The sequence below is a fragment of the Gorilla gorilla genome, chromosome 20, assembly GCF_029281585.2.
Source record: "Gorilla gorilla gorilla isolate KB3781 chromosome 20, NHGRI_mGorGor1-v2.1_pri, whole genome shotgun sequence".
Lineage (NCBI taxonomy): Eukaryota > Metazoa > Chordata > Mammalia > Primates > Hominidae > Gorilla > Gorilla gorilla.
This window is the reverse complement of record NC_073244.2, coordinates 44,104,991-44,220,166: the sequence shown is the minus strand read 5'-3', so window position 1 is coordinate 44,220,166 and position 115,176 is coordinate 44,104,991. Positions and strand designations below refer to the sequence as shown.

General features: G+C 47.6%; 2 protein-coding genes and 1 non-coding gene across 4 annotated transcripts; all 3 read right to left on the bottom strand.

Moving 5' to 3' along the window:
- Positions 1 to 16,881: 16,881 nt before the first annotated feature.
- Positions 16,882 to 16,955, bottom strand: TRNAT-AGU (transfer RNA threonine (anticodon AGU)). Its single transcript has one exon. It is a non-coding gene; the product is annotated as a tRNA-Thr (tRNA).
- Positions 16,956 to 18,213: 1,258 nt separating this feature from the next.
- Positions 18,214 to 63,229, bottom strand: WDR88 (WD repeat domain 88). 2 transcript variants are annotated; one of them, XM_019014393.3, is made up of 11 exons: positions 61,308 to 63,229; positions 56,010 to 56,120; positions 48,866 to 48,954; positions 46,038 to 46,101; positions 44,835 to 44,973; positions 42,443 to 42,572; positions 37,222 to 37,409; positions 33,491 to 33,573; positions 29,710 to 29,778; positions 21,532 to 21,624; positions 18,214 to 18,624 (listed from the first exon to the last, which is right to left on the bottom strand). In XM_019014393.3, the coding sequence occupies exons 1-11, from the start codon at positions 61,581 to 61,583 to the stop codon at positions 18,448 to 18,450; spliced, it is 1,419 nt and encodes a 472-aa protein (XP_018869938.2). In that variant the 5' UTR covers positions 61,584 to 63,229; the 3' UTR covers positions 18,214 to 18,447. The 2 variants fall into 2 exon arrangements, with proteins under 2 accessions (XP_018869938.2, XP_018869939.2); XM_019014394.3 differs by having other exon boundaries at positions 18,217 to 18,588.
- Positions 63,230 to 63,361: 132 nt separating this feature from the next.
- On the bottom strand, positions 63,362 to 112,955 carry GPATCH1 (G-patch domain containing 1). The gene is made up of 20 exons (XM_019016675.4): positions 112,540 to 112,955; positions 105,506 to 105,640; positions 102,915 to 103,000; positions 100,271 to 100,431; positions 99,521 to 99,618; positions 97,994 to 98,052; positions 97,365 to 97,604; positions 95,913 to 96,060; positions 92,250 to 92,329; positions 86,900 to 87,104; positions 83,784 to 84,083; positions 81,900 to 82,078; positions 81,187 to 81,314; positions 79,903 to 80,039; positions 79,391 to 79,557; positions 75,774 to 75,990; positions 74,702 to 74,809; positions 68,571 to 68,668; positions 67,046 to 67,191; positions 63,362 to 63,639 (listed from the first exon to the last, which is right to left on the bottom strand). Exons 1-20 carry the CDS (start codon positions 112,610 to 112,612, stop codon positions 63,609 to 63,611), a joined length of 2,796 nt encoding a protein of 931 aa, XP_018872220.3. The 5' UTR covers positions 112,613 to 112,955; the 3' UTR covers positions 63,362 to 63,608.
- Between the last annotated feature and the right edge of the window lie 2,221 nt (positions 112,956 to 115,176).

Below are 115,176 nucleotides of genomic sequence, written 5' to 3'. Positions count from 1 at the left end.
CCTGTCTTCTTCGCAAGGTGTCCCTGTTCCTGCCCCTCCGCTTCTTTCATTTGCCACAGTCCAAGTGCCCTGTCACGTCTCTAAGAGGAACCCCCTGTGCCAAGCAAGACCTGTCAGGGGACATTGGTGAACACACCAGAGGCCTCTGGAGATCTCCCAGGGCCCCCTGAGCCCACCCTGTTACCCACTATCCTCGTGAGGCTGGGGACTTGGGAGGAGGCCTGCTTCTTAGGCTGGGAGTGCCCTCTGGAGAGTTGCCCACCAAGAGGTTGAGTCCAATGAGGCAGGAACCAGGAGAGACAGGGGGAAGGTTTGAGAAGGCCATTTAGGGCCAAGTCGGATGTGAAATCAGAGGTCCTCAAAGGTTCCATGGCACAGCGAGCCCACCAACCTGAGCTGAGGCTCCCAACCCTTTTCTAACACCCCCAGACCCTCATTTGATATTCTCCGTTTATGGAGAGAAGGTTGAGAGAAACTGATGGTCCATTAGTGAAAGCGTAGACAGTCACTCACTCACTCACTCGCACTGTGCAGGTTGATTGGATTTTAATAAAAAATGGGGGGAAGAAAAATCCTTTTAGTTTTTCTGGGTTTTCTTATTCTCTCTCTTCTAATTCCTTTGGTGATTTTTCCAAAGCAGACTTCTTAGGAAATGTATTAAAGGACGTAAAAATCAAATAACAAGATACATTACAGATTGATGGCATAGAGCACTAGCCTATGTGTAATTTGGTTTCAGAATTTCCCCAGACTGCTGACTGCGGAAGAGCAGGCATTTATTTACGCATGGCAAAAATGCTCAACAGAGGCAGGGGCAATGGTAGGGTAGATCTGCGGTTTGTTCGTTTGTTGTTGTTGTTGTTGTTGTTGCTGCTGCTGCTGCTCCTGCTTCTTAGTTTTTTTAGAGACAGAGTCTCACTTTTTCACCCAGGCTAGAGTGCAGAGCTGCAACCATAGCTCACTGTACCCTCAAACTCCTGGGCTCAAGCAATCCTCCCACCTCAGCCTCCCAAGTAGGGGGGATGACAGGTGTGCACCACCATGTCAGGCTAATTTTTTCATTTTTTTGTAGAGACAAGGTCTTGCTCTGTTGCCCAGGCTGGAGTGCAGTGGTGTGATCATGGCTCACTGCAACCTCAAACTCCTGGACTCAAGGGGTCCTCTTGCCTCAGCCTCCCAAAGTGCTGGAGTTACAGACAGGACCCACCACACCTGGCCAAAATATGCAGTTTTGTTGAAGATGCTGCCTGCTTCAATGCATGTTTTGCACGTTATGTAAGGAATCTAGGGTCCAGACCAATGACCAATATGGGAATCATGTTGGAGCCTGAAGCAAAAGAAAAATGTGAGCCCCTAGACACACTTATCAAAATATCCTCCCATATTTTGAACCAAGTGGAAAGGCTAAGAAAAGCTCTACAATCACAACATGACTATATCTAAATCTCCATGCTCCCCAATCTATGCACATCCCATTGTGAACCCTCATAAACCCATAAGGCAAGAAATGGCCAAGGTACCCAGGAACCTTGGGCTGATTGGAAACAACTGTCCCCATTGCACACACAAAAAAATTTGCATTAAAGTTGATTTATCTTCATTATCGAGTTTTTTGGCACTTCCTTCAATTCTGTGCCCAAGGTGAGTGCCTCACTGCCCTATCCTACTCCCGGCCCATATTGAGGCCCCGGCCCATATCTGACACCCCATTTCCCGTTTGTCTCATGATGGTCTAGTGCCCCCTAGAGTTTGCTGTGCCAGGCAAGACCCTTGCTGGGGGTCCCCAATGCAGCTCTGGCCCAGTCCTCTCCCCCACCGCCCTCTCACCACTTCTGGAAAGGTTCCTGGTATTCCTGTCTCTGCTTCAACACTCTTCCACGCTAGCTGCAATCGCCTGGGTCTCTCCACCTCTGAAACCTTTTCATAAACCTCCCTCATTGACTCAAGCTATATCCAGAACGCGTCTATTCATCACAACCCAAAAGCTTCTAACCATCGGAGAATTCAGTACTGGGAAGGAGATGGTGGGCATGGACCCAGAACATGGGAACTGACTGGCTGGGGCAGGTGAGGGAGCAGTGGTGGGGCAGAGGGGCTCAGACATGAGAGCAGGGGCTTCCTGGCAAGAAGCTGGCCTTCCCAGTTAGGAGGAAGCAAAGCTGCTGTCACAGTCACTGTGGGCCAGTGACGCCTTCAGGAATCTGCTGCAGGAGTGAGGAGCCACAGGACATGCAGAGAGGAGACGGAAGGGACACAGAGGCATCCCATGTAAGTCCCCACTCCATCCCATACGAGAGGGCCACCACCATTGCCCACTCATCAGCCACATACCCCGAGCCCTCGTGGGACACAGAAGAAACCAATGACACAGGAGAGTCCCACATCCTCCCCCAACATTCACCCATAGGCAGATACAAACTCAAGCGCTCTCTTATCCAGCTGCTTACCAGACACTAATGAAGAGGACTCTGTGTCGAATGGTCAGTGTCTTTCCTGATTTCAAATAACTAGAACCAGCCAGGCACAGTGGCTCACACTTGTAATCCCAGCACTTTGGGAGGCCGAGGTGGGCGGATCACTTGAGGCCAGGATTCGAGACCAGCCTGGGCAACATAGCAAGACCCTGGCTCTACAAAAAAAAAAAAATTTTAATGTGCTGGGCGTGGTGGTATGCATCTGTAGTCTGAGCTACTCAGGAAGCTGAGGTGGGAGGATTGCTTGAGCCCGGGAGTTTGAGGCTGCAGTGATCCATGATCGCACACTCTACTCCAGCCTGGGCAACAGAATGAGATTCTGTCTCAAAAACAACAACAACAAAAATCCTACAATCTATTTGAAGGTCAAAGGCCAAAAGTGGCTTTGGCAAATAAAACTGAAAAAATTGTTTTATGATCACCTGCCCAAGTTTATCACAGGTGACTTCCAAGAGGGCAAACCTCTCATTATTCTAGCTGAGCCATAGACCAGACACCCCTCACCCCCACATCTGCCCCTTCTCTACTGTGCCCTACTCAGTTCATGGCCACGTCCATTACTGAGTTGATCATTTTTACTCCAATCTCCCTACATCCAATCCATCACTACCACCTGCTGGTCCCCGTGATGTATCTCAAATCTACCCACCTTTCTCCATCACCATGACCACCTCCCTGGTCCCAGCCACCATCTCCTGTCTCCTGGACCTCCACAGAGGCCCCCCTCCATGTGGTCCCTTGCCTCTCAATTCATTGCTCACATTTTTAACATGCAAATTGGTTCATCCCCACTGCTGAAAATGCTCCAGAACAGACTTCAAAGTTTTTAGCTCAAGCTGCATGATCCTGTGAACAGCCCTGCCTGCCACCTTCTCCAAGCCCCACTCATCACCAGCTTGCTCTGGCCTCAGAATGTTTCCGCTCCCCCCAGAGCTAATTTCTATCCTTCTGCCTGTTCCATCAGGCGAATAGTCAAGCCAGAGAGCATTTGGAGGGAAGTTCTTGATCCTGCCAGCAGCCGCTCCAGCACGTGGACATACTGATGGACCCCCAGGTCTCCAGGGCCCCCTCGGAGAGAACTGCAAGCACCTGGGGCCAGCAGTGCAAGAGGAAGGTCTGTCTGCCCAGTCTCTCCTTGGGCAGAAACTGTCCTGAAATGCTTTGCGCAGTGGTGTGATCATGGTTTGTTGTAGCCTTGATCCCTCCCGGAACCCTAGCAGAGGTGCCTCACAGGATGATGTCTTCTAAATGGCTATTTTGCTCTCATATACATTTTTTTATTATTGTTTGTTTGTTTGAGACAGAGTCTCATTCTGTCACCCAGGCTGGAGTGCAATGGCGTGATCTTGGCTCACTGCAACTTCTGCCTCCTAGGTTCAAATGATTCTCCTGCCTCAGCCTCCTGAGTAGCTGGGATTACAGGCATGCACCACCATGCCCAGCTAATTTTTGTATTTTTAGTAGAGACGAGGTTTCACCATGTTGACCAGGCTGGTCTTGAACTCCTGAGTAGCTGGGATTACAGGCATGCACCACCATGCCCAGCTAATTTTTGTATTTTTAGTAGAGACGAGGTTTCACCATGTTGACCAGGCTGGTCTTGAACTCCTGACCTCAAATGATCCACCCGCCTTGGCCTCCCAATGTGCTGGGATTACAGGAGTGAGCCACCGCACCCGGCCATCATGTACATTAAAATCCATGTTTCTCCAATGACATTTGAAAAGCTCAGCCATTTGGGTAGAAATTAACATGAGGGCCTGTGACTGTGGGATTTCTGAACAGAAGTTAATGTCCAACTTTGGAGTAAGATGGTGAAAGGACGAGAAAGAAAAGAAGAGAAAAAATGGAGCTTTTGAGAAAGGGTGTTGATATGGTTTGGCTGTGTTCCCATCCAAATCTCATCTTGAACTGTAACTCCCACAATTCCCAAGTGTTGTGGGCGGGACCTGGTGGGAGGTAATTGGATGATGGGGGTGGGTATTTCCCATGCTGTTCTTGTGATAGTGAATGAATCTGATGAGATGTGATGGTCTTATAAAGAGGAGTTCCCCTGCACAAGTCCTCTCTTGCCTGCTGACATGTAAGAAGTCTCTTTGCTTTTCCTTCATCTTCCACCATGACTGTGAGGACTCCCCAGCCGTATGCAACTGTGAGTCCATTAAACCTCTTTCCTTTATAAATTACCCAGTCTCGGGTATGTCTTTAACAGCAGTGTGAAAACGGACTAATACAGGTGCTAAGGTTTATTTGAATTAAAAATATCAAAATCACAGAGAGATACCACTTTGCATCCATTAGGATGGCTACGGTGGGGGGCAGGGGTGGAATACACAGAAAACAACACATGATGGCAAGGATGTGGAGAAATTGACATTTTTGTGCATTGCTGGGGGGAGTGTAAAATGGTGCGGCTACCGTGGAAACCAGTATACGGGTTCCTTAAAAAATTAAAAATGGAATTACCATGTAATCCAGCCATTCCACTTCAGGGTATATACCCAGAAGAATTGAAAGCAGGGACTCAGACAGATCCTTGTACACCCATGTTCATTGCGTCATCATTCACAATGACCACAAGGTGGGAGTAACCAAGTGTTCCTTGATGGATGATGAATGAATAAGCAAAATGTGGTCCATCCATACAATGGAATATTATTCCGTTTTTTGTTTCTTTGTTTTTTTGGGTTTCTTTTTTTAGATAGAATCTCCCTCTGTCGCCCAGGCTGGAGTGCAGTTGTGCAATCTCAGCTCACTGCAACCTCCACCTCCCAGGTTCAAGCGATTCTCCTGCCTCAGCTTCCTGAGTAGCTGGGATTACCGGCACGGGCCGCCACACCTGGCTAATTTTTGTATTTTTAGTAGAGACGGTGTTTCGCCACATTGGCCAGGCTGTCCTCAAACTCCTGTCCTCAGGTGATCCACCTGCCTCGGCCTCCCAAAGTGCTGGGATTACAGGTGTGAGCCACCTATTCAGTCTTAACAGAAGGAAATTCTGGCACATACTATGACATGGATGAAACTTGAGGACATTATGCTAAGAGAAATAAGCCAGTCACAAAAGGGCAAATATTGTCTGATTCCGCTTACAGGGGCACCTTGCATAGTCAAATTCATACAGACAATAAACAGAATGATGGTTGCCAGGGGCTGAGAGGAGGGGCAAATAGAGAGTTATTTAATGGGTAAGGAGTTTCAGTTTGGGAAAATTAAAAGTTCTTGAGATGGATATGTGGATGGTTGTACAACAATGTGAATGTATTTAATGCCACTAAACTGTACAGCTACAAAGGGTTAAAATAGTAAATTCCATGTGTCTTTTACCATAAAAAAAAACAAACAAAACAAAATCAAACAAAAATACAAGGCCAGAAGCATGGCTCGTGCCTGTAATCCTAGCACTTTGGGAGGCCAAGGTGGGCAGACCACTTCAGGCCAGGAGTTCGAGACCAGCCTGGTCATCATGGCGAAACCCCATCTCTACTAAAAATACAAAAATTAGCTGGCTCTGGAGGCGCACGCCTGTAATCCCAGCTACTCGGGAGGCTGAGGCAGGAGAATCACTTGAACCTGGGAGGCAGAGGTTGCAGTGAGCCGAGATCATGCCACTGCATTCCAGCCTGTCAACAGAGCGAGACTCTCTCTCTCAAAAAAAAAATGATAATAATAATAAAAATAAATTTAAGGCCAGGCGCGGTGGCTCACACCTGTAATCCCAGCACTTTGGGAGGCCGAGGCGGGCGGATCGCGAGGTCTGGAGTTTGAGACCATCCTGACCAACATGGTGAAACCCCACCTCTACTAAAAATACAAAAAATGAGCCAGGCCTGGTGGCGCGCACCTGTAGTCCCAGCTACGCGGGAGGCTGAGGCAGGAGAATTGCTTGAACCCGGGAGGTGGAGGTTACAGTGAGTCCAGATCGCGCCACTGCACTCCAGCCTGGCGACAGAGCAAGACTCCATCTCAATAAATAAATAAATAAATAATAAAAATAAATTTAAAATACTACAAATAAACTGGCAACATATATGGTTGCAATCACAGCATTTCCTCCTGAGTTCAGTGGGGTGGGACAGCTGGCCGGGGTTGCTGCTTTGACTTCAGTGCAGCTTCCTAGCATTTCTGCAATCCCGGGAGAGTGGCGGGGGGGGGCGGGGGGCAGGGGCAGGAGGGGTGGTAGAGTTTGGTCAGTCCAGGTGGGAACTGCAAAGCTCAGAGCTGAGTGCCTGCTCGCCTGTGGGAGTGCCCAGACACACCCAGCCACAGTGCACCCATCCAGCCTGCTGTGTCTGCAGGCACGTCCGGGGCAGTGGGCACGGTGTGTCCAAGTGCATCCAGCCATAGACACTCTCCAAGCTGCAGCCAGTTCCTAGAACCTTAATAGACCAGCAGCAGTAAAATCATTTCACCTTCAATATTGTGCAGTAATTTTAAAATTATAGGCCTGAAACGGTGATAGTAAGTATGTCATAAAAGCACCATTCCAAAAAAAAAGTGTTTTATTGCAATGAAAATGTTAGCAGCAGGTCACCCCTTGGTTTACATAACCTTCTCTGCAGGAACTTCCAGTGCTGAGTGCAGTTCCCATTTTCAACCAAAAAGCTCCCTCGGCCTTGCTGAAGCACTCAGAAGTACCCTCAAGCAATAATCATTTGTGTATTGATTCGGGGGAGAGTCAATCCAATCCCGTCCACCTCACTAAATTATTAATGAAGCCAAGCACATCAGAAACCCCAAGATGGGTTAACAGGTAAGGTTTGTTCTTTAACCCTGTTGGCACCTGATATGGTTTGGATATTTGTCCCTTTCAAACCTCATATCGAAATGTGGCCCTCCAGTGTTGGAGGTGGGGCCTCGTGGGAGGTGTCTGGGTCTTGGGGTGGATTCCTCATGAATGCCTTGGTGCCCTCCACACAGTAATGAATGAGCGAGAGCTGATTGCTTAAAAGAGCCTGGCACTTCCTCCCACTTCCTTCCTCTCTTGCCACGTGGCACTGGCTCCCCCTTTGCCTTCCGCCTTCCTTGGATTTTTTTTTTTTTTTTTTTTTGAGACCCAGTCTCACTCTGTCGCTCAGGCTGGAGAGCAGTGGTGCAATCTCGGCTCACTGCAACCTCCACCTCCCAGGTTCAAGCAATTCTCCCGCCTCAGCCTCCAAAGTAGCTGAAACTACAGGCACCTGCCACCACGCCCAGCTAATTTTTGTATTTTTTAGTAGAGATGAGGTTTCGCTATGTTAGCCAGCCTGGTCTCGAACTCCTGGCCTCAAGTGATCTGCTTGCCTCGGCCTCCCAAAGTGTTGGGATTACAGACATGAGCCACCATGTCTGGCCTTGACTGGAAGCCTCCTGAAGCCCTTGCCAGAAGCAGATGCTAGTGCCAAGCTTCTTGTACAGTCTGCAGAACTGTGAGCCAAATAAACCTACTTTCTTTGTAAATGACCCAGCCTCAGGCATTCCTTTACAGCAACACAAAACAGGTTACTACAGAGCCACAGGAATAAAGGTGACACCCTGAGACAGCCTGAGTCTCGAGGCCTAAGTACAGATTGTGGGAATGCAAGGCTGGAGGGGTGGATGAAGAAAGGCATGGACGAGCCCTTCCGTCCCAAGGAGTGGCCCCTCCTTAATCACAGCAGGTGAGAGGAGCAGACCAAGCTCACTTTCAGCCAAGCTCAAAGCAGCTGGCAGAGGGGCTCCAGGTGTCTGGTAGCAAGACCACAAGCCCTGAGAGAGAGAGAGAGAGAGAGAGTGAGAGTGAGAGAGAGACCCTGGGATTCCGTGGGGGATGCAATAGGAAGCAGGCAGTGCTACCCACTTTCTGGAGCTCCGTGGGCCCCTCCACCACCACAGACAGCCCATCTTTATTATGAGCTTAATCGCTGTATTTAAATCCATTCATTTTTATATTATTTAAGAACAGTGTTATGTTGGCCCAAACCAAATGAAACATCATTACAAAGGGGGAAAGGGCTGGGCATGGTGGCTCACGCCTGTAGTCCCAGCACTTTAGAGGGCCAAGGCAGGAGGATCACTTCAGCTCAGGAGTTTGAGACCAGCCTGGGCAACTTAGTGAGACCCCCATCTCTATAAAAAATTAAAAAAAAAAAAAGCCAGGCACAGTGGTGCATGTCTGTAGTCCCAGCTACTCAGGAGGCTGAGGTAGGAGGATAGCTTGAGCCCAGGAGTTCAAGGCTGTGAACCATGATTGCACCACTGCAGTCCAGCCTGAGGGACAGAGTAAGACCCTGTCTCTAAAAGGGGGGAGGGAGAGGATTATTATGAAACATGAATTAAATTTTTTAAAAAGGAAATAAAGTAGGCCGGGCACGGTGGCTCACACCTGTAATCCCAGCACTTTGGGAGGTCAGGGTGGGCGGGTCACTTGAGGTCAGGAGTTCGAGATCAGCCTGGCCAACATAGTGAAATCCCATCTCTACTAAAAATACAAAAATTAGCCTAGCATGGTGGTGCACGCCTGTAGTACCAGCTACTCAGGAGGCTGAGGCAGGAGAATCGCCTGAATCTGGAAGGCAGAGGTTGTAGTGAGCCGAGGGATCACACCACTGCTCTCTAGCCTGAGTGACAGAGCGAGACTCCGTCACACACACAAAAAAAGGAATTCAATTTCCCACAAATGAAGTGCGGCGATGTTTATGGAATTCACTGGTGTTGCCATGTTCCCCACCAATCTGAAGCAGCTGGCTTGATAGAACAGTGGAATGGCTTTTTTCTTTCTTTTTTTTTTGCACTCTGTCGCCCAGGCTGGAGTGCAATGGTGCGATCTCAGCTCACTGCAACCTCTGCCTCCTGGGATCAAGCGATTCTCATGCCTCAGCCTCCCGAGTAGCGCACGCCACCACGCCTTGCTAATTTTTGTATTTTTAGTAGAGACGGGGTTTCACCATGTTGGTCAGGCTGGTCTCGAACTCCTGACCTCGTAATCCGCCTGCCTCGGCCTCCCAAAGTGCTGAGTATACTGGCGTGAGCCACTGCGCCCGGCCTGGAATGGCCTTTTGAAGACGCAGTTACAGCATCAGCTCAGAGGCGATACCTTGCAGGGTTGGAGCAAGGTTGTTCAGAAGGCGGCATAAGCTCCGAATCAGCGTCCGATAGATGGCGCTGCTGCTTCTAGCCAGGACTCGAGGGTCCAGGAATCAAGGAATGGAAAAGGAATGGCACGGTTCACTATTACCCTTAGTGAGCCACTAGGCAATTTTGTTTCCTGTTCCTCCCATCTCATGGTCTGCTGGCCTAGAGGTCTTAGCTCCAAAGGAAGGAATGATTCCGCCAGGAGTCACAGCACTGATTCCACCGAACTGGAAGTTGAGACTGACTCCTGGCCACTCTGAGCTCCCCATGTCTCTGAATCAATGAGCAAAGAAGGGAGGGACTGGGCTGGCTGGGGTGATGGACCCTGCCTGCCAAGGGGAAGTTGGAACACCACTCACGCTGGAGGTGAGTAAGACTATTTGGAACTCCGGAGATCTCTTAGAGGGATCTCGGTGTACGTGTTCCAAATTTCTCTCCCCATCTATGGCTTACTTTTTTTTTTTTTTTTTTTTTTTGAGACAGAGTCTTGCTCTGTCGCCCAGGCTGGAGTACAGTGGCACAATCTCGACTCACTGCAACCTCTGCCTCCTGGGTTCAAGTGTTTCTCCTGCCTCAGCCTTCCGAGTAGCTGGGATTACAGGCATCCACCACCATGCCCGGCTAATTTTTGTATTTTGGGTAGAGACGGGGTTTCACCATGTTGGCCAGGCTGGTCTCAAACTCCTGACCTCAAGTGCTCTGCCTGCCTCGGCCTCCCAGAGTGCTGGGATTACAGGCATGAACCACCACACCTGGCCCTATGGTTTACATTTTTACTTTCTCTTTTAAAAAATGTAGGCTGGGTGTGGTGGCTCACACCTGTAATCCCAGCACTCTGGGAAGTCAAGGCCGGCAGATCAGTTGAGCTCAGGAGTTCAAGACCAGCCTGGCCAACATCGTGAAACCCCATCTCTACTAAAAAATACAAAAAAATTAGCCAGGTGTGGTGGTGGGCGCCTGTAATCCCAGCTACTTGGGCGGCTGAGGCAGGAGAATCACTTGAACCCGGGAGGCAGAGATTGCAGATCGTGCCACTGCACTCCAGCCTGGGCAACAGAGTGAGACTTCATCTAAAAAAAAAAAAAAAAAAAAAGAGCTTTGGGATTCACTGAAAGAGGGAAATCAGAGGTGCGCACTCCAGCATCAGAGGAATCTGATCAGCCTGGCCGTCTCCAGGGCTTGATTCTCCTAGGTGTGGATTTACTGAACATCACCTGCTGGGCAGCCATCCCAGATGTCCACCCCGAAGCCTGCAGTCACCCTTAGCTGTGTGCCTGTGGGACTGAGCCAGAGAAGCTCTGCTGAGGAATTCAAGAGCAGACAGGCTCCTGGAGCATCAGCTGGCCTCCAACCCATCCTTAAAGCAAGGCTCCAACCTGCTTATGCAATTCAATCCCAGATACGCACATGTGCCCCAGGTGATCTGCCATACACAGCATAGTAAGCCCAGCCAGTGTCCAGCTTGGCATCATTTTATTTTTTTAAATAACTGATCACAACTGCTTCTTAGGAGCCACTCTAAATTCAGAAGAAGGTGTTACATTATCTCAGAGGCACAGATCAGTGAAGAACAAAACAATGCTGAAAGTCAGTCCACACTAATTCCAACACCACCCTTCTCTCCCCGCCTGCCTGAATTTGCCTATCCTAGGCATTCTTTTCAGGGGCGGACGTGGGGCAGGGAGAGACCGCTTCTGGTGGAAACCAAAAGCACGCTCCCGTTCAGCCCCCAGAACATGTAGTAAATTGTCTTACACTTCATAGACATCCCATGTTTGCTAAAGTTCAATTAAATTTTAATTAGTTTTTTGTATTAAAGTATAATCTAATTGACTGTAGGAAATAAAATGTGGTGCGAAATGATGTTTCTGTTTCCACACCAGTCAACCTTTTAAATTATAGAATCTTGTAAATATAGTTTGTACAAATACATTCACCATTACATTTTGATTTATAAAACTCACCCATCACTGGCCAGGTGCAGTGGCTGATGACTGCAATCCCAGTGCTTTGGGAGGCCCAAGCGGGAGGATCACTTGAGCCCAGGAGTTTAAGACCAGCCTGAACAACATAGCAGGACCTTGTCTCTACAAAAAAATTAGAAATTACCCTGGCATGGTGGCTCATGCCTGTAGTCTCAGCTACTCGGAAGGCTAAGGCAGGAGGATGGCTTGAGCCCTGGAGTTAGAGGCTGCAGTGAGCCGTGATTGAATCACCACACTCCAGACTGGACGACAAAGTGAGTGAAACGCTGTCTTTAAAAAAGCAAAAAATTGGCCTGTCGCTGTGGCTCACACCTGTAATCCCAGCACTTTGGGAGGCTGAGGCGGGCAGAGCACTTGAGGTCAGGAGTTCGAGACCAGCCTGGCCAACATGGTGAAACCCTGTCTCTACTAAAAATACAAAAATTAGCCAGGCAGTAGTGGCACATGCCCATAGTCCAAGCTACTTGGGAGGCTGAGGCAGGAGAATTGCTTGAACCCAGGAGGCAGAGCTTGCAGTAAGCTGAGATTGTGCCACTGCACTCCAGCCTGGGCAATAGAGCAAAACTCCATTTCAAAAAAAAAAAAAAAAAAGGAAAGATCACCATCATTGAACAGAGGTGGGTGAGGGAAATGGATGAATGATTCTGCCTCCTGCAGCTGAGAACTCAGCATACTGCAGACCACACTTTCAGCCTTCGCCAGCAGTGAGGAGGCCCTGCTCCTCCGGAGAGGCTGTAGGAGGGTTCTTCCCCAAGGCTGAGGCCACCTCTCAGTCATTAAAGCTGAAACCCTCTCCTGGAAGCAGCTGATGGTGTGTGCGTATCTCTGCCCTCCTAGCGCAGATGAAACCTCTCTTTCCCTGTCTGGAGCCTTTCAGGCCACAGTTGCATGGGAGGTAGAAACAGAGGGAAATGGGACAGTCCACCGCCCAGCAAATGCAGGCCCTGCCCTACTGGAAGAGCACAGGCCATGGGCAAGAAATAGTTAAATCCACGTGGAGCTGGTGGGGACAGGCTGGGAAGACGAACCAGACTGCTGTCAACATGACTTTTATTATTTTAAGTTTTTTTTAGAGAGAGGAAGTCTTCCTATGTTGACCAGGCCGGTCTTGAACTCTTTTTATTCATTTATTTTTTATTTTATTTTGAGTTAGAGTCTTGCTGTTTCACCCAGGCTGGAGTGCAGTGGTGTGATCTCAGTTCACTGCAACCTCCACCTCCCAGGTTCAGGCGATTCTTGTGCCTCGGCCTCCCAAGTAGCCGGGACTACAGGTGCGCACCATCATGCCCGGCTACTTTTGTATTTCTAGTAGAGACAGGGTTTTGCCATGTTGGCCAGGCTGGTCTTGAACTCCTGAGCTCAAGTGATCCACCCGCCTTGGCCTCCCAAACTGCTGGGATGACTGGTATGAGCCGCTGTGCCTGGCCTTTAATATTTTTATTTAGATTAGATTGACTTTTGTGCTGTGAAATGCATAGATCTTAAGCATACAATTTAATGAGTTTTGATAAACACACACCCAAACTCCTACAAAATAAAGAGCATTTCCATCAACCCCTCGAAGGTCGTTTTGTACCCGTTTTCAAGAAATCAATCTCTGCCACCTATGCAACCATTGCTCTGCTGTCACTATAGATGAATTTGCATTTCCTAGAGCTTTATGTAAGTGGAATCATAAATGATGTACTGTTTCACTGTACACGACGTGAGATTCCACCCACGTCTGTGTAAGTGTCAGCATCCCATCCCTTTCTCTTGCTGTGTAGTGGTCCATTGCCTGGATAACCCACAGTTTATTCATCTCCTGTGGATACCTGGGCTGTTCCTAGTTTTTTACTATTGTATTGAGAGCATCTGTGGCATTTTCTTATGGACGTTGTTTTCATTTATTTTGGATAAATACTGAAGGCTGGGATTGTTCATAACCCAGCTTTTCAGATTCTGATAGAATGCGGTAATTTTCACTGCTTTGCTATACCCCTTGGGCCCTTCCTCTGCTGAAAATTATTTTGTCACTTATATGTGTTGTAGATATCTTTTTCTTGTTTGTAAGTTGTCCTTTTTTTCCCTTTAAGATCAAAGTTATCATTCACCATCCCAGTTTGCACAATTCAGAATCTGCCCAAAAATCAAACAAGCAATCAGCAGTAATAAGACAGTCAAGACAGTCAGGCAAGAGGGCTGCTTTAAAGAGCCACATTTAAACATCAAAGGCATTCCTATTTAGCAGGAGTATGCAATTTTTAAAAAATGGAATTATCCCATTCACAGTATCTAGAAATAACCCCAGCAAGAAATATATGGGACCCAGGCTGGGCACAGCGTCTCTTGCATGTAATCCCAGCATTTTGGGAGGCCGAGGCAGGCAGATCTCTTGACGCGAGGAGTCGGAGACCAGCCTGGGCAACATGGTGAAACCCTGCCTCTACTAAAAATACAAAAATTAGCCAGGTGTGGTAGCACACGCCTGTAATCCCAGCTACCTGGGAGGCTGAGGCAGGAGAATTGCTTGAACCTGGGAGGTGGAGGTTGCAGTGAGTCAAGATCACACCACTGCACTCCAGTCTGGGCAACAAGAGTGAAACTGCTTCTCAAAAAAAAAAAAAAAAGAAACCTACTTATAATGGTATCAAAAAAAGAAAATACTTAGAAATGTGCTTAACAAAAGAGGTGTAAAACTTATGCTCTGAAAACTAAAAGCCTTGTTGAAAGAAATTAAAGACCTAAATAAATTGAAAGCCATTCCCTGTTCATGGATTAGAAAACTTAACATTATTAAGATAACAATATCCCCCCAAATGATTTATTTCTATCAAATGCAATTTCTATCAAAATCCCAACTGGATTGTTTGCAGAAATTTACAGGCTGATTCTAAAACTCATGGAAATTCAACAGACCCAGAATAGCCAGAACAATCTTGAAAATAACAACTTTGAAGTCCTCATACGTCCCAATTTGAAAATTTAGTACACAGCTATAGTTATCAAGAGTGTGGCACAGGCATAAAGCTAGACATGTAGATTAAGGGACTAGAATTAGAAATCCACAAATAAGCCCTCATATTTATGGTCAATTGATTTTCTACAAGGGTGCCAAGACCTTTGGGAACAGAATGGTCTTTTCAACAAATGGCGTTTGGATGAATGAAAATCCACATGCAAAAGAATGAAGTTGGACCCCTCCTTCACATCACATACAAAATTGACTCAAAGTAGATCCAAAACTTAAATGTAAGAGCAAAAGCTATAAAACCCTTATAAGAAAACATTAGTGTAAATCTTTATGGCCTTGAACTTGGCAATGGAGTCTTGAATATGACATCAAAAGCATAAGCAAAAAGGAAAAGTAGATACATTAGACTTGATCAATATTGAAACGTTTGCACTTCTAATGACAGTATCAAGAAAGCAAAGAAGGCCGGGCACGGTGGTTCACACCTCCTGTAATCCCAGCACTTTGGGAGGCCAAGGCAGGCGGATCAAGAGGTCAAGAGATCGAGACCATCCTGGCCAACATGGTGAAACCCCGTCTCTACCAAAAATACAAAAATTAGTTGGGCGTGGTGGCACGTGCCTGTAGTCCCAGCTACTTGGGAGGCTGAGGCAGGAGAATCGCTTGAACCCGGGAGGTGGAGGTTGCCATGGGCAGAGATCACACCACTGCACTCCATCCTGGTGACACAGTGAGACTCTGTCTAAAAAAAAAAAAAAAAAAAAATGCGGTGGCTCACACCTGTAATCCCCACACTTTGGGAGGCCGAGGTGGGCGAGGCGGATCACCTGAGGTCAGGAATTCGAGACCAGCCTGGGCAACATGATGAAACCTCGTCTCTACTAAAAATGCAAAAATTAGCCGGGCGTGGTGACGTGCACCTGTAATCCCAGCTACTCGGGAGGCTGAGACAGGAGAATCGCTTGAACCGGGGAGGCGGAGGTTGCAGTGAGCAGAGATCACACCACTGCACTCCAGCCTGGGCGACAAAGACTCCATCTCAGTAAATAAATAAATAAATAAATAAATAAATAGCAAAGAGAAAAGGAAACGGAGAAAAGATTTCAAACCCTGTATCCAATGAGGGGCTTTTTTATTTTTATTTTTTCTTCGAGATGGAATCTCGCTCTGTCGCCCAGGCTGGATTGCAGTGGCGTAAGTATGAGCCAGAAATAAACGAGCTCCACGATGACGCAAGCCCAGTTTCCAATAAATTCATCCCTAATTGGATCCAGGTGAACGCTCCTATCAGCACTGCAAAGCGTCAAAGTCTCCTTACAAGCTTTCCTGGGCAATGTCAATCAAAAACAACCAAGATACAAAGGCGCGAGAATTGACTAGAAAACGACAGAAATAAACAAACAAACAAAAACAATAAACCCAGATCCATAGAAGAGGCAGGAAGAGGAACTGCTTCTGGGGCAGGTGAATTTGACTACACAGCCTTATGCCATGACTGCAATTTCTGCACTGGGACTGTCCTGTCGGGTTTGACATGTGAATCCCTGGAGAATGTTTGTAAAACTCCAATGCCTCACCCCACCCTACCCCCAAAGCCTCGAATGCACTTGCTCAGGAATAGGTTCCCACATACAAATGTGGGTAGAACCCCAGCGCTGAGCAACCAACCCCAGCCCAGGCAGCTGGCTTCAGCCCACACCCGGCCGTCTGCAGCTGGGGCAGAGTCCCCTGCCTGGCCTGGAGTTTCCACGCAGTCATCGGACTGAGGGTCACGCTAACCGGACTGAGTCCCGCATCCCTCCACATGGGGTCCCCTTGGCCTCGCCGCCGGCCCAGGTCTTGCATTTGTGAAAAGGCTGCACCCACTGCGCGGCTGCAGGGAGACGGGCAATCTTCAGGCCTTTGCGAGGCTCAGCTAAGCCCGACGAACGTCGAGGATGGGCACCCGCGTGGGCTCCCCCAAGTGGCAGCTTGGAGCCAGGAAGACTAGCGCGAGGAAACCACGCCACAGAAGGCGGCGCGGGAGAGCGCATCCACCGCCCGCCCTGAGGAAGCAGCCTCGGGGCGAACACCGGCTCCTCGCTGGACTCGCACAGCTGCTTCCCACCCCCCCGCTCGCCTCCCACGGCCAGCCAGCACCATGGCAACCGCGGTCGCCTGGGTCCCCGCGCCGCCTACGCCCCACAGAGCCTGAGACCCGAGAAGGTGGAGTCCGAAGCCCGCAGCCCGCCTGCACCCGTGGTCGAGGCCACGCCCCGTTGGGGGGCGCGTCTACCTAGGCCTCTCGGGATCCCCCTCACACCCTCAACAGTATCGGGCAGCCAGGCACAAAGCACAAAAGTGCAGGAACAAAAATGCAAAGAGCTTGGACGCTCGGTTGAGGCACCGCTGGGATTCGAACCCAGGATCTCCTGTTTACTAGACAGGCGCTTTAACCAACTAAGCCACGGCGCCGCCCGTGTAGGTACGTACTGAGATTATTCTTCATTACTATTTACCGTATGGGCCGCGCACATGCGCACACACTCGGCCTGTTGTGGCGCACGCGTAGTGTAGCTCCCGATTCACACAGGCAGCTGAGACTGAGACCGGAAGCTCGGGCTGCACGGAGCGGGCGGAGCCTGGGAAGGCGAGACTTCCTGGTCACGGTAATGTCTCTTCCAACGTGGAGCCAGGACGCTCCGCCTTTGGGGAACGCTCGTGCAGGGCTTGGGACTCAGGGCAGTGCGGTCGAGCCCCTACCCGCTCCGGAGAACCCCCGGCCCCGCCAGCGCGGCCGGGCTGCTGGCTCCCCTGGCGTCCGGTCGAGGCGCACACCCGCCTCGGTCCGACTGTGACCCCGGTGAGCTTCGGACCATTCTGCCCCGCGACCTCAGCCTGAGAAGACCGGGGCCCTGCCAGCTCCCGGGACTATAACTTCAGTTGAGTCGCTACTTACGCGGATCCTGAGCTGGGGGAAAGTCGAGGGGTCCGGAAGGCTCAGAGGAGGGATCGTGGACTTCAGGGTTCCCAGGCTGCTGGCGTGGAGCACCAACACCTTACATGGAGGGGTTTCTGCTGCCAGAGCAGGCAAGGCCCTCCCCTCCCTGGTTTCTCACTGACCCCTTCTGGGTGTCCTCACGCAACTACACCAGCCACTGGTCTCCGCACTTTCCAGAGGGCCTGTGGGCAACTACGAAGCCGAACACTGCCAACCCATCCACCCAGCATCCCTGCAGCATGCACAGAAAGGTTCACCCAGCATGGTGTGCAATAGGAAACTAAGCTCCTATCTCAGCCTATTTCTGGATTGATGCACGCTGTGCAAAATGCCGTGGCAGCAGGAAGAGGGCTGCACATAGGCAAGGGGTTCTGGAAATTAAGACGTCTAGAGGAGAAAGCATGAGACATCCCGTGATGGCAATGCCACCGCCACCCCCTTGCCTAACCAAACCGTCCTCTGCTCCGGGCAAGTGGCCATCTGGGAGCATTAGCCAGGGAGGCACTCATTGTGTCTTGCCATCACGTCCACAGAGGGGGCCCCACACCTTGTCATATTCATTTGACAAACTCTCCAGAACTGCTGGTGCCAGCCCCCACAGGTCACCTTACAGGGCAACTCCAGACTCCACAATGTGAGTCTAATATGTGTTCCAAGAATCAAACAGGATGAGCACCAAGACATAAAGCTTAGAAATAGCAAGACTGCTTTTCAAATGCACATGCACGCTTGTTTTCCAAAGGAATTAGATTTATTCTGCATGAAAACGGAAAGTAAAGTGTTCACTCCCCAAGCTGAGAGCTGAGGAGGTGGCACTGTGCTGAGAGTCCAGCCAGGGCTTGGGTCCTGCCCCAGTCTGACAGGCCTACTGAGCCTGGGAGGGGCCCAAGAGAAAGCCCCTGCAGAGCCCCGAAACCTACATGCTAGGTAGCCTGTGCTGGAGTCACTCAAAGGGGCCTGTGGCTGTCAGTCATCCTTGCTTCCCCTTGGCGGCGGTGAGTTCTCCCTTTCCGATGATGATGATAACGATGAAGTATCTGCTGGCAAGCCCCTTGTATCTATCCGGCAGAACACGCATTGGGTGAACATTTCAGAAGAGGTGTCACTCTTGAAGATGGAGAAAGGCCTGTCACATCTTTTGCACTGACATGGGATATTTTAAAAGAGCAGAAAGGAGGTGCTGGTCAGAGGTGATCCAGGCATGCCATTAGAATTCTCCCAGCTACCTTGAGCTGGGGCAAGGCAAGGGTTCCCCTCTCTGGAATCTCTTTTTGGTTTGTTTGTTTTTGTTTTTGAGACAGAGTCTCACTTTGTTGCCCAGGCTGGAGTGCAGTGGCACCATCTGGGCTCACTGCAACCTCCGCCTCCCAGGTTCAAGCAATTCTCCTGCCTCAGCCACCCGAGTAGCTGGGATTACAGGCGTGCACCACCACATCCTGCTAATTTTTGTATTTTTAGTAGAGATGGGGTTTCTCCATGTTGGCCAGGCTGGTCTTGAACTCCTGGCCTCAAGTGATCCACCCACCTTGGCAGCCCAGAGTGCTGGGATTACAGGCGTGAGCCACTGGGCGCAGCCCCTCTCTGGAATCTCTAACCCCACAAAGGCGGAAATTGCAGAGAAAATGAGCACAGGCTGCTTCCCCACCAATGGCTAAGCAGGTCCTGCCAGCTCATGTCTCCTGCCATGGGGGTCCTGAGGACATGCGTGGCAAGCCCCTTGACAGTTGGGAGGATGGGGGTGAGTGTCCTGCCCCATCCATTGTTCTGTGCAGAGTAAAATTGTGGGACTGAGAGGATGACTCCCTGACATCCTGAGAACACCCAACTTTTACAGAACCATGAGACGCAAGTAGGCAAGATTTCTAAACAAAGCAGGGGTGTGAAGCAGATTGATGCAGGTGCTAGGTGCCCTCCTGCATCCCTGAGCCTGTTTCTGGCCAAAGCTCACAGAGTACACTGAAAACAAATGGCACAGCTCACCCATCACGTCTGCTTCCCACTAACAAGCAAGAGTGCCATGGGATGAGGTCTCCTAGGCCATGGGCAGAGGCCCCTCAGGGGTTCCCGCCATTCATGGTCCCCTGGAGAAGAGCCTGCAAGGTGGCGCGCCCCTGCCCTGGCTCTCCCAGCCCCTGGGCTTTGCTGTTCTGCGCACTCCAGGACACTGAGGCCTGCTGGAGAGGGGGGTAAACCCCACCTGGGGCAGGCCTCGGGGGAGCCTGGCCTCTGAGGCTTCTCATGTTGATTGATTCAGAGCAAGTCAAATGCAGCAGGCTCATCCTTGCTTCAGCTTCAGGTAGGCCTCTTTCTTTTCCTTTTTTGCAAGATATAAATTAGATCCCAGTTTGGGTGCGGATAGCTTGCGCCTATAGTCCCAGCACTTTGGGAGGCTGAGGCGGGTGGATCACTTGAGCTCAGGAGTTCGAGACCAACCTGGCCAACATGGTGAAACCCCGTCTCTAATAAAAACAATTAGCCAGTGTAGTGGTGGGCGCCTGTAGTCCCAGCTACTCGGGAGGCTGAGGCAGGAGAATCGCTTGAACCTGGGAGGCGGAGGTTGCAGTGAGACGAGATCGCGCCACTGCACTCCAGCCTGGGCGACAGAGCGAGACTCCATCTCAAAAAAGAAATAAAAAGAAAAAAGGAAATTTGATCCTTTACCTACCTTATCCTACATTCCTACATCCCACGGTCCAACCCCAGAACAACAGGGCTCACAGAGGAGGCGGCTCCCAGGCCTTGCCCTAGGTGGCCGGTGAAAAACAAGGGCCATCACTGCTCTGTAGCAAGTCAGCTTTCACAGTTTAAGGGCCAACACCGCCACAGGGACAAGGTCCATGTGAGTCCCACCCCTCACACAACTGCCTTGCAGTGCGGCTCCAAATTAGCCATTCCCAGAAGCAGTGGCTCCCAGCCGAATCTTCTGAGAGGAGGCCAAGTCTAGGCGGCTCCAGGATTCCCAGGGAAGGACTTAAAGGGGCCCAGCCCGCACTCCAAGGCAGCAGCCAGGTGTGTGCACAGAGAGGCTCCAGTGGGGAGTTGCCTCCACTGCCCAGGGACAGCCTCTGTGGCCAGCCCCAGCTGTGCCTGGTGAAGCAGAAAATATGCTGGCCCGACCACCAAGCTCTTGCACTAGAGAAGCGCAGGCACCTAAGCCTTTTGCATGGGAAGTGGGGCACTGGGGACCTGCCCAGGGTAGGAGGCTCACGCAGTGCCCAGCTGTGTACCCGGCCATTCCTCCACTGACCAGTGCTCCTGCAGGTCTCATCCCCTCCAAGCCCCCTCACTCCACCCCTCGGACGCACCAGGCTGGCTCCTGCCTCTCAGGCTCTGCATTGGCTGTTCTCTATGCTGGGAAGTTCTTTCTTCTCTCTTTTTTTTTTTTTTTTTTTTTTTTTTGAGACAGAGTCTCGCTCTGTCACCCAGGCTAGAGTGCAGTGGCGCAATCTCAACTCACTGCAACTTCCATCTCCCAGGTTCAAGGGATTCTCCTGCCTTAGCCTCTCGAGTAGCTGGTACTACAGGTGTGCACCACCAAGCCTGGCTAATTTTTTTGTATTTGTAGTAGAGACAGGACTTAACCATGTTAACCAGGCTGGTCTCGAACTCCTGACCTCAGGTGATCCGCCTGCTTCAGCCTCCCAAAATGTTGGGATTACAGGCGTGAAACACCACATCCAGCTGGAAGTTCTTTCCTCTAAATATCTGCACAGCTCACCCCCTCACCACCTTCAAGTCGACACAGCGGTCAGTCCTCAATGAGACCTATCCTGACCACCCTTTAAAATCTTGCAACCTCCAGCACTCCTATTCCTGTTTCCTATGTATTTTTCTGTCAATTACTTATCACCATAAGACTTACTACACATTTTTCTTGTGTCTTTCCTCTTTGTTTCCTCTCTTAGAATTTAAGCTCCCCTGGAGCAAAAATGTCGGTCTGTTTGTTAACAATTGCATCTCCAGGTGCCCAAAGTTCATTCCAATGATAAATTAATTTATACAGGGAACTAACGAAAGCCTTCACTGGGCTTAATTTTACCCAATACCAACCTGTTTCAACTTTAAGCCCACCGCCTTTTTGTACTTGATTACCAAAGGAATTTCATCAATTTCTTCAATATTCCACAGTCTCATGGTCCTATCCTAAAACAAATAGCAAACCAGCGGTCACAAAACAGGCTGTGGTACATCCATACAAAGGAATATCATTCAACAATCAAAAGACATGGGCTGTCAGGGCACAAAAAGACAGAGGAACCTTCAATGCACATTGTTATGCCATAGAAGCCAACCTCAAGAGGCTACAGAGTATAATTCCAACCATATGACATTCTGGAAAAGGCAAAACTGAAGAATATAAATAGATCAGTCATTGCCCAGGATTATAGGGAAGAGGAGGAGGGATGAATAGTAAAGCTATTCTGTATGGCCAGGCGCAGTGGCTCATGCCTGTAATCCCACCACTTTGAGAGGCCAAGGTGGGTGAGGTCAGGAGTTCAAGACCCGCCTGACCAATATGGTGAAACCCCGTCTCTACTAAAAATACAAAAATAGCTGGGCACAGTGCCGTGCACCTGTAGTCCCAGCTACTTGGGAGGCTGAGGCAGGAGAATCACTTGAACCCAGGAGGCGGAGGTTGCAGTGAGCCAAGATCGCACCACTGCACTCAAGCCTGGGCGACAGAGTGAGACTCTGTCTCAAAACAAACAAACAAACAAAACTATTCTATATGACACTGTATTGGTGGATATATGATATGCATTTGGCAAAACTATACAGTAACACAAAGCATGAAACTATATAAACCATGGACTTTAGTTAATAATAGTTCCTGAAAGGAATGCAGTCCTGTTGATACCTAGATTTTAGCCCAGTGAGAGCTTATCAGACTTCTGTCTTACAGTACTGTAAGATATTAAATTTATGTTGTTTAATGTTTAAACAGTACAGTCTGGTAACTTATAGCAGCAATAAAAAATGGATACATTAAGTATGTTACATTTCTTGATTCAGCAGTTGCAACTAAATATCCTCTGGGAGAACAAAGGGGACATTTTTGTAACAGATGTGTTGACTTCATGCTGCCTAAAGCTGTCAGATCTTACCAATAAGCGTACTTCCTACAGTATAGCAAGTGGTTTGTCAAATCATGACAACAAAAAACGTCCTCCCAGCTCTTAGATACTTTAATTCAAAAGTTAGTTTCAAGCTGGGCATGGTGGCTCACACCTGTAATCCCAGCACTTTGAGAGGCCAAGGCAGGCGGATCACCTGAGGTCAGGAGTTTGAGACCAGCCTGGCCAACATGGCGAAACCCTGTCTCTACTAAAAATACAAAAATTAGCCAGGCCTGGTGCTGCATGCCTGTAATCCCAGCTACTCAGGAGGCTGAGGCAGGAGAATCACTTGAACTTGGGAGGCAGAGGTTGCAATAAGCCGAGATCGCACCATTGCACTCCAGCCTGGGTGACAGAGCGCGACTCTGTCTCAAAAAAATAATAATAATAATATTTTTTATTTAGCTGGGTGTGGTGATAACACACCTATAGTGTGTTTTGAGGCCACTTTTCACCTTCCTCGAAATGTACAGAAGCACTTAATGAGATTTTTTCTTTTTTTTTTTTTTTCTTTTTTTAAGACAGGGTCTTACTCTGTCACCCAGGCCGGAGTGCAGTGGCATGCCCTCAGCTCACTACAACCTCCGCCTCGCAGGCTCCAGTGATTCTCCTGCCTTGGCCCCCCGAATAGCTGGGACTACAGGCATGCACCACCATACCCCACTAATATTTTGTATTTTTAGTAGAGATGGGGTTTGGGCACGTTGCCCAGGCTAGTCTCAAACTCCTGAGCTCAGGCAATCTGCCCATATCAGCCTCCCAAATTGCTGGCATTACAGGCATGAGCCACCGTGCCCAGCCAAGATTTTCAATTAGAGAAATGGAAAGAGATATCTTCCTTAAACATGTGCCTACAAGATGGCTATTATCATTTCTGACCATAGAAAAGATGTCAAAATGGGCCGGGCACAGTGGCTCATGCCTGTAATCCTAGCACACTGGGAGGCCAACGCGGTCGAATCACTTAAGGCCAGGAGTTTGAGACCAGCCTGGGCAACATGGCAAAACCCCGCCTCCACTAAAAATACAAAAAATTAGCCAGGCATGATCGCGGGCACCTTGTAATCCCAGCTACTCGGGAGGCTAAGGCGGGAGGATCGCCTAAGCCCGGGAGGTTGAGGCTGCAGTGAGCTGAGATCATGCCACTGCACTCCAGCCTGGGCGATATAGCAAGACCCTGTCTCTTTAAAACATAAATAAATGGGCTGGGCGCAGTGGCTCACGCCTGTAATCCCAGCACTTTGGGAGGCCAAGGTGGGTGGATCACCTGAGGTCAAGAGTTCAAGACCAGCCTGACCAACATGGAGAAACCCCGTCTGTACTAAAAATACAAAATTAGCCGGGCGTGGTGGTGCCTGTAATCCCAGCTACTCAGGAGGCTGAGGCAGGAAAATCGCTTGAACCCGGGAGGCGGAGGTTGTGGTGAGCCAAGATTGCGCAATTGCACTCCAGCCTGGGCAACAAGAGAGAAACTCCGTCTCAAAAATAAAATAAAATAAAATAAATAAATAATGCACATTTTAGATAAATATAGCCTATACCGTGAATTTATAGTGCAAAGGACTTCATTGACAAATACCTGGTCTTTCAAAGCAAGCTTATAGATTTAGTACATTGAACATTTTTGGAGTGCTGGGAAATAAAGCCTACAAATCAAAAAACCTGTTGTTACCAGTAAGTAAAATCTTTTTTTTTTTTTTTTTTTTTGAGACTGGGTCTCACTCTGTCACCATCAGTCAGGCACAAGGGTTCCAATTGCTCCACATCCTTTGCCAACATTCATTATTTTCTGAGTTTTTTTTATTATAGACCCCCTAATAGATGTGAAGTGATACCTCACTGTGCTTTTGATTTGCATTTCCCTAATGACTAATGATGTTGAGCATCTTGTCATATGCTTCTTGGCCATTTGTATATCTTCTTTGGAGAAATGCCTATTCGAGTCTTTTGCCCATCCTTGAAATGGGTTGTTTGTTTTTTGTTGTTGAGTTTTCGAAGTTCTTTATGTATTCTGCATATTAATCCCTTATCAGATACATGATGTGCAACTATTTTCTCCCATTCTCTAAGTTGTCTTTTTGCTTTCTTGACAGTATCCTTTGATGCACAAAAGTTCTTAATTTCAACGAAGTTTAGTTTGTCTGTTTTTGCTCTCATTGCCTATACTTTTGTTGTCATATCCATGAAATCACTGCCAAAGTCAGTATCATGAAGATTTTCTCCACTGTTTTCTTCTAAGGGTTTTATAGTTTAGCTCTCAAGTTAAGGTGTTTGATCCTGAGTTAATTTTTCTATACAGTATTAGGTAAGGGTGCAATTTCATTCTTTTGCATGTAAATTTCCAATTTTCCTAGCACCATTTGTTGAAAAGACTGCCCTTTCTCCATTGAATGGGCTCGGCACCCTTGTCAAAAATCCCTTATTTCTGGGCTTTCTATTCTAAGCCATTTGTCTATATGTCTGTCCCTATGCCAGAACTACACTGTTTTAATTACTGTAGACTTGTAGTAACTTCAAAGTCAGAAAGTGTGAGTCCTCCAATTTTCTTCTTCTCCTTCTCCCTCTTATTCTTCTCCTTCCCCTTCTCCTTCTTCAAGATTCTTTTGGCTATTCGGGGCCCCTTGCAATTTCATATGAAAATGGTGTTGGAATTTTGATAGGGATTATGCAGAATCTGTAGATTACTTTGAGTAGTACTGACATCTTAATGATGAGTCTTCCTATCCATGAATATAGGATGTCTTCCCATTCATTCTTCTTTAATTTCTTTCAGCAATACTTTATAGTATTCATTGTGCCAGTCTTTCACCACCTTTGTTAGATTTATTCCTAAGTATTGTTTTATATGCCATTGTAAATGGAATTGCTCTTCCTTTTCAGATTGTTCATTGCTGGTGTATAGAAACACAACTGCTTTTTTGTGTGTTGATTTTGTACCCTGAAACTTTGTTGAATTCATTTATTAGCTTTAGTAGCTTTCTTGTTAATTCTTTGGGATTTTCTATATTTACGATCATGCCACCTATGAATAGAAATAATTTTGGGGCCGGGCACGGTGGCTCACGCCTGTAATCCCAGCACTTTGGGAGGCCGAGGCGGGTGGATCACGGGGTCAAGAGTTCAAGACCACCCTTGCCAACATGGTGAAACCCCATCTCTAGTAAAAATGCAAAAATTAGCCGAGCATGGTGGCACATGCCTGTAATCCCAGCTACTCGGGAGGCTGAGGCAGGAGAATTGCTTGAACCCAGAAGATGGAGGTTGCAGTGAGCCAAGATCATGCCACTGCACGCCAGCCTGGGTGACAGAGCAAGACTCCATCTCAAAAAAAAAAGAAAGAAAGAAATCATTTTGGCTGGGCATGGTAGCTCACACCTGTAATCCCAGCACTTTGAGAGGCCAAGGTGGGCAGATCACTTGAAGTCAGGAGTTCAAGGCCAGCCTGGACAACATAGTGAAATCCCGTTTCTACCGGGAGAATTGCTTGAACCCAGGAGATGGAGGTTGCAGTGAGTCGAGATTGTGCCACTGCACTCTAGCCTGGGTGACAGAATGAGACCCTAGAAAGAAAGAAAGAGAGAAAGAGAGAGGAGAGAGGAGAGGAGAGAGGAGGAGAGGAGAGGAGAGGAAAGAGGAGGGAAGGCAGGAAGGAAGGATTGAAGGAAGGAAGAAAGAAAGGACAGAAGGAAGGAAGGAAGAGAAGGAAGGAAGGAAGGTTGGGAGGGAGGGAGGGAAGGAAAGGAAGAGAATTTTACCTCTTCCTTTTCAATTTGGATGCCTTTTATTTCTTTTTCTTGTCTGATAGCTCCGGCTAGCACTTCCAGTACAATATTGAATAGTAGCAATGAAAGTAGGCATCCTTGTCCTGATCCTGATCTTAGGGAAGAAAAATTTTAGTCTTTTACCACTGAGAATCATGTTAGCTACAGATTTTTTCTAAACACTCTTTATCATGTTACGGAATTATCCCTTTATTCCTAGCTTTCTGAGTTTTTTTATTATTATAATGAAAGGGTTTTGAATTTTTTCAAATGCCTTTTCTGTGTCAGTTGAAATGATTGTATGGGGTTTTTTTTCCCTTCGTTCTATTAATGTAATATATTACATTGATTTTATGTTGAGCCACCCTGTATCCCTGGGATAAATCCCACTTGGTCATGGTAAATAACCCTTTTAATGTACTGTTGGATTTTATTTGCCAATATTATGTTGAGCATATTTGCATCTATATTAATATGAGATATTGGTCTGTAATTTTCTTTTATTGTCATGTTTGTTCTTGGCTTTGGTATCCAACTCGTGCTGGCCTTGTAGAATGAAGTCACTGCTTTACATTAAATATAAGTAATATGTATTTAATCAGTCCTATTTTATTTGTGTTCTCTTTTTTAAACAGTCTTACCTCTATATTTCTTAAGAATATATAATATAACCTACAAAATTTATTATTTATTTATTGGAGACAGGGTCTAGCTCTGTCACCCAGGATAGAATATAGTGGCATGATTGTGGCTCACTGCAGCCTCCGCCTCCCATGCTCAAGCCATCCTCCCATCTCAGCCTCCTGAGTAGCTGGAACTACAGGTGTGCGCCACCACTCCTAGCTAATTTTTTGTATTTCTGGTAGAGACAGGGTTTCACCATGTTGCCCAAGCTGGTCCCAAACCCCTGGGCTCAAGCGAACCTCCCACCTCTGCCTCCCAAAGTGCTAGGATTACAGGCATGAGCCACTGCGCCTAGCCAAAAGTTTAAATATTCAATAATTTTTTTTTAAAGAGACAGGGTCTCACTCTGTCGCCCAGGCTGGAGTATAATGGCATGATCACAGCCCACTGCAGCCTCAACCTCCTAAGCTCAAGCATTCCTCCCATCTCAGCCTCCCAAGTAGCTGGGCCTGGAGTAACTGAGAATATAGGCTCATATCACTATGCTTGGCTAATTTTTTGTAGAGACAGGGTTTTGCCACATTGCCTAGGCTGGTCTCAAACTCCTGAGCTCAAGCTATCTGCCTGCCTTGGCCTCCCAAAGTGCTGGGATTACAGACGTGAGTGGCCACCACACCCAGCTTTTTTTTTTTTTTTTTTTTTGAGACCACAACCAGTCTCACTGTTTGGCCCAGGCTGGAGTGCAGTGATGCCATCATGACTCACTGCAGCCTCGACCTCCCAGGCTCAAGCCATCCTCCCACCTCAGCCTCCCAAGTAGCTGGACCTGGAGTGGCTGGGACTACAGCCACACACCACCACACTCGGTTAATTTTTTAAAGTTTTTCTGTAGAGATAGCGTCTCACTATGTTGCCAAGGCTGGTCTCCAACTCCTGGACTTAAGTGATCCTCCCACCTTAACCTCCCAAAGTGCTGGGATTACAGGCATGAGCCACCATGCCCAGCCAAGATTTTTTTTAAAGTAACACTAAAGTACTGTATCAAAGAATAGAAAGAAACATTATAATTTTTTTTTTTTTTGAGACAGAGTTTCGCTCTTGTCACCCAGGCTGGAGGGCCATGGCTTGATCTCATGATCTCAGCTCACTGCAACCTCTGCCTCCTGGGTTCAAGCGATTCTCCTGCCTCAGCCTCCTGAGTAGCTGGGATTACAGGTGCCTGCCACCACGCCCAGCTAAGTTTTGTATTTTTAGTAAAGACGGGGCTTCACCACGTTGGCCAGGCTGGTCTCAGACTCCTGACCTCAGGTGATCCACCCGCCTCGGCCTCCCAAAGTGCTGGGATTACAGGCGTCAGCCACTTCACCTGGCCAATATTTTTATATTTTTCTCAAACATATTTGTTTAATTTGCCCTACTGTTAATTACTACTAATTGTCGCTGTTCACTAGTCCTGTTGTGTTGCTTAAATAATAATATTCATGGAACAGAAAAGTAAAAAATATAAAATAATGTATAATTTCAAGTAAACCTTTACTTCTTATTTTTATATTAAAGTAGTAACATATAGGCATATAATCTTTTGCTATATATTGTATTATTATGAGTTTGTTGTTTTTTTTTTTCTGATATGTTTGTATTCCAAGTTGGCTCTCTAAAAAGTTGATCATGCTAGGCAGCGCCTCTCCCACAGTCTCCTGGATCTAGAAACCTCTAGCCTAGAACATGACATGCTCAAATAAAGGGGTCCCCGACCCCCCAGTCTGTGGCCTGTTAGGAAATGGGCCACACAGCAGGAGGTGAGCAGGGGGTGAAGCTTCATCTGTATATATAGCCGCTCCCTGTCACTAGCTTTACCACCTGAGCTCCACCTCCTGTCAGATCAGTGGCCACATTAGATTCTCACAGGAGCACGAAGCCTATTGTGAACTGTGCATGCGAGGGATCTAGGTTGTGCACTCCTTATGAGAATCTAATGCCTGATGATCTGTCACTGTCTCCCATCACCCCCAGACGGGACCATCTAGTTGCAGGAAAACAAGCTCAGGGCTCCCACTGATTCTACATAATGGTGGGTTGTATAATTATTTCATAATATATTACAATGTAATAATAATAGAAATAAAGTGCACAATAAATGTAATGCCCTTGCACCATCCCAAAACCATCCCCCACCCCCCAACCATGGAATAATTGTCTTCCACGAAACTGGTCCCTGATGCCAAAAAGGTTGGGGGCTGCTGCTCTAATATGGGTGGAGGGCGGAGTAGATCCCCACTTCTCCGGGGCTCACACCTGCAGGACAGCTGTTGGGATATCCTGGGCTAGCTGCTATGTGCCAGTGGAATGGGAATCTCAAGATGCAGTGCTGCAGGAAAGGGAGACCCCCCCTGGACCTTGGGCAGTGTCAAAGGCTTATCCATGAGTTGATGCTTTCCCTTCAAGTCCCCCATTGGCTCCATTGCTCACTGATCCAGCCAGACTCTTTTTCCAACAAAGTTCAAATGTCAACGGTGCAGACACAGAAATACCTGGAAACTCCAAACTCATCACATTTGCGCACAGAAGGACATGCTGTCCACATTCCCAGGCAGCTCCGTGAACACGATGGCCCGGTCAGGTACAGCTCACCGAACCCACCCAGGAATTTTATACTTGGCAATAACTCTTCCACTATCACCAATTCTGGCGAACGTGATCGATATTGTAAGCTTGACCACTTTTACCTTGGAAGCAGACAGGATCCATTTCTTGTTGTTGCTAATGGCAACATCCATCACCCAGTCATTATGGCCCTGAAGAAATATCAAATTTTAATGAAAACCTGGAGAAAATAATTTTGAAAGAACAACAAAAACAAGTTGGGTGTAGTGGCTTACACCTGTAACCTGCCTTTTGGGAAGCCGAGGCGGGAGGGTCACCTGAGCCCAGGAGGTGGAAGCTGCAGTGAGCCATGATTGCACCACTGCACTTCAGCCTGGGCAACAGAGTGAGGTCCCATATCTAAAAAAACAACAAAAAGTCAAGTACCCAGTGTTGCTTACATTTAAGAGTAGCTGGCTGAGTGCAGTGGCTCATGCCTGTAATCTCAGTACTCTGGGAGGTTGAGGTGGACAGATTGCTTGAGTCTAGGAGTTTGAGACCAGCCCGGGCAACATAGTGAAACCCCATCTCTACTAAAAATACAAAATATTAGCCGAGCATGGTGGCATGCGCCTGTAATCCCAACTACTCAGGAGGCTAAGGTGGGAGAGTCACCGGAGCCCGGGGAGGTTGAGGCTGCAGTGAGTCATGATCATGCACTCCAGCCTGGGCAACAGAGTGAGACTGTCTCAAAAAAACAAAAAAAAGGAAAGAGCAGAGCAGCTCGTTGTACTTCCTCGGTTTCATCAACAACATTTAGGGTGGAATACAAAGTGTAAAGACATGTGATATATGTACATTCTATGTTTTTTTGTTGTTGTTTTTGGGGGTTTGTTTGTTTGTTTGTTTTGAGACAGAGTTTTGCTCTTGTCGCCCAGGCTGGAGTGCAATGGTGCAATCTCCACTCACTGCAACCTTCACCTCCTGGGTTCAAGCAATTATCCAGCCTCAGCCTGCCAAGTAGCTGGGATTACAGGTGCCCATCACCATGCCCAGCTAATTTTTTTTTTTTTTTTTTGAGACAGAGTCTCACTCTGTCACCCAGGCTGGAGTGCAGTGGTGCGATCTCAGCTCACTGCAAGCTCTGCCTCCCAAGTTCATGCCATTCTCCTGCCTCAGCCTCCCGAGTAGCTGGGACTAGAGGCGCCCGCCACCACACCTGGCTAATTTTTTGTATTTTTAGTAGAGATGGGGTTTCACTGTGTTAGCCAGGATGGTCTCGATCTCCTGACCTCGTGATCTGCCTGCCTCAGCCTCCCAAAGTGCTGGGATTACAGGCGTGAGCCACTGCACCCCACCTAATGTTTGTATTTTTAATAGAGATGGAGTTTCACCATGTTGGCCAGGCTGGTCTCGAACTCCTGACCTCAAGTGATCCACCTGCCTCAGCCTCACAAAGTGCTGGGATTACAGGCATGAGCCACCACGCCCTACCCATTCTATATTTATTTATTTAGTTATTTTTATTTTGACACAGGGTCTTACTCTGTCCCCCAGGCTGGAGTGTAGCAGCTCAATCATAGCTCACCACAGCCTCAACCTCCTGGGCTCAAGTGATTCTCCTGCCTCAGCCTCCCGAGTAGCTGGGACTACAAATGTGTGTGCCACTGTGTGTGGTTTTTTAAAATAGTACTCGAGTGTTTAGCAGGATTGGGGGAGAAATATTATATTCGCAGCTGGTCTGAGGTTTTCATTTGCATTCTTTGTTCTAGGAAATACCCCTCAGAGGCCCTGTAAGTGAGGGGGCTTTTCGCTTCCAATAACTGCAAACTGGATCCACTGTGACTTAAGCAGAGAAGGAGTGGGGTGTTTTCTTTGGGTAAATAGGAGCTCAGAGCAGGCCGGGCGCGGTGCTCCACGCCTGTAATGCCAGCACTTTGGGAGGCCGAGGCGGACAGATCACGAGGTCAGGAGATCGAGACCAGCCTGGCTAACATGGTGAAACCCCATCTCTACTAAAAAATACAAAAAAAAAAAAAAATTAGCTGGGCATGGTGGTGGGCACCTGTAGTCCCAGCTACTCAGGAGGCTGAGGTAGGAGAATGGTGTGAACCCGGGAGGCGGAACTTGCAGTGAGCCGAGATCATGCCACTGCACTCCAGCCTGGGCGACAGAGTGAGACTCCCGTCTCAAAAAAAAAAAAACCAGCTCAAAGCAGATAGCTGCCATTGCTGCCTCAGACACTGAATGATGTCTGGGCTTTATGCCAGCATCTCTGTCCTTCTTTGGCCTTCCCCATATGGAAAGAGGCAGAAAGTGAGGCCATCATGTGGTCAGAGAAAAAGGAATCAGAGGGAAGGTTAAACCGCTTAGTGTAATTAAAGGACAGGAATTTGAGGATGGGACCACAGAGAAAAAGGAGAGGAGAGAGAATAGAACAACCGGCTCTGTCACCCAGGCTGGAGTCCAGTGGTACAATCTCAGCTCACTGCAGCCTCTGCCTCCCAGGCTCTAGAGATTCTTATGCCTCAGCCTCCCAAGTAGCTGGGACTACAGGTGGGCATGACCACACCTGGCTAATTTTTGTATTTTTAGTAGAGATGGTGTTTCACTATGTTGGCCAGGCTGGTCTCGAACTCCTGACCTCCAATGATCCTCCAGCCTCAGCCTCCCAAAGTGCTGGGATTACAGGCATGAGCCACTGTGCCTAGATGACAGAGGGACTTTAAGCACAGAGAGGTTTAACATTCCATTTTAAGCCGTTTATTTGCTGTGAGTAAACTCGCTTTGTCTCCCCAAGTCCTAGGAGAAGACAGCTCAGATAGACCAGCCCCAGGGACCTGAATATGGGCTGCTCAAGGACACATGTCTACTTTGTGTCCCTGGGAGCAGAAAGACCAAGAATCAGGGATGCACGCATTCACAGCCAAAGGTGACAGTGAGATCGTGAAACCAGGGAGTATGCAGAAATCCTGGGGTGTGGGGCCCCTTGGGGGAACAGGGGCACAGCATGAGGCAATCGTGGGTTCTTGCTGTGTTGGATAACACATCCCCTTATCATAGAGCCACTCTGAGTTGGGGCTCCTCTCATCCTCTCACTTGTAGCCCAGAGCATTCAGTTGACATCCCCATTTTGGAACCCCAAGCTTTCTGTGCATGCCTCACTAGGGCATGCGTCTCTCTTCAAGGTAATTTCTGTGTTTTGTTTTGTTTTGTTTTGTTTTGTTTTGTTTTGTTTTGTTTTGTTAGAGACAGAATCTCACTCTATCACCAGGGCTGGAGTGCAGTGGTGCAATCTTGGCCCAGTGCAACCTCCGCCTCCCGGGTTCAAGTGATCCTCCCACCTCAGCCTCCCAAGTAGCTGGGACTACAGGTTTGCACCACCACACCTGGCTGATTTTTGTATTTTTAGTTGAGACGGGGGTTTCACCATGTTGGCCAGGCTGGTCTCAAACTCCTGACCTCAGGTGATCCGCCCACCTCAGCCTCCCAAAGTACTGGGATTACAGGAGTGAGCCACAGTGCCCAGCCCTGCACAGTAACTTCTGCTGTTCTTAGACACTCCCACCTCAGGGTTTTTGCATCAGCTGTTCCATCTGCCTGGACTGCCCTTCTTCTTCAAGATCCCCACTTATGTAGTCCTTTCTGTTCTCAGCTCAAACACCTCCTTCTCCAGGAAGCTCTCCCCATGCAGTGTGGATGGGTCCCCCGCATCTGTCCCCATCATGTCACCCTGTTGTGGTTTCTCCATTTCACTCCTCACAGTCGGTGGTGTGTTTGCTGGCTTCCTGTCTGTCCTTCATCAGCCCACGGAGGCATCAAGACCTGTGTCACTCACAGCTGTGTCCCCAGCAACAAGCATTGAGCACAGGAAGGACTCGGGAGGGAAGTTCAGATCCTCAATCTCATGCTGGCCACATGTACCTTCAAAGAGAGCTTCCGGTAGCCTTCTGCTACATCCCAAATAGCCACAGTCCTATCAAACCCTCCAGAAATGAGAAAAGAGCCTGCAACAGAAAATGAAAGGGTGGAGAGGGGGGTCAACTTTCCAAGGCCAAGTGAGCCCAAAGCCAGCTGAAGATGCCTTGGTGAGGCACCACCTCAGCTCACTCTGACAACACTGAAACCCCTTCCTGGAGTGGCTCCACAACCCCAAGCCAATTACAGCTGATTCTTATCATTTACAGTAGTCATATTCTATGACAGGGGTCCCCAGTCCCTGGGCCACAGACTGGTACCAATCCGTGGCCTGTTGGGAACCAGGCCACCCAGCAGACAGTGAGTGGTGGGCAAGCAAGCCAAAGCTTCATCTGTATTTACAGCCACTCCCCATCGCTCGTATTACCACCTGAGCTCTGCCTCCTGTCAGATCAGCTGCAGCATTCGATTCTCACAGGAGCATGAACCCTATTGTGAACTGCGCATGCGAGGGATTAGGTTGTGCACTCTTTATGAGAATCTAATGCCTGATGATCTGTCACTGTCTCCCATCACCCCCAGATGGGACCATCTAGTTGCAGGAAAACAAGCTCAGGGCTCCCACTGATTCTACATGATGCTGACTTGTATAATTATTTCACTATATATTACAATGTAATAATAATAAAAATAAAGGGCACAATAAATGTAATACACTTGGGTCATCCCGAAACCATCCTCCACAGCTCCCATTTGTGGAAAAGTTGTCTTCCATGAAACCTGTCCCTGGCGCCAGAAAGGTTGGGGGCCTCTGCAGTTTTTGCAGACACTGAATTAGTGAATACTGAACCATCACTCCTAGGGGAAATACAGGGTCAGGTTCCTGCGAGCTCTGGTCACATTCTCATCAGTTGATCAGTACATAACTTTGTTTTATGTGTGTTTCTGTTTAAAGACACCTTATTGCATACATACTGTTGATTTGTTTACATTGAACTCACAACCAACAGCTGTAACTCATGCCTGAATGGATGCATGCATTTTCCCCATCATAGCACTCTTGCGCTTAGGAACAGCAAACAGCAGTTCAGCACTGTGGTTAGGGATCATTTTATTTGTTATTTATTTATTTATTTATTTATTTATTTATTTATTTATTTATTTATTTTTAGAGACAAGGTCTTGCTCTGTCACCCAGGCTAGAGTGCAATGATGCAATCAGCTCATAGCAGCTTCAAACTCCTGGTCTTAAGCAATCCTCCCACTTCAGTTACCAAGTAGCTGGGACTACAAGCAGGTGCCAGCACACCTGGCTAAATTTTTTTTTTTTTTGGTAGAGATGGGGGTCTCACTCTGTTGCCCAGGCTGATCTCAAACTCCTGGGTTCAAGCAATACTCCCGCCTCAGCACCCCCCCAGCACTGAAATTAAAGCTGTGAGCCACCACACACAGCCAAGGGAGCCATTTTACACAGCAAAATCACTAACAAAAAGCAAAAGAAAGCCCAGGTGTGGTGGCTCACGTCTGTAATCCCAGCACTTTGGGAGGCTGAGGCAGGCAGATCACACGAGGACAGGAGTTCAAGACCAGCCTGGCCAACATGGCGAAACCTCATCTCTACCAAAAATACAAAAATTAGCCAGGCATGGTAGTGCGCACCTGTAATCCAAGCTACTTGGAAGGCTGAGGCAGGAGAATCGCTTGAACCCAGGAGGCAGAGGTTGCAGTGAGCCAAGATCACGCAACTGCGCTCCAACCTGGGCAACAGAGGGAGCAAAACAAACAAACAACAACAACAAAAAATGGTGGCACTAAATAGACCACAAAAAGGACATTTTACCACGTGGGAGGTGAAACAAGAAGGCAGAGTGTTGCCTTGTCCAACCTCAGCTGGGAGGTGACTTAGATTTTTTGCTGCTCTTCACATCTGTGAGTGACCTTGAAAGTGCCATGAATGTTGACTTTAGGTTTACAAATAAATATCAGCAAGTAGGTGACTTCACAAATACAGAATCTGGAATAATAATGATTAACTGCATGTGATTCTTTTTTTTTTCTTTCTTTTTTTCTTTTTTTGAGACAGAGTCTCACTCCGTCACCCAGGCTAGAGTGTAGGAGCGCAGTGGCACAATTTTGGCTCAACTGCATGTGATTCTGAACCCCGTAAAGCCAAGGACAGAAGCTGGCAGGGTGCCTCACAGTGGGACTTAGACAAGGGGTGCTGCTGAAGAGGGAAAGTTGCCCAGAAGCACCCTAGTGCTTCTCAAGCCAGGCCCCAGTGGCATGTGTGCCAGCTGAGGCCCCCAGACACACAGAGCAAGCCCCACTTCTCACCAGGATAGGGGAGCATACGTTTGGCTCCTGAGTGTCAAGAGCACCCACTTCCCTCCCTGGAGCTGGCTAGCCACGGTGGCTTCCTGTCACTGCCCCATTCACCTCTGTGTCCCTTTATCTGGCAACAGCTCCCAATTTCCTGTGGGGAAACACTCCTTGCCTACTCTTAGTCCCTCTGCGTCAGGGGGTTCTGACCCCAACCCTAGCTCTGCGGGTGGGCAAGTCACCCAGACCTGGCCAATCAGAGGCTTTCATTGCCCCCTAAGTGATTCATTAAGAGATGGACATGTGTCCCAAGCTGAGCCAATGGGAGTCTTCCCTGGGACTTGTTCTGGCACCATCAGACAGAAGGTCTCTTTCTCCAGGACTGCCAGGGGCCAGAACTAGGCTGAGCTGGACCACTAAAGGTCCTCTTTACCTCTTTAATTTTATATATATATATTTTGAGACAGAGTCTCGCTCTGTCACCCAGGCTGGAGTGCAGTGGTGCAATCTTGGCTCACTGCAGCCTCCACCTCCCGGGTTCAAGCGATTCTCCTGCCTGAGGCTCCCGAGTAGCTAGGATTACAGGCATCCACCACCACACCTGGCTAATTTTTGTATTTTTTAGTAGAGATGGGGTTTCACCATGTTGGCCAGGCTGATCTTGAACGCCTGACCTCAGGTGATCCACCCACCTCAGCCTCCCAAAGTGCTGGGATTACAGGCATGAGCCATTGTGCCTGGCCTTTTTTTTTTTCTTTTTAGACACAGGGTCTCACTCTGTTGCCCAGGCTGGAGCACAATCATAGCACAATCATAGCTCACTGCAGCCTCAAACTCCTAGGCTCAAGTGATCCTCCCACCTCAGCCTCTTGAAGAGCTGAGACTACAGGTGTGCACCACCACACCCAGCTAATTTTTTAATTTTTTTGTAGAGACAGGGTCTTGCTGTGTTGCCCAGGCTGGTCTTGAACTCCTGGCTTCAAGCAGTCCTCCCACCTTGGCCTCCTAAAGCATTGGGATTACAGGCATAAGGCACCTCATCCGGCCGTCTTTGCCTCCTTGGGGGTAAAGGCTGATACAGAGGGAAGCTAGGTTGAAAGACAGAGTGGAAGAGTTGGGTTCCCAACAGCATTGACTCTCTTGTCCCATCCATGCCTGAAGTCAGACGTGCTCTTGGACTTTTCCATTACAGGATTAATCAATTTCTTTGGTTGCATACGCCACATTGAGCTGAGTTTCTACCACTGTAAACTGGTACCTGTGGTCTTCCCTCTTGGCTTTTTTGTTCTCGTGGGGAAGAATCCGCCCTCCCTGTCAGCATCATTGGAAATTGCCTCTCTGTCCATTTGAACGGAACATGGAGAACTCTGCCCAGCACTCCCACAGGAATGGAGGCCTTCTGCATGTTAATTACTCACTGTCTCTGGCAAAGTGACAGGAACTGACAGAACCTTCGTGGCCCTGCATCAGAGTCACACAGGCTCCACGGTTTCGAAACTCCCCTGTGTGGACGTTCCATATTTTTAAGTTTTTATCCCAGGAGCTTGTACACAGGAAATGGCCACTGAAGGTAAAACAGCAGTTTGAGATTGCATTGGAATGTGCCCTGAAACACAGATGGTGGGGTGCACACATTAGCGCTTTGCTCCTGGAGGACCTGAAGACATACCTAAAGCTGGGGGTATTTTCTCCTGTGAGCTCATGGTCGGGGTGCACATGCTAGCACTTTGCCCCAAGAGGACCTGAAGACATACCTAAGTGGGGGTCAGCATCTCCTGTGAGCTCATGTTCATCATGCCTTTGATCACTGCCTACCATGGTCCAGATGTGAATTGCTCAGACTGTCACGCTGTTCCAGCATTTCTCGACTGCACCAATTTTTAGAAAAATAATAGTAGAGACAGTGTTTCGCTATGTTACCCAGGCTGCTCTCAAACTCCTAGGCTCTAGTGATCCACCTGCCTTGGCCTCCCAAAGTAGTGCTGGGATTACAGGCGTGAGCCACGGCACCGGGCCAACCACACCAAGGTGGACATTTTGAGCTGGGTCACTCAGAGTTGTGGGGGCCGTCCTATGTTCTGTAGGAGGTGGAGCAGCATCCCTGGCCTCTCCTGGCTAGATGCCAGGAACCCCCACACCCAGTTGTGACAACAAAACATGAGTCCAGACATCGTCAAATGTCCACTGGGGCACAAATTGCCCTCATTTGGGAAGATTCTGCAGTATTCCCTTGGCGCTGGAGGGAAAAGCAGCTGGTGTCAGGAGTGATTGATTGACAGACAGCCTTTGGGGCTTGGTGCTGGATCGCGCTTACACAGAGGCTCTCTCCTGCTCCCCATCTTTCCCCCAACAATGTCAGGCGTGGTCTCCCCCTGTTCCACCCCTCTCTTACTTACTTCTCTGCTTCTCCACCCCAACTATTCACTCTCCCTTTTTCTCACTCCTATCCTCATTTGTCTTCAGTGCTATTCAAGTATATTTCAGTGTTGTATATTTAATTAATAAAATTGTCGGTTATATGGCTGGGTGCAGTGGCTCATGCCTATAATCCCAGCACTTTGGGAGGCCTAGGTGGAAGGATTGCTTGAGCCCAGGATTTTGACACCAGCCTGGGCAACATAGCAAGACCCCATCTCTACAAAAAATATAAAAATTAGCTGGGCATGGTGGCACATGCCTGTAGTCCCAGCTACTCCGGAGGCTGAGGCAGGAGAATCACTTGAACCCAGGAGGTGGAGGTTGCAGTGAGCCAAGATTGTGCCATTGCACTCCAGCCTGGGCAACAGTGCAAGACTCTATCTCCGAAAAAAAAATGAAGTTATTCATTCCAATTTTTAAGCATCTTCTTTTTCAGAAAAATAATAATAATAAAAAGCCTGTCTGTATTTTGCCACTTTTTGTTTGTAACCCTCAATGTCTTTCTCCTGTGATTCTCACCTCCTCTTGTAAGCAGAGTTTTCTCTGAGTAGCCTGGATCATAAAATCAATCATTTGACCTGAAGAAAAGGTTGAGCAAAACAATTTTCTAGAGCTCAAATCAGAGTTTTGGAACCCATTTTCGTTCTTTGAAAGGCACAAACTGAGCAACGCCAAAGGAGAAGAAATGTCAACTTCGCAGGGGCACCCAGGATAAACCTCACCAATTCCCAGTGCCTGGTGAGCTAAGAACCATGCTGGCATATCATGGAGGTTGACTGCAAGCTCTCCCAGCAGACAGACACTGTCATTGAGGTTTAAACCAGAGGTATACCCAGGGGATTATAAATCATTCTACTATAAAGACACATGCACATGTATGTTTATTGCAGCATTATTCACAATAGCAAAGACTTCGTATCAACCCAAATGCCCATCAATGATAGACTGGATAAAGAAAATGTGGTACATATACACCATGGAATACTATGCAGTCATGAAAAAGAATGAGATCATGTCCTTTGCAGGGACATCATCCTCAGCAAACTAACCCAGGAACAGAAGACCAAACACCGCACGTTCTCATTCATAAGTGGGAGTTGAACAGTGAGAACACATAGACACAGGGAGGGGAACATCACACACTGAGGTCTGTCAGGGGGTGGGAGGCAAGCGGAGGGAGAGCATTAGGACAAATACCTAACGCATGCGGGGCTTAAAACCTAGATGACGCGTTGATAGATGCAGCAAACCACCATGGCACGTGTGTACCTATGTAACAAACCTGCACATTCTGCACATGTGTCCTGGAACTTAAAGTAAAAAAAAAGACATAGCAATTTCTAAATAAATAAATAAATAAGTAAACCAAAGGTATCTCTATGGACTCTCATTTCACATAAATCCCACTTCTCGTAGAAGGCCATTTCACCTGCACAGAAGTTTGGGGAAAATGGCTATGCTGCACGTACAGTTCTGGACAAGATGGAGTCGACTTTAAAAGTGATTTTTTTAAATGGCTGAAATTTTACCAAATTTGGCAAAATATATAAACCTACAGATTCAAGAATCTGAGTAAAACCCAACAGGATAAATCCAAAGAAGTCTACACCCAGACACATAATTACACTTCAGAAAACTAAGGACAACAAAAATATCTTGAGAGCAGCAAGAGAGAAATGACTTTTTACCTATAGGAGAAAAACAATATGAATGACAGTGTAAATGAAAACCACAGTGTGGCCAGGCACAGTGGCTCATGCCTGTAATCCCAGCACTTTGGGAGGCCGAGGTGGGTGGATCACATGGTCAGGAGTTTGAGACCAGCCTGGCCAATATGGTGAAACCTTGTCTCTACTAAAAATACAAAAATTAGTTGGGCATGGTGGCGGGCGCCTGTAGTCCCACCTACTCGGGAGGCTGAGGCAGGAGAATTGCTTGAACCCGGGAGGCAGAGGTTACAGCGAGCCGAGATTGCACCACTGCAAATGATATAGCTGATCTTGCTAGAGGATTTAAAAAATTCATAATGTCGGTCGGGCTATATCATTTTCAGTTCTCAGTGCAAAATTAATAAGCAAGATCCCCATTCCTGAAAAAGCTAAGCACAGTATTACCATATGATCCAACAATTCCACTCCTGGGTATACAGAGTAAAGAATTAAAAACAGGCCAGGTGCAGTGGCTCACACCTGTCATCCCAGAACTTTGGGAGGCCAAAGTGAGAGGATCACTTGAGCTCAGAAGTTCAGGACTAGCTTGGGAGACATAATGAGACCCTGTTTCTGCCAAAAAAAAAAAAAAAAAAAAAAAACTTAAAAATTAGCCAGGCATGGTGGTGTGCACCTGTAGTCTCAGCTACTCAGGAAGTTGAGGCAAGAGGATCACTTGAGCCTAGGAATCCGAGGCTCCAGTGAGCTATGATCACGTCACTGCACTCCAGCCTGGGCAACAGAGCAAGACTCTGTCTCGAAATCAAATCAAATAAAAAGAATTGAAAGCAGGAACTCAAAGTTACACGTACATGTGTTCATAGCAGCATTATTCCCAATAACTAAAAGGTAGAAACAGCCTAAGAGGTCATCAACAGATGAACAGATAAACAAAATGTGGTAGGTACACCTATAATGCAGTACTATTCAGTCATCAAAAGGAATGAAGTTCTTAATCCCAGCACTGTGGGAGGCTGAGGTGGGTGGATAACCTGAGGCCAGGAATTTGAGACCAGCCTAGCCAACATGATGAAACCCCGTCTCTACTAAAAATACAGAAATTAGCCAGGTGTGGTGGTGGGCGCCTGTAATCCCAGCTACTCAGGAGGCTGAAGCAGGAGAATCACTTGAACCCAGGAGGCAGAGGTTGCAGTGAGCCAAGATGGCACCACTGCACTCCAGCCTGGGGTACATAGTGAGACTAAGTCTCAAAGGAAAAAAAAGGAATGAAGTTCTGATGTAGGCTACAACACAGATGAACCTTGAGGACATTATTTTAAGTGAAATAACCCAATCACAAGAGGACAAATAATGTATGATTCTACTTATATGAAATATCTAGAATAGGCAGATTCATAGAGACAGAAAGTAGAATAAACATTACCCAGGGCTGGGGGCATGGGGAATGGGGAGTTATTGCTTAACAGGTAAGAGCTTCTGTCTGAGATGATGAAATCATTTTGTAAATAAATAGTGGTGATGGTTGCACAACACTGTGAATGTAATGAATGGCAGAGAATTGCACACTTAAAAATGGTTAAAATGTCATGTTTTATGTTGTGTGTGTGTATATATATATATACACATTTTGAGACAGAGTCTCACTCTGTCACCTAGGCTGAAGTGCAGTGGCACAATCTTGGCTCACTGCAACCTCCACCTCCCGGATTCAAGCTATTCTCCTTCCTCAGCCTCCTGAATAGATGGGATTACAGGTGCCCGCCACCACGCCCAGCTAAGTTTTGTATTTTTACTAGAGATGGGGTTTCACTATGTTGACCAGGCTGGTCTTGAACTCCTGACCTCAGGCGATCCGCCCCCCTCGGCCTCCCAAAGTGCTGGGATTACAGGTGTGAGCCACCGAGCCCAGCCCCAAAATTTTTTTAAATGGTAATGTAATATCTCCAAAACGACTGAATTCACTTTATTTATTTTTTTTAGTCAGGGTCTTACTTCATTGTCCAGGCTGGGGTGCAGTGGTGCGATCATAGCTCACAGCAGCCTCAAACTCCTGGGCTCAAGCAATCCTCCAGCCTCAGCCTCCTGAGTAGCTGGGACTACAGGTGTGTGACACCACACCCAGCTAATTTTTAAATTTTTTGTAGAGATGGGGTCTTGTGACATTGCCCAGGCTGGTGTTGAACTCCTGGCCTGAAGTGATCCTCCCACTTTGGCCTCCCAAAGCTCTGGGATTATAGCCATGAGCCACACGCCCAGCCAGACCTTCCCATTTTACATGAGATGCTGGAACTTCACATTTTGTGGACTTCTCTGCACAATGGTTTCCACTAGTGGCTCACATTGAAACAAATGCATCTGAGGCCCAGCCCAGCCCAGCCCACAGGCCACAGCTGATGGCTCCCTCCTGCCTGCCTGTCCCCAGCCTCCTCAGAGCACCTATGACCAAGCTACAGACGTGTCCACATGGATGCTGGCTTATGTGGAATTCAGGAAGGCACGAATGGGGACGCCCCGCCCAAACTCCATTCTGGCCTCCTGGGGCCCAACTCACTTAGTGATGGTAAGCAGCGTGGCCTGGGATGTAACATCCCAGATCTTGATGCACCTGTCCAAAGAGACAGAAGCCACCCTCTGGCTGTCGGGGTCAAAGCAGCATGACGTGATGGACCTTGTGTGATGATCTGCAGAACACAGAGGAAAGGGACTTGAGACCACGACTTCCACCTGCTGGGCTGGAGGACTCCCACGACTTCCCCAGCCAGTGACAATTACAAAACACAATTCCAGTTTTCATCAGGAGCTACACACCTGCACAAACATTCCTGAGTGACTACTATGTCCCAGGCTTTGAACCGGGAGCACAGCCGGTTCCCTGCCCCCACAGAGCTCCCAGTCTGATGGAGGAGACACCCCAGACCAGGCAACGACCTGCCACATGCCACAGATCATGAGATGAGTGCACGGGCCACCAAGGCCCAGACAACATAAGCCTGGCCACCCTGAGGGGTCCAGGAAGGGCCCGAAAAGCCAGCAAGGGAAGCAGAAACGGAAGAGCACTCAAGCAAGAAGGAACAGTGCTTGCAAAGGCCTGGGCCGGATCATGGAGCAGTGTGGGGCAAGGCTGGAGTCTGAAGCGTGGTGAGGGCAGAGTGTCAAGTGGGCTATTAGGGGCTATTAGGGAAGCTGTGGGGCAGTGCACATGGCATAGTGCCACATTGATAAAAAGAAACACAAAGCACATATGAGAAGCAGTGTCGTGTGTGCAAACACGTGTACGCACAGGCATACACACAGGGTTCAGGAAGACCGCCCAGCAATGTATGGTTCATAACAGGTGCCTCTGGGGAGGAGACAGGACAGACACAGCAGCCTTTTGCTTTTTTATTTACATAATGAATGATTTTTTTATTTTTGAGACAGGGCCTCGTTCTGTCACATGGGCTGGAGCGCAGAGGCGCGATTTCGGCTCACTGCAACCTCCACCTCCTGGGTTCCAGCAATTCTGCCTCAGCCTCCCGAGTAGCTGGGATTACAGGCGCCTGCCACCACGCCCAGCTAATTTTTGTATTTTTAGTAGAGACAGGGTTTCACCATGTTGGCCAGGCTGGTCTTGAACTTTTGAGCTCAGGTGATCCACCAGCCTTGGCCTCCCAAAGTGCTGGGATTACAGGCATGAGCCACCATGCCCAGCCCATAATGAATGTCTTTACAATGATTACACATTTTTTTAACTTTAATTTTAAGATAATTGTAAACTCCCATGGAGGTGTAAGGAATAACAGAGAAATCACCCATGTCCTTCACCCAGCAGCCCCCATGGGAACATGTGGCATCATCATCACACAGTGTCCCAACCAGGAAACTGTCATACAACAATTACTAAGTCCTATATTTTAAAAATAGGCTGGGCACAGTGGCTCATGCCCGTAATCCCAGCACTTTGGGAGACCAAGGCGGGCAGATCACCTGAGGTCAGGAGCTCAAGACCAGCCTGCCCAACATGGTGAAACCCCATCTCTACAAAAAATACAAAAATTAGCTGGGCGTGGTGGCGGGCGCCTGTAATCCCAGCTACTCAGAAGGCTGAGGCAAGGAGAATTGCTTGAACCCAGGAAGTGGAGGTTGAGGTGACCCGAGATCGCGCCACTACACTCCAGCCTAGGAGACAGAGCAAGACTCCATCTCAAAAAAGAAAAAAAAAAAGATACAGGTAGGCCGGGTGAGGGGGCTTCTCCTATAATCCCTCACTTTCGGAGGCTGAGGCAGGAGGATCCCTCGAGGCCAGGAGTTTGACATCAGCCTGGGCAACATAGCAAGACTCTGTTAATGTTAACTCTGTTAATGTTAATGTTAAGAAGCCTGAGCCTCCACTCAATAAAAGATTAGGCTGTCAATGACCACATGAGGTTGGAGCCAAACATTGTGTCCTTTGTTAAAAGCACAAGACTGAATGAATGGAAAAGCATTAACTGAAGAGGATCAGTTTTGGTGCGTTTTTTTTGTTTGTTTGTTTTTTGTTTGTTTGTTTTTTTGAGATGGAGTCTCACTCTGTCTGCCAGGCTGGAGTCCAGTGGCTCAATCTCAGCTCAATACAATCTCCACCTCCGGGTTCAAGTGATTCTCCCGTTTCAGCCTCTCAAGCAGCTGGGACTACAGGTGCATGCCATCACCCCTGGCTAATTTTTGTATTGTTTTTGGTAGGGACAGGGTTTCACCCTGTTGCCCAGGCTGGTCTCAAACTCCTGGGCTCAAGCAACCTCCCAAAGTGCTGGGATTACAGATGCAATCCCAGCCACCGCACCTAGCCTAGTGTCCCAGCTTTAATGACGTGCTTCATACCATTACAGTTTCACCAAATAAAGCAATGGAAGGTCACCGTCAGTCAGTGACAAGTGGCTATTCCTATGGCACACTGAAGATACAGGGAGCCCGCACACCCTCACCTTTGATGACGGAAACGGTGGTGATGTTCTCGGCGTCCATTATGCAGATTCCATGATCCACGTCGAAGCCTGAGACCACGTATTTACCATCAGGAGAAAACTTACAGGAGACGATGAAGGTATCATACCTGACCTTCCACTGAAACGAGCCAGCAATCAAAAGGTTGTTTTAAGCCAGGTGTGGTGTGTTACACCTGTAAACCCAGTGCTTTGGGAGGCCAAGGCTGGAGGATCGCTTGAGACCAGGAGCCTGAGACTAGCCTGGGAAACATGCAAGATCTCCATCTCTACAAAAGTAAAACATTAGCCAGGTGTGGCGGTGCTCGCCTGTAGTCCCAGCTACTTATGAGGCTGTGGCGGGAGGATCATCTGAGCCCAGGAGTTTGAGGCTGCAGTGAGCTACGATGGCGCCACTGCGTTCCAGCCTGGGTGACAGAGCTTGCAAGACCCTGTCTCCAAAAATCACCATCATCATCATCATAAAATAAAAACTTGGCTTATCTTGTCTTTCTAAAAATGTTTACAATGAATATAAACTGACCTTTGCACTAACAAGAAAGGTTGTTTTTTAAGGAAAGGAAGGAGGAAGGGACAGGAAAGGCCTGCAGGAGCTGAGAGGGAGGGACGGCAGGGGTGGGGCAGGAGACCCCGAGGAGGCCCCTGAGCAGAGCTGAGGCTGCCTGGAAGGGGTGCAGGGCCGAGTGGGAGTCTTGGGTCTGTGGGATGGACGAAGAGTGGCCCCCTCCAAGATATAAAGAGAACAGACTGGTAAGGGCCAGAACCCTGGTTCTTGGGGGAACATGGCCTTTGTCCCATGGCCTCAGCCCCACTTCCTGTCTAATCAAATCCAAACATCTTACCGGGGAGCCTGGAATACCAGCCCCCACACCCCACCCCCAATTCTGGCTTCTTTCTGTGTATCCAAACCCATCCCATCTTTCAAGCAGAAGCCTTGGTTCCATCCGCCTCCTCCAGGAGTCTTCCTCCCCCAGTGCCCACCCTCTCACCCTCCAGACTTTTTGCAAGCAATGGCTGTTGTGGGGTGCAGTTCACATCTGTACTTCCATCCCAAGGAACATGCTTCCTTCCTAGAACAATGGAGTTTTGTCACCTCCCCCTACCCAGGGTCCAACCCAAAGCTGCCTGAGGCTTGGTCAAGCCCCTGGGCTGCAACCAACGCCCCCACTGGACAGGCATACGTACCAGCAGCTTGCCTGTCTCCAGGTCCCAGGCCCTCACTGTCTTATCATAGGATGCGGCAATGACTCTGGAAATAAGATGACGAACACTGGTTCTTTTTTTTTTTTTTTTTTTTTTTTTTTTTGAGACAGGGTCTCTTTCTGTTGCCCAGGCTGGAGTGCAGTGGTGCAATACCGGCTCACTGCAACCTCCACCTCCCAGGTTCAAACGACCCTCCTGCCACAGCCTCCTGAGTAGCTGAGATTACAGGCACCCGCCACCACGCCCAGCTAATTTTTGTATTTTTAGTAGAAACGGGGTTTTGCCATGTTGGCCAGGCTGGTCTCAAACTCCTGACCTCAAGTGATCCACCTGCCTCGGCCTCCCAAAGTGCTAGTATTATAGGCGTGAGCCACCGCACCTGGCCAAACATTGATTCTTAACAACAGAGACAGTTAGGTCTGTGGTCCTTTCCATCCTCCCCCGCCCCCCCCCCCCCCCCACCTTTCCTTTTCTTTTTTGAGACAGGATGTCACTCTGTCATCCAGGCTGCAGTCCAGTGGTGCAATCCTAGCTCACTGCCACCTTGAGCTTCTGGGCTCAAGTGATCCTCCTACCTCAGCCTCCTGAGTAGCTGGGTCTATGGGCACTCATCATCATGCCTGGCTATTTTTTTCTCTCTCTCTTTTTTTTTTTTTTTCTTAGAGACAGAGTCTCTCTATGTTGCCCAGGCTGGTCTCTCCTGGCCTCAAGTGATCCTCCCACCTCAGCCTCCCAAAGTACTGGAATTACAAGAATAAGCCACCATGCCTGGCCTGCCTATGACTTCTATGAAGACTTTTTTTCATTTTTCTAATTTAGGACCAAGATTATAAATAACACAATCATCTTTAAAAGACTGCTCCATCACCCACCCTAGGGACCATTCGGTTCTCATTGAAACTAGAGAGAACCAGCCAAGCACGGTGGCTCATGCCTGTAATCCCAACACTTTGGGAGGCTGAGGCGGGCAGAACACCTGAGGTCAGGAGTTCAAGACCAGCCTGGCCAACGTGGTGAAACCTCATCTCTACTAAAAATACAAAAATTAGCCAGGCATGGTGGTGCACACCTGCAATCCCAGCTACTTGGGAGGCTGAGGCATGAAAATCTCTTGAACCAGGAGGCGGAGGTTACAGTGAGCCAAGATCGTGCCACTGCACTCCAGCGTGGGCAGGAGAGGCTCCATCAAAAAAAAGGAAAGAAGGAAGGAAGGGAGGAAGGGAGGAAGGGAGGAAGGAAGGAAGGAAGGAAGGAAGGAAGAAAGGAAGGAAGGAAGGAAGGAAAGAAGGAAGGAAGGAAGGAAGGAAAGAAATAGAACCTAACACACAAGGAACCACAGCACAATCATCCCCAGTACTCTTCAGCCACCCACACATGCTCCTTTATATCAAGGGCTTTCAAAGTAGCATTTCTTCTGTTTTCCTCTTCTTCTTTTTTATTTTTTCTTTTAAGACGGAGTTTCGCTCGTCGCCCAGGCTGGAGTGCAATGGCGTGACCTCGGCTCACCACAACCTCCACCTCCCGAGTTCAAGCAATTCTCCTGCCTAAGCCTCCGAGTAGCTGGGATTACAGGCATGTGCCACTACGCCTGACTAATTTTGTATTTTTAGTAGAGACGGGGGTTTCTCCATGTTGGTCAGGATAGCCTTGTTCAAGGCTACCCGACCTCAGGTGATCCGCCCACCTCGGCCTCCCAGCTGTTTTCCTCCCCTAAAGGGATCTCTACACCCACAAGGATCAATCGTTTTCCTCTCTGCTCCCATGTCTGTCTTTTCACGGGGATATAGTTTAAGAGACTACTTATTTTGTTCTGAAATGTTTTCTTGTACAAAAAAACATAAATGTATCCTTGTCTTCTTACATGGCACGTTTCTGTGGCAAAGTTTGTCCTCTATATAAGATAAATTCCCATGTGGGCATGGTGACTCACACCTGTAATCCCAGCACTTTGGGAGGCCGAGGTGGGTGGATCACCTGAGGTCAAGAGTTCGAGAACAGCCTGGCCAACATGGTGAAACCCCTCTCTACTAAAAATAAAAAAATTAGCCAGCTGTGGTGGTGTGCACCTGTAGTCCCAGGTACTCAGGAGGCTGAGGCAGGAGAATCACTTGAACCCAGGAGGTGGAGGTTGCAATGAGCCAAGATCGCACCACTGTACTCCAGCCTGGGCAACAGAGCAGGACTCCGTCTCAAAAAAGAAAAAAAAAAGATAAATTCCCATGAAACTTACATTTTCATACCAGTACACTACAGCGTGGGTGACAAAGCAAGACCCTATCTCAAAAACAAAACAGGCCAGGTACAGTGGCTCATGCCTGTAATTCCAGCACTTTGGGATGCCAAGGCAGGATTGTTTGAGCCTAGGAGTTTGAGACCAGCCTGGGCAACATGGCAAAACCCCATCTGTACAAAAATACAAAAATTAGCCAGGTGTGGTGGTGCACACTTGTAATCCCAGCTGCTCAGGAGGCTGAGGCAAAAGGATCACTGAGCCCAGGAGTCCACGGCTTCAGTGAGCCGTGTTTGCACCACTGCACTCCAGCCTGGGCAACAGAGCAGAATCCTGCCTAAATAAAAAATAAAAATTAACAAAGGCCAGGTGTGGTGGCTCATGCCTGTAATGTCAACACTTTGGGAGGCCAATGCAGGAGGAGAATTGCTTGAGGCCACAGGTTCGAGACCAGCTTAGGCCACATGGTGAGACCCCAAATCTATTACTTAAAACAAAAACAAAAATGTCACAGGCATACCTATTTATGGCCTGCCTGCTCGCCCTCCCTCTTCCCAGTGTAAGACGAGGGAAAGGTCACCTGCTGCTGTCGGCGGTGATGCTGCACTCTACAACAGGAGCTTTGGGCCTGTGCTCAAAATCGCGAACCACAGAACCATCCACCGGATCCTCAAATCAACAGGAGAGAGAGGAGAAGAGAGTGGTCACTGCCGTGTTTGCTGAAGTCGTAAATCGAGGTCAACATTAGCCCTTAGCTTATCTCTGGTAGCAAAATCTGAGAACTCCACGGTCCTGGGACTCTCACTCAGCTCCGAAAGAGGAAAGGACTTTGCAACATGTCCGTCCCCTGAGCGGGAAGGACACCCTTGCCATTCCTGGCATCCATGGGAAATTACCCCGCAATTCCACAGACACCAGGTGGAAACTGGCCATGCTGGGGGCAGAGCTGCAAACAGATCGTGTTTTCCTTTCCTACTGGCCAAAAAGTCTTTGCAGAATCTAGCAATATCTTCCGGGCCGGGCGCGGTGGCTCACGACTGTAATCCCAGCACTTTGGGAGGCCGAGGTGGGTGGATCACCTGAGGTCAGGAGTTCAAGACCAGCCTGGCCAACATGGTGAAACCCCGTCTCTACTAAAAAACACAAAAAACAAAAAACAAAATTAGCTGGGCGTGGTGGTGCGCGCCTGTAGTCCCAGCTATTCATGAGGCTGAGGCAGGAGAATCGCTTGAACCCGGAAGTCGGAGGTTTCAGTGAGCTAAGATTGCACCACTTCATTCCAGCCTGGGCGACAGAGCGAGACACCGTCTCAAAAAGAAAAGAAAATGATCGTCTTGGGGTGTGGGATCCAGGCCCCTGCACGCACTCTGGGCGGGCCGGGGCCAACTCAGGGCAGCGCCAAAATGGATCAGTGTCCGTGGGGCTGCGCAGTTTTAGACTCGACAGTGACACCAAGTGGCCAAGAGCAGGAACAGCGGCTGTGCAGAGATGGGCCCACTCCCTCCACACTGGGCATTTAGAAGCATGACCCCACCCCTGTGGACCCAGACAATTTAAAGGGGAAATACTGGTTAGACTTCAAATGAATGAGGGAAAGGGGATCTAATAAACAGTTGGAAAATAAAGGAGATGTGACAATATTTGGCGTCTAAGTTTATGGTGAGTACATATTCAGTATTTTGGTACAGTCCCAGTTTCATAAATGTATGTGGATGTTCGTGGAGAAGAAAAAAATACCTAAGACAACATTTTCACAGCCGTTAACTTTGGGGTCATGGAAAGATGAGTTTTTTTCTTTCTTGTGTTTTCATGTGTTTTCTGTAATAAAATCATATTACCTTTGTAATAATATGAGAAAAACTACCAAACTTTTTTTTTTTTGAGAGAGGGTCTTGCTCTATCACCCAGGCTGGAGTGCAGTGGCAAGAACACGGCTCACTGCACCCCTTGGCCTCCTGGGCCAAAGCCATCCTCCCATCTCAGCCTCCCAAGTCGCTGGGACCACAGGCACACACCACCACGCCTGGCTAATTTTTTTGTTTTTGGTAGAAACAAGGTCTCACTATATTGCCCAGGCTGGTCTCAAACTCCTTGGCTCAAGCGATCCTCCTGCCTCAACCTCCAAAAGTGCTGGGATTACAGGCGTGACTCACTGTGGCCAGCCTTTTTTTTTTTTTTTTTTGACACTGGATCTCACCCTGTTGTTACCCAGGCTTGAATGCAGTGGTGCAATTATGGCTCACTGCAGGCACCACCTCCTGGGCTCCAGCAATCCTCCCATCTCAACTTCCCGAGTAGCTGGGACTACAGAAGTGCACAACCATGCCTGGCTAATTTTTTATTTTTTATTTTATAGAGACGAGGGTCTTCCTACATTGCCCAGGCTGGTCTCAAACTCTTGGCCTCAAGCAACCCTCTCACCTCAGCCTCCCAAAGCACTGGGATTACAGATGTGGGCCATTGCACTCAGCTTTCAGGGAGCCTTAAACCCTTTCTTAATCCTCTGGGGTGACTGAGAGACCCCAGGTGCAAGGGAGCCTCTCCCCTTGTCATTGCCCAGGGGATGGGATGGTAACTTGTCACCTGTGCGGTCCACCTTGCATCTTCCAATTCTCCCACGTTATTCCCGCCCCCCGGCCTTTTTTTTTTGTATTTTTAGTAGAGACAGGGTTTCACCATATTGGCCAGGCTGGTCTCGAACTACTGACCTTGTGATCCACCCACCTGGGCCTCCCAAATTGCTGGGATTACAGGTGTGAGCCACTGCGCCCGGCCCTTCTTTCCCCTTTTGAGTCGGCAGAAGGGCCCCCCGGGGCTGCTGTCTGTGTTGGCCAAAGGGCTCTTGTCTCCATGAAGGGAAAGATGCCTGTTTTCACCTTGGTTGTTGTCCCAAGATTAGAGACCCTAATCTTGGAGAGGCCCTCGGTCCCCACAACAGCCTTCTTGCTCTCGTTCCCTGCCTGTTCCATGCTCCATCCACAATGCAGGCACTGTCACCTCTGCCACCTCATATGCCCTCCTTCCCATGAGCCATCCTTCTCCATGTCCCAGGAAGTGCATCCAAGTGTTCCCCACACGCACCACGGACTGCTTCCAGCCCTCCTCCCTCTACCACTTTCTCCAGGCAGCCCCTCATCCCTGTGCTCCCTCCCTCTGCCCTCCTAGTGCCTTCGCCCCTTGTCCCATAAATCGCCACCTCTCCTCTGAGCCCCTGCCTTAGCTGGTCCCATTGGCTGCCACTCCAGAGACCTGTCTCCTCCCCTGGCTCTCTTCTTCCATCTTCGTCCCCTCCTGCTGGCTCCTTGAGACCCTCAGCTGTGGCTCCCACCATGTGCTCCATGTCCCTCCGTAGAGGGTGAACCCATAACCCTACACAGTCATCTCCTCTTGTCACAGTATCTTGGCCAAAATCTCCCCTGGCCTCCCCTCTCTGCCTCACCCACTGACCCCATTTCCAGTCCCTGCCCCCAGCAACACCTCAAATCCAAATACCTTTTAAATCTTTTAAAAGCCCCTTTTCCTCTAGGTGCGGTGGCTCACGCCTGTAATCCCAGCACTTTGGGAGGCCAAGGTGGGCAGATCACCTGAGGTCAGGAGTTTGAGACCAGCCTGGCCAACATGATGAAACCCCATCTCTACTAAAAATACAAAAATTAGCCGGGCGTGGTGGCAGGTGCCTGTAATCCCAGCTACTTGGGAGGCTGAGGCAGGAGAATCGCTTGAACTCAGGAGGCAGAGGTTGCAGTGAGCCGAGACCACGCCATTGCACTCCAGCCTGAACAACAAGGGCAAAACGCCATCTCGAAAAAACAAACAAACAAAAAACCCTTTTCCCCTCATTGGAGATCATTGTGAATAACTTGGAAAGTCCATAAATGTACAGAGAAGCTGGGAAAAATATTCTTAATCCTATGCCCAATCTCCCTCTAATATATTGCCACCTTTTTTCTGGTCATTTAAAAATAAGTTTGGGGCTGGGTTTTGGTGGCTCATGCTGTATCCCAGTGTTTTGGGAGGCCAAGGAGGAAGGACGGCTTGAGGCCAGGAGCTCAAGACCAGCCCGGGCAACATAGGGAGATCCCATCTCTACAAAATATGATAATATTAGCTGGGCATGGCAGCCTGTTCCTGCAGTCCCAGATACTCAGGAGGCTGAGGTGGGAGGATCACTTGAGCCCAGGAGGTTGAGGCTGCAGTGAGCCATAATTGCACCACTGCACTTCAGCCTGGGCAACAGAGTAAGATCCTGTGTCAAAAAAACAAAAAACAAAAAAAAAACATGCTCCCACACCTGTAATCCCAGCACTTTTGGAGGCTGAGGCAGGAGAGTCGCTTGAGCCAAGGAGTTTGAGACCAGCCTGGGCAATGTAGTGAGACCCTGTCTCTACGAAAAACAAAAAAATTAGCCAGGCATGGTGGTGTGTGCCTGTGGTCCCAGCGACTTGGGAGGCTGAGATGGGAGGATGCCTTTAGCCCAGGAGGTAAAAGGTGCAGTGAGTCGTGTTCTTGCCACTACACTCCAGCCTGGGTGATAGAGCAAGACCCTGTCTCAAAAAAAAACAAAAAAAAAAAAATGTAAGTTTGGTAGTTTTTCTCATATTATTACAAAGGTAATATGATTTTATTACAGAAAACACATGAAAACACAAGAAAGAAAAACATTCATCCTTCCATGACCCCAGAGTTAACAGCTGTGAATATGTTGGCATATGTCTTTTTTTTTTTTTTTGAGACGGAGTCTCCCACTGTCGCCCAGGCTGGAGTGCAGTGGTGCAATCTCGGCTCACTGCAACCTCCGCCTCCCAGGTTCAAGCAATTCTCCTGTCTCAGCCTCCTGAGTAGCTGGGACTACAGGCACCTGCCACCACACCCAGCTAATTTTTGTATTTTTAATAGAGATGGGGTTTCACCACATTGGTCAGGCTGGTCTTGAACTCCTGACCTCAGGTGATTCGCTCGCCTCGGCCTCCCAAAGTACTGGGATTACAGGCATGAGCCACTGCGCCCAGCCGACGTGTCTTTTTTTCTTGTCAACACATGTCTGCATACATCTATGAAACTGGGACTTTGGTGGCCCAGGCCTGAAATTCCAGCACTTTGGAAAGCTGAGGCGGGAGGATTGCTTGAGGCCAAGAGTTTGAGACTAGCCTGGGCAATGTAGCAAGACCCTCATCTCTACAATATAAAATATAAAAAATTAGCTGGGTGTGGTGGTGCACTCCTGCAGTCCCAGCTACTCGGGGTGTTGAGATGGGAGGATTGCTTGAGTCCACGAGGTTGAGGCTGCAGTGAGCCATAATTGCACCACTGCACTCCAGCCTGGGTGACAGAGAAAGACTCTGTCTCTAAAACAAAACAAAGAAAAAATTCCTCTAGTGTTATCCTGTGGGCTGTGGGGGTGAGGCTCCCAGAGAAACCAGTAGTTTTTCTAACAAGATCTTGAGGCTCTGGGCTCTGTGGGCCAGGTGTCCATAAGGACAGCTACAGAGGGCGGGAGTGGAGGTGAGTTGAGCCCCGGGGCAGCCCCTTCACACAACTGGTCCTGTGTAGCACGGGCAGACCCAGGGAGGCCCAGGAAGTCATGCAACCCCCCAGGGTCACACAGCTGGTAAGTCCTAAACGTGGGGTCCACCACAAACCCTCCTGCCCAGTTGGCATGGCCTTGGCACAGATTATATCTTGTGGCTGTGTGTGTGTGTGTGTGTGTATGCATATTTTCTCCCATTTCCATTTCACAAAAGAACAAGTATGAAGTTATAGGCCAATGGTCTTAAATTCACTAAAAACAAACAAACAAACAAAAATAGACAATAGTGGGGATTGACTGATAATGTCTCAAAAAAATCCTCTGTTCCAAACCCTTAAATCCTTTTGCCTGTACCATCCTAAGAACCACTCAACTGATGTCTTTATTTCTGATCTCCATGTGAGTATCTGTCCCCCTAGCAGGAAATACCACAGAAAACATTCCCTTGAGGTTGTCTGTAGGGTGAGGGGCTATCCTCTTCCCCGTTACCCAAACCAGAACCCAGGAACCAGCCTTAACTCCCTCCACTCCTGTCCCTGAAGCCAGATGCTGCAAAACTCACAACTGACCGTCCTCTCCCATGAGTCCCAGCCCCAGCCACACAGCCTTCTGTGGCCTGGCCTCATCGCCACTGCCTTCCCCCAGCCCTGCTCCTCCCCAGCCCTCCTGAGTGATCTGCACTGCCCGGGCCTGCTGGCCATGCCCTGCAGTCCCCAGAAGGGCTCCAGGAGCCACCTCTGAAACCTCATGTGAACATCACAGCCCCATCCCTGGTGCCCCTGCCTCCTGCACCTTGGGGTGCTGATCTGCACCCAGGCCTGCCTCTTCCAACCACCCCTCATGAACAGGTCCCAGGCCTGGACACCTTTCTGTCCTCTGTGACCACACAGGCCTAGCTATCCAGTCTCTGTGGATGGAACCCAGTTTTCCAGATGAGAAGGAGACCCAGAGAGATGACATCCTAGGCCCCAAACACAGCCAGGACTTCCGTTCTCTGACAGGTGTGTGGGGTGGCCGGGCACGGTGGCTCACACCTATAATCCCAACAATTTGGGAGGCCGAAGCAGGTAGATCACTTGAGGCCAGGAGTTTGAGACCATCCTGGCCAACATAGTGAAACCCTGTCTCTACTAAAAATAAAAAATTAGCTGGGCATGGTGGCGTGCCTCTGTAGTCCCAGCTACTAGGGAGGCTGAGGCAGGAGAATCACTTGAACCCAGAGGCGGAAGTTGTAGTGAGCCGAGATCGTGCCACTATACTCCAGCCTGGGCGACACAGCAAGACTCTGTCTCAAAAAAAAAAAAAAGAAAAGAAAAGAAAAGAAAGGAAAAAAAAAAAGGTGTGGGGGCCAGGCACGGTGGCTCACACCTATCATCCCTGCACTTTGGTAGGCTGAGGCAGGTGGATCATCTGAAGTCAGGAGTTCGAGACCAGCCTGGCTAACGTGGTGAAACTCTGTCTCTACTAAAAAAATAAAATTAGCCAGGAGTAGTGGCACACACCTGTAGTCCTAGCTACTCAGGAGGCTGAGGCAGGACAATCACTTGAACCCAGGAGGTGGAGGTTGCAGTGAACTGAGATCATGCCATTGCACTCCATCTGGGCAACACTCGTTCTCAAAAAAAAAAAAAAAAGGGCCAGTCGCTGTGGCTCATGCCTATATTCCCAGCACTTCGGGAGGCCAAGGTGGGTGGATCACCTGAGGTCAGGAGTTCAAGACCAGCCTGACCAACATGGTGAAACCCCATCTCTACTAAAAAACACAAAAAACAAAAAACAGAATTAGCTGGGTGTGGTGGCACATGCCTGTAATCCCAGCTACTTGGGAGGCTGAGGCAGCAGAACGGCTTCAACCCAGGAAGCGGAGGTTGCAGTGAGCCAAGATCACGCCATTGCACTCCAGCCTGGGCAAAAAGAGCGAAACTCCGTCTCAAAAAAAAAAAAAATGTGTGGTACTCTCAGTCCAGAGGTCTCCATCCCATTCCCACTGTTTCCAGGCCCGCAGGCTGGCAGCAGCCACCCTAACTTCGTCTAGGCTGGGCTCTCACCTTCCCCTCCTTCTGGCACTTTGCTCAGAAGACCTGCAAACCAGGACCCACAAGTGCCTGTGAGTTCAGTGCTGGGGAACTCGACACAGGAGGTGCCTAAGCTTAGGAAAGGTTTTCGCTCCAGGAGCACCTAACAGCCGGCCACCTACCCACAGCTTCACAGTGCAGTCATAGGAGCCACTGAGGAGCTTTGTGTCATCCACACAGAAGTGGCAGGTGCTCACAGCGTGCTCGTGCCCACTCAGAATTTTAAATGGGATCTGAAAAAAGGAGAGATCAGATGAGCTAAACATGTTGCAGGACACAAGATCAATGTACAACAGTTAATTCTATTTCTAAACACTTGCAATAAACCACCTGGAAAAAAATAAATTAAAAAAATTCTGGCCAGGGGGGTGGCTCACGTCTGTAATCCCAGCACTTTGGGAGGCCGAGGCAGGCAGATCACCTGAGGTCAGGAGTTCAAGACCAGCCTGGCCAACATGGCAAAACTCCATCTCTACTAAAAATACAAAACTTAGCCGGGCATGGTGGCGCACGCCTGTAATCCCAGCTACTCGGAGGCTGAGGCAGGAGAATCACTTGAATACAGGAGGCGGAGGTTGCAGTGAGCCAAGATTGCACCACTGCACTCCAGCCTGGGTGACAGAGTGAGACTTCACCTGAAAAAAAAAAAAAAAAATCCTGGCTGGGCACGGTGGCTCATCTCTGTAATCCCAGCACTCTGGGAGGACTGCTTGAGCCTGGGAGTTCAAGACCAGTCTGGGCAACATAGTGAGACTGTCTGTACAAAATTGGAAAAAAAAAAAAAAAAGAAGAAGAAAGAAAATGAGCCAGGCATGGTGGCTCACACTTGTAGTCCCAGCCACTCAGGAGGCTGAGGCGGGAGGACTACTTGAGCCCAGAAGGTTAACGTTACAGTGAGCTATGATTGCAGCACTGCACTCCAGCCTGGGTGACAGAGCAAGACCCTGCCTTTAAATAATTAAAATTAAAATTTTAAATGGGCAAAGGATTTGAATAGATATATCTCCAAAGAAGATATGCAAGGGCGGGGTGTGGTGGCTCACAACTATAATCTCAGCACTTTGGGAGGCTGAAGCAGGCGGATCACTTGAGGCCAGGAGATTAAGACCAGCCTGGCCAACATGGCAAAACCCCATCTCTACTAAAAAATAAAAAATAAAAATAAATAAATTAGCCAGCCATCGTGGTGTGCTCCTGTAATCCCAACTACTCAGGAGGCTGAGTCATGAGAATTGCTTGAACCCAGGAGGCGGAGGTTACAATGAGCTATGATCATGTCACTGCACTCCAGCCTGGGTGACAGAATGAGACCTGTCTCAAAAAGAAAAAAAAAAATAGTTGATAGCACATGAAAAGATTCTCAACATGACTCACCACATCAGGAAAGTGCAAATGAAAACCATAGTGTGGTCGGGCGCGGTGGCTCATGCCTGTAATCCCAGCACTTTGGGAGACCGAGGCAGGCGGATCACCTGAGGTCAGGAATTCAAGACCAGCCTGGCCAACATGGCAAAACCCCATCTCTACTAAAAATACAAAAATTAGGCTGGGCACGGTGGCTCATGCCTATAATCCCAGCACTTTGGGAGGCTGAGGTAGGTGGATCACCTGAGGTTGGGAGTTTGAGACCAGCCTGACCAACATGGAGAAACCCCGTCTCTACTAAAAATACAAAATTAGCCGGGCATGGTGGCGCATGCCTGTAATCCCAGCTACTCATGAGGCTGAGGCAGGAGAATTGCTTGAACCCGGGAGGCGGAGGTTGCAGTGAGCCGAGGTCGTGCCATTGCACTCCAGCCTGGGCAACAAGAGCAAAACTCCATCTCAAAAAAAAAAAAAAAATTAGCCGAGTGTGGTGTTGGGCACCTCTAATCCCAGCTACTTGGGACGCTAAGGCAGGAGAATCACTTGAACCTGGGAGGTAGAGGCTGCAGTGAGCTGAGATCATGCCACTGCACTCCAGCCTGGGTGACAGAGCAAGACTTCGTCTTAAAAAAAAAAAAGAAAGAAAGAAAGAAAGAGAGAAAAGAAAACCAAAGTGTGATACTGTGTCATATTTGTTAGGATGGCTATCATCAAAGTCCCATAACAAGTGTTGGCAAGGATGTGAATAGTTGGAAACCTCCTACATTGCTGGTAGGAACGTAAAGTAGTTTGAAAACTACTTTGAAAAACTTTGAAAAACAGGCGGTTTGGCCAGGCGCGGTGGCTCACGCCTGTAATCCCAGCACTTTGGGAGGCCAAGGTGGGTGGATCACCTGAGGCCAGGAGTTCAAGACCAGCCTGGCCAACATGGTGAAACCCCGTCTCTACTAAAAGTACAAAAATTAGCCAGGCATGGTGGCACATGCCTGTAAGCCCAGCTACTGGGGGACTGAGGCTGGAGAATCGCTTGAACCTGGGAGACAGAGGCTGCAGTGAGCCAAGATCACGCCACTGCACTCCAGCCTGGGCAACAGAGCGAGACTCCGTCTCAAAGAAAGAGAAAATGTGTCATGGCCATGCAACAGAATATTACTTGGTAATGAAAAGGGAAGGGAGCACTGCTACAGGCTACAACATGGATGAACCTTGAGGACGTTAGCTAAGGATATGAAGCCAGTCACAAGAGACCACGTATGGCTTGATTCTATCGCCATAAAAGGTCTAGAATAGACAAATCTATGGACAGAAAGCAGAATTGCCTGGTGTCGGCAGGATGGGTATTGGGGAACTGGGGAGTACAGTACTCTGAATACCCTAGAAACCACTACAGCTTCTATGGTTAAATTATATGGTACGTGAATTATATCTCAGTAAAACTGGGGAAAAAAAAGAGGACAGAGCAGGGAAGCCTGAAGATGTCCCGCCCCCCCCACCCCCCCCCCCCAGCCCGCGCATGGCGACACGTCCCAGGTTGAGCTGCGGAAGTGTGGGGGTGGGGGAAATGTTGGAGGCAAGACCAGGGGTGTGGCCTGGAAGGCAGTGTCAGGGTGCTGGGCTGAGTCGGCAGGAGGACAGGGGTGAGGGGATGCGACGGTTCAGGGCGGCGGTGGCCTTCCGGTTGCAGGTGATGCGGGGCGGGGGGGAGGTGTGTCGGGGACGTGCAGGTGGGGATGCAGGGGATGAGAGGATACTCCGCCTCTAGGGGGCTCGGGGACACGAGGACACTGGAACGCGGGCTCCGTTGCCAGGGAGCGTGGAGAGCTGGGACCGGGCTTTTCTCCGGGGGAGTTCGCTAACCCCGTCGGGCCAGGCCGGGGCCGCGCGTACAGGGTTGGCTCCCTACCCCAGGAGCGGCCCCAGTCCCCGGGACATGACCTGCGCAGCCCTCCCGCACCGCCCCCGCCCCTGGCGACCCCAGCCCCTGCCGCCCCTGCAGGGTTTGGGTTATCTCTCTCATTAGGAAAACCCAACTATCATTAAAAATTGAAATTAAATTTGCTGGGTGCAGTGGCTCACGCATGCAATTCCAGTGCTTTGGGAGGCCCAGGAGTGAGGATTGCTTGAGGCCAGGAGTTTAAGACCAGCCTGGGCAACATAGCGAGACTCCCCCTCTCTACAAAAAAATCAAAATTAAAATTAATAATTTTAAAAATATATAATTTAATTTAAATAATAGGAAAACAAAAAACCTAGAACTCCATCATGGAAAAACATTAGCAAGAGGGGGGAACCATTCCGCTACCCCCACCACAGGCTTTTCTGGGGCTCTCGTTTCAGGTTTTTTTCTGCACACAGTCCCTTGGGATCCACTAGGTAAAGGGGTCCCAGGGGCTGCAGAGAGAAGTCCCCAACACATGAGTACATTTCAGAGGTGCTGACAAAGCTCATGCAGAGGACAGAGCAAAAACAAAACGGTTCTTCTATGCGTAGCGTTCATTCACATATTCCACAAATAAACCTCAAGAGCCTCCTCCCCCATGGGTCCTGGACCTGATGCTGCAGCTCAGCAGCCACCTAGGAGCAAAGTCCCTAACCTCGAGGGGCCAGTTGCTGGCAGCCAGAGGACACCTTGAGGACGGAACGGGGATGTCAGACCATGGCATGAGGCACGGAGGAGACAGTGGCCCTGGCTACTTTAGACGGGCGGTCAGGGAGGGCCTCCCCAAGAGCGCAATACCGTGGGGGCAGGGACCCGCCAAGAGCCCTGAGGCCAGACCTGCTTGTAGGGCAGCAAGACAGGGGGATGGGGGAGGAGAACATGGAGAGGTGCCAGATTTGAAATGGCCTGGAAGGCCACAGGCAGATCGCCAGACTTCATCTTAAACATGCTGGGAAGCCAGGCAGAGGTATCGAGGAAATTATTAAAAACACACTCTGACATCTGCATGTGAATGCATTAAATCAAGGCCAAGCATGAAACGTTACTTACTGAGAATGTTATTTATTGGGTTATTGTTTTGTTTTGTTTTTGAGATGGAGTGAGATGATCTCGGCTCACTGCAACCTCTGCCTCCCGGGTTCAAATGATCTTGCTGCCTCAGCCTCCTGAGTAGCTGGGATTACAGGCACGCACCACCATGCCTGGCTAATTTTTGCATTTTTAGTAGAGAAAGGGTTTCACCATGTTAGCCAGGCTGGACTCGAACCCTTGACCTCAAGTGATGTGCTCATCTCGGCTTCCCCAAGTGCTGGGATTACAGACATGAGCCACTGCACCCAGCCAGTTTTTCTTTCTTTCTTTCTTTCTCTCTCTCTCTCTCTATATATTTATTTATTTATTCTGGAGACAGTCTCGCTCTGTTGCCCAGGCTGGAGTGCAGTGGGACAATCATAGCTCACAGCAGCCTTAAACTCCTGGGTTCAAGGGATCCTCTTGCCTCAGCCTTTCAAGTGGCTGTGACCACAGGTGCGCCCCATCACACTGGGCTAAGTTTATTTCTTGTAGAGACGACCTCTCACTATGTTGCCCAGGCTGGTCTCAAACTTCTGGGCTCAAGTGATCCTCCCACCTGGGCCTCCCAAAGGGCTGGGATTACAGGTGTGAGCCACCTTGCCTGGCCCAATTCATTGTTGTTATTATTAATTATTATTCTGAGTTTCCCGTTTCTTCTGACGCTAACTGTATCTCCTGGACGGGGAGAGCTGAGCCACCGACCCTTGGGCTGCAATTAGGAGCATCACTGTGGGTGGGCCTACGGAGACTCCAAGGTCTAGATGGGGTCACATGGTGGGGCAGAGCCTCTTCCCAGCTAAGAGTCCTGGTTCCCCAGCAGGTGGCAGTGCGGGGAGCCCCCGCCGGCATCCCCAGCACGCCCTGCTCAGGTGGGTCTGACCTTTGCCCACAGATGTACCACAGATGGGGGAATGAGCCTAGGGCCTCGCTGGGGGTCCTGGTGAAGCCAGGTGGGTTTTCCATGGGTCTCCCGACAGCTCGAGCGCCTTCCTCCCGTGTGGGGAACAGGCCAGTGCCCCCTCACCCCAGCGGCAGTTCTGACCTTGGAGAGAGGTTCCTGGTCGCCCCAGATCAGTTTCTCCGGCACCTGGTGCTTCTCAGGCAACAGATGAGGTGGTGTTTCCCTGTCCAAGACCAGGGGGTCGAGGGTGGCCAGCAGGTGCGTGTGCGGGATCGACAGCTTGAAGCGGCCTAAGGCCCTCGCCATGGTCCCCCAGGACAGCTTGCTGGGACAATACTCGCTGGCGGGGGCCGAGAGTGGCGGCAACTTGCATTCCCTGTCCTGGGCTGTCGGGGAGCACCGCGGCGGGGAGGCCATCTCGAAGCCCGGTCCGCCGGTGGCCGCCGACAAGCCTGGATGGGAACGGTGGCGCCGCGCGCCCGCGCCCGCGCCCGCACCAAGCCCTTCGGAGGCGCGCGCTACGCTGGGCCCGCGACTTCGCTGCCTCCTCGCCCGCTGGGTGAAAACTAGTGCCACCCCGCGCAGCACAGGTTACCTATAGAAAAATGGGCTTTGCAGCCGGGCGCGGTGGCTCACGCCTGTAATCCCGGCACTTTGGGAGGCCGAGGCGGGCGGATTACCTGAGGTCAGGAGTTGGAGACCAGCCTGGCCAACAGGTTTAATGAAACCCCATCTTTACTTAAAAAAAATAATACTAATAACAAAAATTAGCCAGGCATGGGGGCGTGCGCCTGTAGTTCCAGCTACATGGGAGGCTGAGGCAGGAGAATGGCTTGAACCCAGGAGGTGGAGGTTGCAAAAAAAAAGACAAATGGGCTTTGCATTCTGGGAACCAGGCCGAGCCAGCAAAACCAGCACCCCAGCCTCCAGCCCTCCGCTGTGGTTTCCCTGGCTCCTGTCACAGGGCAATTTCTTCATGTCCTCTGCCTGGGTACAGCTCCTGGCCAACCCACTTCATGACAAAACAGAAAAGGTCAATAAGTTATGGGGTAGCCCCTGCATGAAATAAGATGCAGTTATTAGGGGTGGGTTTACAACATTTATAATAGATGAGAGAAATATCTGTCACAACCCTAACAACAGTGACAGGGAATAAAATGCTACCACCAGTCAGATAACAGCCCCATAGCTAGAAAAGGACAGGGTGGAATTATTCAAAATATTGAAGAAGGGTGTCATCTTTGGATGATAAAACTAAAAGTGATTTTCTTCCTTCTTTTTTTTTTTTTCTTTTTTTTTTTTGGTGGAGACAAGAGTCTCTCTGTCACCCAGGCTGGATTGCAGTAGCGCAATTTCAGCTCACTGCAACCTCCACCTCCAGGGTTCAAAGGATTCTCGTGCCTCGGCCTCCCACACAGCTGGGATTACAGGTGTATGCTCACCAGACCTGGCTAATTTTTTTGTATTTTTAGTAGAGACAAGGTTTCGCCATATTGGCCAGGCTGTTTTTGAACTCCTGGCCTCAAGTGATCTGCTGGCCTCGGCCTCCCAAAGTGCTGGGATTACAAGCATGGGCCACCGCACCCAGCCTCTTCCTTCTTTCTGCTTTTAAAATTGTTGTGATCTATGATGCTACTTTCATAATGTAAAATACAAATGCTGAGTACTTTATTTTTTGTGGAGACAGGGGTCTCTATGTGGCCCAGGCTGGTCTGGAATTCCTGGGCTCAAGCAATCCTCCCGCCTCGGCCTCCCAAAACTCTGGGATTACAGGCATTAGCCATCACACCTGGTCTGCACTTTATTTTTCAAAAAGGTCTCCTTGGTACACATGAGGTGGCCTCAGAGCAGGGAGCTGCAGCCGTGTAACCCAGGCTGTGGGTGCACATTCTCCTGCCTGGTTTCCCTGCCTGTCTCAGACACTTTAGTGACATCTACCCTGAGAGGCTGAGGCCCCCTGCCAGGCCCTGGCTCTGCCCTCCCATGGGGCTTCCTGGGCACCAACAGCAACCCAGCCACCCAGAGAGGGAAGAGCTTCACTCCCAAGAAACGGCAGGAGGGGCCGCAACCGCCCCCTCTCACACGCTTGTCCTTCAGTGAGTCCAGACTGTCTTCATCACAAAACCAGAGAGAAGCCTTCACTTTTAACTTCTTTTTTAACGTCCCAGGAAATTTTTTAAAAATCAAGAAGAAAATAGAAAAATTCCACTTTAATTAAACTGTTCAGTCTGGATTTTTTTCCCCCGATACTAACTGAAATTAAAAATAGAAATCAATTTCTGCGACCTTTCAAGGCAGTCTTTGAAATGTCAAGGTCTTAAAAATTATTTTACAGCAGGAATTTACATATAAATACACCCTGTACAATGCGTTAACTGAACAATCACTGGGCTTCCATCATGGAGGAGAAATGATTCTAGGATGAGCCAGGGCAGCATTCAATTACTGCCTTCTTAGTGGAAGACTTTTCAGCCTGGAAAAGAAAACAGAAAAGAGAGAAATGGAAAGTTAGCTAGGAAGTGAAAAACCAAACAGCTCCATGGAGGCTGAGAATGCCAGGCCTCCCCATATCACAGCAGCATGTCTGCACCTATAAAATGCACTCACAATAACCCACAATGAAGTACTGCCTAATCTGTGCTTTTTTTTTTTTTTTTCCCCGAGATGGAGTCTCACTTTTGTCGCCCAGGCTGGAGCACAGTGGTGCGATCTCAGCTCACTGCAACCTCCGCCTCCCAGGTTTAAGCAAGTCTCCTGCCTCAGACTCCAGAATAGCTGGGATTACAGGCACATGCCACCATACCCAGCTAATTTTTGTATTTTTAGTACAGACGGGGTTTCACCATGTTGGCCAGGCTTGTTTCGAACTCCTGACCGTGATCTGCCCGCCTCAGCCTCCCAAAGTGCTGGGATTACAGGCATGAGCCACCGTACCCGGCCAATCTGTGTTCTTAAAATGCTTCTTCTATTACCCTGAAAACACACAGAGACTCACTCACCCACACCTCGTATTAAGACCACTTATAAAAGCAACTTTCTTCCCTAGTCTTATTTAGCCTTGAGAATACAAGCAATTTTTAATCTCAGTTTCACTCACCTACCGCATCCGTTGCATGACCCTTGGGAAGGAACTAAAATACGTTCACTCCAGGGCCCAAAGCATCCAAGTTGTCTTTTTTTTTTTTTTTAATTTTTTTAGAGAGACAGGGTCTGCCTATATTACCCGAGCTGGTCTTGAACTCCTGGGCTCAAGCGATCCTCCCATCTTGGCCTCCCAAGGTATTGGGATTACAGGCATGAGCCACCATGCCCAGCCCCCAAGTTGTCAGTCTTAAATCTGAATTTCTTTTCTTTTTTTTTTTTTGAGACAGAGTCTCTGTCACCCAGGCTGGAGTACAGTGGCGCCATCTCGGTTCACTGCACCCTCCACCTCCCAGGTTCAAGCGATTCTCCTGCCTCCACCTCCTGAGTAGCTGGGACTACAGGCGCGTGCCACCACGCCCGGCTAGTTTTTTTAGTAGAGATGGGGTTTGGGGTTTCATTGTGTTAACCAGGATAGTCTCGATTTCCTGACCTCATGATCCACCTGCCTCGGCCTCCCAGAGTGCTGGGATTACAGACGTGAGATACTGCACCTGGCCTAAATCTGAATTTCATACATATAGGAATGTTCGTGGCAGTTCTATTTGAAACAGAGCTGGGTCACACTGGCTGCAAATCCCTGCTCCACAGACTCAAAGTAAAAAACCCAGTATCCACACAACAGAAGAGATAAACACACCGTGGTGTGCTCACAAGAAGGAATCTTCCACAGCAATGACTACAAGCCCCTCACTGCTGCCTACCATCATCTGAAGGAATCTCAGAAGCCAGACACTCAAAGAATTCACACAACACCCTTCTTCCCAATAAAGATAAAACTGGCAAGAGCAGGCCTGCGCAGCGGCTCACGCCTGAGGCTGAGGCAGGAAGATCACTTGAGGCCAGGAGTTCGAGACCAGTTTGGGCAACACAGGAGATCCCATCTCTACAAAAAAGATTTTTTTAGGCCGGGTGTGGTGGCTCACGCCTGTAATCCCGGCACTTTGGGAGGCCAAGGCAGGCGGATCACCAGGTCAGGAGATTGAGACCATCCTGGCTAACACGGTGAAACCCCGTCTCTACTAAATATACAAAAAATTAGCTGGACGTGGTGGCGGGCACCTGTAGTCCCAGCTACTCAGGAGGCTGAGGCAGGAGAATGGCGTGAACCCAGGAGGTGGAGCTTACAGTGAGCCAAGATCGCACCACTGCACTCCAGCTTGGGTGACAGAGCGAGACTCTTATCTCAAAAAAAATGATTTTTTAAAAAAATTAGCTGGGTGTGGTGGTGCACACTTACAGTCCCAGCTACTCTGAAGGCTGAGGTGGGAGGATCCCTTGAGCCGGAGAGGCAGAGTTTACAGTGAGCTGTGATCAGGCCACTGCACTCCAGCCTGGGTCACAGAGCGAGATTCTGTCTCAAAAAATAAAATAAAATTCATACCCTATAAATATATGCTATATAAAATTATATTACTTATATTTAAAATGTGCACAAAAATCTGTATATAGGCCAGGCATGGTGGTTCACACCTGTAATCCTGGCACTCAGAGGCCAAGGTGGGTGCATCACCTGAGGTCAGGAGTTTGAGACCAGCCTGGCCAACATGACGAAACACTGTCTCTACTAAAAAAATACAAAATACAAAAATACAAAAATTAGCTGGGTGTGGGGGCGGGTGCCTGTAATCCCAGTTACTTGGGAGGCTGAGGTAGGAGAACTGCTTGAACCCGGGAGGCAGAGGTTGCACTGAGCCAAGATCGCACCACTGCACTCCAGCCTGGGTGACAGAACGAGACTCGTCTAAAAAAAAAAACAAACAATGTGTATGTGCATCCATGTACGTGAGTGTGTATGTGTGTGTGTGTGGTTGCACAAAAAAGGTCTTAAAGGTTACATATGAAACTGATGGCAGAAGTTACTGTGGAGAAAGTAGAGGTTTGGAGAACTAGTCAGGGCTCCTTTAAGCATTGGCTGTAAGGTCTGAATTTTCTTTTTTTTTTTTTTTTTTTTTTTAATTGAGACAAGAGTCTCACTCTGTCGCCCAGGCTGGAGGGCAGTGGCACAATCGCGGCTCACTGCAAGCTCCGCCTCTCAGGTTGACGCCATTCTCCTGCCTCAGCCTCTCCAGCAGCTGGGACTACAGGCACACGGTCCACGCCCAGCTAATTTTTGTATTTTTAGTAGAGACGGGGTTTCTCTGTGTTAGCCAGGATGGTCTCGAGCTCCTGACCTTGTGATCCACCCGCCTCGGCCTCCCAAAGTGCTGGGATTACAGGCGTGAGCCACCGCGCCTGGCCTGAATTTTCATAATGATAATATATTCACATATCACTTACATAATTAGATATTCAAACTTTTTAAAAAGCCTAGTTAATACACACATTTTTTTTTCTTTTAGGGAGAGGGTCTTGCTCTGTCACCCAGGCTGGAGTGTAGTGGTACGATAGTGGCTCACTGCAACCTCCAACTCCCGGGCTCAACAGATCCTCCCACCTCAGCTTCCCAAATAGCTGGAGGCACAGGTGTGCACCACCACGCCCAGCTAATTTGTTTTTTGTTTGTTTGTTTGTTTTTGTAGAGATGGGGTCTCACTACGTTGCCCAGGCTGGTCTCAAACTCCTGGGCTCAAGCGATCCTCCTGCCTCAGCCTCCCAAAGTGCTGGGATTATAGGCGTGAGCCACTGCAGCGGGCCTACCAGTTTTTCATTTCTGATATTTGCCTCTAAGCAAACACATCAAGCACTCAGTAAGCCTCTAAAGGTTTCTGAAAAACCCTCCATCTCCCACTACCCACCGTCTCAGCAGCTCCTGGGGCGACACGTCTGCGGTTTCCTCGTCACTCTGGCTGTCGCTGCTGTCGGAACTCTCAGAGCTACTACTTTTCTCTGGTTTTTTATTCTTTTGCTTGCCTTTGTGTTTGTGCTTCCTGTGTTTCTTTTTCTGTAAAAAACAAATAGTGGTGGGGGAAAACAAATGTATTTTTTCCTCCTTAATTCAATACAATGAAAGGTTAACAAGGCTGCAGTGATGGAGTCATTCAAAAAAATGTTTAAACCTCATTTAGAGTGAGTGAGAGTGAGAGCCTAACAAGACAGCACAGGGCAGACGGCTGTGCCACTCTCAACTGCGCACCCTGACCCAGCTGCGCCTCCAGCAACAGACACAGCAGAACCAAGAAGGCGCAGACAGGACCTATCGTAACACTTGGTGTCATAAGACGTGACACCACACCTTATGCATGGTGACCTGTGCCACCTCCGGTGAACCTGACTTGTTTATTTTGTCAGACCCCTGGGAAACTTCATGTCAGGATAACGGGCACCCAGGAAAACCACAAGGAAGAAACTGGCAGAAGGTTACCGAACAGCAGATAACACTGGTAAGGACACACAGATTTGGTCGGCACACATTTTCTTCCTTTCACTAGGAGGGAACGCCCGTCATCCGCCATACATGGGAGTGCTTCCCTCTGGTGGCCAGTAAGGAAACTGTTTCTAATTTCTTCAGCAGCTAGCCCAGACTACTTTGGGTACCCAACAAGAACATTAACCTAATTAAAAGCCTGTGCTGAAACCCAAAAGAAGACATGGTTGATGAAATAAGAGACGTCAACAGTGGAAGCACATGCCTGCCTTCCATTCGAATTCTTTTACTTCAAACGGCAAGTGACGGACTAAAATCTCAAACTAATAAAGACAAAGTAGCTGAGAAATTCTGAAAATAATACCTTCACTTAACATTGAATAAATAAGAAATAAATTGTTTTATTATTTAATACTCACCCATTGCTCTAAGATCCCTAAATGCCCTTTTTTCTGCTTTTTAATGTTCACAAAAAAAGTTTTTTTAAGGGCTGGGCATGGTGCCTTATGCCTGTAATCGCAGCACTTTGGGAGGTAGATCACCTGAGGTCAGGAGGTCAAAACCAGCTTGGCCAACATGGTGAAACCCCATCTCTACTAAAAATACAAAAAATTAGCCGGGTGTGGTGGTGCACAGCTGTGATCCCAGCTACTGAAGAGGCTGAAGCAGGAGAATTGCTTGAACCCAGGAGGTAGAGGTTGCAGCTGCACTCCATCCACCCTAGGCAACAGAGTGAGACTCCGTCTCAAAAAAAAGCGGGGGGGCGTTTAAGTGCAAAAGAAAATGTTTCTGAAAAACCAGGCGTTTGCATTGAATGTCAACATTTCTGTTAAGTCTCAGAGAGAACTGTGACTTGGCCACCAGATCCGCTCTTCAGCTGCAGTATATGACACTCCTGGGGGCTGACCAGCGGGTCCCACCCCACACGGATCCTGGGGTACACACAAGTCTCTCACCTTCTCTTTCTTCCGCCTGTGCTCTTTCTTGGCCTTGTGCTTGTCTTTGTTCTTTTTATGTTTCTCTTTTTGAGGAACCTCAAGTGTCTGACGAGCATCTGAAACACAAAGGTAATAAACACAGGACCTATATAGCAAGAAAACAAAGACTATCCAAAACTAAGCTCCTAAACTGCTGAATCAGGCATCTAGTGTAGATGGAATGTTTAACACTGAGGAAGAACTCCGGCCCTCGGATTAGCTTCTGCCTCACTGAGAAACAGATTAGCACACCACCTTGCAGAGTTGTATTTAGAAAGCTGCCAGAGACCTCAACAAAGACATGTGTGATCCAATCAGTATCCTGCCATGACCCCAGCTGCCAGATGCAGATAAAGTCGGACCAGAAAGCCCACAAAGCCTTTTGTAATTCAACATCATCAGATAAGCTCAGAAACAGACCAAAATTGGAACTCAGCTCTGCTGCCAGCACTGTGATCTTCGACACGTCGCCTAACCTCTCCCACACCCAGTTTCCCCAACTATAAAATGGGGACAATAAGAATCCCAACCCTTTTAGGGACACAGACTAGACTAGACAGGGCCATGTCCATGATTCTCGAAGCTCAGAATCTGGCACCTAAATGTTAGCTCTTCTTATATCATCCTCTCTCTACAAAAACGTATTTTATAAGAATTTGTCTTACAAGTGGAAACACTGAAAAAACTACCATCAAAACAACATAATGGGCTGGGAGCGGTGGCTCATGCCTGTAATCCCAACACTTTGGGAGGCCCAGGCAGGAGGATCCTTGACCTCAGGAGTTCAAGGCCAGCCTGGGCAACATAGTGAGACCCTATCTCTACCTAATTTTAAAAAATAATAATAATGTATGTAATCATTAAAAATCATTAAAGAATTTGCATGTGCCTCAATTCTCCATCTCCAAATTCAGACCAAAATGTTTTCATAGGTCATTAATTTCTGGGTAACTAAATCAACAAAACTTCACAATAGTAGAAGCAGTGAAAGGCATTAAATCAATTTTTTTCACCTAAAGAAAAGTTTCGGCCAGGAACAGTGGCTCATGCCTGTAATCCCAGCACTTTGGGAGGCTGAGGTGGGCAGATCACTTGAGGTCAGGAGTTCAAAATCAGCTTGGCCAACACGGTGAAACCCTGTCTCTACTAAAAATGCAAAAATTAGATGGGCGTGGTGGCATGCATCTGTAATCCCCACTACTCAGGAGGCTGAGGCAGGAGAATCACTTGAACCCAGGAGGCAGAGGCTGCAGTGAGCCGAGATCGTGCTACACTCCAGCCTGGGTGACAGAGCGAGAATACTTCTCAAAAAAAAAAAAAAGAAAAAAAGAAAAAAAAAAGGAAAGTTTCAAGATGTTTTGTAAGGGTGAATATTTTCTCAACTCAGTTAACAGATGCCTGCGATTTTGTAGTCCTATTTCTTTTTTTTTTTTTTTTTTAGGTTCTCGCTCTGTCACCCAGACTGGTGGGCAATGGTGCAATCACAGCTCATTACAGCCTTAACCTCGGTTCACATATCCTCCTACCTCGGCTTCCCGAGTAGCTGGGACTACAGGCATGTACCACCATACCCAGCTAATTTTTTAATTTTTTTGTGGAAGCGAGAGTCTCCCTATGTTGCCAAGGCTGTTATCGAACTTTTGGACTCAAGGGATCCTCTGACCTTAGCCTCCCAAAGTGCTGGGATTACAGGTGTGAGCTACCATGCCCAACCAGATTTTTCAAAATTCAACCTCCCAAAACTTTTTTTTTTTTTTCCAAAATTCTTTTAATTTTTTTTTTTTTTTTTTGAGACAGAGTTTCACTCTTGCTGCCCAGGCTGGAGTGCAATGGTGCGATCTCAGCTCACCCCAACCTCTGCCTCTCAGGTTCAAGCGATTCTCCTGCCTCAGCCTCCCAAGTAGCTGGGATTACAGCCATGTGCCACCATGCCTGGCTAATTTTGTATTTTTAGTAGAGATAGGGTTTTTCCATGTTGGTCAGGCTGGTCCCAAACTCCCAACCTCAGGTGATCCGCCCACCTTGGCCCCCACAAAGTGCTGGGATTACAGGCATGAGCCACCATGCCCAGCTTTTTATTTATTTATTTATTTATTTTTGAGACAGCATCTCGCTTTGTCACCCAGGCTGGAGTGCAGCAGTGGGATCATAGCTCACTGTAGCCTCCACCTCCTGGGCTCAAGCAATCCTCCCACTTCAGCCTCCTGAGTAGCTGGGACCACAGGCACGTACCACCACACCAGGCTAATTTTTTTCTTTTTTATTTTTTTAAGAGATGCAATATCTCTATGTTGCCCAGGCTGGCCTCAAACTCCTAGACTCAAGTAATTTTCCCGCCTCAGCCTTCCAAAGTGCTAAGATTATAGGCGTGAGCCACCACACTCAGCCCAAAACTTTTTTTTAACACTAGTTTTTTTCAAAAATCATTTCCCTAAATAACCCATAGACCAAATTAAGTCACTATTATGAGGGTATCAAAGACATTATGGTAAAGGGACATAAAAGACTTGGCTTTCAAGTGCTGATACCAGTTTGAAACTAAAGAGCCGGCCGGGCGTGGTGGCTCACGCCTGTAATCCCAGCACTTTGGGAGGTCGAGGCGGGCGGATCACAAGTTCAGGAGATCGAGACCATCCTGGCTAACATGGTGAAACCCCATCTCTACTAAAAATAAAAAAATTAGCCAGGCGTGGTGGCAGGCACCTGTAGTCCCAGCTACTTGGGAGGCTGAGGCAGGAGAACGGCGTGAACCTGGGAGGCGCAGCTTGCAGTGAGCCAAGATTGCGCCACTGCACTCCAGCCTGGGTGACAAAGCGAGACTCCGTCTCAAAAAAAAAAAAAAAAAAAGAAACTAAAGAGCCGAACAACCAGGCCACAGTGGCTCACGACCCTAATCCCAACACTTTGGGAGGCTGAGGCAGGTGGATCACTTGAGGTTAGAAGTTCAAGACCAGCCTGACCAACATGGTAAAACCCCGTCTCTACTAAAAATACAAAAAATTAGCCAGGCACCTGTAATCCCAGTTACTCCGGAGGCTGAGGAAGGAGAATCATCTGAACTTGGGAGGTGGAGGATGCAGTGAGCCGAGATCGCGCCACTGCACTCCAGACTGGGTGACAGAGTGAGACTCTGTCTCAAAACAAAACAAAATAAAACAAAAGTGCTGAACAACTATAGCAAATAAGAAATACATTCACTGCAATTTATCAAAACTTCATACTTTTTTTCTCTGCTTTTTAATCCTGTCTTTGAAAGCAGTTAGCTAATCAAACCAGTATTCACATATGGGCACCATGAGAAACTATAAAGTGAATAATGATATTTTTATGTTAGTTATATATCTGGGCCATGTTACAGATGTTTGTAAACCCAGCCCTCAAAGAGATGATAAACCAGTGTAAATGTTTTAACTTGAGATGCCAATTTAAGATGCAACTAAATAGAAGTTGTTGACAGATATTTGGGGAACAGAATGGGGGACAGATTGTATTTACTTCTGAGAGGACCATTTTATTGTATTTGCTACATTAGCTAAAGTAAAAAGGAGGCTTGGCGGCCAGGTGCGGTGGCTCACGCCTAAAATCCCAGCACATTGGGAGGCTGAGGTGGGCAGATCACCTCAGGTCAGGAGTTCGAGACCAGCCTGACCAATATGGAGAAACCCCATCTCTACTAAAAATACAAAATTAGCCAGCCATGGTGGCACATGCCTGTAATCCCAGCTACTCGGGAGGCTGAAGTAGGAGAATCACTTGAACCCAGGAGGTGGAGGTTGAGGTGAGCCGAGATTGCGCCATTGCACTCCAGCCTAGGCAACAAGAGCAAAACTCCATCTCAAAAAAAAAGAAAAAGAAAAGACAAAGAAAAAGACAAAAAAAGGAGGCTTGGCTGCGTGCAGTGGTTCACGCTTGTAATTCCAGCACTGTGGGAGGTTGAAGTGGGTGGATCACTTCAGCCCAGAAGTCATGCAGTGAGCTATGACAGCACCACTACACTCCAGCCTAGGTGACAGAGTGAGACCCTGTCTGAAAAATAAATAAATAAATAAATAAAATTTTAAAAATATATTAGTCTTAAATACTCTTCTTGCAATTCCCCTCCAATTTTGTATACTATTTTTTAATTTCTCTTTTTCTCTTTTTTTAATTTTTTTAAAATTAATTAATTTATTATTTGAGACGGAGTCTTGCTCTGTCGCCCAGGCTGGAGTGCAGTGGCGCGATCTTGGCTCACTGCAAGCTCCGCCTCCCAGGTTCATGCCCTTCTCCTGCCTCAGCCTCCCCAGCAGCTGGGACTACAGGCACATGCCACCACGCCTGGCTAATTTTTTTGTATTTTTAGTACAGATGGGGTTTCACCGTGTTAGCCAGGATGGTCTCAATCTCCTGATCTCGTGATCTGCCCACCTTGACCTCCCAAAGCGCTGGGATGACAGGCGTGAGCCACCGTGCCCACCCTTTTTTAAAAAATAGAGATGGGTCTCCCTGTGTCACCCAGGCTGGGCTTGTCTCGGACTACTGGGCTCAAGCGATCTGTCTGCCTTGGCCTCCCAAACTGCTGATATTACAAGTACGAGCCACCGCACCCAGCCTCTTGTTCCTTTTTTTTTTTTTTTTTTTTTGAGACAGAGTCTTGCTCTGTCACCCAGGCTGGAGTGCAGTGGCGCGATCTCGATCTCGGCTCACTGCAACCTTTGCCTCTCAGGTTCAAATGATTCTCGTGCCTCAGCCTCCTTACTAGCTGGGATTACAGGCACACACCACCATGCCCGGCTAATTTTTATATTTTATATTTTTATAAAATTTTATATTTTATAAAATTTTTATGTATAAATATATAATTTTATATATAATTTTTATATATAATTTTATATATAATTATGTATAAAAATATATAATTTTATATATAATTTATATATATAATTTTATATAATTTTTATATATAATTGTTATATATAAAAATATAAAAATATATTAAAATTTATAAAATATCTAAATATATATATTTATATGAATATATTTTAATATGTATTTATATATGAATATATATTTATTTTAAATATTTACATATTTTATTTAAATATATTTAGAAATATATTTAAATTAAGTTAAAATATATTTTAAATATTTAAATTTATATTTTAAATATATTTATATAATATAAATATATAAAATATAAATATATAAATAAATATATAAAATATACAAAATGTAATAAATATATAAAATATATAAATTTATATATAAATATATAAATTTGTAAAATATATAAAATTTATAAAACATAAAAAATATATAATTTTTATATATAAAATATATAATTTTATATTTTATATTTTTATAAAATTTTATAATTTTTATAAAAATTATAGTAGAGATGGGCTTTCACCAAATTCACCAGGGTGGTCTCAAACTCCTGACCTCAAGCAATCCTCCCACCTCGCCCTCCCAAAGTGCTGGGATAACAGGTGTGAGCCACCAGCCCAGCTAGAGCCATTGTGCCTGGCTGCAGCCCCTTTTTTTTTTTTTTGAGGCAGAGTCTCACTCAGTCACCTGGGCTGGAGTGCAATGGTGCAATATCGGCTCACTGCAACCTCCACCTCCCGGGTTCAAGCGATTCTTCTGCCTCAGCCTCCAGAGTAGCTGGGACTACAGGCGTGCGTCACTACGCCCAGCTAATTTTTGTATTTTTAGTAGAGACGGGGTTTCACTAGGTTGGCCAGAATGGTCTCGATCTCTTGACCTCATGATCCGCCCACCTCAGCCTCCCAAAGTGCTAGGATTACAGGCATGAGCCACTGTGCCCGGCCAGGCTCTTTTTCTTTAAGCTCTGTTGGGAAACTTATATTTCTATAACAAAACTTAAGATACTTAGGACCCTCCTGTAAACATGTGGCAGGTAAAGGAAATAAAGTTTGGAGGTCTCTGAAGCTGTATAGAAACAACTATCATTTCAGGCACTAGGTGGAGACAACGGGTTTAAAATATGACTGAAAACATATAAACCAGAAGCAAGCACGTATGTTTGGTCGGCTCTAAGTCACACTGTCCCCATCTCAGGGCAATCACACACTGATAAAAATGGGCGAACCAAAGGGCTCTGCACTCACTGGGGCAGAAGACGGGAGGCAGCCGCGGGCCGAACTCTTCTCTTTCATCTATCTGCATCTTTTGTATCGGGAAGGAAGGTGGCGGCTCCTGGGGTGCTGGCACAAGAGCTGAAAAACAGCACGGTGTTCACGTCATTCGTCTGCCCCATGTTAATGTCTCTGAGTCTTTCATTCATGTCTTTTGCCACCAGATAACATATGCTTGCCCACACCACTTCACTCCTGCCAGGTGCTAAGGATGCAGCAGTGAACATGCAGACCCCGGTGCTGCCCTTGTGAACTCCAGAGCTGGAAGTCTGTCACACGGGGGCACCTGCAACCAAGGGCACCAACGGCTGAGGTACAGCGTGCCAAGTGCACCTGTGGGCACGTAGCCTAGCGCCCCTAAGACCTGAAAAGTAGAAATGTATCCCCAAGAAAGGGCCATCTGAGAAGGAAAATCTTACAAACCATCAGGAATGTAAGACTATGTATGTCCCATCACAGAGAACTGTGGGAGACAAGTTTCACTCAAAATAAATTATCAAAGAAAAAACCTTGAAGATAAATGATCATATTCACGTTAATAATCTTGTTTTTCAAACAGATTACTATATATTCAGATAGAAGAGATATAAAAATTTTAAAAGTCTGGAAAACTAGCCGGGCACTGGGATTATGCCTGTAATCCCAGCACTTTGGGAGGCTGAGGTGGGCAGATCACCTGAGGTCAGGAGTTAGAGACTAGCCTGGCCAACATGGTGAAACCCCATCTCTACTAAAAATACAAAAATTAGCCAGGGGTGGTGGCACATGCCTGTAGTCCCAGCTACTCAGGAGGCTGAAGTGGGAGGATTGCTTGAGCCCAGGAGGTGGAAGCTGCAGTGAGCCGAAGATTGCGCCACTGTACTCCACCCTGGGGACAGAGCCAGATCCTGTTTCCAAAAAAAAAAAAAAATTATATACATATAAAAGATTACATATCATTGATTGCTAATCATTCGGGTTTAAGATTATAGAGTAAACAGAGAAGCAGCTGTCCTAGAGTCATTGTCTTCTCCTTTAGATCCCCGAGTCTGAAATACTGACATACCGTGAGCCACAGATGATGTTTCCCCCAAGTCAGTGTCTTGGGAGCTTTGGAAGTTGGCCTCCCCAGAGCCTGCCTGATCATCTTCGCTGTCACCTTGCTCATCCTCGGAGGATGAGGACTTTTCATCTGAGGAACTGGCAAAGATGGCCCTGAATAAGTCCATGGATGGGCGGCTCCCTTCTCCTTCAGCCTGTGCGTCCACACCTTTGTTGACTGTCTGTATTGACAGTGAAATAAGAGTCAGGGATACAGAGGCAAGGGTAAAAGGGAGGAGACATTCTAGAATACACTCCCAGACACACATATTTATGTTTATGCTCATGTACATGGGTATCCATAGCCACACACCACCCAACTAAACAGTGATCACTCACATAGCTTTTATTTTTGTGGTGTTTCCGAGTCAACAACTGTACAATGTGCTGATGAGGTCAAAGAAGCAAAACCGGGCCAGGCGTGGTGGCTCACCCCTGTAATTCCAGCACTTTGGGAGGCCTAGGCGGGTGGATCACAAGGTCAGGAGATCGAGACCATCCTGGCCAAAATGGTGAAACCCTGTCTCTACTAAAAGTACAAAAATTAGCTGGGCATGGTGGTGGGCGTCTGTAATCCCAGCTACTAGGATCCCCAAAAATGCAGTAGAGCACTGTGACTCTGTTCTATTTCCAAACTCAGATTCAGGCAACTTAACAAACCCCAAACAAAATAAACTCAAAAGAATTCACACCCAGATACATCATAATCAAACCGCTAAAATCCAAAGACCAAGTAAAAATCTTGAAAGCAGCTAGGGGAAAAATCACCTCATTATGTACAGAGGAATAATAATTTGTTTTGGGGTTTTTTGAGCCAGGGTCTCACTCTGTCACCCAGGCTGGAAAGCAATGGTGCGATCATAGCTCACTGCAGTGTTGACCTCCTGGGCTCAAGTGATCCTCCCACCGTAGCCCCTTGAGTAGCTGGGACCACAGGTGCATGCCACCACACCCAACTAGTTTTTTAATTTTTTGTAAAAGATGGGGTCTCACGATGTTGCCCAGGGTAGTCTCAAACTCCTAGCCTCAAACAAGCCCCCTGCCTCAGCCTCCCAAAGTGCTGGGATTATAGATGTGAGCCACCACACCCAGCCTGAGGACAATTTGAATGGTTGAAGATTTCTCATCAGAAATCACGAAACCCCGGAGGAAGTAGCAGTTTAATTTAAAAAAAAATTGGCCATGTGCAGTGGCTCACGCCTGTAATACCAGCACTTTGGGAGGCCGAGGCGGGTGGATCACGAGGTCAGGAGATCGAGACCATCCTGGCTAACATGGTAAAACCCCGTCTCTACTAAAAATACAAAAAATTAGCCGGCCGTGGTGGCGGGTGCCTGTAGTCCCAGCTACTCGGGAGGCTGAGGCAGGAGAATGGCGTGAACCTGGGAGGTGGAGCTTGCAGTGAGCTGAGATCGCGCCACTGCACTCCAGCCTGGGTGACAGAGCGAGACTCCGTCTCAAAAAACAAACAAACAAAACAAAACAAAAATTATCAACCCAGAATTCTATATCCAGCAAAAACATCCTTCAGGAATGAAGACAAAATATAAGACATTCTCAGATAATGGCAATTTAAGAGAATCACTTGTTGGAACTGGTCTAAAAGAAATGCTAAAGGAAGTTCCTCAGACAGAAGCGACAGGTGAGGGGAACGTGGAACTTCAAGGATGAAGAAAGAGCAACAGAAATAGAAAATATCTGATTAAACAGAGTAGGCTATTATCTCTGCATCGGTTCTTTTAAAATATGTTTAATGACTAAAAGCAAAAATGATCACCACTGGTTGATGGCATTTTCATTGTGTGTACATGTAATATGTAAGACAGCATAGAGGGAGGAGAGTAAAAGGACCTACATAGTGCTAAAGCTTCTCCATTCTACGGGAAGTGGTAAAACATTTAATTCTCAGTAGACTGTAAAAAGGTCAGTAGGTATACTATAATCCCTAGAGCAATCACTAAAAAAAAAAATACCAAGAGAAAAAAATAGAAAAATTCAAATGGAATATAAAAATTATTCAAGTAATCCAAAAGAAGGCAGAGAAGGGGAAAAAAAGAAACAAAAAAGAGTGGTAATAAACAGAAAATATAACATCATACACGTAAATCCAAAAATATCCATGATCACATTAAATGCAAATGTTCAATATAAATTATCAAAATGTATTTTAAGAAAGACTCAGTGACACGGTGTTTATAAGAAACCCACTTTAGCCGGGCACGGTGGCTTATGCCTGTAATCCCAGCACTTTGGGGAGGCTGAGGCGGGCAGATCACCTGAGGTCAAGAGTTTAAAACCAGCCTGACCAACATGGAGAAACCCCGTCCCTACTAAAAATACAAAATTAGCCGGGCATGGTGGTGCCTGCCTGTAATCCCAGCTACTCAGGAGGCTGAGGCAGGGGAATTGCTTGAACCCGGGAGGCAGAGGTTGCAGTGAGCCGAGACAGTGCCATTGTACTCTAGCCTGGGCAAGAAGAGTAAAACTTCATCTCAAAAAAAAAAAAGAAACCCACTTTAAATATAATGAAACAGATGTGTTAAAAAGAAGATGAAAAAGATATATACTACGCAAACACTAATCTAAAGAAAATTACCAGGGATAAAGATGATATTACATAATGTTAAAAGGGTCAACTGGGCATGGTGGCTCACGCCTGTAATCCCAGCACTTTGGGAGGCCAGGGCAGGAGGACTGCTTGAGAGCAGAAGTTTGAGACCAACCTGGAAAAACATAGCAAGGCCCTTTCTCTGAAAAAAAAAAAAAAAAATTAGCCAGGCATGGTGGTGTGTGCCCGCAGTCCCAACCACTCAGGAGGCTGAGGCAGGATTGCTTGAACCTGGGCGTTCGAGCCTGCAGTGAGCCATTATCACAACACTGCACTCCAGCCTGGGCACAGAGTAAAAGCCGGTGTCAGAGAAAAAAAAAAAAAAAGATCAATTCACCAAAAAGAAATAGCAATCCTAGTTCGAGACCAGCCTGGCCAACATGGTGAAACCCCATCTCTACTAAACATACAAAAATTAGCCAGGCATGGTGGTGCGCACCTGTAGTCCCATCTACTTGGGAGGCTGAGGCAGGAGAATCACTTGAAACCGGGAGGGGAGGCAGAGCTTGCAGTGAGCTGAAATCATGCCACTGCACTCCAGCCTGGGGGACAGACCAAGACTCCATATCAAAAAAAAAAAAAAAAAGAAAAAAAGAGAGAGAAATAGCAATCCTAAATGTATATACACCTAAGAAGTGCACTTCAAAATACATAAGGCAAAAATAACTTTGGAATACAGTTTGACAGCTTCTTATAAAGTTAAATATACATGTACATATTTTCCAGGATTCCCACTACTAGGTTTGTACTCTACAGAAATGAAAACTTATATTCACACAAAAACCTGCACATGAATGCTCCCAGCAGCTTTACTTGTTATAGCCAAAAGTTAGAAACAAGCCAAATGGCCTTTAAGGGGAAATGGATCAATAGTTGGCTGCCTCTGCTGGTGAGTCACGAGGAGAAAGTGTCACCAAAGAGAAAAGCAAGGGCCACACTCAGCGTGGCAAAGAGAATCTGGAAGCCCCAAATACCTGATTTGTGGATGATTCTGGTGCACGCTCTTCCTCTTTGTTTACTAAGGGGCTGGACTGTTGTTTAGGTGGCCCAGCTTTTGATCTAGCCAAACTTAAAAATTCACTAATGGAATCTTCTTTCTTTTCGTGTTTAGAGGTATCCCATCTGGATGGTTTTCTTGATTCTGAAAGGTAGGACATAGATATAAACTCAGCATTAGCAAGGAAAAGGCCAGTTCTTCACCACTGCTCTTTCATTCACTCAGAATGTCAGCGTGCCTACTATGGGGCCTGGCACTGTGTAGGGTCCTGGGGAGGTAGGTGGCAGACGCAGAGACAGAGCCCCAACCCCAAAGAGTAAACATCTGGACCATTACAACATGAGCTAAGTTATTAGTAAGAGTAATTCCCTCAATGGAGGGAGAATATGCACCATTCACATTGTTAGGACTAAACTACCCTTTAATTCTGTCTTCCTACAGGCTAGGGGTTGAGGCCCTGGTCAGAGACCCCGGGGATGCCCTACTCACTGTCGGGACCTCGGTGCTGTGATACTTTTTCACTTAATGCTTGAGTGGTGGGCAAGGAAGCTGTCTCTGGGAGCGTCAGAAAGTTGAAGACTGAGTACTTGTCACGCTTCACTCTTGGTAAGCCAACTAAAGTTGAACTGGGAATTGAAAAAAGAATCATTTTAGTAACAACCAGTAGGACAAAATCCACCTCCTGAAAAGCTTTCCATCTCAAGTTTTCCACCTCTTCTGCATGACTAAAAAGTCTCCTAAGATGCTTTCACTTCTCAAAGCAGTTCGAGAATCTGGGTGACTGACTTTAGGTCCCATGAGATTTTCCTTATTATGATAAGGACAAGAATTTAACTTTCAAAATGGATTTCCATTAAGGAAAGGCTCCACTGATAAAAATATACCTAAAGTTTCTGACAGTCTCTGGTTTGACTACATATGCTATCTTTTTGTTTTGTTTTTTTTCTCTTGAGATTGACTCTCGCCTTGTCACCCAGGCTAGAGTGCAATGGCACAATCTTGGCTCACTGCAACCTCCGCCTCCCAGGTTCAAGCAATTCTCCCCCCCGCGTCAGCCTCCCAAATAGCTGGGACTATAGGCATGCACCACCACGCCCGGCTAATTTTTTGTATTTTTAGTAGAGACGGGGTTTCACCATGTTGGCCAGGCTGGTCTTGAACTCCTGACCTCAAGTGATCTGCCTGCCTTAGTCTCCCAAAATACAGGGATTACAGGCATGAGCCATTGCACCCGGCCTACTATCTTGAAGTGTTCTGTTTGTTTGTTTGATTTTTAGGGATGGGATCTTACTATGTTACCCGGGCTGGCCTCGAACTCCTGGGCTCAAGCGATCCTCCTGCCTTGGCCTCCCAAGCTAGGATTACAAGTGTGCACCACCACACCCCACCTCTTGAAGTGTTATTAATCAAATAAGAAAGTGTTTAACTTTTATAATGATAATTTAAAAGCATAAGTAACATTATAAATGTAAACCACATGAGCAGCAACAAGAAGGTGGCAAATGAAAGAGGCATAATGCTTTTGTAACTTGACATATCTGAGTTTCATAGCTTCAATATGGAAGAAAGTTTGCTACCCAGATTTTGTTTTAGTAACAAATTATAGAAGTAATTTATCAAAGCAAATCTATAAAATGTGTAGATTTGTATATCCAGTGATATGCAAATAAGTTCATGTAGAAAAAATAAGAATTTATATGAGTATATAAGGGGAAAATTAGCTTTAATATCAAGAATACATTTTGTACTGATATAAAGGTTTATCCAACTTACTCTGGATAAGGGTCAGGGACATTAAATCTCTTACATAGAAGCTTGTCAGGGTGCCACTCAAACGTGTCTCGGGTGAGCTTCCCAAACATCTTCATCTTCACGGCCGACTGCTTATCCCCGACATCATTCTGGAAAAAGACATGCATTCTGTTTCATCAAGTGTCCGCACCATTGACCTGACTGCTCTCCCATTTAAAATTTTCAAGCAATCTTCTAGAACTGCGAAAAAAGTTTGTGCTATAACATTTATGCTCCAGTACACTGGAAACTAAGGCATAAAATGGTTTCCTATTCTCCTATACCATGTATATGTTGATCTTCTCACCGAGGGATTAAAAATATTTGGCTCAGCCGGGCGTGGTGGCTCATGCCTGTAATCCTAGCATTTTGAGAGGCCGAGGCGGGTGGATCACCTGAGGTCAGGAGTTCAAGACCAGCCTGGCCAATATGGTGAAACCCCATCTCTACTAAAAATACAAAACTTAGATGGGTGTTGTGGCGAGCGCCTGTAATCCCAGCTACTTGGAAGGCTGAGGCAGGAGAATCGCTTGAACCCAGGAAGCGGAGGCTGCAGTGAGCCGAGATCACACCACTGCAATCTAGCCTGGGTGACAGAGAGAGACTCCGCCTGAAAAAAAAAAGAAAAAACAATTTTGGCTAGGCAGTGCTTTAATATTACAGTTCACCAGGTAAGGGACATGGTGACAACAGACCTCTTGGTCTCGAGGGACTTCAACCTGATCTGAGTCATCCTCCTCCTTGGCGTGAGTGAACCTGGAGGACAAGGTTGAATGGGAAGACGTGTACAGCAGGGCCGCCCGGGCAAACTCATCCCGCTCACGGCCTCGCTCCCACTCTGTCATGCTGGGGTCCAGACAGCGTTCCAGAGCATCTGCAGGGCAGAGAACAAGCAGCAGCTTCACTTTTCAGAAAAACGTGGGGCTTACAAGAGAACACCTGCTGGGCACCACTGTATCCCTGTATATTTCATAAGTCCTTATCCTTGTTTTTATGACTATGGGAATGGCGAGGTATTTGGCAGGTAATATTGCTGTTTCCTTCAAAATTGTGCTTTTTAAAAAAAAATTTAGGCCAGGCACAGTTGTTCATGCCTGTAATCCCAGCACTTTGGGAGGCCGAGGCGGGCGGGTCACTTGAGGTCAGGAGTTCGGGACCAGCCTGGCAAACATGGTGAAACCCCATCTCTCTTTTTTTTTTTTTTTTCTGAGATGGAGTCTCACTCTGTCTCCCAGGCCGGAGTGCAGTGGCATGATCTCCGCTCACTGCAAGCTCCGCCTCCCACGTTCACACCATTCTCCTGCCTCAGTCTCCCGAGTAGCTGGCACTACAGGCGTCCGCCACCATGCCCGGCTAATTTTTTGTATTTTTAGTAGAGACGGGAAACAAAAAATTACCAGGCGTGGTGGCACACACCTATAGTCCCAGCTGCTCAGAAGGCTGAGGCAGGATAATCACTTGAACCTGGGAGGTGGAGGTTGCAGTGAGCTGAGATTGCAGTGAGCCAAGATCCTGACACTGCACTCCAGCCTGGGCAACAGAGCAAGACTCCATTCAAAAAAATAAATAAAATATTGTGTGTGTATATATATATATATATAAATGTAAATATATTTTATATATACATATATATCTTTTTTTTTTTTTGGTAGAGGCAGGATCTCACTATGTTGCCCAGGCTGGTCTTGAACTCCTAGGCTAAAGCGATCCTCATCTCAGCCTCCCAAAGTACTGGGATTACAGGCATGAGCCACCATCCCCAGCCAAAATGATGCTTTTATTGAATTCTGTCTACCAAACATAACAGAGAAAACCATTTGAGAGGCTAATGGTTGGTTAAATCTTCAGCAGTAAGGAACTTGTCACCACTCCCAGGCAGTGATAAGTTCACCTCAACCACATCCCTATGTTTTGGCAGAAAAACACTCTTTCACTAACCGTTTTTTTTCTTTTTAAAGCAAATAAACATTAGTGATGTAGGTTCTTAGTAGAGAGTTAAGGCACAGTAAATAGACTTTACATTCCGCAAAGATCTGTTTTTAAAAAACAACCCTGTAATTTACTGATAACCTCTCATGAGGACTACTGCATACAACAGCAATCCCTTTCCTCATTCTTGCCCTATTTACTTCACAGATCACAAAGTGATTGTTTTCCCTCTGTAACAGTTCAATAGCTAACTATTGTTTTAAGTCAAATTTTAGACTATGGGTCAGGAATGGATGGTTAGGATCTTCGGATGAGGTGGAAGATGATGTTGATATGAAATGTGAATGCAATGCTTGTAGCAGTCAAGCACTTGCAAACAACAAACGGCCTGTAAGTACCAGCCACCGCCAGCTGTGTTCTCTACTTAAACAGCTAGCTTTGGCCTGAGATATGGAGGAACATAAGCCAACTGTTCTTGCTTTCTGAGGTCATGAGCCAAGGCCTGAAACCTTTGCACTATTTGCAGCAGGATAAAGCAAAAACACTGACAGAACAGGATACCTCAACTGTAAATATGGGTCTAGGATGAGAACAGTGAGAATATGACCCCACCCTGGCCGAGATATGGGACACCCAGGCCCAGCACCCACCTTTCTGACCCTGTTTCATGTGTACTAAGAACTCGTCGTATCGCTTTTGCTTTTCCGGATCTTTGGCGAAAGGCTTGAAGTTGCTGGCTTTTAGGGTGGCCGTCCCACCACCTAATGCCATGTGCCAAGAGCAGTGCCCAGCAGCCGCTGCAGGGGAGGGCTGGGCTCTGCTGCTCTGAGCGTTCTGGGCCAGACTCCTGGCCTTGAGCTGAGCTGCTTTCAGGTCAGTTGCCTGCTTCATTTCTTTGATTCTCTCTTTGTCTTTTTGGGACAGAAATTCTAACACTGAAGTAGCTGAACCTAAATAAAAACAGTAATTAGAAGAGATGAAAAGAGCCATGAGACAACCACATTTACGTTTCTCTGTACATACATTTCAATATGACAAATTTACATAATTGGGGATGAGGATTTTATGTTTAGTGTTTCATTTATATTCATATATCCCTGTGGACTAGACAGTGATAAAAATTGAGATTCTTCTTCTTATTACTATTATTTTAGATGGAGTCTCGCTCTGTTGCCCAGCCTGGAGTGCAATGGCACGATCTCAGCTCACTGCAACCTCCTGGGTTCAAGCAATTCTGCTGTCTCATCCCCCCGAGTAGCCGGGACTACAGGCATGTACCACAATGCCTGGCTAATTTTTTGTATTTTTAGTAGAGACAGGGTTTCATCATGTTGGCCAGGTTGGTCTCAAACTCCTGACCTCAGGTGATCCACCCGCCTCGGCCTCCCAAAGTGCTGGGATTACAGGCGTGAGCCACCACGCCCGGCCGATTCCTATGTTTTTTTTTGAGACATGGTCTCACTCTGTCACCTGGACTGGAGTATGGTGGTGTGATCATGGCTCACTGCAACCTCCACCTCTCAGGCTCAAGTGATCCTCCCACCTCACTCAGCCTCCTGAGTAGCTGGGACCACAGGTACACACCACCATGCCCGGCTACTTTTTGTATTTTTTGTAGACAGGATTTCGCCATGTTTCCCAAGCTGATCTCAACTCCTGGGCTCAAGAGATCATCCCACCTTGGCCTCCCAAAGTTCTGGGACTACAGGCATGAGCCACTGTGTCCAGCCAAGATTCCTGTTTTATAGTCAGCAAAAATGGAAGTTAATACATGCACACTTACAGGGCACGTGAGTGATCCCAGGATGGGGAACCTGACATCCCCGGCTCCAGACCTGCAGTCCACCACCACTAGCCCTGGTTCCGAGTACAGCTCCCCAGCAAGCCCTCACCAATGGCACAAACACTCATGAGTGCCAGCTCTATGCCAGGACCTGGCCCAGGAGCTTGGAGGGCAGTGGAGACACGAAAGAAGCCAAGGAGCAATATGCTGGCCATCAATAGAGAAGGGCTATGAAAAAAACAGGATGATGTGACTGAGGGGAGCTTGCGTGAGCGGGCTGGTAGAGGAGACACGCAGATAACCAGATTATATGGTGGTCGGGGAAGGCTGGAAGAAAATAACATTCGAGATAAGTCATAAGCTAAAAAAAAAAAGAGCCAGATTCACAAAAATATGAGGGAAGAACAGAAAGGGAGGTGCAGCAAACACAAAGGCCCTTAGGCAGTGTCATGGGTGACGGCGTGTTCAAGGGGAGGAAAGGAGGAGGAAGACGCTCCACTGTGGGAGGGTAAGGGAAGGTGGTGGATGGTGCAGCCTGAAAGGCGGGCAGGGGCGGGGCCGCACAGGGCCTCGTGGGGAGCCTGGAGGTTTCTGTAGGTGGGAGAGGTGCTGGCTGGTATAGTTGGCCTCAACCAGCTGCTGGTGAGGGGAACAGTCTACAGGGGGATGGACGGGAAACAAGGAGACCACCAAGGAGACTGCAGCAACGGTCCAGGTGGAGGGGTGGGGCTCAGACCCGGGAGGCCACGGAAGTGCAGATGAGTAGTGGACGGAACCCCCACACGTGTGGGTAGAGCCGAGAGGACTCACTGAGGGCCGAGGAGGGTCAGGGAGGGTGCGGGAGGACCGAAAAGAGAGGAGCTAAGAATTAGGCCTCCCGGAGGAAGGGGGAGGGATAGCATTAGGAGATATACCTTATGTAAATGACGAGTTAATAGGTGCAGCACACCAACGTGGCACATGTATACACATGTAACAAACCTGCACGTTGTGCACATGTACCCTAGAACTTAAAGTATAATTAAAAAAGAAAATTAAAAATTAAGAAAAAAAAAAGAATTAGGCTTCCTACATCCTGGTCCGAGCAGTGGATCACGGTGGCACCACTTCCTGAGATAAGAAGACTCAGATGAGGAAGCGCAGTGTGTGATGGGGGTGGGGAACCAAGGGTTCTGTTTGCCACTTATACGAGACACCTATTGAGTTCCCCATGGCAGTGAGACCCGAGCCCCTAAGAGTCCAAGTCCACCTCTCATGGTGGGTCTTTTCTGCTGCACCCTGCAGGGGATTCTCCATGTCTTTCCAGACTTTCAGACCCACTCATCCCTTTCAGACTTTTGGGAAAAGAGTTACACAATGCAATCCCCAGGAGGAAGACAACATACTCTCCCAGGCTGCGCAGAGAAGGGGAAGGCACCTTAACCACATTCCCTGATAATTATGACAAGTCTGAAAACAGCTGAGCTTACAACAAAAGTTGTGATTTGAATGACATCAACCAAACTGAAGGTGGAAAAACAAGCCTTGGCTGGGCGCAGAGGCTCACACCTGTAATCCCAGCACTTTGGGAAGCCAGAAGTTCCAGACCAGCCTGGGCAACATAGTGAGACCCTCATCTCTATTTAAAAAATGTGCCAGGTGTGGTGGTGGCGCATGCCTATAGTCCCAGCAACATGGGAGTCTGAGGTGGGAGGATCGCTTGAACCCAGGAGTTCCAGGTAATAGAGAGTTACCACTGCCTTCAGCCTGGGTGACAGACCTAGACATTATCTCAAAATAAATAAGTTTAAAAATAAAACTTAAAAAAAGAAGTAAAAGATATGCACACTATTACGTATGCCATTTACAATAAATAGTGTTATTTCCACAGTTTGGGAATACAAATTCATGTAAAAAACTTTAGTGGGAAAACAACAACTTTCCATTTTGATTTTGATAACTCGAGTTATATGAAATGATTTCCGTCTTCTCCACGGCACATACCTTGAATAGGCGTCTCTCCAAGCAACTCTGCCCGTTTGGAGGCATTCAGTTGGTGCTTACTGTGTGTCCCTGGGTCAGGCGTTGCCTTTCCAGCTGACTCTGATAATACCTGCAGTAAGTGTGAGTTCTCGGAGGTGGCGGCCACCATGGGTCTGAAATAATGCACTGGTCGATAGTCTCTTGGCAACTCTGGAGGTGGATAGATCTTAACAAACCAAGACAAAAGCCAGAAAATACAGGCTGCAAGATCATGTTTGATTTAATCAGGAAAACCTGTTACCTCTGAGCCTTGTTAACCCCGCCCCTTCCCGGGTTAACACTCAGCAGGCAGGTAGCACAAGAACAGGCTGGCCAGAGGTCCAGCCAGCATCCCCTCTGGACCTGGAGGGTCACAAGAGCCACCGTGTTCCAGTGGTCAGGCATTTCGAATATCCTCCCACTCATTTCTACAGAAAGAAGCTAATGTGCCTGTTTTATAGGATAAGAACTATAAAGATGACAATAGATCATAAATGTCAGGGCCTACAGGTAGGGCTGGCCCACTGTACATCAGAAAATTTAGAAAAAGTACCATTCAAAGCATGGAGGAAAATAATGCCTGGGCGCAGTGGCTCACACCTATAATCCCAGCACTCTGGGAGGCCAAGATGGGAGGACTGCTTGAGCCTGGGAGTTCACGACGAGCCTGGGCAACAGAATGAGACCCCATCTCTATAAAACTAAAAAAAAATTTTTTTTAAATAATAGTTGGGGCCGGGCACAGTGGATCATGCCTGTAATCCCAGCATGTTGGGAGACCAAGGCAGGTGGATCACCTGAGATCAGGAGTTCAAGACCAGCCTGGCCAATACGGTGAAACCCCATCTCTACTAAAAATACAAAAATTAGCCAGGCGTGGTAGCGCACACCTGTAATCTCAGCTACTCGGGGGTGCTGAGGCAGGAGAGTCGCGTAAACCCGGGAGGCAGAGGTCGCAGTGAGCTGAGATTGCGCCACTGCACTCCGGTGCAGAGCTGAAACAGAGCGAGACTCCATCTCAAACAAACAAAAAAAAAAAACAAATAAATAATAATAATAGCTGGGCACAGTGGCTCATGCCTATAATCCTAGCGCTTTGGGAGGACAAGGTAGGCAGATCACTTAAGGTCAAGAGTTCAAGACCAGCCTGGCCAACATGGTGAAACCCCGTCTCTACTAAAAATACAAAAATTAGCCAGGTGTGGTGGTAGATGCCTGTAATCCCAGCTACTTGGAAGGCTGAGGCAGGAGAATTGCTTGAGCCTGGGAAGCAGAGGTTGCAGTGAGCTGAGATTGCACCACTGCACTCCAGCCTGGGTGACAGAGTGAGACTCCATCTCAAAAATAATAATTAATAATAATAACTGTAGTTATTTTTAAATTCATAATTATTTTTTCTAGTTATGTTTCAGTTGCAAATTGAAGCTTCAGGCTTTCTTTTTTCTTTTTCTTTTTTTTTTTTTTTTTGAGACAGAGTCTTGCTCTGTCATCCAGGCTGCAGTGCAGTGGTGCAATCTCAGCTCTGGGTATGCAATTCTCCTGCCTCAGCCTCCCAAGTAGCAGGAATTACAGGCACGCATCACCATGCCTGGCTAATTTTTGTATTTTTAGTAGAGACGGGGTTTCACCATGTTGGCCAGGCTGGTCTCAAACTCCTGACCTCAAATGATCCACCCGCCTCAGCCTCCCAATGTGCTGGAATTACAGGCGTAAGCCACCACGCCTGGCCTATTTTTTTCATCCAAGATATTACTATGAATAATGTGAGTAGAGCCAAGAGGACCTGGCCCAGGAGCTAGGAGGGGAGTGGGGACAGGAATTTAAAAACTTTAATTTAAAAGTTGACGGAAGTGAAATGAAAATCTATTTGGGAAATTTGGGGATTTTTAACACTGACAGGCATGAATGATGGCACAGCAGACAAGGTTAAGGAAAGTACTAGATATTGTTAAATAACTGCATTAAATGGTCTCCCTTGCTCTTGGTCTAACAAATCCACATGTGTTTGTTATTTAAGCTATTTTCTAGACTTTTCTTTACTATTTTTTTCCCCCAAATTCACACTGAAATATTCTCTAGATTTTTAAGCTACATGAAAGCTGACGTCCATGATGAAGTAACCCTGTGGCTGAAAGCACTGACCCCTCTCTCCCGGCCCCTCTCTCCGCTGGCTCTCAGGCCCAGGTGCATGCTGGACTCGCCTGAGGAGTTGTAACTATACTGATGCCTGCGCCCCACCCCAGAGAGTCTGCTATAACTGGAGTTCCCCAAGCTCCCCAGGTGGTTGTTAAAGTACAGAGCCTGGGTCAAGCCCCTGGCACAATGAAAGTCCATGAAAGAGTGGTGTTATCATTGTCAAGAAATCCTGTTTTTTTATCATCTTAGCTTCATCACCTTCTGGAGACACACCCCCAAATCAGCCAGAAAACACTCTCATGTTACCACCACACGAAAACCCAGAGGAACATGGCAGAAAGGAGGAGTGTGTCCACAACTTCTCTATATCCTCCATGGGATTCAAAGTATTTCTTTTTTTTTTTTTTTTTGAGACAGGGTCTCACTCTGTTGCCCAGGCTGGAGTTCAGCAGCCAATCACGGCTTACTGCAGCCTGGACCTCCCAGGCTCAAGCAATCCTCCCACCTCAGGCCCCCAAGAGGCTAGGACTACAGGCACATACCACCACACCCAGCTAATTTTTTTTTTTTTTTTGTATTTTTTGTAGAGATGGGGTTTCACCATGTTGCCCAGGCTGGTCTCGAACTCCTGGACTCTAGCGATCTGCCTGCGTTGGCCTCCCAAAGTGCTAGGATTACAGGCGTAAGCCACCATGCCCAGTCTTGGATTGAAAGTATTTCTCTCCGTCTGTCTGCCAAATCATTGTTCTGTTTGACCTCTAGATTCAGATCTAGAGAACCATCTAAATCTGTGTGTGAAAGGCTAGATGAACACAGCCCTCCTCTGAAGCGTTCCTGCCCAAAGCCCTACTCCAGCGAAGCGCCAGGAACCCCCAGGACTGTGTCTCTGCACTTAGGGATCTTTGCCCACGACTCTGTATTTGTGTATCTGCTACCTTTGTTGGATGGGAGCTACCTGGGGCCAGGCTGGCCTATTTATCCTAAGGACCAGTGAGTGCTTCTCCATCATTTTTAAACTATGCTTCCTTTTCTTTTTTTTCTTTTTTTGAGATGGAGTCTTGCTCTGTCACCCAGGCTAGACGTGCAGTGGCACAATCTTGGCTCACTGCAACCTCCACCTTCTGGGCTCAAGTAATTCTCCTGCCTCAGCCTCCCAAGTAGCTGGGTTTACAGACACGTGCCATCATGCCTGGCTAATTTTTGTATTTTTAGTAGAGGTGGGGTTTCGCCATGTTGGCCAGGTTGGTCTCGAACTCCTGACCTCAAGTGATCCGTCCGCCTCAGCCTCCCAAAGTGTTGGGATTATAGGTGTGAGCCACCGTGCCCGGCCTTATGCTTCCTTTTCATACATGTAAAACACGTGCATTTTCCTTTAATGTTATTTGACATTTCTGGTAATAATAGCAGCTTACTGTATGCCCGACACTGTCCTAGATATATCCTGCTGGCTATCACAACACATGAACTATCACAATGAAACAAATCAAAACTGTCCCCTGGCCTCCCGTGTCCCAGACAAGCACAGGCCAATCCTTAGAGGTACTGAACAAATGTTTGCTGAATAAAAAACAAAAAGCTGATTAAAGCGTGAAACAATCTAAAACAGGAATGCTGACAAGGCAGATGGCCAGGCACCCCTCCTGGGCTGGCCAGCACCCCAACTCCCTCCTGAGTGTGCCTGTGAGCATGTGACTTTGGTGGTGACAGGAAGAGCGCCATGTGGCCTAAGAGCTTTACATGTGGCTGTGACAGCATCTCACAAAAACAAAGCAATCTGCGAAGGCACGCAGAGCTCTCCTCCAACTTCACCCACCTGCACACGGCTTCTCTCCCTTCTGCTCGGCCCCAGCTGAGGAGGCCAGGGAACCTTGCCCCTGCTAGCTTCAGAGCATGGGGAAGAACCAGGGCTATGGGTTATCCAGCTTTCTGAATGTTTTCTACTTTTCCTTAACCTACATTTCCCCTAGAATCATAGCAATTTCATTCTCTTTCTAATGTATGTCTCTTTTCATGTAAATAACCACTCACTTGAAGTTTGAATTTAAAATATTAGCGGCCAGGCGCAGTGGCTCACGCCTGTAATCCCAGCACTTTGGGAGGCTAAGGCAGGTGGATCACAAGGTCAGGAGTTCAAGACCAGCCTGACCAACATGATGAAACCCCATCTCTACTAAAAATACAAAGATTAGCCAGCCGTGGTGGTGCATGCCTGTAATCCCAGCTACTCAGGAGGATGAGGCAGGAGAATCGCTTGAATTTGGGAGGCAGAGGTTGCGGTGAGTCAAGATTGCATCACTACACTGCAGCCTGGGCGACAGAACGAGACTACATCTCAAAAAAAAAAAAAAAAAAAAAAAAAGCAATTAGGTATTTTTATCACAATGTAGCTACTGACTGATATTTCTTTTCTTTTCTTTTCTTTTCTTTTTGATACGGAGTTTTGCTCTTGTTGCCCAAGCTGGAGTGCAATGGTGCGATCTTGGCTCGCTGCAACCTCTGCCACCCAGGTTCAAGCGATTCTCCCTGCCTCAGCCTCCCGAGTAACTGGGATTACAGGTGCCCATCACCACACCTGGCTAATTTTTGTATTTTTAGTAGAGATGGGGTTTTGCCATATTGGCCAGGGTGGTCTCAAACTCCTAACCTCAGGTGATCTGCCAACCTTGGCCTCCCAAAGTGCTGGGATTACAGGCGTGAGCCACCACGCCTGGCCAACTGATTTTTTTTTTTTTTTTTTTTTTTTGAGACAGAGTTTTACGTGTTGTCCAGGCTGGAGTGCAGTGGTGTGATCTTGGCTCACTGCAACCTCCACCTCCTGGGTTCAAGTGATTCTCCCACCTCAGCCTCCCTAGTAGCTGGGATTACAGGCATGCGACACCACGCACGGCTAATTTTGTATTTTTAGTAGAGACGGGGTTTCTCCATGTTGGTCAGGCTGGTCTTAAACTCCCGACCTCAGGTGATCCACCCACCTTGGCCTCCCAAAGTGCTGGGATTACAGGCATGAGCCACTGCGCCTGGCCCTGATATTTCTAACGTAGAATGTTTTTCTAGACAATCACTAGTAACCAGGCTGTTGTTTTTTGAAAACAGAATTTACTTATCTTTCCTGTTGTTAATAGAACTCAGATCACATAGCAGCAAATATTTTAAGAACTAAACCAGTAAAAAAAGAAAGAAAAAAAGTTTTTCTTACTTTCTTAGAAGATAAAGGTTTAGAAGCCAAGGAAAATCCATCCAAAATTTTGCCAACGTACCAAAGGTCTTTCTCTGATTCTACAAAATGATGTCATAGATTAATTCCAGAAGTAGAGATGATTAGAATAAGACAGAACACATCAGCATTTTACGTTCTTATCTCTAAGAACATAAATAGTACGTGTCATACGTGCTATCACTCAACAGCAGCAGTAAAGGGAAGAACAAGTGGTGAGCAAAGCCCCACACCTCTGTTGACTCAGTGACTAGGGCCCGGCCCACACCGCCCTGGACAGATTGGGCTACCCAGGTCACAAGGCTGTGGTCCTCCAAGACAAGCACATTGACGTGACTTTTAGAAGAAGTACCTTACGGGCACCAAAGGATATACCCCATGGAGTAAAAGATCAAGAAAAACCACCAAGAGGACAAGCATGGAGGAAAATACAAATCACAACTGTGAGTGCATCATGTGTAAAACTAGGTGAAGAACTACAGGGTGACTACCTGGCCATCTCCTTAGCAACAATCCAAATAGGGATGAAAGGCAATGCCACCAGGTCAGCCTGCAATCTTTAACAAGACATAAAGATCACAGACACAGGAAACTGAATGACCAATGCCCTCTGACCTGGAGGTGGGGATGGTCTTCTGGTCATAGAGACAACCCCACCAACAAAAGCTCTTTGATTTGATTCTCAAGGTTTTCCTGCACATACTGGTTACGCCGAAAGTCCATATAAATGAACTGTATTCTCTGCACTCAAAAGCCCCTTCTGAAAAAAAAAAGCCCCTTCTACATGACCATCAAAAGCTCTTTCACAGGCTAGGAGCTCAGGCCTGAAGCAGGAACAGCCCGCAGTGCAGATGAGCTAAGGCTTTTAGCCACTCATCATTCAGCACCACCACATCTCTCCCCTCCCCACAAAACCATTCTTTGTGCTTTGACTCCTGTTGGGCTTTTTTTTTTTTTTTTTTTTTGAGATGGAGTCTTGCTCTGTCACCAGGCTAGAGTACAGTGGCACAATCTTGGCTCACTGCAACCTCTGCCTCCTGGGTTCAAGTGATTCTCGTGCCTCAGCCTCCCGAGTAGCTGGCATTACAGGCATGTACCACCACACCCAGCTAATTTTTGTATTTTTAGTAGAGACGAGGTTTTACCATGTTGGCCAGGATGGTCTCGATCTCCTGACCTCGTGATCTGCCTGCCTCAGCCTCCCAAAGTGCTGGGATTACAGGTGTGAGCCAATGCACCTGGCATGTTGGGCTTTTTTTTAAGCTTCTAGAACTTACTAAAATTTCTTCAGGTAATGTGGGATTCAATTTCACATTCTTGGAACTTGTATTATCTCAAAACCCAGAAATTTCATGTTTATGAGTTCATTCTGAAGAATTCTGAAGAAATAAACAAATGTACATAAAGACACAATCAGAAAAATATTCATTATAGCCCTATTGATCACGGAAAAAAAGAGAATTTAAAAATCAACCATGGCCAGCCGTGGTAGCTCACGCCTGTGATTCCAGCACTCTGGGAGGCCGAGGCGGGCGGATCACCTGAGGTCAGGAGTTCAAGACCATCCTGGCCAACATGATGAAACTCCATCTCTACTAAAAACACAAAAATTAGCCGGGCGTGGTAGCAGGCGCCTGTAATCCCAGCTCCTTGGGAGGCTGAGGCAAGAGAATTGCTTGAACCCGGGAGGCATAGGCTGTGGTGAGCCAAGATCAGGCCATTACACTCCAGCCTGGGCAACAAGAGGGAAATTCCTTCTTCAAAAAAAAAAAAAAAAAATTAGCTGGGCGTGGTGGCGCACACCTGTAATCCCAGTTACTCAGGAGGCTGAGGCAGGAGAATCGCTTGAACCCGGGGTACGGAGGTTGCAGTGAGCAGAGATCATGCCACTGCTCTGCAGCCTGGGTGACAGAGTGAGACACTGTCTCAAAAAAAAAAAAAAATTTAAAAATGTAAAAAATCAACCGTGGAGACTAGGTAAAATAAAGATAGATTCACCGAATAGAAAATCATACAGTCAAAACTACAGATGCTGTGACCCTGCATGGGGGAAGAAAGGAAGCTGGGGGAGAGAGGCCACAGCAGAGAGGGACAAGGACAGGCTCGGAGCTCAGTGGAAGGAGTGAGAACCAATCAGCTGGGGGCAAAGCTGGTGCACGAGGGAAAAGTGAAAGATGTGGCTCAGCAGGCGGACTTAAATATATGTCATTACATATCATTAATTATTAAAGGATTGATATCTTGTTATTATGTTGTATAATATTAAATATCATTTATATTAACAGATATAGGATATTATCAATTTCATTCTCCCACCACTTTTAATAAATAATGAATAATTAACATAGATCAATACATTATTATGTAATAATGTATTGGTATGTTACATAATATACCGACAGTATTGATATATTAATTATATAAAATATAAATCATATACAATATATAAGGGTATATTGATTATAATATAGTATTAAAATTAAATAGTATATTATGATATATTAATATATCTTCATTTAAGTTATATAAAAATAATCCATAGTTTGGGGACAGAAATCAGAAACTATAGGGAGGCAAAAGGAAGAAGGCTCAGAAGCTAAATGACTCAGGGGAAAAAAAAAGAAAAACATTGGAAGGAAAAAAAAAAGGAAGTAAGTACTAGCAGCCCACTGACCACCCAGAGGTTAAGTCTCCTAACACTGGGTACACATGCCCTTCCAGTGTCCTGTGTAAAACCCTGGGTTCCCTGTCATACCATCCCAGTCAAGTGACACATGACTGTATGATAACCAAAGAATAGTAGGTGCCACTTCTTCAGTCTTTGGGGCAGGTGCTATGCCAGACACTGAGTTATGCCACTTAATCCTCACAACCACCTCTGGAGTGGATTTTATCCTCACTTTACAAATGTGGACTCCAATGCCCAGAGAGGTTATGAGTCTTGCCTAAGGTCACAAAGCTGGGCAATGGAGAGCTGGCATCCAAACCCAGGTCTGACTGACTCCAAATCACATGCTGCTAATACTGACTCTACACTGTCTGGCCCTGCACCTTTTCTGGAAACAACTGAAATGTGACTTCAAACCACAGGATCTGATTCACCTTGAAATTTCAACACAGCATGAAGTTAAAGTTGTGTTGAGAGATGTCGGCCTCTTATCCCAACAATAGCCTCCTCAGAGCCAGGGACTCAAGGGAGAAGACGGACTGGGCGCCCAGCTCCATCTTGCTGCAGGCTGTTGGTGTACCTGCCTCCTGGTCCCCTGGCTTGACCTTCTGACCTGCTGCATGTGTTGGCCTCCTTTGGCCGCCTGCCCAGTTCCTCGAGCTCTGGGTGCTTCCCTTTGACCCACTGCCAGCTCTGACCAGCCATGTGGTCACTGGTCCAGGCATTCCTCTTTCCCTGATTACAGACCTCTCCCTCCCTCCCACCTGGGCCCCACCTTGACAGCTGGCTTTGGCCTTGGCCAGGTCTGAATCCTGCGTTTGTTTCACTTCCCATGCTGGGCCTTGCTTCTTTGTTTTGTTTCTTACCATGACTTTGACCAACAACAGAGGCTGGTGCTCCTGTATCGCTCTTGCAGCCCCTCCTTCCTAATACCCTGACACTTGGTCCTGCCATTAGGTTTGTGGCTGTCGAATTACCTTTCTGGTTTTTATACTGCCTGGGTGCTGTCCAGCCATAGAGTCCGTCTCCAGGCTCCTCGTCCTTCAGAACAGTGTCATACTTGGATAGAGTTTCTGTGGCATAGATATCATCATCTTCCTCTTCCAGGGCACCTACACCAAAAGCCTTTAAAAAACAAGGTTTCAAACTGAGCACAGGTGTTAGGGTATGTCTGGGATCTTCAGGGATAAAGCTACTTTAAGGATGTGATTGGAAACCATGTTAGCACTTCAAGATCACCAAGAGAGAAGTGAACGGGGGTCCCAGATTGACCAACGCACACACAAGTTTTCTAGAAAACAGTGACCAGAGGTGAATGCCATGTCCCTACTGCCAACACTGCCCTCCAGTCCCCACAACAGCCATGGCTCCAGGTCCCAGCACAGGAAGAGGAGTGGAGAACAAAGCCAAGCAGCAGTGCAGGGGTGGAAATGTGGCTTCCAAGAGGAGAAAGGAAGAAATGTTCATCAACTGATCAGTGCGGCCTGGGCCAACGCTGGTGGCTGGGGTCTAAGGGCCGCTGCTACTCTACTGCCCGCTGGAAGAACTCCTACTCTCTGCGGAAAGGAGCCTCTAACAAGTAGCATTTTTGTTTAAAAGACTGAAAAAAAAACACGTTTATAAAAAGAAAAGGTGGGCCGGGCGCAGTGGCTCACGCCTGTAATCCCAGCACTTTGGGAGGCCGAGGCGGGTGGATCACCTGAGGTCAGGAGTTCAAGACCAGCCTGACCAACATGGAGAAACCCCATCTCTACTAAAAATACAAAATTAGCCGGGGTGGTGGCGCATGCCTGTAATCTCAGCTAGTCGGGAGGCTGAGGCAGGAGAATCGCTTCAACCCGGGAGGTGGAGGTTGCAGTGAGCCGAGATCGCGCCATTGCACTCCAGCCTGGGCAACAAGAGTGAAACTCTGTCTCAAAAAAAAAAAAAAAAGAAAGAAAGAAAAGGTGGCCAGGCGCAGTGGCTCATGCCTGTAATCCCAGCACTTTGGGAGGCCGAGGCAGGTGGATCATCTGAAGTCAGGAGTTCGAGACTAGCCTGGCCAACATGGTGAAACCCCGTCTCTACTAAAAATACAAAAATTAGTCGGGCATGGTGGCACACGCCTATAATCCCAGCTATTCAGGAGGCTGAGGCAGGAGAATCACTTGAACCCAGGAGACAGAGGTTGCAGTAAGCCAAGATCGCACCACTGCACTCCAGCCTGGGTAACAGAGTGAAACCCCGTCTCAAAAAAAAAACAGAAACGGTAATAATGAAATGGCAAAGTCACCATTTTAAAAATGCATTTTAAGAAAGAATCTTTGACCTGATTCCACTTGAGGATTAGGGGGAAAAAAAGAAAATAAAGAACCTCTAAAAAGAAGAAAGAAAGAAAGTAGACTCATTTATCAATGACTCCCCCTTTATAAAATAGAAAATAATTTTACCTGGCCTGAAATTCCCAATTTTCTCCCTTTATTCAGTCCAATTTCTCCAAGATCGCCAGCTCTCTCAGAACCACCACTGAAAAGATTAAAATGTTCTCCCGAAGTTCCAAACAGTGCCTGGTGGGGATCCAGGCCCTTGTAAGCCAGACCATGCACATTATCTTTAGGTGTGAAATCCACAGGTGTGACATCTTTGGGTGCAAAGGTCACATTATCAGGCAAGTAGTCATCATCTTCACCCTATTTCCGTTTAAAGTGGAATTAAGGTGAGTCACTGAATGATGCAAAGTAAACCCACAAAATACTAATTGAAAACGCAGTGATTAATGCCACACAGAACAATGAGCAAACTTTCATTGGTGCTGTTACAAATGACTAAATCACTTTCCGGCACAAAAGATGCTAACACCAACTCCATTTCATGAAGCTGAACAGACCTGGGTATCTGTGGTGCTGGCATGTTGCTGAATATGTATGCTGATATAATGAGGATAGCTTTAGGGTATGAGTATTTCACTGTGTAGTTATTGGATCTGATTTCTAAAATTGTCTCCAACCCTAAAATTTCACAGTCATAAAGAAACAGGTGCTGTTGTACCAAAGTGAAGGTCAGTCAGACCGTGCAATACCTCAGATCCTTCCGAGCTTCCAGGGGGTAATGCACAGCCATAGATTTTGACTCCAGGATCTAGAAAAGAGATTTCAAATGCAATAGTCATGAGTGACTACAAATAGAAAACCCCGACCAGGCCGGGCGCGGTGGATCACACCTGTAATCCCAGAGGCTGAGGTGAGAGGATCGCTTGAGCCCAGGAGTTCAAGACCAGCCTGGGTAACATAGTGAGATTCCGCCTCCACAAAAAATTTAAAAAAAAAAATGGCTGGGCGCAGCGGCTCATGCCTGTAATCCCAGTACTTTGGGAGGCTGAGGCGGGGTGGATCACGAGGTCGGGAGTTGGAGACCAGCCTGACCAACATGGAGAAACCCCGTCTCTACAAAAAATACAAAAAAAATAGCCAGGCATGGTGGCGCAAGCCTGTAATCCCAGCTACTCAGGAGGGTGAGGCAGAAGAATCGCTTGAACCGGGAGGCAGAGGTTGCAGTGAGCCGAGATCGCGCATTGTACTTCAGCCTGGGCAGCAAGAGCGAAACTCCATCTCAAAAAAAAAAAAAAAAAAACTCACTGATAACTCTTCAGAGGTACATGGGTACATTTATAAAATGTGCTACAGCATTACGGTGAGAGGCAGATAACTGGGAATTGTTTTAGAAACAGGGTCTCACCCTGTCACCCAGGCTGAAGTACAGCGGCATGATCATAGCTCACTGTAGCCTCAACCTTCTGGACTAAAGCCATCCTCCCACCTCACTCTCCTGAGTTGTAGCTGGGACTACAGGTGCGCTCCACCACACCTGGCTAATTTTGGTATATTTGGTAGAGGCAGGGTTTCACCGTGTTGCCCAGGCTGGTCTCAAACACCTGGGCTCAAAGATCCTCTCACCTCAGCATCCCAAAGTGCCAGGATTATGGGTATGAGTCACTGCACCCAGCCAGGAATCATTTTCTACCAGCACCTCCCCTACCTAGCAGTAATGTGCTCAGTGAGTAACCAATACTGCCGCACGGCATGAGGAACCCAAAAGAAATGACCGTTGCCCTCAAAGAGTCACTTACAGTCTGGCTGGGGAGACTTAGGGCAAGAAATAAGGAACAAGTAATAATGTTAAACTGTGACAGCTTGGGGGAGGGTAGGAAACATGAACTCTCACATGCTGCTGGCAGAAGCATAAACTAGCACAGCCTTTCTGGAAGCTGTCATGCGTTACACATAAAAAGCCTTAGAAGACACACATACCACTGGGCCCAGCTATTTTGTTTATTGGAATTTGCTCAGGCAATCCTCAGCCTGGGCCTGGGCAACATGGCAAAACCCCGTCTCTACAAAAAATTAGCCTGGCGTAGTGGCACATGCCTGTGGTCCCAGCTACTTGCGGGGCTAACGTGGAAGGATCACTTGAGCCCAGGAGGTCAAGGCTGCAGTACGCCGGGATCGCACCACTGCACTCCAGCCTAGGCGACAGAGCAAGACCCTGTCTCAAAAAAAAAAAAAGTATGCTGCAGCAGTGATAACAGTTAATCAATTAACATACACACCAGGTTTCTGTCGGCGTGGCCGTCTCTTTACTCGAGGACCAACTCCTTGTCCTTCTTTCCAACCCATTTTTCTTAGCAATTCGAAACCAACAGATAATCTAGGATAGCAAGGCATTGAAAATGAACTTTTCAAAATAACATTAACAAAGAATATGAAATAAGCGGCTTCTGAGTTCCTGTTCAGTTCCTAGGCCTGTCTTGCCTGGGCCCTTGCCCTCACCCACATTACATCTGGCGTGACCCTGCCATTCCAGCCACAGCAGCCTGCACTGGGGTGCACACCTGAACTGGGGAAGTCAATCAGATGACCTGTCTCCTGGGCCTTTACGATGGGATCACAGGGACTCTAGACAGTCCTTGCTAAGCATGTGGCCTGGGAATCCCTGAAGGTCTAAGGCTGCCGTATCAGGCCACAAGCCCAGGAGCACAAGGAGATACACAGAAAGTGAGGGTAGAAGGAGGCAGACAGGAGCGAGGCTATAAGGTCTGGAGGGGTGGTGGGAGAAGTCACTGCAATTCCTAACAGCTCTCCAGCCTCTGAGAGCCCCAGCAGCACAGCTAGTGGCTGGAGTTCTTAATCTCTCCGTGCAATGACAGTGCAAGATCCTTTACGCAAAACCCCCTTTTTCACTTAGACTTTGAGCCTAAGAAGGCTTGTCTCACTTGCAATCAAACTATCCCTCAGCAAGAGAATCATACATATGCAAAACACCGGTGCTAAGATCATGACAGTCAGAAGGAAATGCTCACTTTGCTGGCGTTATGAGGTCATCAAGGAGGGTGGCTCCAGGAATAGGGGCAGTGGCAGCGGCCAACTGCCTAGCCTTTTCTCGTATTCTGTCTTTGGTTTTGGAGGCAAAATCGTCTGTGGTGACAATCGCTTTAGGTGCTATCCCAAATTCACTAAGATCCTTCAAAAAAATTCAAACAGAATTACATTATTTGGAAAGTGACTATACACAATACATCACATAGTTTTATTTCTGTTAAAAAAAAAAGTTAAAACTACAAAATTTAGTTCTGGATCAGCAGAGTGACAGACATACACACTGACTTTATTTTTTATTTATTTATTTTTTTGAGACAGAGTTTCTCTCTTTTGCCCAGGCCGGAGTGCAGTGGTGCAATCTGGGCTCACTGCAACCTCCGCCTCCCGGGTTCAAGTGATTCTCCTGCCTCAGCCTCCCAAGTAGCTGGGATTACAGGCACACACCACCATGCCTGGCTAACTTTTTGTGTTTTTAGTATAGATGGGGTTTCACTATGTTGGTCAGGCTGGTCTCGAACTCCTGACCTCAGGGGATCCACCCGCCTCGGCCTCCCAAAGTGCTGGGATTACAGGCATGAGCCACCGTGCCCCGCCTCACACTGACTTTAGAACCTCATCCTCACACAAGGTAAAGCCAGTGGCCAAGGGCAGGGCATGATAGTCGCTGCTCATTAGGGCCACCCCGAGCATGACCAAGCTGGGAAGACAGGAAGTAATGGCCGTGTTCTTCTCGACAGTATCTCAAAGGTCAGCGTGAAAGAGACAAAGCCTGGAGTTCCAGCCAGCAAGCATTCACAAGTGTGAGTGCCAGGCCTAGAGTCAGGTGCCTTTGCCTTTACTGGAGCAGATGTTGCTGGCTGCCTGTCCAACCATTGGCACATTTCCTCTTTCCTTGCAGAGTCCTGATGTTGTCTAGGCACCTGCCTTCCTCTGCACTGCCACACACTGCAGGAGTGGTACTCCCAGTGTTGGGAAGGCAGGATTACAAAGTGGGGCTTTGTGTCTTATCTAAGCCAGTCATTTTGATCCCACTTTCCTTGCCAGGGACTGCGTTAGGAATGGGCATGTAAAACAATTTGTGCAAGCAAATGTAGAGAAAATTCATGGTAGGACTTATATGAAAGGCTACTTTGCTTTTAAGAAAAGAGACTGCCAGGTGCGGTGGCTCACACCTGTAATCCCAGCACTTTGGGAGGCCGAGGTGGGTGGATCACCTGAGGTCAGGAGTCCGAGACCAGCCTGGCCGATATGGTGAAACCCCATCTCTACTAAAAATACAAAAATTAGCCAGGCATGGTGGTGCACACGCCTGTAATCCCAGCTACTCAGGGGAAGCTGAGGCAGGAGAATCACTTGAACCTGGCAAGCAGAGGTTGCAGTGAGCCGAGATAGCGCCACTGCACTCCAGCCTGGGCAACAGAGCAAAACTCCGTCTCAGGAAAAAAAAAAAAAAAAAAGAAAAGGGACCAAGAGGAAAGTTCTCTTGAACAACGTCATCCTGGATGTGCCACCTGGAACTACTACAGCCATTTTGCAATCATGAGGAGAGGTAGTATAAGGACAAGCTGCCAACAGAAGACTGAGAAGAGAGAGCCTGGGGTCTCAGCACATCTAGACTTCTTGCTACATGAGATGTTTCCTTCTAGATGATGCTACTCAAAAAAAGAATGAGACTTCCTTCCCTCTTACCTGCAGCCTCACACATGCTGATATAAATGTTTTATTTAATCTTTTTTTTCCTTCAACTTTTAAGTTCCAGGGTACATGTGCAGGATGTGCAGGTTTGTTACACAGATAAACGTGTGTCATGGAGGTTTGCTGCACAGATCAACCCATCACCTAGGTATTAAGCCCAGCATGCATTAGCTATTCTTCCTGATGCTCTCCCTCCCTATTTAATCTTTATCATGGGTGAATCCACGACCAGGTTTTAAGGTAGCAGAAGTTTAATTTTAGTGCAGTCACTCACAGTTCTTTACTGCAGTGTGCCTGAGAGTTACTGTGGAAAGCTGCAGACCCAGCACCATGGATACTGAGCTTTTGAGGCAATGGAGGCTTTTCTTTTTTTTTTTTTTTTGAGACGGAGTCTTGCTCTGTCGCCCAGGCTGGAGTGCAGTGGCGCAATCTCAGCTCACTGCAAGCTCTGCCTCCTGGGTTCACGCCATTCTCCTGCCTCAGCCTCCCGAGTAGCTGGGACTACAGGCGCCCGCCACCACACCCGGCTAATTTTTTGTATTTTGTTTAGTAGAGACGGGGTTTCACCGTGTTAGCCAGGATGGTCTTGATCTCCTGACCTTGTGATCCGCCCGTCTCGGCCTCCCAAAGTGCTGGGATTACAGGCGTGAGCCACCGCGCCCAGCCACAAGGCTTTTCAAGTAAATTGCCTATATATGACTTTCCCCTTACACTCTTGATTTTAGAAATTGGCCCCAGTATAAAATGCTCCTCCAATGAACAAGACTCTACTGATGTACAGGACACTGCACATCAAATACCTAAAAGATAAAGCCTTACAAACAAAGAGGAAATCGTACATTGGACCTTCTGGGGAGAGAGAAGGCACTTACAGCAACCAACTAGACCTGTCCCACCAGCTAATTGGCAATTAAAGTTTTGCACACGCACCTCTTCATCCATAAAATCTTCAGGACCAAGAACAGATTTGTCTGCTCTGTTCTGTCGTGAAGACACAAAGGTAGAGGGTGTCCATCCTGAAAAAAAAAGACTTTAGAACTTTACAATCCTAGAGAGTATTTGGGTCTATGAGTAAACGATTAAATAACATGTATGGACTTGAAATTCCCAATAACTATAAACTCTTAGCTACTTCCCATCTCAGTGCTTATATAGACGTAATTATTCCACATAAATTTCTTATTAATCCCTGTATCCCCTGATATAAAACTTAGTGGATACATTAAGGTTTCCCCATAAGAAAGTGAAACCAAGAGATATAGAATTACACATTGAAAGTTAAACTGTGAAATGAACACAAGCAGATCTGAGCTGACACATGCAAGGTCACCTTAAAATGCAGGACGTGAGACCAGCAACCTCCACTGGCATATTAACATATCTAAAGAAATGATGTCATCGCTTCTAGGCCTTTTGGCTAAGATCAAGTGTAAAGATATGATGTCAAGGTGTTTTAATCAGTCACAATGGATAAAGAGAGAGTAACAGAAGGAATCCAGGCAACATTCACAGTACCCTAGCCAAAGACTCAACCTGGCAGGTCCAAGGGCAATGGCTCTACCAGTCTCCCAGTTTCAACAGACACTGGAATCCTGTAACCAATGGCCTTGTTCCCTGACCACGGTTACCAAGCATGTGCCACGTCCACAAACAGGGAATGCTCTGGAGGTCACATATGTCTGTAACCTCTGCACATAAAGTTGTTTAGTTTTCTCTAAGAGGGTTGCACCTCCTTCCTGATTCTCTCCAAGGGCCCTGTGAGCTGAGGCATCTGGGGAAGGTCTACTCTCAGTAGGTGCACCACTGCACTAAAGCCTGGGCGACAGTGAGACCCTGTCTCAAAAAATAAATCAATTAATTAAATAAAATGGTAAGGCCGGGCATGGTGGCTGACGCCTGTAATCCCAGCACTTGGGGAAGCTGAGGCGGGTGTAACACTTGAGGTCAGGAGTTCGAGACCAGCCTGAACAACATGGTGAAACCCCATCTCTACTAAAATACAAAAATCAGCCGGGTGTGGTGGCGGGCACCTGTAGTCCTAGCTACTCGGGAGGCTGAGGCAGGAGAATCGCTTGAACCCAGGAGGCGGAGGTTGAAGTGAGCCGAGGTCATGCCATTGCACTCCAGCCTGGGCGACAGAGCAAGACTACATCTCAGGAAAAAAAAAAAAAAATTATAAAAGATCTAGCCCATCTTTTTCTTGATAATTGCTATGTGAATTAATCAGTTCATCTTCCATGCTCACTTTGGCAGCACATATAATAAAATCAGTTCATCTTCCATTCATAACTGAGATATAGAAAGCCATTTCAACCAGTTCAAAAAAATGCTTCTAGATTAATATATCTTAAAACATACAATACTTTAAACAACTTGGCATTTATAAAAGTATATAACATAAAATATTTAACTGACTTTTCCCCAGGTAGAGAGCACTGAGGAGCCAGTCTTGCTGTGGTCCCCAGTGTCTGAAGAGGGCACCTGGTGACTCTTCCCTCAGCACTAACGCCATGCTGGCTCCTTAACCTCTCTGACCCTTGGTGGCCCCATCTGCGAGATCCCTGTGACACCTGCCCTCCTCACTCACTCAGTCACGAGAGACAGTCAATGATTAACTGAAAGACTCTGTTTAAGAGTATTTCGTGAATGGCAAGACACAATAAAAACCAAAGTCATTATCATCATTTAATCATCTGATTAGGAGGTATGCATTTTTTTACAAAGTGGAAGAAAACTCTTTAACCATAAGGTTGCAATCAATGAACAAGATACAAGTTGACTCTGGAAACATCCAAATATCCAAAGAACACAAGAGGTTACAGTGTATGTTCAGAGAAAGCTGAGCACAGTGGCTCACACCTGTAATCCCAGCACTTTGGGAGGCCAAGACAGGCGGATCACTTGAGGCCAGGAGTTAGAGACCACACTGGCCAACATAGTGAAACCCTGTCTCCATAAAAATACAAAAAAATTAGCTGGGCATGGTGGCAGGCGCCTGTAATTCCACCTACTCGGGAGGCTGAGGCAGGAGAATCGCCTGAACCCGGGAGGCGGAGGTTGCAGTGAGCCAAGATAACACCACTGCCCTCCAGCCTGGGCAACAGTGCAAGACTCCATCGCAAAAAAAAAAAGCAAAGGTGGCCGGGTGCAGTGGCTCACACCTGCAATCCCAGCACTTTTGGAGGCCAAGGTGGGCAGATCACTCAAGGTCAAGACTTTGAGACCAGCCTGGCCAACATGGTGAAACTCCTGTCTCTACTAAAAGTATTTTTTTTAAAATTAGCCAGGCGTAGTGGCATGCGCCTGTAATCCCAGCTAATTGGAAGGCTGAGGCAGGAGAATCGCTTAACCCAGGAGGCGGAGGTTGCAGTAAGCCAAGATCACACAACAGCACTCCAGCCTGGGCAACACAGCGAGACTCTGTCTCAAAATTAAAAAAAAAAAAAAGCAAGGGTGAGGGAGAATCAATATTTTGATCATTTGCTTTAATGGTATAATAGCTACAATTAGGAAAATCATACCTTCTTTTGAGCCAACAGTATTGAAGTATCCAGCAGAGAAACCTCCGCTAAAGGCCCCGTGGAATCGTTTATACCTTCCTTTTTCATCTCTGACAGTCTGATCCTGAAGAGGGATTGGTTTCTTTGGTCTTTCACCTAAAAAAAAAAAAAAAAAAGTTTTTTAAATGAAAAAGAGAGGAGATGGTCGGTTCAAATTTAGGGAAAATGTCACTTTTTAAATATCATAAATTGTTTACTTCTTATAATTCAAATATAATCATTTAAATTGTTATTCCTAGACTTTACTACTTTATATAGCCTAGAAAACAATATATTTTATAAGCTTATGTAATAATGATTGCCCTCTTTTCCCACTAAATTCCATTACAAAACCTGGTCAACATGGCAAAATCCCGGCTCTACTAACAAATACAAAAATTAACCGGGCGTGGTGGCAGACGTCTGTAATCCCAGCTACTTAGGAGGCTGAGGCAGGAGAATCGCTTGAACCCAAGAGGTGGAGGTTGCAGTGAGCCGAGATCACACCACTGCACTCCAGCCTGGGAGACACAGCGAGACTTCTCCCCCCGCAAAAAAAAAAAAAAAAAAAAAAAAAAAAAAATTATAATGTCAGGAGAGTTCCGACGGATGAAATTGAAATCTCCTGGCTTCAAATGAAGGGCGCAGAAGCTGGGGTGGCACTTGGCAAGGAGAGATACACTTCCATACCTCTTCTAGAACTTCACACCATCCCTGAATCCGGCATTTTTCCTTTGGTATTGCCTATTTTCCCCGACTCCTAAGAGTTTCCTTAATTTCTGTGAATCTCCTGATTCCACAGTGTTCTTTAAACCTATTCCTTTTCCTACTTTGTTGAAAGGGCTGGGTTGAGACATCACACAAGCAAGGGAATTTAATCTAATACATTTTAGGCCTAGCCTAACAATTCCTTAGGTTTAAAGTCCCAGGTACTATGGCACAAATTACTGCCTCGTTTTATCAACTACAATTCAAAATCCTGAATTTATTTAAATTTTTTTAAAAATAAAAAAAATCAAGTTATTTTCAAAAGTTCACAAGAGGAAGTAGGTTATACAGTGGTTAAGGGTATGAGTTAAGGGTGAGAGTCACAGTGGAGTTTCAAGCCAACTCCGTTTACTAGCGCTGGACTTTGGTCAGCCTTGACTCTCTGTGCCTCAATTTACTTATCTGTAAAATAGAAATGGCATTAATGGTAACAGCTATTTCATGGAGTTGTTATGCAAATTAAATGCCTATAAAGTACTTAACAAGAAGAGGGAGACACAAGAAATACTTTATTTATTTATTTTTTTTTGAGATGCAGTCTCTATCACCCATGCTGGAGTGCAGTGGCATGATCTTGGCTCACTGCAACTTCTGCTTCCTGGGCTCAAGTGGTTCTCCTGCCTCAGCCTCCCAAGTAGCTGGGATTACAGGTGTGAGCGACCGCGTCCAGCCAAGAGCCCAGGTTTAAAGACCTAGAGATCTGAATTCAAATCCCCTTCTACTACTTGTTAAGATTTGTCATCAGCCTGGCGCAATGACTCATGCCTGTAATCCCAGCACTTTGAGAGGCTGAGGCGGGTGGATCACCTGAGGTCAGGAGTTTGAGAACAGCCTGGCCAACAGGGTGAAACCCCATCTCTACTAAGATACAAAAAATTAGCCAGGCATGGTGGCAGGCACCTGTAATCCCAACTACTCGGGAGGCTGAGGCAGATGAATCGCTTGAACCTAGGAGGAGGTTGCAGTGAGCCAAGATCATGCCATTGCACTCTAGCCTGGGTGACAGAGTGAGATTCTGTCTCAAAAAAAAAAAAAAAAAAATTTGTCGTCTTGAACAAGTTACTTCATCACTCTAAGCCTCAGCCTCCACAACTGTAAAATCAAGGTAATAAAGAAGCCCATCTTTGTAGGGTGGTAACAAGGATTAAATATCATACGTAAACAGCTGAGCACAGTCCCTGGCCATGGGGGAAATCAGTTAATATCAGCTACAATGTCTTTTCCCTCTAAAGGACTAAATTACAACTTGGGTCCCACAACCCAAGATGTTCACCATTTCATGGAAATGCAGTACACACACTACATTACTATATATGCACTTGGCATCATTCTTGGCTATGGCAGAGCTTCTCAATCTCAGCATATTTTGTGCTGGAGAATTCTTTGTTGCAGGGGAATGTTCTGTACATTGCAGGATGTTCAGCAGCATCCTGGGCCTATAGCAGCAGCTTATGCCCCACAGGCATGACAACCAAAAAGGTCTCCAGGCATTGCCAACTGTCCCACTGGGCTATGGTAAGAGGGAACAGGTGCTGCCAGTGCTTGGTGCTATTCTTGAGGTGCTTCTGATCTCGAAGGGGAGATAAGATCTGCAGACAACTGAGTGCAACCTGTGGCGGCAGATGATGAGGGCCAAGCAATGTGGCCAACTAGCTCCCACAGGTCTCCTGAACAGAAGGCACCACCTCTAACCAGTGACGGAACAACTCCAGAAAGGAGGTGGGTGGCATTTTAGCCAGGCCATGTCCTAATTACTGCTACTAATGACAACTAATTCCTTCCTTTAGTACATATCATCTCATTTATCATACCCTGATAAGGATACTGATTAAGTAACTTCCCTGAGACTCACTGCTAATAAGCACAAAGGTGAAACCAGATCTCAGCTCTGTCTCCAAGCCAGAGATGCCTCCTATACTGTTCCTTCCTCTCATTCCCTGACCAAAATTTCAACGAGCCCCTGGTTGGCTAATGGTTACATTTTTTTTAAAGGGTGGGGGAGTCAGGTGCAGTGGCTCACACCTGTAATCCCAGCACTTTGAGAGGCCCAGGTAGGAGTGGTTCGAGTCATTAGAAGCAGTGGTTTGAGACCAACCTGGGCAACATAGTGACGCAATGTTTAAAATTAGCCGGGCATGGTGGTATGCGCCTATAGTCCTGGTTACTGGGGGCTGGGGGGTGCTGAGCTGGGAGGATCGCTTGAGCCCAGGAGGCCAAGGCTGCAGTGAGCCATAATCATGCCACTGTAGTCCCGCCTGGGGGATAAAGCAAGACTGTCTCAAAAACAAAAACAAAAAGTTGATGAGGGCCTTGCCATGCAAGCAGCCCTTCTAGAGCCGGGGTATAGAAAACTGAACAAAACTCTGCTCCCGTTTTCAGGACACTCCAAGCCCAGCAGAGAAGACCTGCACATACTGGAGCACTTCTGACAATGAGAAGGTCTGCAACATCAGCCACCGTTAGGAATAAGCAGAATTTTGATAGCTGCAGATAGGGACACAGAGCCACTGACTCCCACCAGTAAACAGAAGGAGGGATAAAAGGGCAAAGTCGCTGGGCACAGTGGCCCATGCCTGTAATTCCAGCATTTTGGGAGGCCGAGGCAGGCGGATCACCTGAGGTCAGGAGTTCAAGACCAGCCTGGTCAACATCGTGAAACCCCGCCTCTACTAAAAATACAAAAATTAGCCAGGCGTGGTGACACGCGCCTGTAAGCTCAGCTACTCAAGAGGCTGAGGCAGGAGAATCGCTTGAACCTGGGAGGCGGTGGTTGCAGTGAGCAAAGATCGTGCCATTGCACTCCAGCTGGGAGGCAGAGCAAGACTCCATCTCAAAAAAAAAAAAAAAAAAGGGCAAGGTCAGGTGTATTAAGAAAGTCTAGTCTAACGGGAGGCCAAGGAACGAGCAGAAGATGGAACCAGAAAGGCGGACAGTGCAGGGGGCCTTGAACATGGTGCTGCAGGGTTTATGGTATGTCCTGGGGGCAAGGGAAGCCACGGTTAGTTTTAAGTGTGAGAGTCACAGCATCAAGGAGGAGAAAATTGGCCCTAAAATTAATCTGGGTATAGAATGAGCTGTAGATAAGAATTCTAGAACCAAGTGGAAGTGTCTAAGGAAAGAATAGGTAAGTATCTGGCCCCCTTCTTTCCAGATTAGAAGGCCTATGTGTCTATAAAGTTCAGCCACTGTCACTAGGCTCCCTGGTTAACTCTTAACTAATAAACCTTTCTGTCAGGGCCAGCAACTTTAATTAAAATAGAGTTCTCCTCTACCAATGCCTGTCTAACCTGTCACTAAAACTTCAAAGCAGGGAGTAAAAATAATTATTAGTCTAGTGTGTTATATTGTAAAATACAGACAGAGTGCATTTAAATTTCAAAGTGCTTAGAAAACTGGCTGGGCATGGTGGCTCATGCCTGTAATCCCAGCACTTTGGGAGGCCGAGGCAGGCAGATCACCTGAGGTCAGAAGTTCGAGTCCAGCCTGGCCAACGTGGTAAAACCCTGTGTCTACTAAAAATACAAAAATTAGCCAGGCATGGTGGCGGGCACCTATAATCCCAGCTACTCGGGAGGCTGAGGCTGGAGAATCCCTTGAACCAGGGAGGCAGAAGTTGTAGTGAGCCGAGATCGCGCCATTGCATGCCAGCCTGGGTGACAAGAGCGAAACTCTCAAAAAAAAGTGCTTAGAAGACAATGAATCAATCCTCAAAAACTTGTATTACTGAGAAGTTAAAGGATGTTTTTAGTCCAGAAAAACAAAGTCTACAAATCCATGTCCTTTCCTTCTACTTCAAAAGCAAGGTTGGGGGCCACACACAATGGCTCATGCCTGTAATTCCAGCACTTTGGGAGGTGAAGGCAGATGGATTGCTTGACCTAAGGACTTCAAGACCAGCCTGGCCAACATGGCGAAACCCTGTCTCTACTAAAAATACAAAAATTAGCCAGGCGTAGTGAAATGTACCTATAATCCCAGCTACTTGAGAGGCTGAGGCAGGAGAATCGCTTGAACCTGGAAGGCGGAGGTTGCAGTGAGCCGAGATCGCGCCACTGCACTCCAGCCTGGACAACAGAGCGAGACTCTGTCACAAAAAAAAAAAAAAAAAAAAAAAAACCATGGTTGGGGCCAGGCGTAGAGAGTCATGCCTATAATTCCAACACTTTAAGAAGCTGAGCTGGGAAGACTACTTGAGGCCAGGAGTTCAAGACCAGCCTGAGCAACACAGAAGGATCCTGTCTCTATTTTTTTTTTTTTTTTTTTTTGAGACAGAGTCTCGCTCTGTCGCCCAGGCTGGAGTGCAGTGGCGCCATCTTGGCTCACTGCAAGCTCTGCCTCCCAGTCTCATGCCATTCTCCCGCCTCAGCCTCCCGAGTAGCTGGGACTACAGGAGCCCGCCCCACCACACCCAGCTAATTTTTTTTTGTATTTTTAGTAGAGACGGGGTTTCACCGTGTTAGCCAGGATGGTTAGGATCTTCTGACTTTGTGATCTGCCCGCCTCGGCCTCCCAAAGTGCTGGGATTACAGGCGTGAGCCACCACGCTCGGCCTCATCTCTATTTTTAAAATAAAAAATGTTGGGCACTGTGGCTCATGCATGCAATCCAGCACTTTGGGAAGCCAAGGTGAGAGCATCGCTTGAGGTCAGGAGTTTGAAACCAGCATGGTCAACACAGCAAGACCCTGTCTCTACAAAAAAAGAACTTGGGATAGTAAGTGTAGAACAGAGATGTCTTAAGAAAATGCAACAGCTGACTTCAAACACATAAAAAGCATTCGGAAGACTAGCCTTTCTCAGCCTTTTGTTTCGTTTGTTTGTTTGTTTGTTACAGACAGAGTCTCACTACAATGCCCAGGCTGGTCTCAAACTCCTGACCTCAAGCGATCCTCCCACCTCAGCCTCCCAGAGTGCTGGGATTACAGGTGTGAACCACTGTGCCTGGCCCCTTTCTCAACCTTTTGTAAGCCGAGGGTAGAAGAAGGGCCAGTATCCAGCAGAAGTTTCCACCAGAACTGTTTGTAGGAAATAAAGGGGGCATAAGTGGAGATATCCCAGAAGTACAATCAACCTGGCAGGATGTGGTCAGGGTGAAAAAAGGGAGGGGACCCCCACCGACAGGAGGTCTGCAAATAAATTGTGGCCCAGTGATTCCACCATTCTTCCTCTGCCTTCCCTACAGGGCTAGCACAGCCAACAGCCCTTACTGGACACTCAATACATAACTTGCTGAACAAGGCAAGTCATTAAGTGGAACAGACCAGAAACACAGGAGAGAGAACCTTGATTCACCTTGCCCCTCACCCCCACATTCCACCAGCAAGTATGGTCAGCTCTGCTTTCAAAATATATCTCCACCCAGACCACTACACACCACCACCACTGCTAACTGTCCCATCCATGCCACCATCATCTCCTGACCTCTTTTTGCTAATCTTCCTGCTTCACTCTTACCCATCCCCAACCAGTGTATTCTCAACATCAAACATAGAATAACATTAAAAATTGGCCAAGCACAGTGGCTCAAGCCTGTAATCCCTGCACTTTGGGAGGCAGAAGCGAGAGGATCACTTGAAGTCAGGAGTTCAAGACCAGCCTGGGAAACAGAGCAAAACCCTGTCTCTAAAAATCATATATATATATATCCCTCCCTGTGTAATTTCCCATGACCCTAACCCTAACCCTAATCCTGCACTTAGTACAAGATCCAAACTCTTTACCCTACCAAGTAAGATCCAGCCCGTCAGCCCCTCTGACATTCTTTTCTACCTGTCTCCCCCGCTGTCGTCTGCTGCAACCATACCCGTCCTGCCTGCCCCTCAATTTCCTAAACTGGCTCCCACTTCAGGGCCTTTGCACTTTATGTTCCTTCTGCCTGAAATGCTTTCCCTCCAGATTTGCTCATGGTTGTCTTCTTCCTCGGTTTCAAGTCTGAGCTCAAACGTCCTCTCTCGGGGAAGACACTGCCTGAGCATCCCCCGCTCTCACACTAGCTATTCCGTCATTTTCTTGTTTCTAACTCGCCGCCCCCTTGTTCGGCCACGCTTGTGTCTCCCGTCCCTGTAAATCTCTCTCTGTCGCTGCAGAAGGTGAGCACCCCGAGAGCGCGGCTAACGCCTCCCTCGCCGCCGTGTTCCCAGCGCTGGGAACGATCTAACAACGGTCCAGCACCGACTTGTGCTTTTGTGGCCCGAATCCTGGGCCCTTGGCCTGTTTTCCACAGGCTCCGCCGGCCCACGCGGCCCGCACCTTCTTCCAGAGGCTCCAGCCCGGTCCCATAGCTGACCAGATCCTCTTCGCTGTCACTGTCCCGCGCCGCCATCCTGCTCTTCCGGGCCCCGCCCCCTCGCTACGGCGGCCTTGGCAGGCCAAACGCCTTTCCTCTTTCTCCTCCGCGAACCCTGGTGATGCTGGAAGGCTGGGTCCGCGGGTGGGGGAAGGTGTCCTAGCGGCCCGAGCCTGCGCTCCGGATTCTCAGGCCCATCCTATGGTAGGCCGTCCCAGGCAGGAGTCGCCTCGGAGGATTTGGCAGCCACGACATCCCATCCTAGCCCCGCGATGTGCGGGTGAGGAGGAGACTCCTGGCATAAGCTGGAAGCCACCCAACTGTTCCCTGCGAGGCGACACCGATGCCTGCCCAGCCCCCTACCCCCGTCCCTCGCACCAGCCCCCTGCCCTGGCAGCAGTCACTGCCCAGCCCCGTCCACTCCCACCGCCCACCCAGCCACCTCCAGGGAAATGGCTGAGCTCCCAGATTTCATGCTCGCCCCGTGGTGCTTCGCTTTATTTTTATTATTATTATTTTTTACTTTTATTTTGGGTTCAGGGGTACATGTGCAAGTTTGTTATATAGGTAAATTGCATGTCGCAAGGGATTTGGGTTACAGATTATTTCCTCCCCGGGTAATAAGCATAGTACCCAATAGGTAGTTTTTCCCATCCTCACCCTCCTCGTACCTTCCACCCTCAAGTAGGTCCACCCTCAAGTAGGCCCTGGTGTTATTACCTTTTTTTTTTTTTTTTTTTTTTTGAGACAGAGTCTCGCTCTGTCGCCCAGGCTGGAGTGCAGTGGCCGTGATCTCAGCTCACTGCAACCTCCGCCTCCCAGATTCAAGTGATTCTCCTGCCTCAGCCTCCTGATAGCTGGGATTATAAGCGTCCACCCCACCACGCTCTGCTAAATTTTTGTTTGTTTGGTTGGTTGGTTGGTTGTTGTGGTGGTTTTTTTTTTTTCTTGAGACAGAGTTTCACTCTTGTTGCCCAGGCTGGAGTGCAATGGCACGATCTCGGCTCACCTCAACCTCCGCCTCCCAGGTTCAAGCGATTCTCCTGCCTCAGCCTCCCTAGTAGGTGGGATTACAGGCATGCGCCACTATGTCTGGCTAATTTTGTATTTTTTTTTTTTTAGTAGAGACGGGGTTTGTCCATGTTGGTCAGGCTGGTCTCGAACTCCCCACCTCAGGCAATCCATCCACCTTGGCCTCCCAAAGTGCTGGGATTACAGATGTGAGCCACCGCGCCCGGCCATTTTTTTTTTTGTTTGTATTTTTAGTAGAGACTGGGTTTCACCATGTTGGCCAGGCTGGTCTTGAACTCCTGACCTCAAGTGATCCACCCTCCTCAGCCTCCCAAAGTGCTGGGATTACAGGCGTGAGCCACTGCGCCTGGCCCCTGTCATTCCCTTCTTTGTGTCCATGTGTGCTCAATGTTTAGCTCCCACTTATACGTGAGAACATGCAGTATTTGGTTTTCTGTTCCTGCATTAGTTTGTTTAGGATAATGGCCTCCAGCTGCATCTATGTTGCTGCAAAGGACATGGTCTTGTTGCTTCTTTTTTTTTTTTTGAGACGGAGTTTCGCTCTGTCCCCCAGGCACGCCATTCTCTTGCCTCAGCCTCCCGAGTAGCTGGCACTACAGGCGCCTGCCACCACGCCCAGCTAATTTTTTGTATTTTTAGTAGAGGCGGGGTTTCACCGTGTTAACCAGGATGGTCTCGATCTCCTGACCTCGTGATCCGCCCATCTCAGCCTCCCAAAGTGCTGGGATTACAGGCGTGAGCCACCGCGCCTGGCCAGTCTTGTTCTTTTTTTATGGCTGTGTAGTGTTCCATGGTGTATGTGGACCATATTTTCTTTATCCAGTCCACCGTTTGTGGGCATATAGGTTGGTTCCATGTCTCTGCTATTGTGAGTAGTGCCTCAATGAATATATGCATGCATTTGTCTTTATGGTAGAACAACTTATATTCCTTTGGGTATATACCCAGTAATGGGATTGCTGGGTCTAATGGTAGTTCTGTTTTAAGTTCTTCAGGAAATCTCCCAACTGCTTTCCAGTTGTAATTGTAATTTAATTGTAATTTTCTTTTTTTTTTTTTTTTAGTTTATTTTCTTTTAGACAGAGTCTCACTCTGTTGCCCAAGCTGGAGTGCAATGGTGCGATCTCGTCTCACTGCAACCTCCAACTCCTGGGTTCAAGCGATTCTCCTGCCTCAGCCTCCTGAGTAGCTGGGACTACAGGCGTGCGCCACCACACCTGGCTAATTTTTGTATTTTTTTAGTAGAGACGGGGTTTCGCAACGTTGGCAAGGCTGGTCTCAAACTTCTGACCTCAGGTGATCCACCCACCTCAGCCTCCCAAAGTGCTGGGATTATAGGCATGAGCCACCTTGCTCATAGATCCTCTTTAGACAGGGGATCTCTGTCTATAGAGACCCTGTCTCTAAGGGGGAAAAAAAAAAGATATGAAGCAATTAGCCAGGTTTAGTGACAGTACTTGGGAGGGTGAAACAGGAGGATCACTTGAGCCCAGGAATCAGAGGCCAGCCTGAGCAACATAGCAAGACCCTGTCTCTAACAACAACAACAAAAAGATATGGGATAATTC

Coding starts and splice junctions, on each gene's coding strand:
- WDR88 (XM_019014393.3), bottom strand. CDS start 61,583: ATGGCCTCCCCGCCGCGGTGCTCCCCGACAGCCCAGGACAGGGAATGC. Junction 56,121..61,307: donor ACCAGGAACCTCTCTCCAAG/GTCAGAACTGCC, acceptor TCCTTTTTTCAG/ATCCCATTTAAAATTCTGAG. Junction 42,573..44,834: donor CACCGTTTCCGTCATCAAAG/GTGAGGGTGTGC, acceptor TGTGTTCTGCAG/ATCATCACACAAGGTCCATC.
- GPATCH1 (XM_019016675.4), bottom strand. CDS start 112,612: ATGGCGGCGCGGGACAGTGACAGCGAAGAGGATCTGGTCAGCTATGGG. Junction 87,105..92,249: donor AACCTTTATCTTCTAAGAAA/GTAAGAAAAACT, acceptor TGGTTTGTTAAG/ATCTATCCACCTCCAGAGTT. Junction 84,084..86,899: donor TGGAGAGACGCCTATTCAAG/GTATGTGCCGTG, acceptor GTTTTTATTTAG/GTTCAGCTACTTCAGTGTTA.